This window comes from Cinclus cinclus, chromosome 15 (genome assembly GCF_963662255.1).
Source record: "Cinclus cinclus chromosome 15, bCinCin1.1, whole genome shotgun sequence".
Classification (NCBI taxonomy): Eukaryota; Metazoa; Chordata; class Aves; order Passeriformes; family Cinclidae; genus Cinclus; species Cinclus cinclus.
In genome coordinates this window covers 6,900,933-7,023,758 of record NC_085060.1, presented here as the reverse complement: position 1 = coordinate 7,023,758, position 122,826 = coordinate 6,900,933, and the positions used below count along the sequence as shown (strand labels likewise).

The window sequence follows — 122,826 nt, the reverse complement described above, 5'->3', positions numbered from 1 at the left end:
TACCACACAATTTTCTCTTGCTGTTTTCAGTTGCTGCTATCATGACAGATAAAATGGAAAGGACAACGCAGTGTTGAACATCACAAATCCACAGATGTGTCTGTATGTTCACATATGTAATTTGTTTTCTTCTCATGAAAAAGATATGGCATATCAGTGATTCATTTGCTTTTCTAGCACAGTGCCACTTACACCCTTTGCTTCCTGTCATTGTCCTTGGATAACCTGATGTTTATTTTTCTCTGCTAAATAAAGACCTCCAGATTTAATTCTGTTAAGTTGTATTTTAAGACCTCTTTAACCTATTTCTGCCTAGCTTTCCCCTCAATTAGCCTGTTTCTTCATCAAGCAACATGTCACCAAATAAAACACATATAGCACCCTAAAATAAAATCTGCCCCTTGCTGCTTGATTCACAATTGCAATAAGGCGAGTTATATAAGAGGCTTCTTGTATTTCTGGATCCTGCGACTCCCAAGGGCTGGAAATAGCAATTGTATTTTGGGAAGCATTTTCAGAAACACTGACTGAATACTTGTTATTGTGATTTCAGGCAGATGATAGCTCGCTTTTGGATACTTGGGTTTGCATACACAGCACTGCTGTGACCAAAGCCTGGCATTTGGCAACTGGTGTGTCCAATATACACCTGTCTATGTGTATGTACATAAATACACACATCTGCTATCACCACTAGACACATACTGATTCCTTGTCTTCAAAAAAAAAAATCAGTGTCAGGTATTTGTTGATCGTATATTTAGGCAGGAAAAAAAAACACCTTTTGTGTCTCCATACAAATATTAGAAGCAGTTAGTATGTTTTATTTGAGAAACAGCTGCATTTCAAAGAAAGGCAATCTCATTCTCATGTGTACCATACCTAATGTGCATAGTACATAAAGGCTTTAAGAGAACTGGAGTATTTGTTTTAGAAGAACCAAACAAATGGAAGTCAGTAATATGCACTGAATTACCCGATCTGTTAGTAAAATTAATTCTAGTAGAACAATGCCACAAATTAAGAGAAAGAGAAGAAAATCTTAAAGCAAATGGCACACAAAAGCATAAGCTTCCAGTACACTTTCTATTGTAAGCGACAGTAGAAAATTATCTGTTAAATGTATAAATATAGCTTGCAAAAGAGAAGGACCCTTTAGACTAATACCTTGTAAGTGCTTTGCTTTTGCTCTGCGCTCTGAAGTTCTGTGAAGGGCTGAGGTTTCATTGAAATCCTGAAAGAACTCCAGTAACACAACTCAGGCAGCTGAGACTGCAGGAGTGAAGTAGCTGAAGTTAAAACACCTTCTAAAAGCAAAAGCATCTTGGCATCAAGAAGTTTTATCAGCTGTGCAAGACTCACACCCAAACACCCTCTTCCTATTGTCAAGGTCCACACATGCGAAACTTTAACTACAGTAGTTTCTGAATCACTTAAAATTCAGCATGTAAGAATTATTTTAAACATCATTTTAAGTATGTGAATGAGCGACAGAGATAGGCTGTCACAGCAGAGTTAATACATGCTCCATTGAGAAATAATCTGTTTTATAGTTCAAAGAGTCACAGCAGTTGATAGGGCAGGACAGGAAGCCAGAATTTCCTACTCACAGTGGAATATCTGTGAATTCTGAAAACACAGCACAGTCCCTTTCAGCTGTCATCTTATAACAAAGAGGAGGTAGCTCCAAAATTCATGCAAGCTCCAGACAGCAGACTGCAGTTGCTGAATGGCAAAGAGTCCCAAGGTCACAGACCAGCTAGAGAGCCTGCAAAAAGACCAGCATTTTGAAGGCCTTTTCTCTTTCACACAGCGCATCTATTTAGATCAGATCATATTTTTGCTAGATTTCTATGATAGTATTTGCTGTCATATTGTCAACAGCACTGAGTGCTTGTGCACAACAGGCAACCAATGAGTGGGCATGCTGTTGCAGGCACCACTGCTCACCAGAGCTTTACTGATTTCTCTTTCTCTAAAGCCCAGATGATCCAATAATTCGGAAGAAATTCTTAACTATCAGGTGTTAGTGATGACCTTCTTGCTGAATTCAACAATTTGTCAGCAGAGGCTGCCAGTGCATAGCTCAAGGAACTGAAAGGCACTTTTGAGCTCTCCAAAGTTAATGCTTTATTGATTCTGGTTTCATTAAAATTTCCTTGACCATGCTTTGTAGGCAAAATGGATCTAATCTTGTTATTCTGAAGTGTTAATCTTTATAATGAAAACACATCACCATAGTCAGTTTGCCTAAATACGTCATGGTGGGGAGAAACTGGGTTTAAAATGCAGTTTTCTTTCCCACTGTAAGAGAAAATTGCCATTTATGGGCAGGATTAAAACCAACTGGCATTCATGGTGTTAGCAGGACCCTTCACTGCAGCAATCAATGAAGATCTTTCTCTGACATTCCATGGGATTAAGGATCATTCCTGTGGGACTGAAAGAGCCATACTGCTGTGGATCATTTTGCCTGGCACATCTTTACACTCTGGTGATGTGGCGGTTTCAGTTTGAAACTGGGTGGAAACACCAAATTGTGTTTCCAAACACCAAAATGTAAAGGTTTTAATTTGTCAATTTGAGATTTCCTGGACAATGCACCAACTTGCATGGTGAGTCTAGTGCTGACCAAATTACCAGTGCACCCACTAGAATTATTTACTCATTTCCTGCTGTGAGATAGGATTAGGAAGAAGGTAAAGCAGGCTGAAAGTGTAAAGGAAAACTTAATTAATAGAAACCAAAAGAAAAACAAACAAAAAAAACCAGAATCAAACCTTCAGGACACTGCTCCTCCCGCACTCTGTTTTCTTTTACATAGAGAACATACAGAAACAAATTAGTCAGTTTATCATCTCTAAAATAATCTTTCTTCAGTTCACTTAGGGAGAGGAGTCTCTCTGTCAGGCCTCTCCACAACAGTTCTCTTGTGGCTTCAATGTCACAGCGAATCAGCTGCCCAGGAGAACAGAAATCTGATCACTGTGCAAAAGTTCCCCCCCTCAACTTAGTTTTTCCCGCAACTGTTTTCGAGGGCCATGACAACTTATGGGGTACACTTTAAAGATTTGAGCAGTTCAGAAGCAAAGGTTCTCTTCATCTAGCTCTGAGATCATCTTAATCTCTGGGAACAGAGGTCCTCTTCCCTGGGGGTAAAGGGTCTTCATCACTCTGCTCTCTCTCAGTTCAGACTTTACATGGGATCACAGCTACTTCAACATCTGCTTGCTTTAGCACAGATGCCTTTGCTCATATCTACAATTTGAAGGCTTCAGCCAGCCCATACTTCTCAATGATTTATAGGGATATTCAATATATCATAGTCCATCACCACAGCTTACAAGAGAATTTCAGCTTAAGGCATCTCCTCATCTTCCTATCCCATCTGGGACATGACTCTTCCTTCTTGTCTGACCTCCATGTCTCCGTATTGTTTCTCAGCGTGTCTTCTGTCTCTGTCCTTTTCTTTCACTCAAGAGAGATTCAGAGTTTGCAGGTTTCATCTGTGCGGTGAAAGAGTTAATATCTCAGCCGAGGCCTGCAGATGGCCATGTGAATCCCTGCTGAGTGGTGCTCGCAGCTGCTTACCATGCAGAATTTTTCGGCGGCTGCGCTGGGGGCCTGAGTCACGATAACAGGGGGCGCAGCGAGAAAAGGTGGCGGCTGCTCTGGCTACATGGTTGTTTTCTGGCTTTTGCTCCATTCGTTTCCAGCCACTGGCTGATGGTCTTCCCTCCCACGGCCCGGGCCAGCCCCCGGCGGACCCCGGCCCGGCTCAGTGAGATGTTGGCAGCCACAGCCCTGCTCAGCCTCGGCCGGGCCTGCGGCCTCCCCTTCCCCACCCAGCCGGCTCTCTCTGAAGACTGGAAAGCAAGAGAGCTTCCTCCCCCCCGTGTTAGTTTTTAACATGTGTGTTCACAGAAGCGTGTTCAGCTTTCTCAGTGGTTTAAGAGTTTGTCAGTTCTCTCAAAACTGATCCCTGATTGGTTTTTTGTCAGCCATAGAGGAAGCTCTCAGCAGCTCCTCTTAGAAAAATCGCTTCCGTGGGTAGCTTCTTCCCTCCTCCCAAATGTCCTATGTGCAAAACCAGCTCAGGTGAACAGGAGAAAATAATTTTATTATGAAGCATGATTTCTTTGGTTGATCTAATGTGTGAAACAAACCCTCTCTCAGTTGGCAAAATCGCTGAGACAAGTGGAGTCTCAGCAGTCCTGAATATCACATCAGATGCTGATATAGGTTCTTCAGACAATTAGCAAATCTTCAAGCAGCCACCTGAAAGAAATAATGGCTTTTATTAGAACTAATTCAGTAATTTCTTCCATGAAGTTTCTTGTGAATAATTCTTGCTGGAAAAATTGTACATGATTTCTTTTCATTAATATTTTAATGCAATTTGTTATACAACAGTGACCCTCATTCAGGGTTCAGAAGAACAGAACACTTACAGTAATCTTCACAGCACTTTTTATCTCCAGCTACAGCTTACATTCACAGCATGAAAAGAATAAGAAGTTAATGCACCAAATCAGAAGGTCTCTGCGTGGCAGCGTTAATCTCAGTCTTGAGCTATTATCTATTAGTAGACTTATGGTAGCATCTAGAGACCAGGGCCTCATTGTTTGGGTGCTGCATAAAATACACAAAGAATATATTTGCTGTCTAGGATAGCTCAGAGTTTTAAGTTTGAGGATGATTTCAGGATGTGGACAAAAGGTACTACAGCTATAAATACTGCCAAAGCCAGACACAAAACTTCTCATACTTATTGTGGATGCTGACAAGAGGTTAAAAATACCAACTGACAGACAATTAAAATGGAAACATTATTCTGGGATCAGACTTCTAGGTGCAAGAAGATGAAGAGTCTCCCTGCCGATTTCATGCCAGGACAAGCATGGATGCAGATGGTGCCTCACTATATTTTGGGTATATTAACCATCTATTAGAAGCTCAAGAGGTGTCGGGTTTGAGTTTCTAAACCAGCCAGTCATGGGCATATCTGCAAAATGAAGCACGGGGTAGAATAATGAAGCAGTTTCATATCCCTGTGAATTACAGTTCTGGAAAAGCATGTTCTTGTGGTGATAGATCTACATGTGGCTTAGCATGCTAGCTTTTGGCATAGCAGTTGGAACTGGGGGCATCTTTTCTGGCTTGTACACTGGTAACCATTCCAGGACACAATGACCTTTTTTGCTACCCCTAGTAATGTTTGTCTCGTCTCTGTTGAAAGCTGTATACATACCACAGCTCACTTCCAGCCAGATCCCCCTGAGAATGAGTCTGATGCAATCAATTCTTGCATGTCTAAGCACACTCCCACTCATACCCCTCCCCCAAATCAATGATTTTGCACTGTTGGTTAATTGTACCAAATTCAAAATACACTTGATTTACTGGTAAACAGTTACCCCTCAAACTGTCTCTGAATGAGGGACTATAAGAATTTTATGGGTAGGTAAGCTGAGGCACAGAGGCTAGCAGCCCCTTATTTAGAATGACAAACTCACCTTTGGGCTAGAAAGCCTTCTCAAAAGAGGGAAAGGGCTCTACAGAGCAACAAAGGAGTATGCCATGGAAATCAGCTGTGCAAATTCCCCTCCTACACTCCAAGCTCTCCACTAACAAAGACGCACTATTATGTTTCTGCAGGCTCCATTCTGAGTGTAGGCTCCAGGGGAGGTGACTGTGCCCACAGGATTTGGGGAAAGGGTGTCCCTATTCACTTCAAGCTGCAAGTGAAGCTCTAGACATGATGTCTCCAGCACATTTATGCACCATCTTTCCCTCCCTTCCTCTGTACTTCCTTCATTTCAGGTTTGCCCCAGGTGATGTTACAGGCCCAGCAGTCACATTCTGGCCACAGCCAGCTGAGCACTGGAGGGAGGATGCTGCTCCCTGTCATCCAGAGCAGCAGCTGTCTTCCAGCCCGTGCTGAAGGAGCTGTGCTGCACAGAGGCTAAAGCCAGGATGCTTCCCATCCAAATGCCCATCCTCCCCACTGCAAACAGGAACCTCCTACTTCCTCTGGAGGTGGATCAAAACTCAAATTTCCCCCTTTTCTCCTGCTGTCTCTGCACAGGTCTTCTTTCCCCTGCTATCCATCTGGGTACTTGCTGCATTAATATTAGCAGTGTACCACAGATCATAGGCCAAAAACCTTAGCTGAGTAAATAACTGGAGGTTTGAAGCAGGAATAGGACTTCATGATGCACAGGTGGCACTTCTGAAGAGCTTGTTGGCAGGAATATTGGCCAAGAAGAGTGACCTGCTTGTGTTTTCTGTGCATGAGCCCAGGCCCTATGGCAGGGCCTGGTGTGCCACATCACAATGGTGGGAACAGGGCATTGAGTAAAGCAAAGAATTTACACAGTGGGGAGGTGGAATCAGTGGCTCATCCTCTGCTGCCTACCTGCCAGGCTTCATGCTATCCCTGCTGAAATTATCCAACTGGCTCTTAAGGTTGGAAAATGAAGACACCAAGGGGCCTGACATACAGCCCTTTTTTGCTCACAACAAGCCATACACAAAGAACCAGCTTATCCTCCTGGATCTACACAGCTACTGGTGGTAACACACAACCCACTGCCCATGAGATGCGGCTGCTGGTTGTGCTTAACTACACTTGAAAAATCCTACTGGTGTCTGCCTGCCTCATTAGGCACCTAAATGTCTTTGGGAGTCCTGAGCCTTTTGTGCCTCATGGTCTCCCACTGCTAATTGGACATCATCAACTATCCTGAAAGAGCAAGGGAAAACATATATATTTATTAAGGATTATAAGGCTCAAACAGGGGGTTAATGGGAACCGCTTAGGCAAATAGTGCAGTCAGCTAATAGGTGAGAGAGAATAGTAATTTATGGGTTGAGAGAGGGGCTGCCAGGTAATTCTCTTTCCCTGGCTGCTATACAAAGCCTAGTCTGTAAACTTGAAACAAAACATGTTTCTATAGCTGCATAGCCAAGCACAGCTCTGTATCAGCAAAACAAAAAAGAGACTTCACAACTTTATAGCTTTGGGCTGGTTTCCCCTCAAGGAGTGAAAATAGTCCAGTCTCACCACCCCTGCCACTGCCCCGGGGTTTTGTCTGCCCAGTCATCCATCAAACACAGCACAGCTCCAGGACAGGGAACCCAGCAGGGTCAGTACATGTGTCTTTTCACTCCCTGAAAAGGGATTAAGACAAGATAAGAACAATTAAAATGTCCTTTTTAAATATAAATCCAACTTTAAGCTTAAAAGGGTATTTCTTTTTTCTTCTCCAGCCAAGTTGTTTAAAGACATTAAATTGCAGCATCAAAAACCTTGATAAGGACAAAAACAATGTGACACACAAACTTCAGGAGCTTCTCAGTGTTTTTTGGCTTTGACACATGATGAGACTGGCAGCAGGGTTCAGCCACAGGCCCTTTGGGCTGCAGGGATAAATCACTGCTGTGGCAGTGGGTTTTAATTGGCACTTTGCAATAATGCAATAATGCAATGGTCATGCCAACCCTAAGAAAAGGAATAAAAATCCAACCTTAGCTCCAAAAAGTGAAGAAATCAGGCACCATGGCCACACCATGTGCATGGTCATGAGCACTTTGCTACACAGAGACACACAGTCCAGCAACAACACAAACCCCTGCAACTACACACAGCTCTGCACCAATACACACAGCCCAGCACCAGCACACACAACTCTGTGCTTACACACAGCCCAGCACCGAGACTCAGTCCAACACCAAAACACTCAGCCCAGCACCAACACCCAGAGCTCAGCACTGACACACAGAGCATGGCACAGCACAAGCCCTTGTCAGGCGAATGGCTACCTCAGGCAGAGTGGGGATGAAAGTGAAGCCCCAGACTTGACATGTAATGGGAAAGGGATCAAGACGTGCATAAAACTGTGTATTTGTTCTGTGCAGTGCTACAAACCTATCGAGTGAGTGGGGAGGGAGCAGCTGTGGCTGTGGTGAACTACAACTCCAGTGGTTTCAGCCCAAGTGCTTTAGTAAGGTGCCTGTCCCTGGTCTCATGCAGGATTGTACATAGGAGGCCTCTTGCCCAGCCAGAATGTTAAGTTCTCTGCATCTGCTGGCCAGTACTTCTGTTTTAGCTTGCCCAGGAGAGACTGTGATTGGTATTTAAATCATCTCACTTTTTCTATACTTTTTAAAAAATTTGCTATCTATCTATCTATCTATCTATCTATCTATCTATCTATCTATCTAATAATATATTTACCTGTATCTCTCTATCTCTATCTCTATCTCTATCTCTATCTCTATCTCTATCTCTCTCAGGGAATAGAAGGAAATAGGCATTAATTTGGAGTTTAGCATCAAAACCTGAGCTCAGCCTGAATCACTGGACAGATGTGCCAGGGCCAAGTGTCCCCCCAGGGGCATGTGCCACTTGCCCATCAGTGCAGATGGCAGCAGAAGAGAGGCAGAGCTGGTACTGCAGCTGCTTGCCTCATGCCTCCCTATGTCCTTGCTGCCCTGTAGTTCCAGCAGGGAGCAAGTCCTCCCTTGGGGCCACCCTGCAACATCTGTGGCGCCTCTCCCACTATGAGGGTCATCCAGGCAGGACCATGAGACAAGTACCAGCTTCTTGCCAGATACTTGCCCTGCTCCCTGTAAATCAGGGGTTACCCTGAGGCAGGCGGTGGAATAGCTCCTGATTTACAACATCCTACACAAGAGGAGGGCTTGACCTTACACTTCAACATCAGTGCAGCTTCCTTTGTTGAAAGCTTCCCAAGACAGACATGTAATCAATCCTGGAGAGCCACTGAGCTACAGGGCTTAGATTCTGCATAAGTCAGGGCTATGCTTCCCAGAATCTTTCAGTGAGAAAGGTTTTCAGTGAGCTCAGGTCTTTGGAAATTCTGGACTTTTTAAGACATTGGATGTTATTTTAGAATCCGAGAGGAAAAGCCTACTGCCTTGCCTCTGTTTTTTCATGGCCATAATTATGAGGGCAGTCTGGTCATGTAATTGGTATGGAAAATAAATGATGACTTTCAACAGTGAGTACTGTCAGACACTTAGTTCCTTGTAACTATTTTAGAAATCCAAACTCAGTTTGCACTGCCAGAGCACCACATGCTGCTCTTATTTATGTTCGTTTAAATCCTGTAGTATACCACTGCCTTCAGGAGATCTATTGTGTGTTTACACTACTTGGTGGCAGAATTTGTCTCACAGTGTAAGTCCATGTGCATCTTGTGGGGGGATCTGCTGGTCCAGTAAATAGAACAGGAAAACTGTGCAGATATGTTTAGTCCAACAACTCGCTAGCCCTTACTAGCTGTAACTATTTGCCTTAATGACAGACTGTGAGAATGAAGACATGATGGCACTTTGAACATTTTCACACTTTAAATGAGAGAAGAAAAGGCAAAGCAAAGTACAAAGGTAGGGTTTTTTCAGAAAAAAAACGGACAATTAATTGTCATTAGCTATTACATTAGCTAGGACTGCAGTGCTGCTACTCCAGTTGCTGGAATGTTTGCCCATGGTCATCATGCCTTTGCCCTGCACTTCCCTATGTCAGTGCTCCAGCCCAAGCTGCTGGCAGACCCAGGGAGAGGCAACAGCCTCGTGCTCAGGCTGCAACCCAAGCAGGGCATTGGTCACTGTGGTTATGTGCCAACTCCTCCAAAGACATGTTTACTAAGGAGTAGTTACAAATGCAAGCAAGATAGTAATAATTATACTTAGTCCGGTTCTTCTTCCAACAATACCTCTGTGGCAAGGAAGGATCATCATTCCCTCTTGAGGCTGAGGAATGGGATACAGAGGGGTGAAAAGCTCCACCAGCTCAAAAGGTAGACAAAAAAAAACAGAGTGAAAACAAGTGCATACATAAGAGAAGTACAAGATAAACTGTTTTCCAAAACTTCTGTTGGAAAGAGTTGGCTTTTGACAACATCCTCCCCACAGTGTTTGTAACCCAAATCATGCACAACTGAAAAGATTAAGTGTGTATTGACACAAACAAAATGAAGAATGAAAAGAGGAACATTTTTGCTACTTTTATTAACATCCCAAAGAAGAGCATGCAGTAGCCTTCTCTGCCATCAGTGGCTGTTGTGCTGCTGGCAAGCCTGGAGGGCTTGAGTGCCTCTGAATCCCAGACCTGTGTCAGATTTGCCACTCCCTGAAGCTCCCTGTGCCCTGGCCGGGACACAGCTCACAAACAGAAAAGCTGCTGAAATGGTGCCATTTTTCACAGCCAAACAAACTCACCTTTGTCCTCAACACAGACTCACTCATGGGCATTTCTCCCCCTCTCTGCTGTCCAGAGGCAAGTCAGCATTTCTGCCTTACTCAGACACTTGCTGAGTTCTGCAGCATGTTTTGGGCAATTGTTTGGTTTCCTGTGCTGGAAAAACTGGCTTTTTTCTTCCTCACCCTGGTTTCATACAAGTACATGTCAAACTCGAGATGAAGCTGGTTAGGAGTCATTCCCCTCAAAACCTCTGGCCCCACGGGATCTGCCTTTGCCATCAGGAAGCCTCAAGGATCTGACAAGCCTGGAGTGGTTGTACCTAGGGAGGTCTCCTGTGCATCTGCACACCAGCAGCAGAGCATGTCCTTGGCTGCTTTAAACCCTGACCGTCCCCTCTCATTTTTTACTTTAGAAACTGTTTTCTGCCGTTTGGCTCTGGAGAACAGGCTCCTAGAAGGACCCACTCCAAGACAGGAACGTCCTTGCCAAAAACCTCCCTCCATCAAGGAATCCCCCCAGATTTCCTCAGACTTTCGGTGCCCACAGTTTGCCTGGGACAAAGGGCAGCAACAACACATCTCCACCAGGAAGCTGGGGTGGTGTCTTGCTCAGTTAAATGGAGACTATTTTAGCTCCAGATTCTATTTGTGCTTTTATTTAACATTACTGAAGTTTTCCTGTTTTTTCCTACCCCTCCTCTCAGCCTGGCCTCCCCAGAACAGGCACCAGCTCCCATAAGACAATTTCTGTGTTGAAGGAGTGACAGCCTGTACCCACCACTGTCCTTGCAGGTGTCACAGAATGGGCAAGGCCCCCTTCCCACTGCTTCACACTTGGCATTTACACACAAGAACTGTCACTTAAAGAAATATAGTGCTATGTAAAAAGAAAACAACAGAGATTAATTTCACATTCACCTATAATTACACTTGAAAAGGACAGTGGACCTCAGCAATCCCACCTTAAAATAAAATTAAAGCCTGCTTAAACTCTCTGTCTGGCTCTCACTGCTCCTACCAACAGCACACATGCATTTGTACATTATTAGATTGATGTTGTAGCATCTTGGACAAATGAAATTAATTCAAATATCTGTGGGTACAAAACACTGTAGCTGAAAAATGAGCACATAAAAATATGCAATTTTCCCTTGGCAGTTTATTATGGTATGAAGAAAAAAACATTCTGTGCTTGAAGCTGACGTTATATTACAAATGTATTGTGAAGTATGACGTGACTATTAAAATATGATTACACAAAGTATGAACATTTTAAGAAGTTTACAGTACAGCGAATCTTTCATAAACAGACTCTTAAATATACAGAGGACAATAGTAGCTGACAGAAAAAAACATCAAAAATTAACTATTAATGTTTGTAGACTTTTCCCCTGAAAAAAGTCTTACATTAAAACAGAAATTATGAAAAGCCTTAAAACCAGGAATAAATCACCTGTACACTACAAATATACATGGTAGAGGTGCACAAACCACAGCTACCTTTTTGCTGAAGGGATCAGTGGCTGGAGGCTGGGCAGTGCCTGCCCAACACCTCCTGTCCAGTGTGGCCACCTTGGGCCACACCACGCTGAGCCTGCGACCCAGGCACACACCCGTGAGAAGCTGGAAGGTCACAAGCACACACTCCCTGCAGTAAGTGCTGGCATGTTGTCAGTGGCACAGTGACCTATTGGAGTGTATCAAGCTGAGAACATGCCCTGGATCTGGCAAATGGATCTCTGAAAGCAGATCCCTCAATGCACTGAGTGTCTGGATGGGACCCATGTACCAGGTCTGGTCTGCAAGACTAAGCGACAAGGGAATCAGCAGCTCCTTTTAGGGATTTTATTTTTTTTTTTAATGCAACTTTTCAATCTTTCCTCTTGATATGGGAGAACAGATGCCACATTTGATTTCTGCTTAGTCTGGTTGGAATGACACCTCTACATTGTGTGTTAAGTTATGTCAAAAACATAAGTATTTTATGCTGTAATACACAGTATTACTGGTACTGAATCTAACAATATTATTTGCATATTTATAACAAGGTATAATGAAATCCCTATAATAAAACCAAAGTTATGCTATAGATTTATTTACAGAGAGTCCCTCAAGGAAGTATAAATACTTCTACATTTAAAGTTTAGGAAAACATAATTTACAAAATATTCAAATATATACAGTCATCTGAAAAACTGCCAATATTAAACTTTGATGCAGACAAAGAATTGGCTGAGTCTATTCCCTCTGTATTGAACAAGGCAGTGGCTTTCATGAGTTGTCTGTTCTGTTCAAAGCCATACGTGTGTTATTTACAATGAGGCTCCTTCTCTCCAAACTAAACATGTCCAGAGCTTTGAGCGTGCTGTCCCAAAATGTCATCTATCATTGTCAGATTGTTCAACCACTCTTCATCGTTGCTGCTGCTGTTCTTCATGAGGGAGTCGAGGAAGTCAGTGTCACTGCAGTTGGCAGGCATGACAGAATTGCTATGCTGGGACACAAAGTCATACTGGGGCAGCTCAGCAGTGGCACTCATCCTGCTGAAGGTGTTGGGCTGGCCACTGGAAGGGTAGCTTGGTGGGCTGAGGCCTGGGGCAGGATTGAGGTGGTTAAAACTGGACACTCCTTGGGACACTGATTTCATAACATTCATAGCTGGCAACGGTCCCCTGGTTAAATTGTGTCTCAAGTTCTGATTACTCATTAAGTTTAAGCCCTGGCCAGACTGTCCCATGCTCAGTTTCTGCATCTGCCTGACCTGGATGCCAGGAGCAATCTGATTTGGTGGCACCACAGCCTGCTGGGAGAATGCCTGATCCGGTGTGCTCGGCCTCACGCTCTGTTTGGAGAACACCGTGTTCCCAGAAAACTGCTGCATGCTGGTATCCATTTGGCTTTGATTTGGCATTCTTGGCACAGTAGTCGGAGTCCACATCTGGGCAGATGAGTTGGGGTAGACATTGGGGATTCTTGGCACGCTTGGCTGCCTCAAGTGTTGCTGTGCTGCAGAGTGATTTGCTAAAGAGCCAGAAGTGAATCCTCCCATTGGCATTCCCGGCCTCACAGTGGAGTGGCTGTGAACAGTTTGGCACCCCGAGTTCATGCCTAGTGAGTTCTGGCTGGGCCGCAGTGGGATGTTGAAGTCAGAATTAGGTGGAAAAATCCCCTGCTGCTTGCCAGGGTTGTGTGGAATCATCACCATCGTCCCGCTGCTCTGGCTGGCAGTGGCTGAGGCCATGCCAGAGCCCAAGGTGCTCTGGAGCATGGCTGGCTTTGATGGCAGCATGCGGTGGTTGGGTGGAGGAGCTGGGATCACCTGGTTGCAGTCAGCAGGAATGGGCTGCTGTACAGCTGTGGACAAAAAGACATGTTAGCTGGTGAGCACATATTCACCCTTGAAACATGGCAAAACCTTTAAAAACTGCTGCTCTTTCTATCATGTCATGGGGGCTTCTCCTTTGTGTTCTTTGTAATAGAGTTATATATAATAATATATAACATATATATATATATATATATATATATATATATATGTATATGCACTGGAGCCATAAGGAAACAGGAGAATCTCATGATATGTGATAAAATGCAAAATGCTTTTAATTCAGAGCAGAGAATCATTAAGTGTCTCTATTTAACCAGACACAAGGCCCTGGCACCTCAAGGATTTTCAGACCATTTTCAGGCCATTTCCTTCCTTACCTTGAAACTGCTGAGCCGCAAACAAGCTCCTTTGTTCAGATGCTACTCCCAGCATGTTTTGTCTCTGCTTTTCCTGGAAAACAAGGGGAGTAATAGTGAAGTTGCAGTCTCTTGACAAGCAAAAGAGCAGCAGACACTTGAAGTGTAGCTACTGTCATAAACAATCTCTCCCATACACCCTTTACCCCCTTCCTCTGATGAGGCTCAGCCCAGACAGTTCATTTCAGACTGAATCTTAATTTCTCACATTCTCCTTCTTGCAAAGATATCCTGATGCCAGCCTAGCACTGGGAACTGCAACCTTTGGCAGATGCTGTGCAGGCAGCCAAAGGGGAGCTGGACAAACATGGAGACTCCTGCGTTCACCAGCTTATGAGTGAAGTGTGCTGCTGCTGGAGGCTCTGCCCATGTGCACCATCCCCTTGTGTGCTGGTTGCCACTTCTAACCAGAACACAGGAGCCAGGGATCCACAGCAGGTGCTCCCTGAGCAAGGCATTGCTGGGATACTCCAGGTGACCTGATTCAAGTCTCCCACCATTTAGCCCCAGAACCCACCACTGCACTGTGGGCAGCAGCTGTGGCCTGAGGAGCTCTCTGGGGATTGTGGAGCTCCCCCTGTGTTACAGCAGCCCATAAAAAGTTGAAGCCAAGTGAGGCAGGGAGGCAGAGTTGGGTTTGAAAGGGAGTTTGATCAAGGAGAAGCACAGGACTTCACTGAGGGTTTTACTGAGCTACTTCTCATCTCATTTCCCATTCATCAAAATGAGCCTCCTTGACCCAAATCCAGCAGCATGTTCAGAAAGTCAGAGGCACATGGTCAGAACTGCTTTACCCAATTCATCTGTGGGATTTCCTCATCCCAGCTTCCTCACCCAGTCTGTTGCAAACCTCCTACAGGGGCTTCTGTTGCTAGAGAGACCAGTCAAGTCTGGACAAACTGGAGCCTAACATCTACTCTGCTAAATCCCCAGGGAACCAGAGAGAAAGGCAAGCAGGGAGAACTGCATGGGGCTGATTCACTTTCCAAGCCTCCCTTCTCTGCATCTTCCCTCTCAGCTCTGTGGCTGACCAAAAATGATGTCAGAGATACGGAGATGACCAAATCCTTCCTTTGCATATGAGGGGGCAGATCTGCACTCAGCTCTGGCAGAGCAGAACTTGGCCTTGGCCTCTCTTGGCCTCATCCTAGACTCACCACAGCCTTTGTCTGACTCAGCCTAGCAATTCCAGGGTCACTCTTAGTGTTTGCTGACTGATGATTTCCTCATTCCAGTTAGTCCTGTCCTTCCCAGTGAGGTGGACAGCACAGCAACCCACAGAGGCATTCGGCATCATACCTGCATCAGCTGCCGTTTCATTATTTGCTGCTTCAGTAAATGGTTCCTCATTGTGTACCCATTGACCGTGGCTGGTGCTGGTGCAGAGCTTCCACTTGGGATGGAGCCTGGCTCCTGCAATCTGGCAACAATTCCAGGATTTTGATCCTGCCAAGAAAGATGGAAAAAGGAAAACAATCTCATCAGGGAGGTAACAACAGAAGCCCTTATCCCCTCTGCTGATGCCCTCTCTTCAGTCTTCAGCTGTCCCAAGGCCAAAACACCTCCTGGACTCACATGACCCTGTGTGTTACAGTGAGGACAGAGAGAGGCTGGGGAGTGCTCTGATTTCTAAGGATCACCACAAGAAGAAGTGAGAGAAGCTAAAGGTTAATCCAAAATTCCTCGTGAGTCGCCCAAGGCCATGGGGACCCATTCACTACCACTCCTGCAGTCACAGGGCTGCCTGGCTGGCAGAAGGGGTGTGAATAAAGCATGACATTTCTCACAACTTCTCCAAATGTTACTGAAAGATGGAAGGAAAGTTACATCACGGTAGAATTTGGCATGTGAGTTTAAAGGAAAAACCTACAGGAGGAGAGCAAACTAAAAGCATAGGAATGGAAAAGGTGCCATCAGACCCGGGAACCCGAGAGATAAGGAAAATGTGGGCCTGGGATTGAAGTTGTTCTTGTCGGTTTCAAGATGGGATGAACAAGAAGAGGTCACTGTGAAGAGAGAAGAACTTACAAAAATGCAGGGCCAGGTCATGCCTGGGCACAAATCAGTAATAAATGCAGTGAGCCCTGCTCCTGCCTGGCACAAACCAGCCTCTTTCTAAGTCCTCAGTCAAAGAGCCAAATTGACTTTGACAGCTGAGCTCTTGCCTCCAAAGAAAGAGTACAGTGGGGAAGAGGGAAAAAATAATTCACGAGAACAGGATGAAGATGCAGCCCAAAATAGAAAAAGAGTTTTAAAAATACTGAATTCTAAACACCTTAGGAGCTGGCAGGTATTCAGGGAAATACAAGAGAAAAATGAGAGAGGAAGTCAAGGCCTTGCTAAGGACAAGATTCCTGTACCCAGGAACAGCAGCACCGGAATATTCCCTGTTCTCTGTTTTCACATCCAGCTTCTACATTATTTATGATGTTTTGTTATTACTGGCAGAGTGAAGTATGTATGTTATATCCAGCATCCTTAAGTTGGGCCATGCTTCCTTTGTTTTCAGAATGGAAGCCCACATCCTTTGTTTGAGAATCAATGTTATCAGGAGATAAGCAAGAAGAAAATGGTTGTTGCCTTCTGACATCTGACAATTAGTAGCATGCTCAGATGGAGAAAACAGGATACGAGCCATGTTTCAGAGTGGCCAGAAGGAGGCCTTGAAAGGCATTTGTCACCAGGAAAGCTGCTTGAGCCTGCGGCACCTTGCCACAGAGGCTTCACCATGAGGAATCATCCAACTCCTTCCAAGACATTCTTTCTAAGAGGGATTACCAAGAAGGTCACTGAAATTAGTCATTTTTATGGTGCCTCCTTTTGTTGTAGCACTTCGGTCTATTATGCAAAAGCACAATTGATGAAATGTAAATGCCTGCAAGATAATTTACGAAAAGACACAAACCTGCAGCTCATCACTGCTCTCATTATCATTCCTATTCATGGGCAGTCTCATAAGACTAGATTTTATTACTGGTGCTTTGCTTACAATTCTGCTGGACATCTCTCCTCCTCCCCTTTCCCTCCTACCCGTTTTACTCCCTCTCTCCCACAGAAAAAAAGGAGGTGAGGAAAAAGTAAATATGATTTACTACAGATGTAGATATGAAAGTTCATTTTAAGCTGGCAGTCTGCTTTCATGTCAGACAGGATTCTGCAGCCACAGTTAAGCTTTGAATAATGCAGATTGCCTCTGGGGAAATATTTGAAAGTGGAGAGATTCAGTTTGTGTACTCTGCACATGAAAGACGCTGAAATGTTCATACCACCAAAATCCCTGCCATCTATCCAATTTCCTCCAAACTTGTCTTGTGGTGCACATAGGGTCTGTGCTTACTGAAGCAAAGGAGTTTTAGTGCAAGGACAATCATTCTGATGTCTTGCTCTGGGCTATTGCATTAACAAGTCATAACATTAAAGTCTATTTTCCTAATCATGTCCACCTCATTCTAATTTCTCCTAAATGCCATCAAGAAAATAATGTTGACTTTTCCATATTATTAATGGAAAAGAAGTGTAAATCACATTACTAATTGTGGCTTTTGTGCTATGGTGGTACAACTGCTTAATTATATGGGATTTTCTGCAGGCACCCCATAGCAATAATGACAATCAGCAAAGTTCATTTGCAAATACACTGAATGGGTTGCTGAGTTTTTCAGAGCAAAGTTGTATAACAGTTAATTAGCCAGTAAAGAAACAATGTAGAGATATGCAGTTTGCTTTTTGGGAAAATTAGGACAAAATAGCATAGATGAGAAGCCAAAGAGTGAATTAGAAATCCTGACTTCTACAAGTTCACATTTAGGTTAAGACAAAAAAAGAAAAAACATTAAGGAAAAGGAAAAAGTTCTCTCTTTTCACCACTAGTGGGAACTACTGTATTCCTGTACAATAAAAAATAACCACTCGCATGTCATGACTAAAAATAGCTACGGTGTAGTCTAAAAGACACTGCAATCTGTACCAAAGGTTAATGAACTTTAAACATTTTTCCTTTTCATCACTTCCCAAGAAAAATCACTTTCCTTCCCCTAGTAAAACCAAGCCAAAGCAGCCATAATCTTAACTCACCTGTAGTTTGGATTTATCCCATTATAAATCCAAGAAGACAGCAAAGAGAGGAGGACTCTGGTGCCAAAGCTGGGAATGTTGGAAGTGGGTGTTCCCACCCAAGGTGTGGTTGAGCTGTACAGTTAATACTGGAGGGTGCAGAGAGCTATGAGAGGTTCTGACTCTTTGACTTAAAAAAAAAAGCATTTGCATGTAGGTATCAGGATTTTTTGTCCATTTCCCATCCCAAAGCTTGTATTAAAGTGGGCAGAATACCTAACTAAATGGCACATCATGTAATTGGAACTGGAGAATGCATGTGCTCCTGTTGCCACTCCTGCAGCACTCCCTGGGCCTCCCAATGGGGCAATTTCTGCTCAGAAAGGCCTTGGGGAAAACGACACAGTTCTGACTGAGCATCTCATGCGCTAGCTCCAAGAGCAGGGAGAAAAGAGTCAGTCCCCAGGCTTGCAGGAATGTGTAATGCTTCTGTCACTGTCACTGTTCAGCCACTGACTGCAGCTGTAAAGGCCATTGCACAGCCCAGTGAAACCAGTGCCCTGCAGTTGCCCAACTGGTGCACGATGGGCGAATCTGCAGGACACTGCACCCAGCTGTAGCGAGTGTGGGTCTGGTCCAACAACCATTCAGGCAATGCTGAATGGAGAGCATGCAAACAGCACCACTGAGCCCTACTATGTACATTTATGAATCAATGTCCTTCCAAAAATCCACTTATGAGCTTGAGCCCCATCATCTGACTACGTAGAAAATGCACAGCTGCACCAAATTAGTGTGAAGATGAATTATTCTGTGTGAACATGGTTGATAAACTTCAGTCCTCAATACTTAGTGATATATCCAGTAATCACTTTGTGGCTTCACTTAAGCAAGAATGAGTGAATTTATGGCCCCTAATTCCTCTGAATCCTCATTAACAAACAGTCCAAAAAGAATTTAAAAGCAAGATTTTCCGAGGATCTGAATGAGAGCTGTAGTCACTCTTTGGCAAATATGTAAAAACCCCTCTAATCTTTAATAAAAAGCATTCATTGTTTTTTTAGGACTACGTGAAAACACTAAACTAATTTATCATTATTAAACTTTCCCATCTGTTCCTACAGTATAACTCCAAAGAATATAACAAAAAATTGTACATGTTAAACTGTATTGACTTAAGCCTAGAGCTATTGGAGATGTACAATTTATTTCAGTGAGGGCAGAAAGGGGACTGCAGGCTACCAGACAGTCTCATTTGTCCAATGCTGAAAAGACAGTTATCTGCACCAAAAAGGCTCTCAGAAAGGCACATTTGCTTTATAACAAATAAGCTGCCAGGTGAGACCATTCAGCATTATGCTAAAGGCTCAGACAATAAAACTAAGTCATGGATTTGAATAGTTAACAGATGGACTAATTAGAGACTGAATTCTTTGTGGTTCTAATAGATAACCAGGTCACAGCAGGGTTACTGAGAGAGAGGCAAGAAGCACTGCAGATTTCAGTAGATATTTGCAGAGTTGGGGAAGAGCTGCACTTCCTAACTGAAAGCATTAGCAGTAATGGAGGAACAGAAAATGGGCCAATTAAAAATACTTCTAGTACCTGAATTTAAAAAGTTTATTCCATTTCAAAAGATGCTGCTGATTTGAGAAATATTTCCTCTACTTCCAATGAGGCATCCAGCTGAATCCAGTGATTTCAGAGCTTAAACCAGAAGGGCTGTTAAGATGAGCCACAGCATAAAAACAAAAGTCCAAAGGAAATGGGGCACCCAGGGTGGAGGTTTGCTCCAAGTACATGAGCGGGACAAACTGCTTTTTCCACCAGGTTTGGCGATTTTTTGGCAACCAAAGGTAACTTAGTTTGAATTATTTACCATTGTATCACACAGTAAATAAGAAACACAAGAAACAAGCAGAAAACCATGGCTACAGGACTTGAGCAGAGCCACTCCTGACCTGCTCTAAGGCTCTGGCTCCTGGGTTGGGGACTCGTGGGCAATCCATGCTCATGGCAGGGACAGCTATTCCCTAGGGGTGGGGTGAAGTTTCAGGAACCAGGTTTTGTTCTGTATTTTAAGAACATCTGTTACAGGGAGTTCTGTACTCTGCTGAGAAAATGCAAATACTAGTTTCAAACTAATGCCCCTGCATTTCCCTGCACTCCACCTGCGCCTGGTGCATCTTCTTCCATCCAGGAGCTGTGCTGCATCTCTTTGGTGGGGATTTCAAGCTTGGGCACCATGTCACTCTGAAGCCTGGGACTGAGACCCCATGACACAACCAAACTATAAGTACTACAAACCAAGCAATTAAAACACCAATAGCATTAAAGCCATCTCACCCAACTTGATGGTTTAAAGAGTTTCGTTACTTAGAATTGCAGAGAAGTCCCACATGAACTCCTGCTTTGTAGTGACTTTGTGCACCCCCACAGGAATCCTTGATGCCACCTTTACAAAGAAGGTTCATGGCCTGCACAGCTGTTAATGCACTTAGATACTAAGACAGTGACCTATGTATACAAATAAAGCAAACAAAATCCAGGGTCAGGTTTGTCAAAATGATCATGTCAGCACATCAAGAGTGTGATGTCTGTGAGATACCACTGTCATTTTCTTCACGTGGAAATCTGGGGTTACCTGTGCTTCTTGCCTCTGCTTCTTGCCGTTAACAAAACTCTCTATCTGCTCTTTGAAAGTTTTCTGTCTTTTTTTCTCCTCTATTCTGCTCACAATTCAGAGATGCTCTTCAAGATAAAACAGCCTTTCAGTTCAGAAATGCTCCAAAGCTTTCTGTTTGTTTGCATGTTTGCTTTAGCACAATGTATGAACATAGATAAAACAAACTGTGCAGTTTGGTGGATCTGTTTGGTTTTTTTTTGGTTTTTTTTTTTTTTTTTACCCATCTTTCACCCATTTACTTGATTCACAAGCATGTGAAATACTGCCAGACTCATGTTCCTAAGCTTATCTTGGGGGCTGTCAGTCAGGAAAAGGCTTGGTTTGAAGACTGTAAGCAAATTGTGGGTATACGGTTTTGTTAAAAAAAAAAAATTCTTAAGTTTTTCTTTCTTTTCATACAACATGAGCATGTACAGTTTCCTTGAAAAGGCAGTCCCTCCTTCCTTGCTAGGAGCAGTGACAAGATCACCACAACTGGCTAGCAATTTTATCAGGATCTTTTTTCCTGCCTTCAAGAAAAGCAGATAAACCCCTGATTTCCCTATAGTTGTTATACTTCATGCTGCTCAAAACAAAACAAAATTCCATCAAAGTATCCAAAGTGCTTTTAAAATGCACCCACAAGTCTAGTAAGATGGAAACTGACTCCACTTAAAAAAAATAATTGAATTAGATAAAGCTTTTGTGCAGACTTTACCAATATTTTTAGAGCTGGTTTCATCCATGAAAACATGTCCTTAAAGAGCAATGGCAACCAGAGCAACAGAAAGACAGAAAATCCAGAGTGAATTATTGCAATAGTGATTTTTCTCTTAGACAAAAATGCATCCTTTAGCAGGCATGTGGAAATCAAGCTGTGATGCTGCTACCAGCACCAATGTAGTTATAAGGAACATAGGAAACAGCTTTGGGAGCAGCCAAGAGCTTGAGGAATGGAAGAGCTGATGTGTGACAGACACAACCTCCCAGGGACTGCAGTGCTTGTAAAGAGGTGTGATCAAGATTCCATCAACAGCAGCTTCCTTGAAAATAGATCCTTTGTCCCAGAGAAGCTCCCAGGCCATGAGTGAAGGTAGCCTGGAGAACAGCTTCGATCCACCATCCCAAATGGAATGGAAGGATCCACCATCCTTTCAGGAAGACTCTGTGCCAGGCCCCTGATGGCAGTGGGACCGAGGTGTCTGCAGTGTTCACACATTTTTCTTCCACCTGAGAGCAGCACTTTGGGGTCAGACCCATCCAACACCACCATTCTTTAACAGAAACTGTGTCTGTTACTGTTTTTCTGTATATACACCCAAAGATGCAGGGATGGGTGTTTTGTACTTCTCTGTATAACATATAGTCATGATCCAAAATTGAATTCTCTGCACAGAACATATATTTATATTTGGGTTGTACAGCTGCCATGATTCTCCAACCCTTGACACCACACTCTTGTTTCCATGGAGGACAGCTTGCCTATAAATTGAATGAGATAATCTAAAACTGTATCTTTCTCACCCAATTTCAGCTGGTAGTGCTTCTGCCTGTCTCTACAAGGTTGTGCTAGCTATGATGACAAACTACAATATCTTGTATCTTGTAAAGTGGTTTGACTCAAGCAATCTTTGTGTTATGTCAAGTCATGCACTCAGAGGTGTCGATGAGATTCCAAAGGAGTCAAGTTAGCTCAACACCCAGCACAAGCTGCTACAGGGAAGTGCAATGACTGGCTGGTAAATTTATGTATTAGGGAGACCAGAAGAAATCTGATAAAAGAAATACTGAAGATTTCACACAAACAAAGTGAAAGTCAGAAAATCTTGAGCTAATGGGATAAATCTCTACCAGTTAGATTAGGTAGAACTAATCTCTAATGGGGTAAGTTCTCTACCTGCCCATTTCTGAAAAGCTCTGTGAACTGCAGTGAGGTGGTCTGGGTCACTGAGATTTTGAAAATCCCCTGCTTTCTCCAAGTTAACATTTCCATTAATTTATTTTCCCTTGCCATGCAAAGGCAGATGCCCAGTTTGCAGAGGCAGATGCCCAAGTCTTCTTCACTTTCAATAGTAGCTGGCTGCCTCATAACTTCTGAGAAACCCTTTACATGAAAATCTCCCACATGCAAAAACCCAGCATTACTCCTGATTTCTCATGTAAGTGCACAAAGCATGCTCTGGCACAAAGTATCACATCACTTTTTCAGTATTAAATTTCTCACACCCTTACTCTTTCTTAACAGATGAAACTAGTCCAACACCTAAAAAGGGTTTCATCAGATCCTCTGCCCAATCAGGTGTCAAAAATCACTACCATAACTTACAAAACAAAATGCACTGGTCAATAATATGCTAAAATAATGGATACAAAGAAGGCTGTGACTAGGCAGCCCTCATAATCAAATTTTTAAAACCAAGATATTAACATATTAAAAATGAAAAATGTGTTAAGGCGACCCTGAGTATGGGGGACAAGGAGAGATTCTATTATGTTTTTAAATGGAAATTATTATTAAAACACCTGAAGCTGAACTGCTGTAACCAAGTCAACTCAGACTCCCCTTAAAAAATCCCTTTTCTCCCCTTCCATTCAGATTGTATTTACAAACTGTCAATGTCTCAATTTTTTCTTGTGTCATTTCACTATTACAGAGTTGAGACCAGCCATCTGCAGCTTCATTTCATGAAGCTCTGATTTGTCCTTGGAGCAAGGTCATCTGGAACAAGAGCATATAATGCTGCTTTCCTCAACTGACAGCTCTTTATGTCTTCCTGTAAATACTCCCTACTAATTTAAAATAATTTTACCACTTCATTCTCCCCTTCATACACACTGAAAGGCTGATATACACACATAGTAGCAAGAATATTGTCATTTAACCACTGCATGTCATATTAGAAGCAATTAATGGTGTTTATTTGCTGATAAAACAGGCATTTCAAGCTCCAGCTCAAGAATCCCCGGTAGCTTCACGTGACTTGCAGGATATTAACTATGGGTCAGAAGTTGGGATCCCCCCATTCAACATTATCATATGCTTGGAGCAACTCTGTTTTCTACCAAGCAGGAAAAAAAATGCAGCCAATTCACAAAAATTACCAGCTGCTATAACACCATATGATAGGTGAGTGATAATGAAACATCACGAGGTGTATGTGGGTTCATTAATCGAAATCAACAGACCAGTAAAGAAAGATTTCCAGGCACATCGCACAATATTGCAAACTAAAAACAAAGAAAAGTGAACATGGAATTTCTATGCAGATCAGATATGACTTGCCATAAATTCAGGAGTATCTTCATTGAAGCACAGACTGCTGTTCTGCATTATAGCATAAACCAAACCAAGAAAACAAAACAAAACAAAACAAAAAGGCAGGGTAAATTAAACTGAGAAGCTTCAGAAGAACCACCAAAAACAAACAGGGAATAACTGAGTGACTGAGAATAATCAGCATTAGCTCTGGGGGTCAGTCTCGTCCCCGATCTTTGCCTGCATATGCTGGCAACAGCAGACTGAAGGTCCTGGCTCTAATCTCCAACACAAGGTGCCTATCTTTTGGCACCTGGGAAATTCATTACTGAGTGGATGCGGTAGATTCTGAGATACACTCTGCTGTATGCAGCCATCTGCCTCACAAATAACCACGTGAGAGCTTTTACCTGGCTGCCTCTAATAGCCTTGGCAGTCCTAGCCATGAAGACATGAAGAAACTGGAGGTCTGTTTGCCAGCACCTCTGGCTCTCTGCTGTCCATTCTAGACTCTGAGTTTAGCTGCACAAGCAAGTGTTCCTTTGGATACACAGTGCAGGGTGAGCTCATGAGACTGTAAGCATGCAATCTGTCAGAAGGAAAAATGGAAGCTGGGATCATTACAGGTGAATTCCCAAGCCTCTAAAGGAGATGATCTTGAACAATGAGTTTGTTTCATTACTGAGTCACAGGACAAAAGCCATTCCTATGGACTTGGGTTCACATGACCAGGTCCAGTTTCCTGTTCTGTCATACAGAGATTCTTCATGGGAATATGGACAAACAACTTCATTACTCCCTGTCTCAGTTTCCCTCCAAAAGGAATTAAAGTTCCTCCCAGAAAAGGGGAGTGAGGGAAATTTCCTGAGGCAATGTGAGGGTTTATGTCTGAAATGCACCTCTCCAGTGCCCTGGGGTCATGACCCCACAGACCTGGCAGAGCTGCTTTCCTTGCTGCTCACCAGTGAGAGGTGGAAGGGCTTTTCCTGCTTCCCTCCACATACAAGTTGTTGTCATGTTCTCCTCTCTGCGCCTCCCCTCCAGGTCTAGCCACAGCTGGTTGCATCTCAGAAAAACACTAAACGACGCAGAGTTGTAATGCTCCCCCAGGACTTCTGGGCAGGTCTGCCTGCACAGCCCAGTGAAGTGCAGCATGTCCCAGACACATGCCCCATGATCCTGTGACTTGACCCTTAAGTCCTCAAAAAACTCTGCTTACAACACTTCGGACATTGCAGCACCTGGAGAATCCCTCAGTGTCCAGCTAGAAGCTGTGTGAAGAGAGCTTGGTGCTGGGATAAGTCAGCCCTATGTTTTGTCTTTACAAAAAAGAGACTGGCTGAGGTAGTTACCTGTGAAAATCCTGGGATCTTCCTCCAAGTCCTGCTTGATGTTTTATTATGACAACTTTTACTGCAGGGAGAATGGTCCAATTTAACTCCGCATCCTCTCCCACATCCCTGTCTTTGCCCTGTTCCATCCCCGTTATACGTCCTTCTCCTTCTCATTTACATGGCAGATGTTTTTCATTCAAAATTTATCCATGATGAGAAAACCTTCCAAGTGCCTCCAAATACCATCTTCTGATGTCAGCCAATGTTTCCCTGAAATTCTGTGGGATTTTGGTGTCTCTTTCACTTAAGATAATAGGAGTCTAGGAAACACATGCCTTTGAACATTTGGTCAGCCACACTTTTGCTGTAAGGAAGGAGGGAAGTGTGCAAAAGAGGCTCAGAGGCTGGAGCTCAGTCACGCTCCCCGCGAGGCAGAGATGTTGCAGAGCACTCACACGTGTCTCTGCTGCGAAGACACAGGAGACGCTGCACGTCAACAGTTAACTTCCCTTTGTTCCCATCCAAATGATTAAGCTTAGAAGCTTGCCTGGTGACATCACCAGAGTTTAAACATGCTGGATATGGTCCAGGGAGCCAAAGTTATTGCTGACCCCATGGTTACTGATCCACTTCGCAAGTAGCTGATGTCTACTCTCACTTTATGAATTATTTAATGGGTTAAAGATTGGTCAGATCTTCTTAATGCAATATACAGCTATACATTGGGCAGGAGGATGTAAACATGCATTAACAAGGTTAAAGTCATATACTGTAACTACACTGTTTTCAGCTTGCAGCTTTATTGACTTAATCATGCCAGCACTGCAGCCAACAAATCATTAAATCCATTCCATTCTTCTGCTGGTTACCAACCACAAAAACAGAGGCAGGCAAACACAGAGCAAATCTCGGAGGGGGTGGGGAGGGCAGTTGGGTGCAGGGCTGAGGAGAACAGTGGGATCACTATAGAGTGATACTGGCCTGTCACTGCCAGCACAAAGATGCCAAATCTGTCTTTATGGACTAAGTGGTTTCATGGTTTAAAGTGACACACTCATTTGTTCCTGTTTTGCAATGATTATAGAAAAGAAGAAGGGGGAAGTGAGGAGAGGGAATAAAAAGCAAGCTGAGCTTCTTTGTACCATAATGGGGTGTGTATGTGTGTGCGCATGTGCGTGTGTGTGTGTGTGTGTGTGTGTGTGTGTGTGTGTGTGTGTGTGTCTGTGTCTGTATTCATGTGTGTTGTGCATCCTCACAGAGTCACAGACATCAGCTGCAAACATCCCCCAGGCCAGGGCAGAGAGATCTGTGTGCTTGTGGCACCTGAGGGGTCTCAGCTCTGTGCTGCACTCACTGCTAAGCTGCTGCCAAACACGGGCATGATTTAGAGTTCAGCATAAAAGCAAGGAGACAAGGAGCATTAAATCAGTCCTTCCACTGCCCTCCAGGAGCAGCTCTGACCAGAGAGAGCCATGGGAGAAGTCTCTGCTCTCAGACTGAACTAACAACTTCACTTTCACAAAAAGGCTTTCATCTTTGGCCTGGCACTTAACTGTAACTTTTCAGATCTGTGTTCAGGACCCCCAGAAGCTCCCTGATTGTCAGTAGTGTGGAGAACACAGGCCGGCAGAATACTAAACAGATTTAGCACTGTTTAGTACAACAGTACTAAAATACTGTTTCTAGGTGGTTAGTTGAAGACATCCAGCTTTGGAAATTGAGCTGTCAGCTTATCAGGTTTGAACCTGTAAGATCTTTATTTATCACTGCTGTTGTTCCTGTTCATTTTGTTGATGGAAATCGTCTTCTCTATCACCAATGGCTTGGTGCCTGTAATAGTGGAGCATCCTGTCAGGACACAGGCATATGTCTTACAAGCAGGCTACAGAGTAAGAATTCAGCACGAGCTCTTGGAAACCTCCAGACATCAGGGTGTTTTGCTTCTTTTACTGATGCCTATTTGCCAGCTTTCCTCCAGTGCAAGAACATGAAATAAGCTCCCCCTGTGTGGGGAAGACTCAGCTACACCAGGAGAGATCCCTGGCCTATTTCTGTTTCTTTTGAAAATAAGAAATGACCAACAAGCTCCCTTCACCTTCTGCATACAAGCTGCTCAGAGCTCACTCTGAGAATAAGTAGGATTTTAGCATCCTATGAGTGCAGGGGCTTGGCAGATACATTTGCACCTTGTCCTGACATACACCACTCCAGACGTTTGAGCACCACCATTATTTGGTTTGTAGTTGTTTTCTTTAGACCCAAACAACTCTTCTCACAGCTTCAGTTCCAACCTTGCCTTTTTTTTTGTTTACTAGTCTTCAGATCCCTATCACCCAGAGACTGCTCCTGACTCCAAGTATTGCAAATAAACGTATAATTACTTAGTGCAAGAGTCAGCCAGAATTCCTCTTGGAAACAGCCTCCAAGGAAGAGCCTGACCCCCGCCTCTCACCTGCAGTGTGGAGGCAGTGGAACACACCATCAAAGGTGCTTCTTTCCAGCCACCACACTGGAATAACAGACAGAAACAAAAACGGTTTTTGAAAGTCAGAAAGTCAAAAGTCAGCTATTTAAGGTACCTGTGTGACTTTCAACTTAATTTACTTTTATATATTGGATCACCACAGCTGCTGTTCCCTCCACAGACTGGGAACAGAGGCACCTCCAGCAGGCAAGGGCCAAGCCTTGGTGTTGTTTTCCAGGCTTCCCTCACTGCAACCTGTCCACCACATCTTGAAGGTGCACATTATGGTGAGCTGAAATTACTCTCTAAACATCTTTTCCTCCACTGGCTACAGGAGAAGTCTAAATGATGGGAGCAGAAAGATATATCCCAACCAGTCAGAGAGGAAGACTGACAACAAGGAGCACTAAATCCACAGCTCACAAGGCCCAAACCAGTGCTTAACCACACAACTATTTTGCCTTTTTTCTGACGTACAGCGGCCCCATCTCCACAGCTTGTTCTCAGCAGCGCCACCTTTGCTGTACTCAGCCAGCACTGCCTCCCTCCACTGAATGCCAGCTCTGCAGCTCCCTGCCAGCCTGCACCCAGCTCCCACTCATGTGTGCTCTAAGGCCCAAGTCTGAGGGCTGGAGTGATGGACTCAGCCTGGAGAGCACCTTATCAGTGCCCTGTGCTTATCGGGAGAACACGGCAGTGCAGAGGAGGCTCCGCAGCTGCAGGCATTAGTGACAGCCCGCTTCAAAGGGAAGTGACAGTGTGCTAGTGTTTAAGGACCTACACACCCAGCCAGAGGTAAAACACAAGTTGGGCTATTTATAATCACTGATTCTCGAGTCTTAAAATAGCACTGCTTTTATTTTTATAGTTTTAGGCACACTGGTATGTTTAAGCAACTCCATTCGCAGGCTCCACTTCAAACACATCTCAGGCAGTCTCGGAAATGACACTTGGGACTCCATGCCTCCCCATGGAAAGCAGATGTGAATTTCCTTCTCCCCATCACCCCTATCTCCTTGACAAATGTGACTACGCCTACTTCCATGTATTTACATACAGACTTGCCTCTTCCAAAAGCACAAAGGAGGGGCCGTGCAGGTTCTCTCTGCAAACACCCAGCGAAAGCAGAACAGCAGAGGTGCTCCAGGATGCAGTATGTGGCCACACGTGTGCTGCTCTCATCAACAGGCACCACAAAGCCTCTGAAGGAGTTAATGGGTACTATACGAAAGCGATACTGTTTTGTGTTTTTCTTAAAAAACAAAGGTCAATATATAGAACTAGTCAAACAAATCAGGGCTGCAGGTCTGAAAGGAGTGCTCCCTCCAGCTGCAGCACAGCCTAAGCTATTTGTTCTCTGCTCCCTGGTGCCAAAATGTACCTTGGTTGTAATTTCTTAATGACTGGAGCATCAATGTCCTCTTTGTAGACCAATTATAAAATATTCAGGGCAGGAGAAAAAATTCCTTGCACAGCCAAGGCTCCAGCAGACTGCATAGGTGTCAAATGGTAAATCGTTGGGTGTTTTAATTGCAGAGTTATTTATACCCTGGAACTTGTCATTAACATAGGAAAAAACAGAACCTATTGTTGCCCATAATTAAAGGGATTATTATGGGACTGCAAAAGCATGGATAGACCCAGCCAGACCACCTGTCTTTTGGCAGTGGTGACTGTCATGGAGAGGAACATTAAACAGAGGCCCAATCTTAAGGTACTTCAGCCAAGAAGTTCAAAGGGGTGGTCCCAACATATGAACCCAAATTTTTTTACTCAGTCTCAACCCCATCACCCCTCTGCTGCCTCTAGCCACAGGCCTGGCATAAGCAGGGGAGCTCTGAGGAGAGGGTACTGCAGGGGTCCAAACCCATCCTTTCCTATCAGCAAAGCCTTTCTGACTAAGGCACATCCTGGACTTGGCCTGGAGTTGCATAACCATCCTGTTAAAATTCAGGATTAGCAGGTTATATTTTCATTTGCGAGATCATTATCTGCCCCAAGAAAGGTTTCCGATTTCACCAGCACTAATCAGGAGCCACAATGGATTTCCGGTCTCAGCAATGAGGCTCAAGAGCCTTTGTACCTTGTGGAGCCAGTTTCCATTCAAACCGAACTGGCAGAGCTATCATAGCTGCATGTTAAACAGATTACGGGGGAAAAGTCACTGCCATGCTACTGTAACTTATTTCTAAAACCATTTCTTACAGACATGAATCTCTCTGAGCACCAAAGCATCTCGTAGCTACACTCCCTTTCCAGGAATGACACCCTCAGTCTCCCCAGTGGCACTGAGAAATGATCCCCATTACAGTTCTGTGCCTCAAAAGAATTGTGTCAAAACCCTGCACTGGAACCTACCTCCTGGTTTAGGCTGTTAAGGATATAATAAAAAATAAGCAGCAAACAGGTCCAGAATAAAGAGATTAGTGTGCCACGACAGCCTGTGCCTCCAACAACACAGAGCTGCGTGCCCTGCACCGGGCTGTGTGCTCAGCAGCATTTCCCTTTGGAATGCCATCACCCAGACAGGGCATCTCAGCACAGGAACATTGGCCTAGGACAGTCAAGTACTACTGATGCCGTATTTATACCTGGGAGGCCAGACAGACTCACAGGAGGTACTATCTTTGTGGACAGAGAGGTGAAAGGCTTACTCACAACTGGCTTTACCAGGTAAGTAAATTAGGTTTGGGTTTACAGTCTTCATGTTCTCTCACTGCTCCACTCCCTGGGCTGCATGAGTCAGTAGAACTGGAGGGAAAATATTCACAAAATTTTACAAATTTAGGAATTAAAGAGACATCTCTGAAGCTTGCCTATGGCACTCGATTCCAGCTCAAAAATTGGCTTAGGTTGACATTGCTGCTGGAGGTGAACAGGCCTGAGAAGGCCAGCTGATTCTGCTTTGCAGAGCAGGTGAGCACAGGGCTGCCCACAGCCTCCTTGCTCCAGCATGGAAACACCTCTTAAATTTTTAAATTCGGGAGTGAGAGCAATTAAGAAACCAAATGGTGTTTCCTGAACAAACATAAGGTTCAGACAGTTTGGGATTATAGACACATGCAAATCACAAGTCTGGCCTGAGCAGTTTTTGAGGGCTGGAGAACTCTGTGAGTTCTCCAAGGTTCAAAAGAGCTTTTCCTTGAATACTCATAGCAAGACCATTTTGGGGTCAAGGCTCTTTTACCATCACCAAACCAGCCCCAGCTGGCAGTCACACCAGCTGGCAGAAGGCTGAGAGCAGCAGCTCTGGAGAGCAAACCCCAAATGTTTTGTAAATCCTGCTGCAGGGAGTGCCACATCACAACGGGCATGTTTGAGGGCTCTCCAGGTTTGTCTGCTCAGAGGGGACACCAGGCCCTGCTGGTGATGACACCCTGCTGCCTCTCCTGATATGATGCCACCTGAGCCACCTGCTTGGTGCTGCCCTGCCCCTGTCCTAGCAGCTTTCAGAAACCAGGGCACCAACTAACCCAGACAAAAAAAACAACAAACCATCAAGGGTCATTAATACTTTCCTTTCTGCTCCCATTTGCTGCAGGGCTTGAGGAAAGACTATAAAGACTGATAAAAATGAGTCCACAAACCTCTGATAGTCTGTCCCCAAGATGCGGAGGTTTCCAGGGGCTGGAGTCAGCTGGGAGGAGGGAGAGGAGGCAGGGGAGGGAGAAGGGGAAAAAATGAACAGCTGCAAAGCAATTAAGCCTGCCTCCCTGCCGTACAATCCAAAGCAGGAGGCAATCTAATTCAGCCTGGTGCCTCTCTCCCTTCAGCTGTCTGGTGCCTGCCTGGTATTCAGGAAAGGGGCTGTCTGACTGCCCACTTTGTCTGACGAGCCAAAGGGGCCCTTCCCAGCCACAATTTCCAAAGGAAAAAGATCTTGGCTGGTGGTGTTTCTTCTTTTCTGAGGAAAAACATGAACAGAATGAAGTGGCAGCAGCTTTATAACCCTCTCCTGCCCTTCCTCAGCAAACAACCAAAGTGGAGCTGGAGCAAGAAAATGACCCCGCTGGCTCTCCAGCTCAGCACTCGTCTCAGAACAATGAATCAATTGGCGTCCCATCATTATTGTGGTAACTGTATCTTTCACAAGCAAGATTTTGTATAGAGATAGAATAGTATGTTTTCTGCTCATTTCCTTCCTGTCATTCCAATCACAAACTACTGTTAAAAATACAATGCATTAAAAGTCTGTAACATTTGCAAGCATGTGTTCCAGTTTCCCAGCTGAACGGCTGGGCTTTCGTTTTCTGCCCAGTAAAGGTGTGGAGAAACAGCCATAGAGGGGAGCCTGTGGTGCAGCTGGGTTAGAAACTCACCTACAGAAGGTCATCTCCTTATCAGGTCCCAAATATTAGGGATTACCTTTCAATTCTGTATTCTGGTCAATTGTTTTGATTTATAATCCATGGCACAGGATTCCTTCCAGCCTAAGGTGGTTCTTGTTCTGCTATTTCTTCAGAAACCGGCAAGAAAGGTTTTATTTGGAAAATGTTATCGAGGCAGGACAATAAAAGCCTCTTAGTACCCAATCAGAGGAGAAAATAGGGTCTGTGAGGAGAACAGAGCACAATTCAACTCTACTTTCAGTTATGTTTGACAGTAATCTAGGCAGCAGGTACATACCTTCCCCCAGCTTGATCGAGACAGAAATATGTAAAATGTGTATTTTAAATGCAGCTCGACAGCATTTCATCTTATGAAATGTCTCAATACTGTTATTGTAAGTAGAAAAGATTAGAAATCATAGAAGAGGTAAGATTTTAGGCCATCATTCTGATAAATACTTTATAAAGGATGAAATTTGAGGATTATTATTTAGTTCTCCATAAACTAAAGCACGATAACTTTAGCAATAATTCACCTTAATGAGATAAGAACTTACACATCAAGTGACTCTACCTCTATTTTAGAGACATTAGCACACTTCGGGAAACTGTAGAATCACAAATAATGGCATCAAGAGTCTGACACTATTCCTGGAGAGCTTGTACTCCCAGTTACATCAACAGGAATTTGAGATGTGTAAGAATTGCAAAAGGAGATGTTATTCTGCAGCAAACACCACAGGTATGGGCAGTCTGCATTCTTGCCTTAAGTGAACAAGAAAAACAAGACTATTAATGAGAGAAAACAGCACCAGTTTCTAACTGCATGTATAAATAGGCATTAACACCAACTATATTCCTGAAGTGACTCATTACAGTGCAAATAAAACTTTTACAAGAAACTTCATGTTGTTTACAAATTTCCCATTACATTTTGTTTTAATTCTTGCTTTCCCAGTCATAGCACACATCCCAACCATAGGAAAGATCTTCAAGACATGGAAACTTGATGCTGAAACTAAAAACAGAATCATCAAGATTTACTCCTTCAGTGAACTGACTCTTCACTCCTCCTGCAGTCAAGTAACTAAAGCAATGTAAACACCGACCTTCTTACCAAACCAAGACAAGATTACTTGGTGTTGTGCTGGTGCAGGGGATGGATGCTGCTCTTGCAGGGCTGGGTCTGGGATGGGGCAGTCAGTGGCTGCTCTGCCTTCCCTGCTCCCCGGCACAGCCCTCAGCACTGAGCCAAGGACTGAAAATGCAGCAGGAATAGCTTAATTCCAGCTCTAAATGAGCTCAGCAGGGAATCTAAACAGTCAAGTCAATTCCTAGAATCTGCACTTTTCAACCTCGTTCTGCTCCTTTGATCAGACTGAATTTTGAGCTACGGCTATTAATGGACTAATAGAGGAAGTTACAGGGCATCTCTTGGGGGAGGAGGGAAAGGAGAAAAAAGTATCTCATACTCATCATGCAGCTATGCTGCTAAACACAATTCCACATAGAAAACTAAAATACCACTGCAGAAAGTGTGCTGACTGAGCAGGAAAGGAGGAGAAAAAGGCAGTTGCATGAAACAAAATAAAAATGCTCGTATGATTGTTCATTCATTGCTTAAACACAGCATTCAGAGCAATGGGGAGAGAAAACAGACTGCCTGAGTATGAGCACCCTGTAAACTACCCTTCAACCCAGTGCTGTAACTGTTTATTCTTAATGCCAGAGAGTAAAGGAAATATTAAACATAATTATGCAAAGATAAGCTTTCAAAGGCCCTGAGTAATTAAGCAGTAAGAGAAATTGATTTGTTTATGACAGGGATACATACTACTGATATTACAGGGTTGTATGTCCTCATCTTGCTGGAAAGGGAAAAAGCACATTAATATTAGCAGCCTGCTAATCACAAAAGAGAGGGAAAAAGGTTTTGTTAAGATTTTTTTCCCCCATTTGCTTTTTTTATTACTGTGCCTGAGAGGATGGGGCAGCTTTTCTTCCTACAAGGGGCAAATTTTCCTTCTGCAATTGATGACTTTAAAAAACAAACACCAGAGGACTTCAAATAACCCCCGGACTGATTAAAACATTAATTTATTTGAAGCTTGGCAAGTTTGTAAAATGCTGGTACTAGCCCCTAGAGGGAAAAAAAAACCAGCAACAACAACAACAACAACAAAATCACCAGAAAAGCTAAAAATAATTCAAATGTAAACTTAAGCTGAGGCAGGAACAAGTGCATCAAAGCTTCCAACTCCCTCTCTTTTTTTGCTGCAGCACTCATATAGCATTGCCAATGACTGCTCGGCCCCTTGCTGCACCCTTCTGCTCCACCTCTGGAGAGACCTTTGGTCTTTCTTGAGCATACAAAGCTTAGATACATACATGATTCACTCTGCTCCCAGAAATAATCCTGCAGTCGTCCTGGAATGACCTCCCACTGCGTAAATTTAGGCGTGTGTGTTTGAATCTTTACAAGATCAAGCTGTTAATGTGATGTCTTAGGCCAGGATATCACACTATTGTGTCTACATTAAAGGGCTTAACCTCCTTGTGCTTCTCTCATCAATTCTGTAGTGGGGAAAAATAGCACAGCTTATGCATAACCTGCATTCACATCTGCATCTGCCTGACACTGATCCAAGGAATTGCATTTTCACTAATTCAATGACAAATGTTACATAATTTTGCTGGTAATACTGAGAATATTATTTCTATTGAAGTAATGCATTTATTACCTTCATTCTCTGACATTCCTATATGCCAAGGGTTAAATTGTAACACAGGATTACTTTTTGTTAATGGTAATGCTTTTCAGAATTATATACTAATAATGATGATATTTGCTTATATGTAATATAAAAAATTAAACTTTAAAACATGTAATAGAGTGATTAGCCTTTAAAGCCCTAAGAAGGACTGCTGCATTGTGACTGTGGATTTCTATCCATTATTAGTGCTGGCTGCTTGAAATATGCAAAGTGCTTGAGATAGAAATATTACATGGCCAGCAGGACAGACTGATAGGCTTCCTAAATGTACAGTTTTGGAAAACAGCTCATAATAGTGTTTGGCTTTCAAATCTTAATGTTAACAGCTTTGATGGGACTGCTTCTAATTTGTATTTAAGACCCATTACCTCTTCCTCTAAGCAATCTTCATGAAGCATCATTTGTTCTGGGGAGGTATTTGCCATCCAGTGCAGCTCTGTAATGGCTGTTAATTCACCCCATTTTGCTTGCTGCTGTATTAATCAGCAAACTGTGAATCATCCCAGTGTTTCCAGACTCACAGATGTATGAGAGAATCACTGAGGCCAGTTCAGTTTCTCTCCCCATTCAGTCCCACAGACAATATCAGTTCCTGTTTACAGCCACGGCTTTGTTTTCCCCCACCCACACACTGAAATTTCTCCAAAATGCCCAAAGGAAAAAAACCCAAAAACCCACCGAGTTCTTTTTACCAGGAAATTTATTTCTAGGTATTGCATCTGAATCAAAACATGTTTGTACTTTGAGCTGGTGTGCAGCGTTCACTGCAGCTGGGCAGGAATAACAGAGGAGCAGAGCAGGAAGGCAAAGGGGCTTCTCCTGTCACACCCTGCCCTGCTGGACCAGACATGCCATTAACAGCATCCCAGGGACTCCCCTACCCACTTGTTTGCCTTTATTCTATTTGTTATATTGGACTTTGGTTCTGTACATATTTTTGCCTTGTGAAGTACTGATACAATTTTAGACTATGACAAGACAATACTAGATAGAAAGCACCCCAAAAATCAAGGGTAGATACCATGCTCTAACAGTATCACTGTGGAATTATTAATTTAGGCATCAAATTTGAGGCAATAAGTAGGGCATGATTTTAGGGAAGTAAGCACATTTTCCAAAAGCCAGGCTGCCTTTAGTTCAACACAAGTTCCCCAAACTGTAATTTACTAAAAAAGAGACAGAAAATACAGACAACGTACAACCCTACCTTCCAAAAACATGGGGAAAATCGAATGAAGATGTCCTGATATTAATGGGGATTTACAGCACAGTTGAAATGAGTTGGGTGTACAACAGGGTCATGGAAATAATTTCCTCATTGCTATTCCTCAGCATGCTAGGCCATTAACACATCTTTGCAATGTAAGAATTTTGGGCGTGCTCACTTGTAAGCTTGTGCTCACTTGTCTTACCCATCACTAACCACTCTACAAGTTGTTATTTTTAAGAATGATATACAGAAGTAGGTTATAGCATTCATCCTGAAGCCAAGCAGCAAGAAGGTTGTCAAGTACTTCCTTAGATTCCCAGGATGTTTAAAACTTCAATGCATCCAAGAGCACAGTTGAGAAAATTTGTATGTTCAAAGCCTTTTGCTGGACTGCTTTTAATTAAAGATTTCTGCATATGGATTTTTTTTTTTTTAATCTGTGATAATAAAGAAAGCAACATGGGTTATGTGGGAGAAAAAAAGGCAAGAAAATCTGCAGATGGGGTCTGATTCAGCAGAACACTTGTGAACTGCTACCAAGCTGCCTGGAAAACCTGAGAGGAACTGTCCACCTGGGCTGGCAGGGTCAGAGGGGTCTGGGTACAACTGGTGAATCAGACATTTTTCAGCCTGATAGTACCACCTACCCTATACCTTTGGGAGATGAGGCTGTCTCCCCTCCTGCACTGCAGAGAATAAGGAAGCAATTGTCTGTTGCTTAAGAGCTGAAAACCACAAAAGCAAGGGATTTTCAGGGGTCATACACAATCGCCATACCATGGCTCGCCCTCCTCTGCTCACCCAGGGCTCTGTGGCCATGCCTGGACTGGAGCAGGGACACAGCCCTGAGACACATCCCCTGGCCTGAGCACCTGGGAACATTGCAAGCCGCCTGTGAGGCTGAAATGCAGCACCTTGACCTAAATTTCTCTGGGTAAGTCACATTTCCCTCTACACTCACAGCACCTGAGCACTACTTCCTCCTTCTCCACCCTGGAGATCCCTCCCTCAGCCCTGCAGGCATCGCTTCATGGTCCTGCACACAACAAAGAGAAAGACTTCCCTGAACGTCTCCAGCACCCCTCACTGGTGTTTACAGTGAGTCCTCCTGAGACTCTGTTTTCTTTCCAATTGGACTTTAATTTGTCCAGTGTGAGATTCCCATAGAATCTGTGTCCTAAATGCTCAGTTGCTGGCAGAACACCTCCCATTTATTAAACAGGTTATAACCACAGGAAAGACACGTCTGTATCGAGGAAAGTGCTGCAGCTTTGGTGTAGTGCCCACATTCATTTCAGATCCAAAAGGTGGGTGATGGTGAGAGTCAGGGTGTTTAGAAGGATTTCGTCTATTTACAAGCTTCTCCTCTGTAGATTGCTTCCCCTAATGATGTGCTGTGTGGTGTCCAAGAGTGCTATCAGCACACCAGAGAGCTAAACTGGAAGGAATTATGAGTGCATTAGGCAGAGCTGTTGGAAACATAAGGACCTGCAAACATCTTAAAATGCAAGCCAAACAAGTGGGAAGGTTAAGACATGGCTGCAAGGGCTCCACTACAACAGGGGAATGCTTTGAAATACCCAAAATGGAACACAAGAAGACAACACATGCAATTATAAAAACAACTGTAAAAGAGAAACGGGCTCAGAAGTTCAGATGTTAATTAAGGATTTTTTTAATCTTGATTACTGCACTTCTGAAAATGTTGTATTACTGTTGACATGTTGAGGCCAAACACCCCATTTTGTTCCACAAGTTTACTTCTTACTTTCCAAAACTTATCTGACATTATTTATTCACAGGGGAGGGAAGAGAGAAGATGGCAGTTGATAGCTTCAGTCAAACTCCTCTCTGACTCTCTTGAGAACAGAATGGAAAATCTCCAAGTTTGAAAAAATATCAACTCACTTGCATATGCACAGATAAATATAAATTCAGAAATGACCATTCAAGAACATGTTTTTACATCTGTGGAGATATCAAACTCCAGGCTCAGCCTTATTTGTCTCTGTAATCTGGATTCATCACCAGCTTCCTTTATTCCCCTATTCAAAGGCACTTAATTAGTAGAAGGACTTGTTGCTTTGCCTTCAAAAGCTCTCCATCACTCAAAGGCTTTGCTTTGGTATTGTGCTACCATTGTCCTTTGAAATCAAATCTGGTTTTCTCCTCACTGCATTGGTGAAAGAAAAAAAAAAAGTAGTATTTTAAAAACTTGCTTCCCAAGAAATATGAAAAGGGAAAGAGAAGAGAAGAGAAGAGAAGAGAAGAGAAGAGAAGAGAAGAGAAGAGAAGAGAAGAGAAGAGAAGAGAAGAGAAGAGAAGAGAAGAGAAGAGAAGAGAAGAGAAGAGGATACCAGCAGAACTTCATTCAAAGTGGCTTTACAAGTAAATTTGACACCTGAAGAAAAAGGGTAGGGGATTGAAACTGCAGATGAAATCTGGCCAGTACTTTTGGTTTTATTAATAATGCATGATACTCTAATTGTTTTATGTATTAGGAAGATGCCTTGTGACATCTTGGAAATCCCAAATAGAACATTATTTTCCCCTGTACTTGCAGGAGGACTGTATGTACACTCAGATGATGCAGGTTGTGTCCTCTGCTTTTTCAAACTCTTCAGGAACCTGCATCAGAGCTTATAAAGTGCTGCTGAGTCAGAACAGTCTTACCTAACAGTCACAGTGCACTGCCTTTTCACAAGCAGAAATAACTTCCCATAATATATGGCACCCAGAAATCAGGCCATGGTGTTACATTTTCTTCATATTAATAAAAGGTGCATTTTGTATTCCATTATAGTTATTTAACTTTTGACATCTAACCTCTGGGTCAGTGTGCTCTTTATAACATTTCTTCTTCAGTTTTGTTTCTATATTTAGAAAACTTATGCTCTGAAAAAAGATTTTTTTTAACTTAAAAAAATATATATATTTAATCTAGCTCAGAAGTTTTGGTGTTTCTCTGCAACCTATAGTTTATTCTTCCAACTCAGATAATGTATTGTTACTGTGTTGCTTTTACCACAGTCAAAGAAATATGCTGCTTTTCAAAGGGTATTTTAGTCTTCAGTGTATTCTTTGCTATCTCATATGCAGTCCATATGTAGTAAAAATACAGCCACTTTTATTGTAAATAAAATATTCGTTTTCTCTCTTGTCTCTTGTAATTTTTTCTCCCTCAGTATTTTTGGCAATGGAGATAAAACAAACATACCCTTCACTGACAATCCAGCGTACAACTTTCTGGAAGTTAGCAGGAATTCAGAGATCTCTAAGAACAGCACATTTGGTTCCTAGGGTGCAAGTGGAGCTCAGAGACACAGCATGTTCCTCCCAGACAATGGCTGTTTATCACCTACATCCCCCCAACAAAACAACCTTTTCAGCTGTGTTTTGGTTCTCAGCAATTCACACACAGAGCAATCACTGGGCAATCCTGCCCTCCTCCCCGATTCTCCCAAGTTTTAACTCAAATCAGCTTGGGTTTTGAAAAGAAATAGCCACCCAAAGGGTTTATTGTATTCCAGCCTGACTTAAACTGAGTATCACCGGTTTTCCTGCTTCAGGGAGGAGGGGATCCCTCCTTCCCCTGCACAGAACCCCGTGTCTGCTCTTACACTAGAGGTACTGACAGAAGAGCTCTTCTGGAAGTGGGATGTTGTATCAGCATTGCTGAAGGCAGAATTTGGCCCAGTGCATCTGACATTCCAGAGCAGCAAATCTGCAAGTACAAACTATTTCGACATGAAAATCAGGGAGATGCCCAGCTAGTCAACCTGCCTGGGCAAATGCAGCTTTTTGTGTGCCCAGAAACAGCCAATAAAGTCAAGTGGTGAAGTTTTAGCCCTGAATACAGTGCGTGGTAATTCTGGGGACTATCTTTGACTCTGACATTAACTACCATCTTTATATTAGGGATTTATGAGTCCAGACCTTTGAGTATAATTTCAATCACAGGCACCAGCCCTAGAGGAATAAAATGAAAACCTGCCCATAGCCAGAGAGCAGCGTTAGCCCCACCAGGCTTTGCTCTGTCACACAATGCAGTGTCAGCGCCTCAATCAATACCCATCCATGCTCAACAATAAACACATAGTGCTCCAGATGGGGGAGATAAGCCCCATCAGATTCAGCAGTTGTCAGGCAAGACAGGATCTGGGACACAGACTGATTGCACTTAAAAGATACATCACTAACTACAAAAATGGTAGAGCTGAGACGTACCAGCAGTACCGCTTTTGGAATGGGGAGTGTTTGCTTTAATGAAAACAGTGAAACAACAGCAAAACGCTCATGCTGGGTCTACTGCTGCTGCTCTGCTCTCTATGTTGCTGTGCCTGCTACAAGGATCAAATTTCATGGTTTACTGTTCTCCCTCCAACTGGCCACCATCCACATTCTTCTTCTGTACAAAGCCACACCTCTTGCTCCAACGAAGAGAGAGAACTATGCCTTCTTTTTATAAATTTTAGTCACATTTGCAAACACACACACACAGGAAGGGGATGACCTTTAAGCACTAAACAACATTTCAGGGAATGCTGTTATTCTTCTCTGAGCAAATTTCTGTGAATGAGGCAAAAAAGGGGCAATTTTCCACCAGAAATTTACTAATTTTTGAGACGCAGAAGTTATCTCCCCTGTCTTCCGAATCTTTAACATTGTGCCTTTTACTGAAACAACTATTCTGTGCTTGAAAAGTCCTATTCGTCACCTGCCTCGGGAGGGAATTGGCACTGAAATTCTGCAAAGCTCAAATTCAGCTCTGGATACACTGCTGGAAATCAAAACCACAGTTACTGGGGCTACTTCACTCTAATGCAGTAAAATTGGTCCAGAGCAGGTGGAGTCCAAAATTCAGTACCAATCTCTCAATGTAAATAAGAAATCTATTGCAGACAAATAACAGATCTCCATGCTAGATTCCAAGAACTGTAGTATCTCAGACTCAAGGATTCCTACACGGAATAATTTTCCTATGTAATCTTTCTTTTAATCCAGCACTCAGGATCCATTTTTTCTATGAGATGTGCAGTAAAGTTTTCAAAACCTTACAAAATGCTCCATTCCTGAACATCCACCATCTTTCTTCAGCAGCTCAACAGACTGTAGAACTGAAGCATTATCATCTGGTGTGTAATTATTGTACTAAGTCTTCCCTGTAAAATGAGGGAGGCACCATAAGCTTACCTAACTAGTCTGAAAATGTAAAATGCTCATCACCTGTAATCATTGTCTTAACTGTCCTTGATCTTTACTGACAGCAGCAAGATTATAACAACTCTCTCTCTGACAGTGAAAATCAGCTGAAAATGCAGCACAGGCAGAGCACCAGGAAAGTTGCTTGAAGAAGAAATATTTTGGCCAATTAGACAATTAGACAGACTCACTTCAGGAGTCTTTTTCTTTTCTATCTTTTTTTTTTTGTCCAATCAGTGATGCAAGTGGTTCAGAGGTATAAGACTAAAATGCAAAGCAGGGAAAACCAGGGCATAGAAACCTCAGGAATCCAACAAGGACGTTCCAACTTCACAGACTCAAGTGATGAAGCCAAAAAAAAAAAATAACCTCAAAGGTTATGGACGTATGATCAAGGGTGATCATGTCACTGTGGTTAACAACCTTTTAGTCCTCGTGCAAGGTGCAGGAAAACACCATGAATGTATTCTTCACCCACACTTGCCTCCAGAGTAAAATATCTGGTGGGCAGTAATTTATGGAACTGCTGCACTTTGCTCCTTTCAATCATGTCTATCCACAGGCCTGGATCCCAGACCAGCAGGACACTCTACTCCCTGTTTAATCTCACTTATTTACCACCCAGAAGCTGATATTTAGTAACTATTCCCCTAGTTCTCATTGCTGTCACAGGACATTATGGTATTTAGTTACGCCAGCGTTAACACCAAGATTGATGAAATCCCCCTTTTAAAGAACCAGTCACTTTGCAGGGAAGAAGAGCAAAGAAAACCTGGCTCTAGAGTGCATTTCACACTTCAGCCCTCAAGCAGATCCCAGTAGAATTTCAGAGATCAGTCTCTGCTTTGCTGAGAGAGAAGTGTCTCCTAAGTTGCTGAGTGGCTGTGTGCACAGCTAAGCATCTTGGAGGAATCTGACAAAGTGTTGGCTCAGCCTCACAAAGCCCTTGGTCTGGTGGTGAGATTCAGTGTTTCCAGCTATTCTTCCAGACAAAAAGAGGTTTATTCCTCACAGCCAGGCTGCTCTCAGACCCAGTTCCCGAGCCCTCCCCTGCTCCCAGGACCCTCTTCACACTACATCTCTCTGACCTGGGGTAGCAGCAGGTTCACACCTCTCACTGAGTCTCACCGAGAAGGTCGCTGGACAGAAACCAGGGCTGTGCCTCACTTTCACTAGCTGCATTTTTGCATTTACCAGCTCGATTGGTATCACAGACCCACATGGGTGGGGAATGGCCCTCATCCAAAGCAAGAAATGGCTTCTGGCAAATGCTAGTAACAGGTATTTCAAGTCTGCCTCTTTGCTATTCAGGAGCTCTAGTGTTTGACCTGCTGTCCATGAAGGACAAATTTTAACTTCACTTCTCACCCCACCTGATCTTTTCTAGCCTCAGAAGCATAACACAGAGATGAATTTGTTGAAGGGCATTAAGATAAAAAGAAGATATTCCCTCTGAAAGGATAACATGAAACATGCAATGAAAATATCTCTGGAGTGTACAACAGAGATATAAGCTTATAATATAAGAGACTATCACCGATACATGTAAAAAATTATTTTAAAATATCACAAAGTTCTCCACCAACCTAAAACAGGCAATGCCTAGTGGAATGACGGTACATTCTTACTTGAAGAAAGAAATAAATTTCCTCTGATAACTCCTGAGATTATTCTTGGCTTGTCCATGTATGCACTGTGCACACCTCAGAAATTTAGTGACATCGCATTTGAAACACAAATGCAAAAGCAAAAATAAGAAAATAAATGACTTGGTATTTTCACATAAGCCATGAAAGACAGAAGAGAGGTTCTCACCTGTCTGCTTTGAGATGGCAGTGTGGCAGCCTGCATCTGTCTCTGCATCCGATGTGGCTGCATTAGCTGTCGGAACTGCTGCTGGAGAAACTGGCTGTTGTTGGTCTGCTGAGACTGCTGTGTGGCTGGAGACTGCTGCTGCTGCTGGAGATAGTGAATGAGGGACTGCTGTCCCTGTCCTGCTGTCAGAGGAGACATTTTTTGAGTAGCTGGCTCTGAGGCAAAGTGAGACAGTGGTTTGGTGTTGTTGAAAGAAAACTGGTCTTGGCTAACAGGGCTCTCATTCACCAGACCTGGCTGTAAGCTACCAGATGACTGTTGCATAATTATGTTCATATTTTTGGTCTGGTTTGTAGTCATTGATTTAAACAGCGAGTTCTGCATACTCGTGGGGTTGCTGGTGGGAGTGATGTTAGAGATTAATGTACCTTGAGGACTGAAGGGCTGCTGATGCAGAGCAGGGCTTGACAACTTTTCTGGCCTGTATGGTGGAGAAGGTCCAGTATTTGTGGAGGGCATGCTGGCAACCAAGTTGTTCTGTGGGCTTTTAATGCTGCTGGCTGGCAAGTTGGCTGCTGTCAGAGCAGGCAGCATGGAGCTCTGAGGGCTGAAGGGCTGCTGGCTCAGAGCTGGACTGGAGAGCTTCTCAGAGCCATAAGGGGGAGAGGGGCCACTGGATGGGGTGCTGCTGGAAGTCATACTGGAAAGCAGAGTGTTTTGAGGACTCTGAATGTTGTTTCCCGGTAAATTATTAGCAGGCATGCCAGACACCATAACATTTTGAGGACTGAAAGGTTGATGGTGTGGGGATGATCCTGCCCTGTAAGGAGGAGAGAGACCAGGAGGAGACATAGTAGGCCAGCTGGGAGCCTGTACTTGTTGCTTGGTACCAGACACCTGCTTGCTGGCTGCCAGCTGCTTTAGCTGCTGAGCATGCCAGTTGGAGCCAGGCATGTTGGGCAAGGGTACTGGGAGCATCGGCGGTGGCTGGTTTTTGTTCTGAGCTGCTGTAGAGATGGGTGATGCAGCAGGTTTGTTTGAGGGAGGAACTTGGAAGTTAGCTCCAGCAGATGATGGTCTCATCTGAGGGGATTCTCCACTGGTTGGATTGCAGCCTGGAGAAAAATCTTTGTTAGCAACATGGTTCTCCAAGTGGGAAGTCTGTGGGGAGGATTTTGGAGTGGTACTTATGTTTGGTTGGGAATGACTCAGACCAAGTGGATCTTCCGCCTTGCTGCACAGAATCTTCTCCAGATCCAGGTCATTGGGAGAAGGATCAGGCATTTTGGTCAGCTCTTCCAACAGATCTTGCAGCTCCTGGTCTACAGACTGTAAGCTGTTTCCTTTGTCATCATAATGGACAATGTTGTTGGTTTGCCCTTCTATTGACCCCTTCTGATTTATTTCTGTGTTGGGTGGCACTAAGAACGGGGAGCTACTGCCACCACCATTCATGTGATTGTTTTCGAGGAGCACTGGGTGCCCTGCGACTCCCAGGGAAGAAGTGCTGTGACCAGTGGAGAATGGAGAACTTTGCATTTCTGGACATGCCATGCTGGGATTGGCACCTTGGCTCATGGCAAGGTTTACATTGTCAAGACAAAGTCTTTTACTGTCATTTGGGAAAGTGACATCTGGCACGCCACTGGAGGCAGGAGAGCTATCATCTTCCAGTTTTCTTTTAATGGATCCCTGTAACTGTGAAAATATAAAAGGAAGATGAAAGGATCCATTATTGGCTATATTCTGACAGGCACTGAAGCTACACAATACAACACTGGGTAGGAGATAAAGAAAATTAAATCATACAATTAAAAAGCCAATCATGTGAGACAAATTCAATCAGGATTTAAATGTGTGCAACTTCACTGAAATGAAAAGAGTTAAAGTCAGACAAAGGCTAAATCTCATGAGTTGGCTTTAAAACAGATGTTAAAGCTACAAAATACTGTCTGTCATGTGAACTGTAATAGAAGTTTTTAAAAATAGTTTCCGGTTGCATTTCAATTAAGACATTATACTCCCTGCATAACAAACATGCCAACATTTTATGGTAACATTTTTTAGGTCTAAATGGCAAATCTGAATGAAACCCTGGACTGAATTTAGTGACGTTCTGCTAGTGACTCGGATTAAATTCAGACCTGAGACAATTAAATTGTTTTACATTCTTTATAGGCCAAACATCTGAAAAAAACTAGCATACTTTCTAAACAAACCAAAACAAAACAAATTTTCAGCTATCTATCAAAACAGACTTTCAAACTTCCTAATCACAGATGTTTTAAATTCCAGAAAGAGTAAAGAACAGCTAAACTTCTTAATTTTTGTTTATTCTTCTATGTCTAAGGCATTGTGAGCTTAATTCTTTTGAAGGATTGCCACTCACTCATAAAAATGGACATATTTTCAAAATACAATTGTATAAATATATTGATCTACAAAAAGTGATGGAGTAGTAAATTCACAAATCTTAGGAAAAAGAAACCTGTCTTCTACATGTAAAGAAAGTGAAATTGAAAACAATGCTTCTCATAATATTTCAGGATATGGCAATCTCTTTCACATAAAATCATCTATGGCTTTCAATTTTAACAAGCATGACCTGTATGCTACAGGATTAATCAGACCTTAACACTGCTGCTTCAAGTTAAGGGAAATAAGCATTATGACCTTGTTTATCAATAGAGGGAAGCAGTATGTAGAAAAGTATCTGTTCAGGAATGGGAAAAAGAAAGAACACTGGTTCCTCTAAGCCAGCGCCCAGTAAAGCCTCTCCCATCTCTGGGTTACAAGTCCATGTGCTTCCCATCATGTAGTGCTATAAAAAAAAATAAAAAAATAATCCCATCTCATAAAAGCTCATATCACCAGAAAAGTTTCCCCCACCAACCCCAGCATAACCAGATCCACTCTAGGGCTACGCTGCATATTACCAACTTCTAAATTTTACACTAATTTTTAAGCACATCGCAGTTATGCCTCAGTCACTGCACAACTGGTACTCTCAGACAACAGTGTCACAGCATTGTCATCACGGGGTGTGTGAAGGCTGCAGGGCACAGGGTGGGCATACCATGTGCAGCTCCTTCTGCACTGTGCAAACACCAGATGTCCACCTCTAAATTCAGCCTATCCTCAGGAAATTGCCCACAAACATGTATGGCTCTGACCTGGGAATATGGCAGGGCTGCCTGGTGGCTTACTCAGCTGGTCTCATACCTCTCATCACTTATTTCTAAATTGGTGGGCAGAAGGACAATGGCAGATTTGTGCCTACAGTTGCTGAGGGTATAGATGAAGTTTGAGATTAGTATCAGACATTGTTATGCTGGTATCCAGTTTACAGAGACATTAGGAAGACAGCGAGATGATACAAGCTGCTTATGCATGATCATCATGGTAGGTCTGCAGACTACAATGTGCTGCTGAACAGCTTTTAGGTGTTCACCTATGCTCCATCACCAGACACAGCAGTTTTGGCATTGTGGCAAAAAAGACCTTTGGGTATTTTCCCTTTACTCCTCAAGAGCTGTCCCTTACAGAGTTGTTAGTGCTTGTCACTGGTGATCTCCTGTCGGATTGCTTAAACATGGGCTGTGCTCAAAAACCACAGGTGGGGAGAACTGAGGAGAGCTGCTTCCACTGCACATTGTCTGGTTACCTGAGAGCCTCTTTGGGCAGCAGTGTCTGTGCTGGGCCAGGATTGCTGCTCTGTGAGAGACTGTCCCAGTGCCACAGCCAGACACTGCTAAACCATCAGATATTTGCTGATGAGGCCAAAATTTTCTTAGCTTTAGGAAATGGAACCAGGCCTAAATCTTCTCCCAAGTGTTAGTCTAGTGATGGATGAAATAGTTTTCCTTCATTTTCTCTGTTAAAGCTAAGCCAGAATTGCATGTTTCAACAGATGTTGCCCTGTGTAGGCTGAAACATGTTGGTAGAGCATAACTACATATATTTAAAACTCAGACATGTATAGAGAGTATTTACAGGGGCTTCACTTATCCAAGAGAGTGTGCTTCCAAGTTGTACCCTGGGAACCTTCAGGCAGGAAGTGGTGGGGGATCTCCCACCCTTGGCCAGCTGACATGCTGGCATGCATGTCCTTGCCAGCTCTTCCTTTGTCATAGGACATTCCTATGCTCTGAGTTATTGGGGAAAAATGTGGGGTTTCTAAACACTCTGAAAAACAGCTTTTTAACTGTTGCACTGGGGAATAAACGTGATGGGAAAACAAAACTTCAGTTCCCCTAGACTGTTACTGGATATAAACAGACAAAATAAGGCCATAGCTTTCCGATGGCACAGGTATTCCAAAACTGGGACAGGACTTTTAAATAGGATGCTGTTGCTTAACCTTCCTGAGAAGATTTGCTGTAAGAGAGGCAGTGAAATTAGCTGGGTGTCATGCTCTCTTGAAAAGCAGGATTCCTGTTTCCCATGTGAGTATTTGCACAAGTACCATAAAATCCAGGTGACCAATTTCTCCCAGTACAGGCAGGTATTACTGCTCAGAATTTAGTGACATTGCTTTTGCTTAAAATAGATTAGAAGATAGATTTGACTACAGCCCCAAACTTGAGAGAGAAAGATACGCTTCTTAAAGCAACTAAACAAATCATAGAGTAATTTTGGTTAAAAGGGGCACTTGGGTACCATCATCCTTCTGCTTCAAGCACATCACCAGTGTAAAAACGGACGATAGTTACCAGGCACTGAAGTATGAAGTTTCCATTATAAACAGAAATCCCTCCTTGCTCTGGCCGAGAGGTTGCTCTCATTGCTCCCCACCGACACCTCACTGGTTGTTACTCCCACACAGCAAGCTCTGGGCTGGTGCTGGCTGTGAGGAGCCCCAGCTCCCAGTGACTGCTCTCCATGCACATATGCTGCTGTGGCAGCCCTGACCAGTGCAGGGGACAGTAACACAGTTATGTTACTGGAACCCTGTCTGGCTCAGACATGCCAACCACAGTGGTGGCAGGAGAGCATCAACAAGGCACTGCAACTTTTAGGAGGTCCTAACCTCACTGATTCAAGAAGCTATTTGTTGCAGAACATTTATTCAGTACTCTCAGACATTGCAAGACTATCTCTTTGAAGCCAACCCATGCTTTTCTGGACTCTTCCTCACCAAAAATATTTTTATTATCCACTTCCTTCATCTGGTCCAGATTCCCCAAGGAAGGACCCGATTTATTCCAACTTTTTCTCCTCTCTTTTTTTTACAAAATTTGACAAAATCAACAGAAAAGAGAACACCAAAGCATGTTCTTCCCCTTTCTCTGCTGATCAGTATATTGGACAGCTCTGTTTCAAACTGAATACCTGGGAAGTGAATGGAAATATTTTAGAAATGCATCACACACACACACACGCACACTCTCCTAAGCTGGCTGAAGGCTGCCTATGGCTCAGTATGGGAAAGCTTCATTTAGATGTGCCAGCAAGGACGAAGCAGACAAGTAACAAAGGGGCTCTTGTGACATTGTCAGAATGCATTAAAATGCACTGACATGCACAGGCTAACTTCTGTTTGGGAATACCTGGGAAACAAAGGCAGCTCTCTGATTCAGGGAATATCCGATTATGAGTTCTCCATTATCTCAGGTTTGCTTTTAGCAGTGATCTCCAAACCAGCAGGCTGTCTTTCTGGGAAAGACCCAAGTCACGCAGGAGCAGCACTGATGGCTCGACATGGCAGCACAACCAGAATATATAATAACTGTTTACGCTGCTCTGGCCACAGAAGCTGCACAGCTGTGGTTACAAACAGCTAATTTGTCACACACTCCCTCCCCGCACCAAACCGATTCCCTCCATGTGGGCAGAGTGCTCCACAGGCTTCTTTTGTGCAAGGAGGGAAAGGCAGCCTCAGCAGGAGAAGCCAGTCCTTGGCTGTGCCCTCCTCGAGCTGGGCTTGCTGGGACTGCTGTGAGGGTTTGGCATCTGATTCGGGCATCAGGCACCTTCCAAACTTAGGAGGTGGTGCTGGCCTTGAGGAACTTACTATTACTCAATGGAGGGAAGAAAGGAAGGCAGGAAGTGGCAAAAACTGAAGCAGAGTGATCAAAATGTTAACAAACACATACTGTGATGGTTCCACTGGATTTTAATAGCCAACCTCACATGGGCACCTCTGGACTGGCTCCCTGCTTTACCAGCACTCAGCCTTTCCTCTCCTATAACACTTCAGCTGTCCTCAGCTGCTACTCCAGCTCTCCCTGTGAGCCAGGCTGCCCCATGGCACTCCTGCCAGCCCCTGTTAATTCTTCACCTGGAGCTCATGCCTTCCTACACCTGCAAGTGGGAACCTGGGAAGAAGCAGCTGCATCCTGTACTGGGGAGCCTTGTTTCTCCAGCCTCTCAATTGACCCCTCCACCAGAAACAAGCCACCTCTAACCAGAGATTCCTATTTAGGTCAACATACTGCAGAAATGAGAGAGGAAAAACATTAAGCAAGGTATTTCAGTGCCTCTTCCTGTGCCTGCAGCCTGTCAGAGAGTCAGGCCTTGATTTAAAACAACCACAGGGTGCTGATTATTGATCTGCACCACCCTACTCCACTCACTGCCATTGACAGATCCAATCCACAGGAGTGATTCCCACACCTCCACGGCCTCTTCAAGTGAGCACTGTGACTAGTGGGATACTGCCATCCACATCCTCCCTTGGCAGCTGCCCCTATGTCCAGCAGCATGGCCAGAGGCTCTCCTGGTTTAATAAATTGAAGTTTATGGATCCATGACTGGGATATCCAGAGTGAAAGTCAGATAACCTTCTTTCACAAAGACTCTCAAGACCTTGTAACCTTGGGAAATGCCAGGTATCGACTTTTCTGTTTGTTTAATTGGGGAAAAGAAATGATTGTAAAAGGAGGTGGGGCAGGTGGGGAAGACATCAGTCTCACCACAGATCCTGGGATTTGCTAATGTGGTGGCAGCTTTGCACAAAGCCTTCCAGAGCAAGACACCTGGGGAACCCAGGTCACTAACAGGCTGCTAAGATCTGGCATATCTGAATTATTTTGACAGATGGAGCACATTTAATTTTTGGTGGAAGGACTGAGCAAGGCAGAAGCTTGAGATAAACAGAAGTATTTTTTCCCTCCAGTATTTTCTCAAGGCATATTGCAAACTGTTCCCTCTGCAAAGTATAAAACCTGAGTCTAAGGTTTGCTTAACTGAACTGACTAGAGAATCTATCAGTGTCTGTCTCTTTCAAATACTAGACACTGCCAAAACTGGAAGCATGCATTTGCCAGAGGCAAACTATTTGCAGCATTCAGCGATCAAGACTTCAGCCTCTATGGCTTCAACAAGCTTCAGCGAGACCTATCTGCCCATCAGCCCAAAATGTTTCTATCTGTTCTGACAAAAATAGTCATGCAATGAGAAAATGGAACTGGCAATTTTCCATATAAAACAAGACAACTTCACAATTTTTTTTCTCTCATGCCTTAAATTCACAGTTTGGAAAGTTTTGTGCTCTCTATTGCTCATTTATCCACACTCAAGATAGATTTTACTATTCTGCTAATATTTAGGGATAATTGGTGAAAAAGAAGTGAGAATGTGCCTGTGTGTTTAAAGACTGGAAGGTGGATTTGATATATTACCTTTCAAATAGCAGCAGTTACTTGCAGACCCTTTGTGTTGAGTAGTAGGCTGACTTGCAGAAGAACAGCAAACCCCAAATGCTCCTGGGCAACAATCCCACTCCAGTACAGCAGGGCTTGGCACTGCAGTAAGTGCATTTAGCACATCTGTAGGTTTCATTTGTGCATGCTGCCTGCAGTTTGGTAACAGACACTCACTCACATTATATACCTAAATCCAAGAAAAAATGCCTCTGGCTGACCAGTAAGCATCTAAAGCAGTACCTGAATATGAGAAACATAAACTACATTTTATCAAAGTCATATCTCAGGCTACAAGGAGAACTCAAGGAGGCTCAAACAATTAAAACTACCACTCACTTTCTCCACACTAAGATTAAACATAAGCTAAAATCACATTCTTCCTACTACTTTGGGCTGTGCAACATTTTGATTTCAAGCAATTTGAGCATGGACGGACATTAAGTTGTCAATTTACATTGTCAGGAAAGAGATCATAATGCAGTTCCAAGCTACCAGAGGCATGTACCAGTGTGCTTAATTCCCCAATTCTTCAGGTACGGAGTACCACAGTGAAGTCCACTTTGGGGTCTATTGGGTACTTGTAGGCTGAGAAGGTGGCAGATCCATTTGTAATGAGGTGTGGTGGTAGAGAAAGGATTATGAGTAGGGAAAATTCACAGGGTGGATTTCCCTCTATTCATTATGCTCATAGGTAACTGGAAGGGAGGATGTAGGAAGAGTAACCAGGGATGGAAGCAGTCACTTTAACCACTAAAGGACATTGGTTATTAGCTAGCTTGTATGCATTATGTGGATTGTTTTTACCTGACACTACAGCTTCTCCCAACTCCCATCTTTAAAACAAAAATACTAACAACAGGTACTAGAAGTTGCTACTTAGGTGTGCACATGTACATCACCTCCTAAACACTACTGCTATATTTGGAGAGTTTGATCTCCCATCAGTACACAAGCATCAGTTGATAAGAGTGTGCACTGATCCTTTACTTGTACCACTCATGGAGATCTTCCCCAGTTATTCACTCAGTAAATCTTGGACCTCAAGCTGTGCCAAGAGAAAGAAAAGAAAAGAACAAGGTGCGTGTTTTCCCTTAATAAATCTCATGCTCCTGTTGTGAGTGCAAAGCTGCAGGTGCCAGGGGCTGTGCTCACACACCCTGTGAGTGTGTACTGACAGACTACAACACAAGGTTTGGCTTCCTTGCACGGTGGCTCCAGAGCTGTGATCAATCCCTGTTCCCTGTGACACTGCTGCAGCACAAAAGTCTCTTTGACATGAATACAAGTGAACTTCTGAAAGGTGACTGCAGGCCTGGCACTCTCACATGGCCTTCTCCCCCAAGTCCCCATGCAGCATGGGAACAATCCTGGCGGCAAACACTGAAATGTGCCCTTTAGCTGGTAAGCACAGAAACCCCAAACATCAAACACCATGACCAGACAAAACCTGAATAATGTGATCTTACAATAAGCTTAAGCCACAGAAACTAACAGGAAATTCAGCCTGGACTACCATGAGCCTAAGGTTTCTTTTCTTCTAAATTTTAATGAAAAATTAAGGGGAAGAAAATACTACAAATATGATTTTCCCATTCACCGATTTGTGTGAATGCAATTACACTTACAGTGATAGAAATTTGTGTGATCTATGTCTTGCTTTCAAATGGAACAACTTACAGCCTACAGAGCAGCAAGTTTGTGAACAAGATTTTTCTAATTACCCCTGTGCAAAAACACAGGAAACATCACTAATGTCTGAATAAAGGTATCAATGTAGGATGAGTTCCAAGAACATACCTATTTTGCCATCCTACACAAGATGTGTGCAAGAGGCCAAGTAGCATTCACTATAAAGAAATGAAAAGAAAAAGAAAAAAATAATCAGTGGCTTTGATACTTTTCAGGTCAGACGGAATTACCAGACTCACTTGGTAGGCACCAACAGAGATCTGCCCAATCAAAACAAATGTTCAGAGCCTTCCCATCTTGTCTTTCCTTAGCAATTCATCTGCTTTTGGTATTAATGGCACTGTTAAAATGGAAATTTTTCCAGGAGAAAAATTGCTGTTGACAAATGGATCTGGAAGAACAGGACTATTGCCTGCTCCTGGGTTGTGCTGCTAGCAGGAGATCTCTGTACAGATGCCTTGTAATTAGTCATCTGAAGACTTACAGCAATCACGTCACGCATATTGTTTGTCTGTAACTTCCACGTTCCATTTAATGACAAGTGTTATTAACCAGACAGCTGAAGACAGAACAAGCTCTTCACCTCTTGGTTTTAAGCTGTAGTACAAGAGCATTTCTTTCATATCTGGCTGTAAATCAAGATCAATCTTAGACTCAATGCCTTTCCATCCATTACCTCATCTTACCACAGTTTTAATACCAGCAGAATTGTTTTATATCTTTTTTTATAGTCCATTAATTTCAAAGTCTTATGGAACACTTTGCAGTAATTTTGCAGACTACATTAATTTCTCACAGCAGTGTCTAGGCTGGAGAATTGCAGATCCTCTCCACTGAGCAGAAAGTGATGTTTTTGCTACGTTGGTCTCGCAGGATTTGTAAGATCCCTTTTTCTCTTCCTTTTCAGGCCCTAACATTGGCACAATTATGCAATCACCACACGTAGAAGAAACAGGATGTACATGTTCCTAAATTATGAGGTAGGTTTTTCATTTACTAGATAACAAGATAAAACCCACTCTGACACTTTTTTTCTGCTACATATTGCATTGTATTTTTAATATCTCAGAAAACTTAGTCCTGTGGTTTTACTGAACTACAAGTGCCATTCTGTCAAAAGGTATGGTTGGGGAATTAATAGCCTGGAGGCAGAGCCTCCAATTAGTCAAACCTAGGGAAAAAAGCTTTCAAATTCACAGAACAGTAAGAAACAATGTGTTTTCAGTCTGAAAAAGGGACATTTTTATTTCAACAGCTGAAGGACTCACACTTCTCCAAAGAATAACAGCTCCAGCCTCCTATGTGTGGCTGCCTTGAACACTGACACCAGCACCCTTACATCTGCCAGCCCAGTGTCCTTCTGCTGACTATCTGGACTGGAAAATAATCTATTACTGAATCCAGAGCTCTCCTCTAGGCTTGGGTAGGACAAAACATTTAGAAGAGCAGTTTGAGGTTTCTCCTAAGTGGTATCAGAAAATGGAGCACAACTCTTAAGAAGGATGGAACAAGCAGGCAAGGAAAGAACATCCTGAACAGCTCCACTCCTCCTTTGATGTTCTCTGGCTTTCAGAAAACAAAACAATAAATAGGATATTGATTAATACAGACCCAAAAAACCCCACAACTTCACTTGGAGAAAACAAACAATCAATCAAATGTGTCCCGCAGAAAGCAGGTGTAGAAAGAAGTCTGTATAACAGCCAGATGCAGAAATCTTTTGTAAAGCAAAGGAATGAATATTGAATTTGTTTCTGAACAAATTTCAAACCAGTTTCATCTTTACCAACCCAGCACCCCTGCTATTCTCAGCGTGCATCAGCTGGAATATGAAAATGATTCATTGGAAAAATGCTGTTTGTACACACCTTTCCTCCTGCAGCAGGAAGATGACCAGCTCAGCATACAGCTCTTGCTCCTGTAACACCTGCTCTTTGAAGGGATTCTGCATGTCAGTGGTACTATAAACCCTAAACCAAACACAGATGCCAGTCCTGAGGTCCTTGTTCTGTATAAAGCTGCTGAAATCTTGGCCTCAATTAAATAAATCGCTTGGACGCGACGATCTTGGGTCTTTTTCAACCTAAATGATTGTAGGAATCTATAAATATTTTGGGACACTGACTTCATCAGGGATGACATTTCACTCTTTGCTCCTTCCTCCTAACTAAAGGAGTGAATTAAAAATACACAGGAGTTGGAGAAATTCTCTCCATGAGAATATGCGATGCCTAAGTTACTTCAGTTTTAACTAGAGAACCTCTTGACTTGCTATAGATACCAGTTTCCCTCTGTCCTAGAAGCAATGTTAATCACACATTCATCACTGCAAATTGACAACATAAATGCTGACTTACGCAAACAATGTTAGAGAAAATGGTGTTCTTGCTGCAGAAGTGAATTACACAGCCTTTTAAGCTTTCTATGCTTCTCAGTTTTATGTAAACTCTGTTTTTTAAGCTTTTGTTCTGCCTTGAATGGTCACACGGTTGAAAGCCATGAAGCATAGCATGTGTTCCCACTGATATTAAAATACTGTTTGCTAAATCATGCATTTAAATGTAAAGAAGAAACTGTTTGCAATCTACTGTGTTAATAAGATGATTTATAAGACAACACGATTCCAAGTATCAACATGTGCAATGTAAAGATCTGATCTCAATCATACAATGTGGTATTTTTTGGCTGCTTTCTGAAGCGAAGTCTCTGCATTGCCATGCAATCACACTAACTTCTGATGACACTGTATTTGACTGATTAAACTCTTAATTGTGCCAATGCTTAACTTCAGGAATACAAGTGGCCTTTTCAGATCTGAGCATATGATTGCACATTTGCAAGATCAGGACTTCATTTGCATATTCAAATTGCAAAACTGCATCTTCCCTTTGTCTGTGTAAGGCCAACTATAGCACTCCAAATGCTAAACAACCACCATAGAGTTGGACAGTATTTTTAGCATCTCTGTGGTGCACTCCTATCTTTAGCTGCTGTGTTCACAAACAATCCCACAGGACACTGCATAGCTAACATAGCTCAGGCTCTTCACCACATTCCAACTATTCTCCCAAAACATGGTGAAAGCGGTGTATAAAACAGACCAGTTCAGGATTTGCTACAGTTTCCTAAGATGCATTGTTTTGAGCAGAGCAGAACTATTTTCAAGGACAAAAACAATAAAACCTCAGCACATTCTACTTTGGAGTGGTGATGGAGCTTGCTGTGACTTCCTCAGGGGAAAATACAGCTCTACACTCCAAGTCTGCACTGTGCAGATAAATCAAGTAGGACAGCAAAGGATTTCTGCATGTTGTTTCCTAGCAGGATGTGCCCATGGGTTCATGGCAAATTTCTGGTCAAAGCTTAACCCTGCAATAGAAATTAATAGTTGAACTTGCCAAATCATCACAATTTCTAAATCCAACCGTGCCTTGTTTTTACAAAGGGGCATATTAGACCAGTGAGCCATTTTATGAGACTCATGCTCATGTAATAAAAACATGTGTTAGCTCTTGAGTGCCAAGTACCATTCTGGAGGGTTACCAATCCCTGAAACAGACTTTGTAGCCAGACTGCAGTATTCTTGTCATAACAGAGGAGGTAGTTTGGAATACACAGGATGAAGTACGCTGCTCCACTTGGGAATACTTTATGTGGTCCTGGTCCCTTTGTAAAGCTCTAGGGAGATGAACTGCAGCAGGGGAAAAAGAGCTTGAAACTTACTGCTGGCTGTAGTGGGATTATCTCATGGAAGCCTCCTGGATGGCTGGAGCAGCCTCCTTCATTTCCTTTAGGAACTTTTGCAATGGGTGCAGCATCAACATGCAGCTGCAGCAGCTGGGTCAACTCTGAGTGCATAGGAAATGCTTTTAGAGTCATCTGCATAAGGCATTTCAAAACTAAAGGGATACCACAAAGAGAGAAAAGACTCATCAGGGTAATGGGAGTATTAATCAGATGATTGACCTTTGAAGCTTTGAATATGAAATGCTTTGCACACTGAGCTGGAGCTGCACATGGAGACAATAGCCTCCAGTATCTTGATTTACAGAGGAAGTACTGATGTAATTCCATATATCCTGTTAATGGTGAAAGGAAGGGAATTATCTAAAGGAACTACTTTTTTTTTTCATTAAGTGTCTTAGCTAAGCCTTGCAGATGAGTCTAGATACTTGGCTACAATTTAATTTCAAGGGGACAAGATAACCTGAAAACCCTCAGAAAACCCTAGACCTTGTGAGTGCTTCAACAAATAGACTCCTCATTTCCACATTTCACTTATCTTCACTCCCAGTACTACGTGTGATCAAACATTCTCTTATTAGAACTCTTTAAACACTAATGGACTTTCCAAACAAACTGTGTTCATTTGCTTTGTCTACCCCACCACATGTATGGCTGTATGTCTGGGAGGTGAGAACTCAGGAAACAGTACCAGGGCTAGGAGGGTGTCCCTTGGCTCTGCAGCAGCAGCAGAGCAAGCAGAAATGCCAAGCAGCAACATGTACTATGCACTATGGCTGCAATACACCATGTCTACAATATAAATCTGATTTTTTTTTTTTTTTAGTGTTCTGGTCAGAGTTATTTTTTCCTTTTAAGCATAGCACAAGTTCAATTCAGAGTATCACTGTTTTTTTGCCTGAAGTGCTCACATTACACAACAGGAGCATCAGGTTAAGGAGAAAGCCAAAAAACCGTGCAGGTAATTTGATTTTGAGCCCCTTCTTAAAGGACCTAAATTTTCAAATGAGTAGAGGTTTTCCCTCCACCCAGAGAGCATGGCTGACATCCTGGGTTATAGTCCTTATAAGTAAGGGCTCCTTAACTGAGAAATGTGGGTTGTGAGACTTGCCCTTTACTAAGAAACAATGATATTTCAAGAAAACTTACTGTATGCTTTTGTACATCAAAACTTAACTGCCCTTCTATTTCCTAATACAGACACAATGTCTAGAGTTGAACAAACACATTCTTGAAAGGTCAAAACACTTAAACTGTGTGTATCTACTTTAGGATGACAAACCTGTTACTGCTTTTTAGCTATGACATTTCAGTTTACCCACAAGAATCACACTACTTCCCCTAAAAGTTTTCAAGCTCGAGAACATGCTTCTCCCAGTGTCTGAAAGTGAAGGCAAAACTTTTTCTACATAAATTTATCACAGCTGCCACTGAATACTGTGACTTACTGAAAATTCTGCCTTTCCTCCAAAAAGGGCTTGAGCCACCAGCAGACACAGGCACAGGGATGCCTTGTCCACTTTGAGGAGAGGGGCTGCCTTGGCTGGATTCCAGGCAACAGAGAGCTGCTGCCCAGGCCAGCACACACAACCATTCACCAAACTTTGAAAACCTGAATGAACAACTATGAATTCTCCCAAACCACACAGCTGGAGGGCAGGTAGATCTTCATTTTCTTCTGAAAGAATGGGAGGAACTTCCTCTTTTAGCTATCGTTTCACAGGTTAGTGAGGATATAACTACTGCAACCATCAGGAAACAACTGCTCCGGATGGCACCATGGAGTGTTCCCAGGGAGATGCAAGGACTTTGCAAACTGGGAACAGAAGTTTGGATTTCCTGGAAGTGTTCTCATCTGTCACTAAACACTGTGTTGTGTCCACCTTCAAGTTTCAGGGCACTCAAGGAATTGAGGGGGCACCAGTTTAACCCTAATCCAGAGAGGGGAGGTTCACTTAATTTCAACAGAGCTGCCTGAGATAACATCATCACTTCAGACCATATTCCTTCCCTGGGGCTCAGAGATCCTGAAGCCAAGGCCACTCTGAGCTAGCTCTGGGACTAATTAGCATGGGTGGGCACTGTGTTAATGCAACCCACCTGGCTGGGACATGCTGACACCTCAGCAGGACATTGCATGTGCTGTGCCCAGGTAGTCTCAGCAATCTGAAGTGGAACTGTACTGACACAAAGCCCCCTTAAGGACATCTTAGGCACGGTAAGATGACTGTCCTCTCCAAGAAATGACAGCCTCTCCGGTGAAAGTAGCTGAACTTGAGCTGAGAAGCACTGACTGCAAACGCAATGGAGATAGGTGAGCCACTACAAAGTGGCTGAGGGTAACCATTTTCTTTCACGTTGGCACAGAGGCTGTCAGGTAGAGGCTGTACATTTCCTCTGTAGAAGGAAATGAAACTTCTTCAAATGGACTAACTTGAGTACTTCCAATGGCTTACCATGGCTGCAAACCCCCACCTCCATCTGTACCTATTCAAAGCTCTGCCAGGACCTTGACAGCATATCCCACATACATCATGACCATCAACATCCATTTCACCAGTCTCCCATTCCCAAGTTCCTATAAGAAGGTCTACTTCTCTTCTGAAGCAAATTTTCAGCAGTGTCCCTCCTAGTGCCCACCAGCACCACTGGTTCCTCACCACAGCACCCTGTGCACCTCATCCCACCCCTGTAGGGGAAGAAATCCAGTTCTTCAAAACTAACTTCCTACTGAACTTGCTTGAAAAGACTTCAAAGAAATTGTACCTGGTTTCCTGTGCTTCAGTCTCTACATTTACCAGACATGATGTGGGAAATGGGCAGGAAACACCAACCTTATTTATGTATGGCAGCAATTCTTCCCCTTCCCTCCATGACACGTTTGTGTAGCACACCAAGACCTGACCTCGCACTTTTTAGTGCAGCCTTTCTTACACAAACATTTGAGTCAGATCTGGTGCCAAAAACAAATAGAAAGCCAAACACATTAGCAAGCACATTATTTTTTAAATTAAAAAGGCTGACACCCTGTATTATACCTATTTGTATTCGAATCTGAAATTTACAGTGAATTTTTAACTGCATGAATTTGGTAAGATCAACAAACATTAAAAAAAACCTCAACCTATTTTTACTCCTTTTGATACTGGTGTAAAAACTATTAAAGAACTGGTATTATTTGGGCTCCATACAGATATGAGAGGTGCTGATGCACAAAGAAGGTGTACTGTGATTAAGCACATTTGTTACGAGATTTCAGCTGTTACATTTCTCCCTTTTACAGTCATCTTCACTTTACTTCTATTTAAAAATCTAATTAGAAAATCAAAACAGAATTAGTCTTCTACCTTGTTTCTTTGCACAATTGTCTGGACAATGTATTTAAAATAGCACTGTTCTAACCTGGCAGCATGTTATATTCACTTTATCCAGGCATAAATGACAGCCTAAAGAACAAGGAATTGTCATCAGATACTGCATGTCTTTCCCTAGTAAAACTACCTCTCTTTTCCTCTTGAGCACTTAAAGTTGAAATACAACTTCCCTCTTTTGTTTCCCCATTCATTATATACGAACAGGGACAGATAAATGTCAAGTGTATCTTTAAAGGGAAAATCCACCACAATTTATCAGTTCTCTAATACAAAAAAAAAAAAATCTCATTGAATTTGAACTACTTTTTCTTAGTATACAACAAGACACCAAAAAGAACACATGGGAGAAACGGGGTGACATTGGGGCAGATTGTTGATTTACAGAAGTTTCTGCCCAAGCTGCACCCTGTGTGTTGCCTTGCACAGTTTCCTGGTTTCTGTGAGACAAATCTGCTCTGTAACAAGACAGACAGTAAGTCAGAAGCATCAATTTGACCAACTCCCTGAAAACAAACTTTGCTCATTTACAATGCAGTGTTTCTAGTGTGGGAGGTGGAACTGCACTGCAGGGAAGGAGCTTGCCAGGCTCCTGCGAGCAAGCTGGGCAAAGCACGGGGCCCCACTCCTCAGCTCTGCCAAGAAAATGGGATTCGCAGGAAAAATGGCAAGCTGGCCAGAAGCTGTGTCACCAGGTTTCCTCACCAAGCACTCGTGCAAGATGAGATTCTGCTTGTCACTAAGTGCCCCCACTCCCAGGGCTCAGGGTGTTGGGGGCCTCTCGGGACGGGGCTGAGATAGGAGGGCACCTTGGGCAGCTCTTGCACAGCAACTCGGAAAACCGTGGGCTCTTCAGGACTGCCCAGGTTATGATGCCAAAATGGAGCTGTTACAGGATTCCTACATGGATCTCACATTGTGATGGTCTGGATCTCTCACTGACCCACATTAGTTACAAGTTTTCTGAAAGATGCCAAACTTCTTTTCCCCCTAAAATGTGCAGAAGCTCATGGATTGAATGGGAAGGAAGGAAAATTAACCTCAGGTACATTTCCACTATTTTCTAATGATTTGTGCCTAACTTTGAGAGCAATCCAAGAACCAGGAGGAATTTCTATTACCTGTTAAAAACATGTATATTTCCAGATAAGAAAACAGTGGCAGCCTTCACCAGCACCTAGTAAGCTCCTGGCTTCTGAAGCACATGGCTGTCAAACAACTAAACACTTTTAATAAAACCTGGTCCATTAACAAGCTGAACCATCACACAGTCATGCAAGAAAAGCAAACAACCCCAGCAAGAGCTGCTGTCTTTCCATGCTGAACAAAAAACTATTTACAGTAAGCAAAATAAAGCAGCTTCTAATAATGCTTTTCCTCCCTCTCCCATGCATCTGCACCCAACCTTCCCTTAATTTCTGAGGCAAATTTAAAGAAACAAACCTTGCCCTTGTCTGTGCTCACCTGTTCTTGGGGGTTCCTTTGTGCTGATGTCCTCCCAGCACCCATTTTGCCACATTACAGTGACAACTGCAGATCTCATCTGGTCCAGGCTCACCACTGCCCCATGCATCGAACATATTTCTGTTTGGGTATCTCAGTGCCCATCAGTAATATTTTTTAGAATAAAAGCAGAGATCGGGTTTTTCCTCTCTCAAATCTGCCTTTAGGATATTCTGTACTCAGAACAATCTGTATTCAGTTCTATAACTGGACAAGAGCTGGTGAAACAACTGGAAGCTTTGCTGCTGATTTCAGTGGGCATTCCTCTGTGTATCCACTCACAGTTTGCTCTTCTGAGGATGAAATGACCTCCACATCTCTTACAGCAACACCAGTTGCTGTACTGCCACCACTTTCTGCATACCTGTGCATCTAGACATGAATAGAGATTTTATTGTTTCTGCATTCTCCATACTTGACTTCTTTCAAACTCCACGTGCAATACAAATAACTGCACTACAAGGAAGAGGAAGTACAAGTTTAACACAAATATTTTTAATTCCAAAGCCCTAGACAACAACTGATATAAACCCAGCATCAATGGCAGCACACAAGCTGTGCTGTGTGATTCACAGGGGGTCCTCAAGGTGCAATTTGCATTTAATGCTACTGCCATTAGCTCAGGCTTTAGGTGAAACACCCCACCTCATTAGGCAGGTGGAATAAAATGAAGGTGAGGTTTACAACACTCCTACTTGCTGTGGGAAGAACCACACTCACTTGATAGGCAAGGTGATGCTATATCCTCTGATGAAGATTTAATTTCTGTAATTTTTATTTCTGAAAGGACTGGCATCCTCCACTTGACTGCTTTAAGTATGTTCCTGAAGTCATTCCTAACATGGCAAATCTGTGTGCAATGCTCTTTTCAAATCTTTTGCCTTTCACATATAGGCCAGCTGCTCTCCAGACACCGCACTGGGCTACAGAATCAGGTTGCTCTGATTTATAACCAAGGTGTTTAAAATAAGGCAATCTAATTATTGACTTAATAGCCCACAGTGTCTGCAGTCAGCAAAGTTTAAAAAATTCAAAATATTGACAGGATCAGACAAATACATAATGAGGGAGTTATTAAAATGCAAATTGCCTGCTTTCTGGTACTCCTGTGGTGCATGGCACAGGACTCCAGAGCCTTCATCCCTCTAACTCTGCTGGTTAGGAGGAAGAAAAGAAACAGAGCTGGGGAAAATGAATGGGCAGAGCTATCACAGGCCAGCTGGATGGGACCCCACATCATGGGGATCCCACAAAGAAACACAATGACTATGTGGGAATGGGAGGCATTGCAAGAGCAAGCAGCCCTGCAAACACTAGATCCCAGACTCTTCCAGGATTTCAGAAAGGTCCTGGAGCAGAGGGAAGCCCATAACAGTTCAGTGCCACATCTATACCTCTATTCTGGGGAAAAATCCAGAAGTGAAACATTTTGCCAGTTGGTGAAACTTGGTATCAAAATGCATGAAAGGCACTGCATTAAGATTTATTAAAAAAAAAAGTCCGAAGAAAGGATGCAATGAAAATCCTCTATCCAATCTACTCTGGGATGCCAACACCTGGCTTTATATGTTGATACATTCAGAAGAAAAAGTTCAGTGCCCTGATCCAGTTTGAGAAGTCCTAGCTGGAAGCTGAAATAAGGTACTGTTACAGGGCACAGAATTCCTTCCCTTCTCATCTCTGCCCCCCACTTTTTCTTCTCAATTTAAATAGCCTTCTAATCCTGTGGACTGTCTGGTATACGCTTATTATTTTACCTTGCAGACACATTCCTCTAAGTCTGAGGACTGTGTCTAGATGTCTAAAATAGAACAAGTAAAATAATACCATTCCCAGCTGGGCTTTATGATCTAAGCCCCCACCAGGAGAAAACTTTGATGCATAATATAATTTCATGCAATGCATTTCAGTCATGTTAATATTGCTGTAACAACTTCTAAAAATTACTCCAATATAGACAGTGATACCTAATTAACAGGCAAATTCTAAGGGGGAAGTTAAATGCTAATTTTACACTGGCATTTAGCCTAAGAACTTCATTATGCCATCTGCTATTTTAAACTGTAGCCATCCCACCCTTGTGCTCTGCTGCTGCCTGTTCTCAGGCAGTATTACGTGGAGCACAATAATTCCTTGCAAGACAGACAAGGTCACAATGGTTGGGGCTGGGTACCTGCCTGAAACCAGGAGAAGAGCTGGTCCCCCAGGAGCCTGCAGGGACTCTGAAGCCAAGCTTCAGACATGCTTGGAAGAGGAATTTTGTGCAGGGCACTAAAGTGGTGGTTGGGACAGATGGATGTAGCTACTCAGGGCTCTTGAAAAGGAATCAAAAGGAAAAGGACACAGCAGCAATACAATCCCCCTGAATACTGGCCCTTTCCAGTACCTGGTTAGGGCTGCCATAGGAAATGTGAGACCAGGCAGTCAAAGGTTGCTGAGCCTTCCACACCACTGGTGAGAAGCACTGATACTAGGTAATTCTCCATCTAATCTTTTGGATTAACAAAATCCAAAAGAGATGGTGCTTAAAACACACAGACAATGGCAAAGGTGCAGAAAAATATTGAAAAATAATACAGAATACTTGAACTTACAGCCAGGGCTGTGGTAAAGGTGTATCAGATTTGCACAGAAATTACATGCCTTGTTAGCTGTGGATAGATGCACAACTGCCCAAATTTAAACTTCCTCCTTTCCCCAGCTCACCAGTCATTACAAATCATGTGGCTGAATGAAAACTGAAAAAGCACTAAGTACTTGGAAGTTTTGCTGCAGTTAAGTCCCATAATAAATGAGGGACAAGGGGTGGCAGCACTGATAATCTTAATATCAAAAACACATTTTCTGCAAAGCAACCTACTATTGTTCATATGTAAAATCCATCATGTTGCTAGGAGGGAACAAACTGTCCTGTACTTTATAGACAACCATTTTATTACAGATTCCCTCTGACTGTGACTCAAAACCCACACAGTCCACACACCTTTTCCTTTTAATAAATGTACAAGAAGCACAACATGGCTGGATGATGTGATGCTGCTCTAGACAGCAGTTTCAAATGCAGAGTTGGAGGTGTATTTCTACTGTGCAGTATCACACATAAATTATTAACAAAAGTTAAAGAATGAAAGCAGAGCAAAGCATCATCTGCCCAACTAAAGTCCTGAAACATGCTGAGCAGCATCCCCCAGTCTCAAATCAAATGGGCTGGAAGCAGCACGGTACCCAGGAGCCCCGGTCTCCACGGCACCTCTTCCTGGTCTCCCCATCTTTTGCCCTGAAGCAATTAAAAAATCCTGAAGGCTTCTTGGCAAGCAAATTTTTCTCTCTCCCTCCCTCCCTCTGAAGTGACAGTGGTTAGGTGTGGTTTAGTTTTGTGAGCACTAGGCCTTTTCCCTAAAACTAAAAATGTTTGTATAGATGTGAAAAGCCTTGACCATGTGCAGGAAAATGTAGTGCATTGCTTATCAGTCAATTTGGCTTCATGCCAAGAGTAACACACTGCTATAAAGGGCCAACACAGTGTGAAAAACGAGCAGTTCTACGAGAATACACTCTGTTAATTCTGGTTGAACTGACATTCTCCTAGGACAAGAGCTCAAAACAAATTTAGACTACTGTACTAAGCATGGCAGGGAATGGAGCAGCAGACTGGTTTCTCTGATGTCACTAAACAACAGGCAGACACCTCCTGCTACCCACCCAAGAAAATCAATCTCTCGAGAAAGCAAATCTGGGACAAACTCTCACAGCATCATCTTCCACTATAATGTACCACGTTTTAAACAAAAATCCCCACCACCCTAGCAGGGAAAAAAACCCCTGAAAAGTCAAAAATTCCAGCCTTGCTAGACTTACTGTAATTGTCCTTTATAAGAAGAGCCCTCTAGTTATGTGAAATGACATTGCCTCAGCAACCCAGGCTCCCCGCGCTCCACACAGGAAGGAAGCAGACACACATCTCTTTAAGAGCCATTTCCTCTCTGGTCTATTAATTTCAGAGATTAAGCAAGCCACTCCTTTGTGGTATAACAGAGCAAGATAGAGCCATTGTGTTTGAGGAGAGTCCTGCTCACTGGCTTCTTACCTTTTAGTGGGGGGATGTATTAGTACTTTATTCTCAGATGAAACACCAGAAAACTTCCAGCAGCTCTAAAACCCCCATTATTCTTAAATTACAGTTTCAGCACAGAAGAGGCCAGCAGCACCATTCCTTCCCCCCCCCACGGATGAGGGTTTCAGTGTCTCACTGACACAGTTCAGGATGCAAAAAACCCAAACCAGTCGCACTAGAGGAGGAATTTTCTTTTCAAGAGCCCTGAATCAACAGGACTTATTTGATCTGGACACACACATCCCACCTCCTGTGCCTCCCTGCCATATTGAACCTGAAGCACTACATTTATCATCATTTTTTCCCCCTCTGCTTTTCTTCCTTTAAAATTTATACACCCTTTTTGCTCTTTTGTTTGCACAAAATCCCTTCAGCTTGTACCACATGCCTGATGACCTTTAATAATATGGAGGCCATCACCTCTCCATTTCAAAGACTATCACCACATCTCTTGTTGGATCTTGGGATTACTGTGGGTAACCAAATGGGCAATTGAAGCAACCATCAGCTGACCAGAGACTCAGCTGTTCCTGAAGTTTTCTGATGGAAGAAGAGAGAAGCAGAAGATTCAGCCAGTGAAAGGTAATTTGAGATCCCCACTCCAAGCCTGGGCTTCCATATTTCCTCCTAAATCTCACTTAAGATGTTTTATTCTCAGCTTTACAGGTGTCTTTCCAAACCGGTTAGCACTTGAGGCTGGGAACACAGGACCCTTTTGGAGTCAGTGACCATAGGAAATACCACTTGTGGGGGCACACAAAGCTGCAGAATCCTTGAGACATGGAAATCCTTCACATTACTTACAGCATAAACATGGTCTTTGCTAAACAGAAATGCCATCAGCAGCAAACGGATACCTTCAGGGGGAGGAGGGAAAAGGATAACACACACTCAGAGCTTTTGAGCAGCAGCAGCAGGAGAAAGAGTGATCTCCTGGCTGAAGCAGGAGTGTGTGAGCCAGAATAGTGTTTGTACTGTACCTTCCCTTACAACACAGAGTCAGGAACACAAACTAATCCAGGTAAAACAATCCGCCTATTCAGCAGCTTTCTTTTCATGAGCTACTTCATCTTTGCAGGCTGCCCACCCCTTTCCCCTCCCCACTTCCCAGTCACCAACTGAAAACTTGAGAAAGAAAAGGAGAAAGGAGTTGTTCTGACAAAGGGCTGACTCTCTGAGAGCGAAGGGCACACACACAGAAAACATGGTCGTGGTGTTCTGGGCACCTTGCTCTGCCAGCAGTTGTAGGAGTCTGCTCCCCAGGCTCTGCTTCAGGTTATGGGACCATGCATTTAGAAAAAGGAGGGAGCTGTAGCTGGGTATTTGCACCTCTGCACCTTTTCCCAGCAGCTACATGGGGCAGGTCCCTTGCAAGCTTTTGTCTGTCTGTCGTCAGTAGAAATCTTAACCCCATCCAGACATTTTTTCTATGGATTATTCTCTTACAAAAAAAGTTTCGAGATTTTTTTTCCCACTATTAAACAGAGACACTTTTCTGGTATATGAATGTAAATCACCAGTTCATATTGCAGAGGTGACTCAACAGCCATTTAGATGCCAACATGTAGTTACTTCTGGATGGAGCAGGATGTGATTCAGCAGCTACAGGCAAGAAGCAGAGCATTCATTTAACCTTCAAGATTCCTTTTTTTCTTAATAAATTAAATAAAAATTCAGTTTATTTATTTTTACTTTGTTTTATTACAGTCATTACTAGTCTAACATAACTCTTCTCTAGTATTCAGAAAACCTATCAGGAATTGTAGTATTGCCACACACCAGTAAGATTAAAAATCCTCTGTTTGACATCACATTTGGCTTAGCCTCTGAAAAGCTTTCTTCTATATTTTATCAAAATTTCACCAAAAATGCAGCCTCCACTACAGCTGTTTTACACCAACAGCTGGAAACAGCTTTTCTGTTGCTCTGTCCTCTTAGGACAGTGCCAGAGCAGGGCACATCAGGTGGTGGCCCCTGCTCCATGGGCAGTTTGGAGCATTGCAGTAACCTTCCACCCACGTCTGCTGAGCTGCTGGGAACAGCAGAGATGAGGCAATTGCAAAACACAGGTGAGATATTTATTTTTTACTGTGTTCTTTGTGAGGTACAGAAATGGCTGCACTGAGCGTATCAACCTATAAAGCTGAGCAGGAGAAGCCCTGGTTAGTAGTGATGATGCAGAGAGTGCACAAGGATGCTGGGACAGGCCCAGTGCTTGGACGTGCTCCTTAGCATCTTCTTCTGAGCAGTTCTGAGTGCCTTCATCAAAAGCAGAAGTGTATACCTTTACTTAGTGCTTTGCATCAAGGTTGGTAGGGAGGAAGCAAACTACCTGAGCAGTCCTGCAAGATCTAAAAGGCAAGACTTACTAGTTTTAATAATAAAATATTTAAAAATCTACCCTGATCATAAATCTCCCTGATCAGGAGCTCTGAGTCACTGAAGAAAGAGACAGGGGTGTTTTTATTTTTTTAATTGTAATTTTGGAGTTTAGAAGCCCAGACCAAGCGACAATATTAAAATCATCAATCACAGCAACCCTATTTCCAACACACAAGCCTTTTCTCACATCTTCCACACAGGCAAATCCCATTCACTTATTGTCCTTATGCCCAACCTGACTAAAGAAACAAATGTGCTCTTTGCCACCCACTTCGTGTCTGTACTGTACTTCCCTGTACCACTTCCAGGGATTAAAGAGAATTTGGTGACAGGGGAGGTCTGGACCAGGACTTTGCATTAGAGAGAATAACATGCTTACTGACAGGTCTTTTGGTCCCCAAATCTGGAAAACAGCTCCCCATCTACATAGAGCTTACTGCAAAACAAATCTGCACTGGAGTTAAAACCATGAACTGAAGAGTTTGTATAAGAACTTTTTTCTAAAGTGCAATAATGGCCGATTAGCTTTCATTTAAATTGGCTCCTAATGGAGGTAAATAAACCTCACCCTGCCTGCCTGATGCCTTAAGAGGCTGATCTAGAGCAGAGACTAGACAGTTAAAAGAATAAAATAGGTATTTATTTAAAGGCCTTTAAAGGATACACCTCGGGCAGTACAAGAGGCTGGCCAGGGCTACACCCAGGATGGATCCCTATCATGAGTTTTGCACTTTTATAAGTTTTGGTCCATTTACATATTGGGGTTAAATGTCCAATTACAGCTCCAGGTCATGAAGTCTCAACCTCCTGGCTTGCCCCCTTCACTTTGCTGTTATTTATGCTTTTTGGGTAAGGGTTGTCCTTGATTCAAGCTGGGAAGGAATTGTTTTGTTTAACTACCCTGTGAAGAGAACTTACCAACACCTAATAGGAAGTTTCAGAGTTACATACCAGGCAGCAAAGAATCTGAAAAATATAGAAGTTAAAACTTAAGGCATCGTGCCTAAATCTCAGCACACACCAGCTGATAAAATGTGTCACTACCTTGTTCAGAAAGACCTGAGTCCTCCTGTTTTAAATTCTGCCCTGAACAGTTCACCTTTCAGATGTGTTAAATCTCAGCCCTGCCATCCAATAGTTACCTTCATACAGCGTAAAAGCAAAACACAATAGAAATAAACACAAACAGGGCTCAGGACTCTACAGGCACTCTGAGGAAAAAAGGGGAAAAAATTTAAATTAACCACAGGGCATAATCATTTCAAAATCTGGTTGTTCAGAAAAAATTACCAGTGTTTCTTTGCACAACGAAATACGCTTTAATCTTTGCCAGACACAAATCTGGGAGCAAGGAATTAAGCAATGAGCTAAAAATGGTTTAACTTTAAAAGCAGATTGTAAAGCAAAGGGGAAAACTCCGGGGGAAAGCTGAGAATCAGGTTTCTTAATCTTACACTGAAGGTTCATAAATGTGCAAACTCAACACCTCACAACCCTTTTTGAGTAAATAAAGGTTTAAAATGTTCTTTCTTTAATGTGACTGAATTCCTTCCCAATGTGACTTCAACATGCCATTCCTCTGCCTTTATCTGCCAACACAGCAGAGCTGTTGACCTTTCACCAATGACCTGAGCAATCAATAAACAGCCCACAAACTACCTCCACAGGAATGCTCCACCAAGGAGTTCTTCCCTTGCTCTCTGCCATTCCTGAACTTTTCCTCAGGCCCTCGGCTGTGCGTCAGTGCGCCTTAACAAACAACACGGGGCTCGGAAATACGTTTTCTTGGGCATTTCCTATCCAAACATATTAAACCTGTAAGTGGTTTTGCTGTTGTTTGCAGTGCCACAGCCTGCTTTCATGTTACTGTAGGATCTGCAAGATCTTTGCCTCATGCTAAGCACTTTGTGTTGGCTTCCAAGGACAGAACCCAAACTCAAAATAACTCCAGTATGCTCAAACTGTTGGAGAGTAAGATAAATCAAGAAAATTAAAAATCCTACTAAAGACTTGTCCAAACACCAATTGGCAAAATTTCATCCTAAAGAATGTAATTAAACAAAAAATTAGGACAGGCAGTTACAGATGCTTGGAATAAGAAGAGAAATTAAGGCAGGTCAGAAAATAATAGTGTTACTATGGGTGTCTCTCAGATGAGTTCCCATGCTATCAATTCTTTTGTACTGTCACATTACATGAAAAAGAATTGAATGCAACTTTTCTATCAATATGATTTATGAAATCTTGACTCAAACAGAGCCATATGTTAAAGGTGTTACAAAATGGGGAACCAGTCAAGTGCTGCAATATGTGTTACTGGGGTACAGAAGAAAGAACAACCACTCCTGCAGTGCTTACAGCAAATTCACCAGAGCATTGATCAAGATCTGAGAAGCCAAAAGAATGAAAACTATCACATATCAGCCATAAGCAGAAATGAAACTAATTAGCCCAGAGAGTCTTTGTCAGATTGAGTGAACACAAAGGTAAAGCAGAGCTGCAAGTACTGAAAAGGGACTTAAGATTATTAAAACTGAAAGAATAGCAGTCTGAAGAGCTTATTTCCATGACAACTAAAATGCTTAACAGAGATGGAGTTTCTCTACATATCTACATATACATACACTCAAATATATGAATGTCTTACTCTCTATATATTTATATATATACAAAATCTAAGGAATAGCTTGCAATGGTTCTTAAAACATTAATGATATTTGCTGATCCAAGACGCCTAAAGTTTCAAAACCCAATAAACCTGCTAAAATTTGCTTGAACTGCTACTTGTTCATATGCTCCACATATTCTAGAAGACTGATTTATTGTTTCTCTCCACGCAATTAAAAAAAAATTGGTAGCATGCTTACAACTGTTTTCTGAATTTTTCTTATATTAATAATGTAAATCAGTACTAAGCAAAGCATAACATGATATTCTTTTATATAGATTTTTTTCAGTCTAATTTGAAAGTATGTTCACTGGGCATTGCTACAACCCACTAATGACAAAAGATTAAGTCTTTAAAGGGCAGTGGCACTAAATTTTAGTGAAAGTGATAAAGTGATTAACGTGCTTGTTGCAGAAGTGAGTGTTTGTATTATTGCCCACACTGCAAAGAGCTGCAATGTACACAGCAGCTCTGGGTTATTTATTTATCCTTAATATAAACAAGCCAGTGTGGTTCAAATAGCAGTATATAACAGATTGCATTGATGGATCAATACAATATTGCACCAAAATTAAACTTCAAGCAGACAAGAGCTATCAAAGCCCTTAAATAAAAAAACTACTTAGCCTTCTTGTAATATCTAAGTCCAGATCTCACAGCCTGATCCCCCCAGCAGGATTTCATGGGTAGGAACCCCTACATTTCACCTGGGCTGTTTCATGCCTGGCCAGGGTGCCTGTCACAGCTGCTGAGGCTCTATGTGAGCACAGGAGCTGCCTGCACCAAGCCCCAGCTATTTTTGAGGCATCTTCAAATAACTTGGTGAAGGAAAAGAATACACTCTTCAGATTTCTACACATTACAGCTATTTCTCAGTGTAAGAGTGGGAGTCAAATGTCCTGTTTGGGATTGTTGAAATCAACTGGCACAGATTTCCAGCTGGGCATCTCTCTTGCATGGTCTGTGAGTGCAGGGAGCTGGGTCAGGAAGGAAGTGGTGGGACTGCTGGACAATGCATACAGAAAACCAGGAGTCCTTGGCTATCAGCCCTGGTCCTCACCTGACTCACTATGACTATCACCCCACAGTGCTGCATAGTCACAGCGCTCTGATAAGGGGAACAAAATAATGGTGGAAATAATATGGTGGAAGAAAATGCAAGCCCACTTTCCTTATTTTTTTTATCTCTCAGGATGTACAAAAAAAGCCCTTGAGATCCCAGAACTCTCCAGGTCAAAGCTATATGGGAATACTTCAGCTGTGCTGGGTTTTTGGCTTTAGATTTTTTGTTCTTTTAGTTTTCTTCCTTTTCTTTTTTTCCCCCCTTTTAATCTAGATGAAACTAATTGAAAGTGTTGCTTAAGAAGAAAAAAAGAATGTAAAACTGGAGAAGCACGATAAATAGGTGTACTAATAAACTGGCTTCTAATTTCTTATCTTTGATGGTATTCAGTACTATTTTAAAAATTCTCAAAAGAATCACAAACATACAGAAGGTCATATAAAAAATCCCTGATGAAGCAATTTAATGCTAAATTAAAGCTGAAAATAGGTAAGCCCAGCTCTTGGGATCTTCGGTATTTTCGAAGACTAAAATAGAATCTACACTACCCAAAAATATCATGTGTTTTTCAGATTTTTAAATATTTATTTCCCAAATTAATTAGAGCAGGATTAGCTGGTTCTTACAGCTTAACAGGAAACAATTAAATTTCCAAGCCAATTGTATATTGACAGTTAGCAACAATGGGTTTACTTTATAAAAAGAGAATGGGAAAATAGTTGTGCATTTCTGAAATACTTCCAGAGAATTTCCTTTGAGAACACACTGAGTGAAAAGTATACAAACAGGCATTGAACATGAATATAATTTAATAAATATCCACTTAGCTATATGGTGTGATAAATAGGTAATAAGAGCATAATATGGGCATTTACCTTTCAGCTTCTAAAGGAGCTGGAAGCTAAAATAATAATACTTTCATTAGACTCTCCTGCCTGGCATCAAGAGCCAATTTCCACGTATTAATATGGATTTCTATTACCTGCCTTGTGAATACTGTTAACCCATTTATCAAGCAAGAAGCCATATTTTTGTCACTTATTACAAGCAGAAGGGGAGCAGAAGGATTGTTAAACCATGTCATATTAGAGCATCAGATTAAATCATTCGACCTAGAAGATATTCCACTTACATTTAAAAAGAAAAAAAAACAAACAAAAAAACAAAAAACAAAACAAAACAAAAAAAAAAAACCAAAAAAAACCGGAAAAAAAAAAAAAAACCACAAAACACTGCAGCCCTGCTCATCTTACATTCAGTAACACCTCTTGCAGGACCAAATTTTTCCTTGTGGTGTCAGGGAAAAAAAAAAGGGAAAAAAACAGTCTGCAGACTAATTGTAAACTGGGTACATGTGTAATTAAACATGCCTCATTGGTTCTCTTGATCTGTCAATAGTGGGTAGGAGGAGGTTGATTTAAGTTAAATGACTTGAGTTTTATGAACATTTGTGCCTTTTCATGTCCTCTAAGCAAAGCATCATTGAACAGAACCGCAGCCAAATATGAGGAGCTTGGAATGAAATGTTTATTATTCAGATTACAGTGGTGCCCAGAACATGCCAGGTGTATTCCAAGTGCAGAGGGAGGTGCCAGGACAGGTCCCTTTCTCAGCTCCTGATTTCCACCAAGAGCACACATCCCCCCTTACCCTGAGCACGGAGTCCCCCTCCCAGAGCTGTGGAGATGAATGGAGGGACATGAGTGCTATCACAGAGACGACAGGCACACAACTATTAATCACATGTTTGTTGCTACACACACTAAATTCCCACTTTCCCACAGTGCTGAGGTCTCCAGGTCCTCACACCTGGCTCTCAGCTGCAGTGACCAGCACTCAGCAGCTAATGGGTCCAATGAGCATTTAGCTTTAGCCCCCTCATATCTCCCTGCTCCACCACTCACCTCTTGATAGGGTATCAAGACTATAAATTCTTCTTGCTATTCACACTGGATGAGATTATAAAACACGTCTGCTTCCATGCCTGTGATAAAAGCTCCACAACATGCACCTCAGCCACTTTCTCTGGAGCAATGACCCAGGAGCAGTACTTGTATTCCTCCCACTCTACACAGCTCAGCTACAGATGTCAAAAATACTTAAGACCTCAATCCAGAAAGGACATATATACACGATCTGGGAAAGCTGCAGAATGCAAGCAAAGTTTCTGAAGTTATAATACCTCAAATTTTCTGCTTTGTTCACTGGAGTCAATGAAGATATTGAAATTGAAGTGGGATGTCTCAACTTTCCATGCCTCATTCCCTACTGCTGAAAGACCACGAATTTGGTCACTTGACTTCAACAACATGGTGCTCGGTTACCCCCCTCATCTGGCTATTCTTGTTTCAATTCAATTTTATCAAGCCACTGAAGTGCCCCTTTGTCTATCTTTTTGCAATACTTCCATACAACTTCCACTCCTGGCACAGCAGAGAGCTTCCAGCACTATGTGTTCCAGTGGGGACAAGGGACCTCCAAAACTCCCACTGAATAAAGAACACTTCTCTTTTCCTTCCCTGAAACCTCACAGTGATCCTTAAGTTAGTGAGTTACTCAGAAGCCATTGAGCAATCAGGCTGCTCATTATACTCCTCAGTGAAATTATTACCATGAGTAATACTGAGTGCAGTACTCATAGGTTAGCCAATCTTACACCCTCTTCAAAAGACTCAAGGAAGTTCTGCACCTTTGTGGAACAGAATTTTATTCCTCCCATACTCTCAGGTAGTAGTTTTATCCTATATTTTACTGTTTCTCACACTGCAAGTTCATGCATATCCATTTACTTCTCAGTGGTCCTTTAATCCTTTTCTGTTCATGCTGCAGCTCAGCACAAGGCAGAGGGTATCTCTCTAAGCCATGTGCTCGGGAGGCTCTATCAATATGTATGCATGGTGCAAGGCAGAAATGTATTTCTGCTGAAGAATAATTAGAAGTTGGGGTCAGACATTTTATACTTGAGCCAGATTTTGATCAGACATATTAGGAATTCATAGGGCTCTTATAATTTTCAACAGCAAGAGGATTGGAACCTACACTGCTGAGAGCAAGAACATCAGTTGTTAGAAGAAATATGTGCAACACTGAAATACAGTAAAGCACCTGAAAGACAAAAGTATTGCCTGAAAAAACACTCTAAGCACTTTCAAATTCAACCCAGTGATGACTTGCCGAGTCAGTTCTTCATTTGTCTGGCAAAGTCAAAGTAAGAGTTATTTCTGTTCCAACACTCAAAAATGCAACAGACATGCAAAGGGAAGCCAGGATTTAAACCATGGCCTCACACAACAGCAAGGATTCAAACTATGCATAATATACTGATGCTTAGGCCATAGGGAAGAAAGGAACAGTAAGAATCTTTATCTGGATTCTAAAATTTTGTGCAGTGAGCTTGCAGTGTTGACAAAAAAGACCAAAGCTATTTTTTTTTAACCCATATTCAGGAAAAGGTAAAGACAACGATTCCAAAAGCCCCAATCTCTTTCCAGTCTGAAGAAAGATCCCGCAACCAAAAAGAATCTCAGTTTCATCCTTCTCCGTAAAATATTCAGAGCGCTGCAAATGTGTTACAAACTAAATTACTTTTTGTACAGAACTTCTAAAACCCTTGACTTTTAATAAGGTCGTGCATCACTTGATTTTAATTACAGATTTTTTTATCCCTTAAATTTGACTAAAAATGACGTGATTTACAAAGCAAACAAGCAAGTTAAACAAAGCTAATTAAATTCACAAGATACAGCCTTGCTTTTCCCCTCAGTGAGTGTTTATTTCAGCTCCCAGTGCTCTGATAGCTCCTGACAGCTCGCTGGGACACAAGAAAGAAGTAGGTCAGGGTAAGCTGGAATCAGCAACAGAGGATCCCATTAGACAGGCTTGTAGGGTAATACGGAGATCGAGGAAGTGTGTGATGTAGTGACAGTGTTGGAGACACATAACAAACAGCCTGAGGACAGCCTCCAGCAGAACTGGTACATTTATCTTCTCCGTGTAATAATGACCCCTCACACAGCCTATCCAGCCTGTGATTTTTCCTACAAGAGGTGCTGTATAAATCTACGACCAAAACGTGCCCCTGCTTGGCCAGGCGGTGCGAGGCAGCGGCACCACAGCGGCTCTGGTCCCGCAGAGACCTGGCCTTGGGGTGTGGAGCTGCCAGCTCCTCGGGCAGGGGCTGTGCATCCACACAGGATCCCATCCTCACTCAGGGGCTGTGCATCCACACAGGATCCCATCCTCGGGCAGGGGCTGTGCATCCACACAGGATCCCATCCTCACTCAGGGGCTGTGCATCCACACAGGATCCCATCCTCACTCAGGGGCTGTGCATCCACACAGGATCCCATCCTCACTCAGGGGCTGTGCATCCACACAGGATCCCATCCTCACTCAGGGGCTGTGCATCCACACAGGATCCCATCCTCACTCAGGGGCTGTGCATCCACACAGGATCCCATCCTCACTCAGGGGCTGTGCATCCACACAGGATCCCATCCTCACTCAGGGGCTGTGCATCCACACAGGATCCCATCCTCGGGCAGGGGCTGTGCATCCACACAGGATCTGTCCCCACACTCGACCTGGCTGTGCAGTGAGGGAACTCACTGTGCACAGAGATCAAAGGACAAGAAGACTGGTTTCTCCTATCCAGCTTCTAAAACATTGTAGTGATATTGGTGGTTTCAGTGCCTACCCTGGATCTGAAAATATCAAGCACCCCAAAGTAGCAAGAAAAGTCACTGTGGCAGCTGGGGAATGCAGCAAAACTGCGATGGGGCACAAAGGATGCCTGCTCCACACTGACCTGCTGTCTGGGGGCTCCTGGGGAAGCAGCACCCTGGTCCTTTTTTGCCACTGGATGAGGCAGGACGGGTTGGGTCTGTCTTCCCATACCACAGCATCCCTGCCTTTGGGAGCAGCGACTGGCAGGGGGGAGAGGCTGAGGAAGCTGTGGCTTTTGCTGGTTTTCCCAGATGGGTTTGCTGTGAGATGAAGAAACATCAGCGGAACCAGGGAGGAGAACATAATCAAAAGACCAAAGTGAACAATGTAAAATATAAAATGCTCTGCATACCACTGTTTTAGGTGTGTTAATGTAAGGTGCATTTTTACTACATGTATATACCCAAATACTTGCTAATGCAACTCTTCCTTCCTGAGGAAAAGTATAAAAGTATTTTGTTTAAATGTCTGGGTGTAAGAGCGCAAAACATACCACCATAAACTCTCCAGTTTTAATATAAAGTCAGAGGCAAGTGGAAAAGCACAGTGCTAACTCCCCTAGTTCTTGTGACTACTGCTCACACCATTAAAAGTTCAAAGTCTTCCCCACCATCTCCAGCAGTGCTGCACAAACACCAAACATTTAAATTATGAGAGTCTATTTCTCACACACAGCCAGAGAGATTCTCCCCAAACCCAAACTGTCTGGATCACACTAAGAGAAGAGCAGAAGCATGTCCTCTCTCAGAAAATAGGTACCTTTGACAGGAACAATTTCAATCGCCATGGGCATAAACAAACACAAATGGAGAATGCTGTTTTATTTTGTTCAGAGCTCAATATATTCACTCTGCTCAGAGACGTCTCCAGCATCCCTTTTACTTGAAGTGCCAAAGTGACTTGGTTTTCAGCAGCAATGGGGATCATCCTAATAAAACAGGATTTTCATTTTTCTCACCCCGACTTCATTTCCCCCTTTACTCAGTAAGAGTGCATCATGCTCAGCATTTATCCCCTCTTTTTCTCACTACAAGCTTTCTGCAGTGCAATCCCCATCCGGCGGCAGCCATGCTTCCTGTTCTTCAGGGGGTCACATTGTGTGGTCACTTGCACCCACCCATTTTATGACACCACACATCCCTTTCCTGACTCGTTTCCTTAGGCAGACAGTCCATGGACTTCACAGAGGTTTGGACTGATGGACACCTATTTGCTCCACCCCTGAGCATTGAGGTAAAATCCCAACACAGTTCAACGTCCTAAAGAAAAACATGCATGTCCTAAGGAAAATATGCATTAGGATAAAAGCATTAAAATAAAAGAAGACAATGAGAATGATCAGAGCAGTCTGCAAGAAAGGAAGGAAGCTTTTAATAGCATTAAAATATAAAATTGATTTGTACACATATTTGATAAAAATCAATACAATTAGCAAGCAACTGAATACTAGAAAGGGAAATTGATTGCTCGAGGGTCCAGGGGACTCAGGGCAATCAGTCCATTCTTCTAGCTCCTCCACTCTTAATAAAAATTTACTTTTTCATAATCCTGCCTGAACTCTTTGCCCATTAATAATGCCACAAAATAGCTCTTCTTTTAGCACTATTACTGCAGACCTGCTAGAATTACATTTGGAGGCAGTTTCAAGTGGCATGTCCTGGCCATTTTGCTAAGCCTCGAAGCAAAAGCATAAAATAATAAGGACTAATGAATGGCAGCACAGGCATACTTGAGAAGAGCTTATAAATTTAAGTACCAAAGTTTAAATAAATGGATTATCATAGAATTTATTTGCTACATCAATTTGGTCAGCTTTTGCTGATACATCATTCCTGCCTCAAAGGGGAAGAGCCACCAGTTTGAAACAACTAATTAAGCATTTTGAACCATGACCTTACAAGGGCTGCACTGCTTTTCTCTCCTGCCTCCCTCCTCTCACCCAGTGACTCCTACTGCAGCATTAAAATCATTACTCCACATGAAACAAAAGGCTCAATTTACAGTCAAATCTAGACAAAATTATGTGGCTTCTATGGCCACCATCTCTGAGTGGATTTCAGTTTCAGGCAAGGGCATCTTCTCTTTCTTCTTTAAGGTAAGATTGGAGGAACTAAAAGACTTTTCCCCACACAGAAGGAGGCAGCCTCCCAGGTGAGGGTTTCCATTACAGTCAACCAGCTGCACAACCAGCCTGAGGGTGCACCCAACTTGCATGCCTTTACCAAGGAGGCTTCTGTTTCAGAAGATCAGATGCCTTCTCAGACAAGAACCTTCTCACATGTTAAGCTTTGTCCACTGACTCAACAGGAAGCTCTTTAAGCCAAAAACTACCTTTGAGCCCTCAACAGGTTCCCTGCCAGACTGCAGTTCAGGGTGACATGGCCTTAGCTACAAACCAGGGCCCTGATTTGGCAATTAACTTCAGCTTATTCAGAGCTCTACGGGTAGCCCTATCCAAACCAAAGGTAAACAAATCATTTTTTCCAGATTAATGAGACCATTTGCATGCTTAAAATTCAACAATGTAATTTAAGCACTTTCTAATGCAGTAAGCCATTGAATTGATTAAAATTGTAGATGCATCTCATCATATTCACTTCAACAGAGATTCTTTTATTCCAGAAATCTCAACACACACTTATTTCTCAGTGGCCCAACCAGACCAGTGACTAAACTGAGCCATTATATCAGCATAAGGAAAGATCCATGATGCTTTGCAACTCAAGTGGCAAGCTGTGGGAATGCTTCTGTAAGGGAGGAGGGAGGAGAACAGGCTGGCAGGGCACCAGCCTAAGTGATGCCTCACTGAGTTCTTATGATGTTCTTACTCCAAAGTCTGTCCTGCTGCTTCTCCTCACCAAGAGACATTAGTCTGGACTCAGAAATAGAAACCTGAAATTACACAGTTTCAGTGCTGGCCTTCTTTATAACCATGACCAAACTACTTTAATCTCTTTGCTTCCGTTTCCCTGCCTTTATTTAGCCAAGGGAGTAAAACTTACTTCATCTAACTCATATATCTTTTGTGAAGATTAAATGCCTGTTCTGTGTAAAGTACTTGGAAGATGAAAGACATCAAGTAAATATTAATCTTAGTCACCACACCTACCAACAGGATCTTCAGTACACAGATTTGGGTCTGTGCTTGACGAGGCTTTCTTTGTGCAATTCAGGAACTATGCTTTCTTGGAGTAGTAGAGATGAATTAAAGCTAATCAGGAATTCCCATGTTAATCGGCCTTCTAGCATTTGAAGATCATAAGAAGGATGATACTTCCATTTCAAAAGACAGCACAGTGCCACAGAATGAATTACATCAAACTGACTGAAGCCTATTTACTGCATGGTCATGGAGGAAACTATTGGAGTTCATCCACCAACATTCATCTCAGGGCATACGCACTTGTAAATCAGCTCCTATTCAGTAATGAAATGTCGAGTGACTCATTCTTTCTGCATTTGAAAAAACTCTCAGAGAGAACCAAACAGTCTTTTACTTTCCTGTCTGCCTTTATAAACACTGAATTACACCTCCTTACTTCAGGGAAGCTACAATGCTTCAGAACCAGCTGTAAAAGAGAACATTACCATCTTTGGTTCACAGAATCCAAGGCCATCTTAAGATTCCAAATTGCTGTTGAAGAAGATTTGGAAAGATGTTTAATTAGCAGCTCAGATGATCTTCTGAACTAGCTTCCCAGTGCACAACAAGGTGCACTGGTCTCATGCAGACATGCCCCCAAGGCTGTCCTGGGGAAGGCTGGCCCAGGGAAAGCCAGTCTGAGGCAGGCTGGCAACGCTGCTCCAGGCACTTCTGCTGTTCATGTGGGTCAAGTGGTAGATTATTTACTTAATGTCTTAAGCAACTTCTGCAGCTCAAACTCAGCTCACACAGCCATTGCAGTCCTGCTGGCAGTGAACTGCAGGTTGTCCCGGTGAAAGCTGTCCTCACTGTTTCTGCCTGAACCAGCAAATTCACAGAGTAAGGACAGCAGGGCAGTCATGCCTTGACTTTTACCCCAGTATTAGCACCAGCTCACATGCAAGGGGCACATCCTGCAGCTGCACAGGGAAGAGCAGCTGTGTGCTTCAGCCAGCTGTGCAATACCTGAGCTGCTGCACCACTGTGCTCACCCAAAGAAAAATCTTTGTGACAAAACAAACCCAAACAAGCCATGCCTGTGATCACAGGGAATGCACAGCCCTGGCGCTGTGCTGCTCCCTGCCACAGCTCTGCCTGCCTCTGGACAGGCGACACCAAGTGAGATCCCAGGAGCAGAGCAACCACAACAAAGGCATAAAAGGAAGAGTACAAGGGAAAACAAGGGTTGCAAACTTAAAAGAGACAACAGAAATAAAGATAAGCAGTGCCTGGATGTCAGTGTCCAAGGAGCACAGAACAACTTTTCACACAGGAAGCATTACTGCTTGAATGGAAGTCATACGAGACGCTGGACCTTGTGGACCAGGCACGTGAGAGATTCCAGCCTCACTGAGGCAGTTCTGGACCTGCCGTGCCTCCATCATCTCTCAGATACCTGCTCAGTTTCCTTAGCTCTCCCGTCTCCTTGGCTTTGCCCTCCTTTTGGCCCTCCCAGCTCTCTCTCCCCCCCTACCATTGCCTCCTTGTACTTTGGACCTCTTCACCTCGACACCCCAAGGTCTCTGGTTCTCCATGTGTGGCTGCAGCACCAGTCCATGCAGCTGGGCCAGCAGGTGCTGCAGAGCAGCTCTGCTGGTGCTGGCAGTGCCGGTCTGTCTTCTCGCTGGGATCCAGCAGGATGAATGCACAAACAAGCTGCACTATGGACACAGCTATGCTCCAAAAGGAAATGACCACTGGATGTTATTGCATAACCCTTCTGAATAATGAACGTGCGTTTCTTGAAAATACATGCCACCTAATACCCTTGGCATTGCAAACATGTACCTCAGGATGGTAATTTAAGTTAATCAAGCCCTAAGCTCCATGCAAAGTTTAACAGTTTGCTTTGCTATGGTTTGAGGAGCAGATGGCAAATCACTCAGTGGCACATTTTCTGCCATTCTTGTACAAAGGGCTGTACCTGTTTCTTTTCCAGGCATGAACACCAACAAACAGATGTTTGCTGGACTAGCTGGCCACTGAATACCAAGAAATAACATACATGTAGATGCTCCACAGGGAGGTCTTGTGGGCAGCCATAATTGGTCATTTCCTGGCTAGTTTGCCATTAGTGCCATTCTTAGATATGATAAAATTAAAGCTAAAGGCTAGCATAAGGTTATTTGTAAGTAATCCAGGTCTTATCTGCAGAAGTATCCACGGTCAGTTCCATGCAGACAAATAGTACAGGTTTTCTTACTTAACAAGCTTATCTATGTACACTGTCTTCCAAATGACTATGGACTGTACCTAGGCTGGCATGTGGGCACCAGAAACCAGTCTGAGGGTGTAATTTGGATTTCAAACCACCTCTGTGGACAGTCAGTGAAATGCTCTATTTCTGGCAAGTTTGTGGGATGCTGGGCTGCGGGAGAGAAGAACTGACAAGGGGAAAATAGAAATTTGTAGACAATGTATATAAGGCCAAAGAAATTTTTAAGAAAGGGCAATTCAGATTGCCTCAGGCAAGTTTTTCCTAGGTATGTAGAGAGAACGAGAGGTGAGGTGGTGAGCAATAAACAGTTCATCCTGAGACATTCATCATCTTCATAATTTATAACCAGCAGAACACACACACACACACACCTTCTCCTTCAAAACAGGGAGCTCAGACCCCAGCATGCAGTTAATGGTGCTGTGTACAGGGGATGCACTTACATTAATTGACTGGGCCATTGCCATTGCAGTCCCAAGCATTTCTGGAACTAGTATTTCTACAGCAGCAACAAGCAGAAACGCTTCACATATATTAACTTGTTTGGTTTTGATTGTTGGATTGGCTCCCCATTCCCAAGACTCTCGTATTTATTCTTTTAGCTTAACACTACGAAGTAATCAAATTACTGTTAGAGCTGACAGACTGTGGGAGCCCTGAAGGGGAGGAGAGAGTGGCGTCAGAAGAAATATCTACATTTTCTCTTACATCCTTTGCACTTGCCCTAAACTCCAGATTTGACTCATCTACTTCTCTGGAATTCAAGAATATTGAACTTTAACTGACATAGGAAGTTATCTGAAGACACAGGACTTTCACTTGAAATTAAGTCTGATCTACCTCCTGGGATCAGGGACCAAGATTCACATCATATAAGTACTGAAAAGCTCAAATGCACTTCCATTCTGCTTCAAGTCAAACATAAGTGTTGCTGCAACCAAGAAAACATCTTTTCAATGCTATGTAAATTCAAACCAACCAATACATACCTAAGAAGGGGAGATGAGATTGAAGATTCAAACATGACTTTGTGCCCTTCCATCAAATGTGGAGAATAGGTAAGAACAGGAAGACAAAAGAACTCTTCTTTCCAGAAGCCTTCCATAAGCTCAGAGAGTCAAGATTAATATGGAAAGGGAGAGAAAGGGCATACCTTGGGCTGAATTTTGTCTGTCTCTCTTCAGTACAATTTATTTTCAGCTTTATGAAATACAGTACTAGAAAATGCTTAGCACACAACCTTTGATGTGGAAGACAAAGAATTTTTTTTATATTTAGATGAATTCCAGTGTCCTTGTCTAATGTTACTCAGTGCAAAATTAGAAAGAAATTAGTGCTTGCTTGCTCACGTGTTTTAAAAAATAATTTGGATGACACTCTGCCTAAAGAATGGACAGGGTCCTCTGTTATTAAAATCCAAACAAAGTCTGTAATCAAATTGACAGGGCAAAGCTTGAAGAAAATCCCCCAATAGGTTTCTTTAATCGAGAAAAAAAAACAACCCATGAAGCCTGTGAACAAACACTCTTACAGGCTTTGGACTTAATATACCAACAATGTCAGGCATTTCAATGCAGCAGCATCAAAACTAGGTATTTATTCCTTGGTAGTGAGTAACCCTTTAAAAAGGGAGGAACACAAATTCCTTTTTAATGAGTCACCATTTGACAGTCAGAGATCAAAACCTTTTACCTGTATTTCGATTAGAAGATTGTATAGACTTGAGTTTTCTCTGTGTGAATTTATTCAAATCAACACAATTAATTAAGAAAATAAGTAAGTTAAGGTAACAGAAAAAGTGAAGTCCTTAAAAGTACCTGACCATCAACAAGAATTACTGGGTTACTGAAGTATCAAACACATTCAGAAATTATTTCCTTATATAAACTTGGGCTTGTGAAAATACTAGTAGGATTTTAAGTAACTATTTCAAACAAAGTGAAATCATACTCAGTATCCATCCTCATAACAACATGAAATAAGTGATACATAATTATTCTTAAACTAATGCAAATGTTTGCATAGTAAATGTTACACACTAATGCATGGGGACAAACCAACTGGCGTGTTTGGAATTGTTATGAAGGTCTTTGTAAAACGTTGACTCTTTTACCATACCTGAAAACTTAAACCTTGCAAGACCCATGACCATGAGAGAATGAAACATTAAAATACATGCCTGAGGGTAAATGCCAATTTTGTCTTTAAATATTTTCTTTAGCCCTACATGAAATTCTGAAGTTTCAGCAAAAAGAAAGATGCTATCACATCATACTGGGGGGAAGAACAAAAAAACAAAAACAAAACCAAAACCAACCAAACAAACAATTAAAAAAACCAACCCAAAACAACAAAAAATCAATCTGAGTTGGCTTTACAGGTAAAGCAAAGAAATACACATTACTTGATCTTAGTTTATGTTCGGATTACTTGTAAATTGGAAGTAATTAGAGTAAACAATTACAGTAACTGGTTACAGTTTGGGAATTGAGAGAACTGAAGAAAGAATTCAGAGAAATAATCTGATCTGCTGCTGTAAAGAGAATCAATCATCACTTTGCTCCTATTAGTCTTTTTGGCAATCCTGTGTCGCTGTTGTCATAAGCCTGGATAACGATGCCACATTAATTCTCCTTTTGAGAAAGGAAATACAGGATGTGACTCTGTAACTGTGTCCTACCTGACCTTGGGGAATCTTTAGGAAAAGTTTCCCATCAAATGCACTTAGTTTTTACTGAAGAAGAATTACTGAGTTGGGCCCATGCTTTGTAACTCAAATGCACAACACAAAAATGTACAAACAATCTTCTGTTTCCATTAGAAATAAACTATCAGTACATAACAAATGATTTTTTCAGGTCCAACCTCATATGAGAAATTACATTTTCAAAGTCATTTTAACAAGCCTGGCTCAGAGTTGATGAACATGGTGCTGGATGACAAGACCACTACTGCACACTTCTGATGTAACACCAACAACTTTTAGCTACATTTTAGCTACATTTACCTAAACTGAAGATAGCCTGCATTTCCCAAGCCTAACCTTTCCTAAAGAAAACAAACAAACAAAAGAAAAAAAACCCAAAAAACAACTGACACCTTTGTTGTAAATATTACAGAACTGGACAAGAAGAAAGTCATCCCATGTTTCGTAACAGGAGCAGACTCACTCTCTTTCTTCAAGACAGCAGGCTGCTCTAAATGTGAACTGTGGCACTGCTGATGTCACTTTGAGCAGGGACAAGAGGACATACGGCCTTTTGTACTGTTCCCATGATACCGCATGTTAAAAAAAAAATCATCAAGAACCAAAATCATTATCCAGGCTGGAAGAAGCCCAAGCCATCATAAATGTTTGTTTACTGCAATTTGGCAGACCTTTTGAGAAAAAAACAATAAATTATATTTAGATATGTAATCCTAAACCAAAATGTCAGATGGGAATCAAGTAGAAAACATGCCATTATTTTGAGGAAACCATGAATTATTTGGGGGAAACTTTTGCTGAGATACTTATTTGAGTGTTTCTCTATAAGTAGATATTACTTCCATTACTGTCGCTATAACTAACATGTTAACAACACTATTTACATTAGTACTGTTGTATCATTAGAAACAACAAGATTATGTATTTTAATTCTAATGCCAGCACAATTATTTTAACACCAAGTGTGTCAGATCTGACTCTGTACCCCCTAAATTAATTTCAGAGTAGTGGCTAAATAAAATGACATACTTCTTTGTGCTTTTGTTACAACACACTCATGTGCAGCAAACTGTGAAGAAAATGTAGTAATTAGAGGTTAAATTAATCCCTGATAGACAGGCAGCTTAGTAAAGCTGGGCCCTCTTCAGAAAACAGAGCATAAAGCCTGCTGGTCTTTCAGAATTAGGCACAAAGAACAGGGAAGATTGGCAAGTTCCTCACTTGTGTGATCCAACCGAAGGGATGGAATGCTGAGAAGTCGGAGTAAGTCCTGGAGCAGCCAATACTACCAGGCAGATCTTGTGACAAATGTGATTTAGAGCTCCAAGGGATTGTTGCTGCAGCCGCTTGAACTGCCTGATCAGGATCAACCACTTGAAATTACAGACAGGCTTTTGCCCAGCAGAACAGGCTTCTAACCACAAGGTAATCCACCTCGAGACATTAATAAAAGCAAACAATGGCATTATATTTCACAACATAACTAGAAAGTTGCCTTGCTGCTTCAGATTTTAATGTAGGTAATGGGTTTCATTACCCTCAAGAGAGTAAACGTGCTGGGTTACTCTGAAAACAATGAATAGGTAGGTCTGGGGTAGGTGCAAAATCCCAAATCTGCTCAGAGTTTTGAGGTACTTAATTCTAGCAAAAAAGAAACTGACATAGAAAAAAAAAATCACGCAGGAAGAAAGAGGCAGCCAGATCATGATGATGATACCCAGTAAGTATTTCTTTTGTGTGCGTGTCAGCAGAGGTAAATGTCTTTTCCAATCTCTCTAGCTGTGGCACATGAAAGTAGCCAGGTTTTAAATCCATGCAAACACAGCCTGTTATCAACAGGGGGGTAACTGAAGGGCATCTGTTCTGTGTTGTGCAAGAAGCATCCTGGCTCCCGTGCTGGCAAATCCTGGTGCAGGAATTGCAGAGGCACCACTGCCTCCATTCCCACTGGACTGATACCTTCCCTCCAAGGTGGAAGGAGCAAAGAACAGGCTTCTCCCCAGGCTAATGCTGGTGCCACTCAAGAGACTGCCTGGTGAGGGGTGACACACTCCTACAGGTAACACCTGGCCCTGCAGTGGGAACCTCCATCCTGTCTGCACCAGGCTGAGTACCCAGCTGTCCCTGACCAAATGGGAAGGCATGACAGGTACCTGCAGTGGGATCACCAAGTAAATAAAAGAAAACCCCAAAACCAAATGTAAAAGTAAAAGTAAAATGCCTGTATTACAATTAAAGAAAAAGTCAAGTAGGGGACCTGCAAAAACTGCAGATTCATGTGGAAGCGCTTTATCACCACTAGAATTTCTGTGCTACCCAGATCATCAATTATTAACAAATTAGGACATGCTTGATGGGGTACTTATGTAACATTCCTTTATCAATAAAACTGCCAAATCCCTTCAAGGAAAAGCACCACAGAACAAGTCACAATAGGATACCTTCCTCTGGACAAGATACTCCAGTGAATTGTGGTCTCCCCCCCTCAGCCTGGCCATCCATTCCCAAAGAGGAACTCTGGGCAGCCTGGCAGCCCCTGCCAGAGGCCCAGGGTGCACTCCAGCTTCCCACCAGCAGCAGCCCTTTAATCAGGTCAGTGCTTATCAATGGCTCATTGTAGAGATGAGGCAGTGCTCTGAGTAAAGGGCTATATGAAATCTTGTGTCCTACTGCATCTCCCACACTTGGGCCCCACTGGCTCTCCACTGGCCCTATGGATACAGCTGCCAGCCACACACCCCTTGGGCATAAATAGCATGTGTCCTCCAGCCAGTGCAGCTGGCTAGTGGGTGGAGAGTGGAGGAAGGAAACCCACAGCTCTTCCCTCTGCTCTTCCCTTTGGACACAACAAGGTCTCCGTAGGAGCAAAGAGCCAGGTACAATTCATCCACCAGAGATAGTACACTGACCCCTGCTTTGCTTCCATTTCACTTCCCCCACCAGATGAAAGTGAGCAGGGTGGGGGCACACAACAATTCCCTGTCTGTACTGAAGGGCCTGATCCTTGGGCCCATAATTCTTGGATCAAATCTGAGCCTCATCCACTACAAAATGAAAAAGGATTGCTAGGCTGGGTCCTGGAAGGAGAAAGCTGGGTGTACTCTCCTACCACCCAACCCAATGAACACCTTGCAGTTCACCCAGGGTGCACACCGAGCTCTGAAAGAGCTACTGCAACTTGGCAAACAAATGCTGCATAAAATAAGTATTTTCTTCTTAAAGGAAAGTAATGACTTAGTAATACTTTTCCCCCTATTTAATAAAATGAAAAATATTATCACTGAGAAGGGTTCCCAAGAGGAATAAGTACTCCTTCCAACTCATTTGCGAGTTAGCCCACTCTGGCTGCACTGCTCTCTGGTAATGTAACTGGTGACTTTTAAAACCATGGAGTCACATCCTAAGTGCCACAAGCCCTGCCTATGCTGTCACCCTGAGATATGCTTTCATTGTGAACTGAGCTGACAGCCTAGTCCATAGCAACTGCAATGAAAAATATCTCCCAAAAGACAAGGACGTAAAGTAAAACCTCTAAATGACAAATACTTCAATTTTCTGTGCAAAGCACTAGCAGTGATAACACAGAACAAGGGAAGGAGACAGTGATACAAGCACAGACTGTTTTGCAAAGTTTCCCTTTAGCTGCTGGCAGTCCTGAAATGGGTTGCAGAAAGTTAAAATTGTGGTTGTGGTACTGTGATTGTGGTACTGATCACTGCCTCTTCTACAGGGCTGTTTTTAAAAATTAAACAGCATTTTTCTATTTCTATTTTCATTTAAAACAATATTCCAGTATCTTCCAAAAGCCAGTTCAATCCTGAAACAATAACTACTGAGAGCAGTACTATACATCCAATCAGTTTCATCATGTATTTTTCCAGCAATTGCCTTTTCAAGGGTACTCCTTTTATGGGTGCACAACACAAAACTTACTACAAGCAAACAGTGGTATCATGCACATTTGGCATTTTACAGCCATGATCTAAAGTTCCCCTTCAAAATTACTGGCAAGGACGGAAGTTCTGCATAATTTTAGCACTCAACATCTGAAAAAATTAGGAATGTCCCAACTGTTCTTTGAGATGTATAAAAGAACAGTTGAAAAACTTACAGTTGACTGGTGCTACCTAGGTTACCCATCAGTGGCATTGAGACTGGTATATTATTAAGAGAGGTGTATGATGGGAATTGGTTTATTGTGCTGATCCATAGTAACCAACTCCTGTTCGTCCATCATTTATCTCTCTCACCAGCGACATATGGGTTTGTCTATTCACACTCTCAGCATTCTCTCTGCTCCAACAAACAGTCAGCCTTTTCTGCTGGGATAAGGAGATTTTTTAGTTACATCCATTATGTGCGTATCAACATTTATGGCAGGAAGATAATTGCCAAAGAGCTCAGGGGGATAAAAGCTCCCTCTTTATAACACAAACCCCCTTAAAAAAATCAATATTGATATAAAACAGTTCAACACAAAGCTTTGGTGTGTCTTCTGCTTCTTTCAGTTCAAAATGTTGGTTTTGTTTTTGCTTTTTTTTTTTTAAACATTGCAAGTCAAGCTGGAACATCGGGTAGAAAGCCTTTATAGTGAGTTACATCACTGCTCTTCCCACAGAGGATGATATAGCAGTGTACAATATTAAGTGTTTCTCAAAGAAGTTTGCAGCAAACGTGTCAGGTATAGAAAGGACTGCTTGGAGAGGTGCCAGCACCATTTAAACTGAGTAAGCTATTTTTATTTGGAGCCCGTACCAATTACTAAAGAATTGTAACTTACAGTCACCTTTCCCTAAATGCTGAAAAACCCTGACACAGCCAGCACCAGGGAACAATGAAAAGAGGGGAATTCTGCCCCTCTCCCTATTTCAGGAGCTCAGCCTTCTACTATTCCATCCCCCAGTTTGGGAAAACCCATTTGTCACAGCTTCTACAAGATGTACTTCACTTTCCCATGGCTACGTACTCATAAAAGTTATTTTAAGGCGACTTTTATCAGAGTAGCAAGTAACATAGAACATATATTGATTAAATTGCTGGGAACCAATGAGTTGCACTGTACTTAACCTACAGGACGACTCGGGGATTTTACTTACTGTTATTCTTGCCCTTGTGCTTCCTTCTGCCTCCCTAACTTTTGTGTCTCTCATGAAGCCCATTATTAGGTCAATTCTTGCCCTACAGTCACACCCAGGCAAGTTAGTGACCTCTTAAGTCAGGGCAAAAGTGTCAGCCTGTCACCTGGATCATGAACCCTTCCAGTAAATCTTCCTGCATATTCAGAAACCACCCAGCACAATAGCTCCCTAATCCCATTTTAAATATCCAAATGCTACCACACTGTAACATTTACAACAGGGTTGGTAAAAAGCAAAACCAAAACCACTGTATTTATTAAATAGTCCTACCTGTGTTAAGGGGAAGTCATACGAAAGAATTTTAAAAATATAACTGCCTCCTTTAATTACCAATCCCCCTCCAAACCCTCTAAGAACTACCTTACCTTTAAAAAATTCCAAGACACCTTACAGTTCAAAGTACTTAGTTACAAGGGACCAAAAGCAAAGCCCTGTCAATATGTACTTTTCTGATTTTGAAGTATTACTTAAAAGGAATAAAAATAGAGTTGAAAAACCACATGTAAAAAAAGAGAAAAAAAAACCCCTCTGAAAATAAAAAGCTGAATTAAATTTGAGTTGCTCAATTGTGAACACTGAACAGCTTTTCACTCACTCGAGGGCTGTTAACTGCATGTTACCTGCCTTGCAGCACAGACTATTTGTTTTTTATCCCTGAGCAACGGACTATTTCCTGGTTGAGTTTAAAAACTCTGTGACGTTCCAATATCAACCCACACATGTGTGTCACTGTCAACGTCAGTGGCAGGAAAACATTAGATGTCACCCCTTGCTAATGCTTTCCTAACACGGAATTTCCTTGTACCTCGTCCCCCAGCCCACCTCCTCCTTCAGCCGAGAGCATCCTTCCCAAAGTGCGCTTTTTTCTCCCTTCTAAACATATGGCAGGGAGAGTGGACTGAAAATGGGCAGTACCAGCACTAGAACGCTGCTTTCTTAGGTGCTCGTGTATAACTTACTCAGCCTGCTCTCGCTGCTTTGCACTGGGTGAGCGCGGCCGTAGGGAACAACCCTCCCCCCCCTCCATGTGCGGAGGCTTCCCTCCTCTCCCCGGAGCGAGGGTTCCCCCCGGGGAAACTATCCGTGCCTTCGGCCGCCGCTGTTCCGCTGGCACGCAGCTCCTCCCCGCGAGCAGGAGGGCAGCTCGGGTGGCCCGTTTTGGGGGTGCCGGGGCCCTGCCGACCCGGGGATGCGGATGCGCCGGGGGAGCCCGGGGTACGGGGGGGGGGGCAGTACCCAGCTGCCGGGACCGGCAGGTTCAAGGCCGGTCTGGCTCCCTGCCTTCCGGAGGCACCATATGGTCCATACTGCACACCAGCAGCTTTATTTCCCCAACAGCTCGGCCCAGAGGGGGAGCTCCAGCAGCAGCAGCCACCCCCTGCCCCACAGCCCCCCGGGGGCACCGGCATTAGGCATTACCCGGGGATTACGGGGCTAAGCAGGGGAAAGACTCGCGTTATATAACCGGGGGGAGCGTTCCGCCCTCCCGGAGCTCCCCGCAGCCCGCCCTCCGCCCCGCCGGGGCGGCCGCACGGCGGTGGAGGGGGGAGAGCCCAGCGCCTCCGCCCCCGGCCCGCGGAGGGGCCAGACGCGGTTAATCCCCCCGCACCGCGGGGTGCCCCCGCTGCCCGAGGAGGAGGCGGAGGAGGAAGGCTCTTCCAGGAGGCTCTTTGCAAGCGGCCGCTGCTCGCAGGGTTTATCGCCTTCCGACGGGACGAGGCGAGACGGCCGCGCGTCCCCCGCACGCCGCACCGGGGACCTGCCCGCCCGATCGCGCCAGGCCGCGGCTCCGCGGCGCCTCCCGCCCCGCTCCCCGGCCCCGGGCTCCGCCAACCCTCCCCCCCCGCCGGGAGCACCGTCGAAAACAAAAGCGGCCTTTTAATTTATTGTTCCGGGGGGAGGCCGGAGGAGGGGCAGTGTGAAAGGAAATCAAAGCCCGTTTTCTTCCCAGGAACGGCCGTTCTCCCCGGGATCCCTCCGAGTCACCCTGGTGACAGCCCCCCTCCAGCCAAAGACGAACAAAAGCCGCGGTGCCCCCGGCCCCGGCGCTCCTCCGGGCCGAGCAACAGGCCGAGAGAGGCGGTGGAGGAGAGACCGGCTATTGACGAGGGAGAGGGGCAGCCTCTGCCTTCGGGGGGGACGACGTGGGACCGAGCCAGCGAGCGCCGTGTTTACCCTGCCATTGCTCTGAACCCCGATCTTAACCACAGCCTAAGAAACCAAAACAGTTTAAAGCGTGAGTCAGCACGCGTTTTATTCACGCGTTGTGTTCCGAATACACGGACGGTCCAGCAGCGAGCGGCGAAGCCGCGGCGCCGCGCCGGCAGCAGCGCCCGCACTCGGGGCTGATCCCGCACTCGGGGCTGATCCCGCACTCGGGGCTCAGAGCCGCGCTCCACGCTCCCGTCAGGAATAACCTAGGCTCCTTCGGGGTTCGGACGACCCTTTTGTTTACAATCCTGCCTATCGAACGTGCGCTTCGGGTTCCCAAAATAACCAGGCACACGGCTGCCAACACAAATACCAGGAATTATTTAAAAAATTATACTAGAGAGACCAGCGCTAGCCCCTCCACGCGTGACACCCACCCGGCGGAGCGCCCGGGCGATGACGGGTTTATTCTCCCCGGCTTGTCTGATCCAAGTTTAGCTGGAAATCCTCGGACGATGGCTGAGCCGGCCCGGTCGCACTGACACGAGAGCCCGCGGGCTGGCGGCGCCGGGCACACCGGCAGGTCCCCGCTCCCTCTCGTCCCTGACAGCATCCACCGCCTCTTCCCACGGCCAAGCAACGCCACGGAAACCCACGGAGCGTCCCCCGCTGCCACGCACTTGCTGCCTCGCCGGGACCGCATCGCAAATCAGCTTCTTCACCACCATTTTAGAGCCCAAGGATCCCCTCCCTCCTGCCCTCCTCTCCGTGGGCCGACTTCACCTCTCACCAGAATGGAGGGCGAAATTCCCCCTTCAAGTTTCCGTCCCCTTCCCTCCGGCGGCCCCCGGCACACGGGACCCGCGGGCAGAGAGAGCCCAAGGTGGGCACTTTCTTGAACCGGCCCTGCAAACTTTCCAGCCTGGCTGCGACCGTGCCGAGCTCGGTGAGCAACTGTTCCGAGGGTGTTTAAGTCCTTTTATACCAGCTCCTACTTTCCCAGTCCATATCGATTTCAAATGCGACTTACTGGAATATGTGGCTCCATCCGTGGTGCTTCTATCCGCTGGGAAACCAGCAGCATCTTGGACTGGGGATCAACCGGCTTTTAGATCCACTTTGGCTGTATTGAGCAAGCCCAGCGCCGCAGAGGACTCGCAGCCTCTTTTCTCCTTTTAGGTTCCAGACAAGTTCATCCTGGCGTTGCAGTTTGCTAATGATTCACTGTCTGTCTCGATCTGCTCACTACATTTCCATCAACCCACAGCTTCCTCACTTAGAAGGTGGAGTTTGTGGGGTTTAAGTTACTGATAGGCATATCTAAATGCTGTGTCACTCAAAGAGGAGGAGACACACACACACTCACACACACAGTCCGCACACTCACACACACGAACGGCGCCAGGCTTAAAGGGGAAGTAACGCTTTCTTCTCTACAGAAATTGGACGCCCCACAGACCCAAGGATTGAATTTTTGTTTTCTCCGTGCATGAAGGCGAAAATTAACCAGCCTACGGTCAAAATTTTAACACACGAAAAGCTGCTTAGAATGTTTAGCACCTTCCTCGTAGAGCTTCAAATCCATTTAGTACAAAGTCACATAGGTCAGAAAACTACTGACGATTATAATTTTTTTTTCCTTTCCAAATCAAAGTGCTCAAATCACTGAAAAGAGAGCCCAAAGCATGAATTGTAAAGATTTGAGTTATTCTTACAGAGTGTAGTTTCCTGTCCCTTTATGACATACGATATTCAGCATTCTTAACACCAAAGGGTTAAGCTCATCTCACCCAGGTGAACCCAGGTTAGCAAGGACACAGCAGAGTTCTTTCATTTTCATCTTTTGTGCTATGTACATGTCTTTTTGAAGACAGACACAATTCCAAACAGAGAGCTCCCATAAAGCCCCACACCTCTCATATGACTATAAATGTGCTTGCTATAAGCTGCAATATCTGAATACTAATTCTGATAGACCATCTACTGAAAACTGAGAACCTATTCAGACCTGCTCTTGGATTGTGCAGAAAGAACTGAGAAGAGCAAGCTGCAGGCAGCTAGCAGAGCACACTTGGTCCACAAATAATTGCTGGTATAATTTCATTTTATTACCTTGCTAAATCATTGCGATTGTCACTCCTATCCTGATAAATTGGAGATGCTAGAAACCCTGTCCCAGTACATTGACACAATGGGTGAGGTGTGGAAGACTTAGTAGCATTTGTAATAAGATGTCTGAGATCATTCCTGAAATAGTGATATGAGTAAATTATGCTCTTTAAAATTAGGAATAAAGTTTTTTGAATACAACCCCTTTATTGTAGCCAAATACATAAAAGTGGAGTGAGAATCTGGCTGTCTAGAGTGTTCCAGACAGTAATCACCTTTGACGTGCAGTAAACTTACAAGCCTCCAAACCCATTTTTGTACCCTGAACTAATAAATATTGGCAATAATAGTTCATCAACAGAGAAACATTGCTTTTTAGCTTTGCTGAAGCCTCCGGCTTGCCTGTGACAGCTGTAACAATGGGCCTGCTACCCTGAGCAGTATTTCAGTCTGCATTGTTTGGAAACTTACTGGTTTGCTTTTCTAGTGCTTTTGCCTTCTATATTATTTAAAGTTACTTTGATCTATTTTGTCGATTGAAAAAAAAGAAACACAAAAATAATAAACTTTTGTGGTTGTAAACACCCTCTATTCTATAGCCTCTGAAGGCCAGTTCTCAAAAGATTTCAGTGACTAAGGGGAGGTGTATCAAGATCTGATGTTTAGGTTTGCTGGGCTGCCCAGACCAAATCTACAATCCTGCCTGATGCTGAGGCCCAAACACAGCATTAGGGCATCAGCATGGGATCTAAAAGAGCCAACATGCTGAGCAGGACCCACCTAAAATGAGCAGGCTCAGTGAAGATACACGTTCATCATGCTTGAATTATGCTCCATCTGGAAGGAGGTGCCACTGTCTGCTCAGTGTGCAGTGTCAGAAACCCTCCCCTGACACACGTGTGTAAGGGTTCCATCTTTCTCCCTGGTGATTTTTTGAACTAAAATACATATGTATGGAACATGTGGGGCACACAGGGATTCACATACTCTATAGCTGAACCTACTGACAACAGCATGATCAGATGATGAACAGTGGGTCCATGTCAGTTTTTCTATGCAGCATCTTCACTGCACACCAGTTATTGTCAAAAGTTTTGTCATTTACGACTCTTGCCAAACATTTCAAGTTCCTGACAGATAACAATATTTCCTAAGAACTGTCATTTGCTTTGTTCACTTCATAAAACTAGACCAAAGGTCTTCCCCAAAAGGAAGATGACATGGGTAGGGTGTCTAGGGGTCCTGTCTGTGCCTGCTCTGCAGCAGGAATGATAGTCCTGCCTTTAGTTGCCAAGGGGATCTGCTTGCCATGTAGTGCTCTGTGATCTCCTCTCTAAGGTGCAGTGTGCTCTCAGAGGGAAATCAAATCAAGACACATTTAGCAGTTAGTCCACAACAGAACTGTGGCAACTTTTTCTTTTCTGAGCCTGCTGGTTTAAGCTGTGTAGACTCCGGATGTCACTCCAGCAGCTCAGTGCCAAGTGTGCCCATGCTGCCAAACCTGGTGCACCGGGGTGATCGGCCTATATGGTATGTGCTGGGATGCTCAACAGTGGCAAGGACAGTTTTGGGTGTGCTCAAAAGCCTAATTTCAGGCAGTGTAAGCATTTAACAAACCCCTTGCAGAGATCACTCATTTTCAGTGATAGGTAATGGCTAAACAGGGGATTTCAGGGCTGCAATTTAGTCTACGGTGATTAAATTATGAGCCCTTTCTTTAGGCATATTTACTCTAGCTGACCTGGGGGAATCCCTAGCTGCTCTGGAATCAATAACAAAACTTTCACTGGCTTCTTCAGGGCAGTATTTCATCTTCTCAGGTTAGGCTTACCCTAAGCATGTTGCAGACTACCTTATTGCTATGCTTCTGTCCTACTTTGAAAAAGTGACTTGTAGGATTCTGCAGAAAATATGTGATTGTAATGGCATCAAGGTTGTTACGGCCATGGGACTTGACAAAGCATATTCTGGTACCTCAAATGCTTCTCCCAATGCTGGGCATCAAACCTGGGCCTGACTGGCTGTGATTAATCACATTCTTTATCTATTTTACAATACTTTGCCACATTTCATTTAGCATCTTTAGTATTAATAGAAAATACAGTTTGCTTTGTTCCTTTATAAAACTAGTGTCATTTCTTTCCACATGGAGATGTCTTATTCAAAAGCCAGAGTCAGAAGTCTGACAAATTATAACTTTTTCTGAAAAATAACAAAAGGATAAGAAGAGTGCCTTGAACCAAAACAAAACCCAAAAAAACATAGCAAAGCAAAAATATCCCAAACAAAACCAATGTTTTTCCTTTAATCCAGTTTTGAAAAAGCAGTAACTTTCTATCTAAGGAGAACAATGAGCTGGAAAGCTGCAATATCCTAAATAACTGCCCGAAGTTGTGTTCACCAAGCAAAAGGATCGTGCACTCAGACACAGCCTTGATGGGTTGTCAGCAACAGGCACTGCCAATGTAAGATGGCCAAGGGCTAGAGAAAAGGTTTGCATCTTCCAGGCTGGTGTGAACTAAACATGCTGAAACTGAGCATCCAGGTAGCCATGATGCTGGGACTGTTCTCTCAGGAGAACTGTGCCTGACTTCCAGCTGGCCTCTGGTGTTCCTGACATCAGAAGGATATCAGAAAGGATAACAGAAGTCTGAGCAAACAAGGGCTGCCCCACAGCATGTCTTGTACACTGAAGGGAAACGGCAACCGAGCAGCACGAGGATTCACTGAAGGATTCACAAATTTGTCGGTGACTCGGAACCAGAGGGATGGCAAGCATGTGATGCTTTCTATTTGCACATTTTCAACCTGAATCAGATGAAATCAATGGCTTGGGCTAGATGAACCTTCAGTTAGACTAGTCAGTACTGCATTTCTTATGCTAGATAGATCAGTAATCCAGCTAATTTGGTATCTTGTCTCTGACCACAGGCAATAGCTGATGTTAGGGAAGACAGAAAAGAAACTTCTATTTAACAGTTGCAGGACAAATGGCAGGTAGTGGTGCAAGCCTTTTAGCAGGTTTCTTTTTAAGCAAAGACAATCTGTAATTGGCTGATACTCAGAACCAGGAAGGCTCATGTCCTTCGGGTACTTCCCCATGGTACAGTGTAATAAACTGGGGATGAAATCACTAATGCATGTAAAATTTCATTTCTGAAAGTCATAGTACTATCAGCATCAGTAACACTGTGTTGAGTAAAACAGCATCTCAGGTAATTTCTGAATGTGTTTAATTGCATGTCCTTTTTCACAGAATCAAACCATTCTTTGATGCTATAGTTTGGGTTGGAAGACACCTTAAAGACCATTTACCTCCAATTCCCTGCCATGGGCAGGGACACCTTCAACCAGACCAGGTTGCTCAGGACCCCATCCAACCTCACTGTGAACACTTCCAGGGTTGGGGTATCCACAGCTTCTCTGAGCAACCTGTGACAGGGCCTCAGCACTCAAAATAAAGAAATCCTTCCTAATATCTAATCTACATCTGCTCTCTTTCAGTTTCTCTCTTTTCAGTCCTATCAATACATGATTTTTTTCCTACTAGAAGTACAGGGAAAATACCTAAAAATACATAAAAATGCATCAATAAGTAATTTTAATTTACTCAGTAATGCTCGCTACATTGAATAATTCTGTTAAGTCATATATTTTTCTGTTAAGAAAAATATATGTATATGTGTATAATTGGTAATGTCTCAATTCAATTTTTTAAAGAAACATTACTTTTAGGAAAATAACCTTCAAGAAAAAAAGCTTTTGATTGTATGCAGTTAACTAAAGGTTTTCAGCATGCTCTTCACTGGACATGAAAGAAGAACATGTATGATCACCTTTTTGTAAGTCCTTCAATTTCCATAAGTCATTATTTACATGAATTCCCATGGAAGAGTCTGTAGGTAAAATCATCAAAGGATGGATGGCCATACTAACATTGCAGTGGGTACATTAACTACTTTAGAAAATGATATAAATTAAAGTGAATTACAATTTTGTCTTTTATATGAAAAAAGAGACACCAGTCTAATCTTTCTGCTTAAGAATTAAGAGATGACAACTCCATAAATAACTTCTTCATATTTTCATAAAAGTACATCACATAAAGTGTCTATCTTCTACTAAAATATCATTTAAAATCAAGTTGTTAATGGCTGCTTAGCGGCCAAATGCTTGTTTCAAACTGATGTCTTTTCAACTTAATTTTTAAACTCAGAAATTGATTATTTGCATAGCTCAGAGATCCACTAATGCACATGCTAACATTATGTATGAGTCTCTCAGAAATGGAAAGGATTACCCAAGTGCTGAGGGAAGCATGCAGATGATCAGGGTGGTGAAATGCTGACAGGTTGCTCAGAGGGCTGGTGGATGTCCCATCTCTGGAGACTTTCAAGGTCAGGTCGGACAGGGCTCTGAGCAGCCTGATATAGTTGCAAGAGGTCCCTGCTTAGTGCAGGGGGTCTGGACCAGATTACCCTTAAAGGTCCCTTCTGACCCAAACCCTTCTGGGATTCTGTGAGCTGCTTTTCTAGAAGAAAGACTTACAAACATTTCAATTCTGACCGTCTTGTAGCTAGTAAGATTTTTCATTAAAAGCACAGGAGCTGATACAAATGAACATAATACCACATTTAATAGCTCTATTGTGAGCAACAATACATTGAAATGTTTGATAATGAATGACATTTTTCCAATTCTGATTTGTGCATAAAACATCTTCCCTCTTGACTTGTGATGTGTGCTCTCAGTGTGGCTGCTGCTGGCTCTGCCCAGCGAGCACAAACCCTGTGCTGGATTGCAGGTGTGCTGGGCAGCAGGTCTGAGGCTGCTGCACATTCCACTTGCAGCCTCAGTTACATCTAAGAATAAAAGCTGTCATTTGCTGAAGTGAGAGGTGTCTGCAAACACTTAGGCATTGTTTAAACGAGCCCCTGTAACTCCCCAGGAGATGTCTTTTCTGCAAGCATTATGTTCAGCAGTGCTGTCACATTTATCAATTGCTCCAACAGCCAAATGGGCACAGAACCTGGTCCCAGTACATGGTGGGGTATTGGATCAGGAGCAATCAGTGACAGGCATCACTTGCCAAACTTCCAGGTTAACAATAGGTCTAGGCAACAGGACACACTTATTTGACTCCTGTACACATCTGCAAGTAAGACACCATCCAGAATATGTAATAATGCAAACAAGGCTTAGCAATAATTCTAGCCTTGCTGTTTCTCACTGCTGGATCACATAGTTCATACACAAGTGCAGTGACCAGGGACATACAGACCTGCTTCAGTTTCTCTAGAAGTCAACAGAATCTGACCAATACCTGATACAAGATATTACAGATAGTTTTAAATATCTAAGCATAAGAAAATGCGTCTACATTCACATAATTTTGCTTTCCTCAGGAAACACACCTTTTTTTTCCTTAATTTTCCCTTTCATTTTAAAAGCTGTGCTCTGCTAAAGCTATTTTAAAAAACATTCTCTACTTCATGACTGTCAAAGTATTCTTTACATGCCAGATACATGGCAAAGTTACATATTCTTCAACTCAAAACAATTTACATGAATATTCATAAATTACCTGATGGCAGAATTGGCCCTGAGATTTAAACCCATAAAACTCACAGCAACAAATGTTACCCTCTTTCCTTTGTCAGAGATCCCTTGGATCATGCTTAGAAATTATACTTTTATGCAGTTGCCAAGAAAATGCAAAACCAATGCATGAAACATTGGATGTTCTGTTTATTAAAGAAGAGTGTCTGTGATGATACAGATATTCAGCCAGCCTAGGATGCTGCCAATGTCAGTTTGATTTACCAGAAATTATTGATTTCAATTCTTGGTTTCCCAGGGCTACTGAGCATATCCTGTCATATAAACAAGAATCCATTTGCTATCGGCTTCAGCCTTCTGTAGAAATGTGTGGTGTCTCAACTAGTGTCAAATTTCCTGAACCAAAAAATAAAGCTTTACTTTCCTTCAGTAAAGGCATGAATAAAATCTATTATGATACATTTCTATGTCCAATACAATATCAACAAAACTATGGCATCCATCCAGAACTGTACGTTTTGTTATTCAAATAAATGTGGTGGCACAGTCCTGAGAAATTGTGCTACCACCCTCCTTGTCCCCCAGAGGAATGTACAAGACCAGTGGCCTCAGACTTCTCATGTAACTCAAGAAATAGCCTGAACTTAACTACTTTTATGTACGTACAACTTACAAGTCAGTTACACAACATGCAAGTGCAAAAGGATGATGAGTATAGTTACTCTTTTTACATTAGGGCCAAGAGTGATAGTTGAATTAGCACTTGTAAATGGCAGAAAGAGAATACCACTGGGAGCCCTTTGGAGCTCCACAATGTGTGGTCTCTCAGGCTGCTCCCTTCCCAGGACCCTCTGTTCTCCTGCCCATCTTCTGCTCCTTGTCATCAGTGCATTCCTGCACAGTGTTTCTTCATTTAGCCCTACTACTTCTTAAGGCTTTCTCCTGGTCCTTCTGCTGTGTTCACACCTCTTACTCCAGCTACCCACTCTGCTGTCTTCCTTTTCCCAAGGGAAGTACTCCAGGGTGGAGACAGGTCTCTCACCTACTGCTGGAGCTGCCAGGATGTGCCACAGTGTTCAATGGCATTTTGGAATTTGGTGAAAGATGCTGACAATTCTGCTGCACGGAGAATTTGGTCCTTATCCATCTCAGTGTTCAGAGAAAGGGTTTGGTTTTATATTTTTCTCCAAAAACCCTCCCTGTTTTACCATCACTTTTCTCAAGTCAGTTGTGTGTCCTAATGAGCTCTATGTTTACAAAAATACAAAAGACTTACAGTGGTGGCAGAAATGACAGAATAAACAGGATAGCATTTTCTTTTGTCTTCTCACTTGTTTATGTACAGTGCAGAATAGATTAAGTTTGGGAACAAAGGACCAGGGCACAGCCTCACAGGACCAGTCAGTGTAACCTTGGCAAGTAAAGACTGCGAGATGGACATGAATCAGCTTCCCTCCCTCCCTGCTGCTGTGGCTGGTGCAGCTGGGACAGGGAAAGCAAGTCCCTCTCGGAGAGGTGATGGTGATTATTCCTGTTCTGCCTCCCAGCTGTACCCACTGCTGTTTGGAGCAGCATCATCTGCAGTTTACACATTACATTGAGGGAAGTTGGGTTTTGCCATGGCAGGATGGAAAAGGTGGGAAACAGCTTCCAGCCATGGGGGATGTTGCCTGGCTGGTGCCTATTTCCTACAGACACAACAGCCCCACAGAAGAACAGTGATCACCACATTTTGAAGGAAGGAACCCCCTCATTTGGGGGCAATTTTCAATTGCTTGGAAGTGAACCCCTGAAATCCTTTTGAGTAGGCTGGTTCTTCCTAAAGTATTTCAAAACAACTTATTGCCAGATTATGGTGAGATCATCTTGCTCTTGCTGGAAAAAGAAAGGAGAGAGAAAAGGAAGCACTGCAACTTCCCAAGCCACTTCAGCACTAATAGCAGTATGATCCTGAATCAATGCAGAGGGGCTGACAGCAGCAACAAGTGTTAACTGTTGAGCTGAAGGGGCTGTTTAGCCTGGCTAGGAGAAGTTATTTTGGCCACAATTATTTGAAAAAAATATTGGCAATTAAATTAATTCAAGCATAGCCTCTCTTTTCATGGGAAAAAATGCAGAAAAAATCCAGGCAGAGAAAGAATGGCACCTAGATTAATGAGAAACCACTTAAGAAGAGAAAGATAATGGTTTTCTAAAGTATATTCATATTACATTCGGTGGTAGCACCATATGCTAGTTTCCTAGATGCTGGTAATCCTGATGTAATTTTATCTTGGCTAGTACCAAGGAGGGAGCTATACAAGGCCAAGTTCTTCCCACATATCCATGTTGAAAGCAGTTTACCTTTGCTCTGCGTTGTGAATGTGAACCAAGACAGCCATGCAACTGCTTCAGAGCATGCCTTTATTTTCTGGCTGTATCTGAACCAGCTTTTAAAAAATCATCCTACTGCATTTCTTGAGTCTTTTATGAAGCCTCTTTTTCAATGATAGAGCCTAGAAATGTTGGACTTAGAAATCACAAACCTCAACTGCTTCAATTTAAGGGTCAGATTCACTAATTAGATGCAGCAGGAGACTATAAATTGTTCACGTTCCAGACAGAGGAGAACAACAAAAAGCCATTCTGTGTTAGTGGGGATGTATTAACATATATGTAGGACTTCATTCTTCTCTAAGTTGAACAAATATTCCTTAATCAGTCCTTAGAAATCACTTCTGAAGGTGGTGGCTTTCTTCCATTGTTAGACAGGGAAAAACAGCTCTGACTGTACAGAAAAAAGAACCACCACTAATTAACATTGTTTAATTGGATAGATTTGAAATATCTATAGCACAGGTGACACTAACTCTAGCCTGCTGTCGAATTATTGTACTAGCAGTCATGCTGCTCTGCTCCAGCTGCACCTCTAGACACTTAACCACAGATCTCAATACAATTTCTGGTGCAGTGATTCTGAGGCTTTTGGGGAATCAGCAGTCCAAGGATGAAAGTGATCACACATTCAAAATTCACATTATTTTGTAGGTCTTTGAAAGATGCTGGTATGAGCATGTATCACAGTTTCCACAACAGGGACCATGGGAAAGTGTTTTTGAGACAAGAAGATTGAAGTCAATGGCAATGAAATGGAGAACAGAGCTTGGAGCAGCTCTCTCAGGTGGGGCTCACCTGTTACAGAGAAGCCTAAAGAGGTGGGGCAAGAGGCAAGTGCAACTTTGGGTGTAATGCTTAGGAAAGCAAGCCATGGTATGTCCCAGAAAAGCATGGAAAACAAAACAGCAATTCATCCACAAGAAAGGAAAAAAAAAAAAGAAAAAAATATTTGTAGATTTGTCTCTGTCAGTTAGGGATTTCAGGAGGAAAATCCAAGCGTCCTGATTGTCTACAATTTATGCTATGCTCATCAGCACAGTATGTGACTCCCTGTGACCACACTGGCATTGGGTAACTTTGAGCCACTCTAAAGATAGGTGTGGTAGCACTTCAGAGTCACTCTGGAAACGAGGAATACACGTTTGGGAGGCATCTTTTATAATTGGCATGGCTGAGCTGCAGCTCTGCCTCAGGCAGAAGGTAGACTGTCTCGCTGGGGGTGGTGAAATTAAATCTCTCAGCACACAGAAAGAACACAGAGCAGCTCAGAAGCCTGGAGGAAGGGGCTGGCACCTGGGGCTGTACAGAACCTCCTTGCAAAGCAACTGGAGGGAATTTTTTTCCTCAAGTGAGGGAACTATGTGGAGGATGTTGTTGCCAATGTCACCAGTGAAGTAGGGAAATCGAAATAATGAGCTACAGGAATCTTTCTGCATTTTGGCAAGATTTGAATCCACAGCTGTTTATAAGAAAGTAATTAGTGGCCTGTCAAGCACTTTGAAGATATTTTGAGTGCTAGAAAATTGTGATAAACTTATCTTTCTGTGCCTCTGTGTCTTGTCAGTGATTATTCAATCAGTGGGGTTGTTGACTGGAAGACTCAGCCAAACTCATTGGGGTTCTGAACTATGGAATTACCTCTAATGAAAAAGGATCAGAGCAACAACTCTTAAACACCTTAAACAGAGCAGCAGTATTAACACACACAATAACTCTTAGGAGAAATCTCCAGACACTTGCCAAAGTTGGCTTGGGAGCCAACTATGATACAAATGCATAAAATATTAGTTCCTCAATGGTTGTGAAGTGTTGCTCTTTAAAGAGAGAGCATCCTCTTGTCTTCCTACCCAGACAAGGCTGCAGTGGAATGATGAATGAAGTGATCCATAAATCTAAGGTTTTCAAGCACCTGTAACTCCCATTGGGGTCAACAGGAATTTTGGATTACTGGGATTTAGCCAGAAAAACCTGATTCCTCATGAGATTAAGAATCCCCAGCGCTATTTGCCTCATCAGCTGCAGTGTTTACCTGATGAAGTACTTGGAAATGACGGCTCCAAAAATGCTGGTTATTTGGATGCATGTTTGTGATGGAAGACTTGATCTCTAAAGCACAGGGACCAGGTCTGTGCCAGGGAGGCTGTCTGGAAGTGCAATTGGGAAGAAATCTCTCTGCATCTGACACACAAGCATAGAGATCCTGCAAAAAGTGCAAGACAGAATTCTGATTCTGAGGGAATTTCTCTCTCCCCTCCATTACAAGTCTCACCATATACAAAGAGCTGACTTGTTATTGGAGCTCAAAGGAATGAATGAGCTCAAAAGAATGTGACAAGGAGAGAATGCTACTATTCCACTGGGAAGAGCTGCTTCTTTTTCTTTAACTTTTCCATTCAGTTAATATTTTACTATGGCCTTGGAGGGCAGTCTCATTGGAATGCCTCTCTCCTGCTGCAGTACTGGACAGTTGGATGGAGCATAAACACTGCACCTGCCTGTAGCTGTCTACAAGTGCTGTGTGTGTCTGCATTTTTGAAAGTATCTCACGGTTTTGTTTCCTGTGAATGTGCATTCAGCCCTGCACACTCGTGAAATGCTTAGCTGGGCTTGGGAGCATGTACATAGCGGGCCACAGTAGGGGGATGGGGCAGGGGAAGAAAGAGGGGCTGTAAGGCAGCTTGAGAACTGATACCAAGCTAGTGTGAAACTTCTTTGTGAAGGGAACAACACTGCCAGGTTTTGGCTTAAAAATTCTCAAACACTCCAGCAGCTTTAGAAACTTGAACGTGTCCTAGGCTCAGCTGTGTGCAGACACAATGCTGGAGAGGAGCCCCCATTTAAAATAGTGCCAAGGGCTCTGACAGATTCTAAAATTCCAGGATCAGCCTAAAAATAACAATACGTTTGACCCAACATAGTCAGCAGAGCCAGAAGAGATGACAGTCTGCACAGCACAGTTCTAAGCCATCATTCCTAAACTGCAAACCCGTTAAATATTTAGGTGGCCATATGCAAATCATTTAAATTCTGTTTCTCAGAAGCACACCATGGTGTACAGATGTGCTTTGTACTGAGATCCTCATCCTAAGCTTTCAGCAACTATTTATTTTAAACAGTAAGGGACTTAATTAATGGCTAATTGTGAGCCACCTTTTTTTAAAGGGTATTTATTTATGAGGGAGGAGGGGGAGGAATTAGAAATGCAAAGACCTGAGTTTCTGTCAGAGCAAAGTCACAGAGAAAAAACCACACTTTTGTGACTGTACCAAAGAAAACCCCAGGATTGCTCAGATATTTTCTACCCCCTTCACGGGTACCAATTCGCTGTTTCAACAAATAAACAGCCCTTTATGTAGGAGCTGTCTCGTGGACTGTGAGCACTTCAGAGACTAGGGCCCCAGATCTTCTTTTCTTAATGTCACTGTGAATTTGCTTGTGGAAGTGTATGACACCATGCACGGAGCCCAGCAGCTGAGCTCATGCTTCAGGCATTCTCCCAGGACCGAGGGGGAGGGGGCTCTCTGCCAGCTCTGCCCGCCTCTCCCCTCGCATTTACACACACACAAATCATGTTATCATAGTGAAAATATGTAAGAATTCCAGGAAGCTGAGGAAGTTTGTGTGTTGACCTTAATTTATTTTTTTCCAGAGGAAGATCACTCCGAATGTAAAAAGGATGGTGGACGCTAACTGAATTCATGTGCAGATATTTTAATTTTCACTGCAACTCTTCCTTCTGCTGTATTTTGTCTTTTAGGATTAATGGTGCTTGTATTTTATCCCAGGCGGCAACTTTGACTGAGAGAACCAAAATCACTTGGTGAGAGGTCTATGGGACCTATTTGGACTCAAAACAAAAATTGGTAAAGGAGGTCCCAGTGCATTCTGGTTCCTGTTTTCCATTACAGTACAGTAAAATTGGCTGAGACTGCTTCTGGAGGGGAGGGAAGGAATGGGTGGATGAAAGAGTGGGCTAACACATTAGGCTTTGGCACATGGAGGCCTGGGTTCATTTTGCTTTATGGTTCTGGGCTGGAACTCTTAAAACGCTGATCAGTTTGGCCCCAACCTCAATTGCACTTCTAAAAACACACAACTTTAAACGTGCAAATGCCTTTGGAAGACTGTGGGACCTTAGAAGCTGCTGTTCTGGGATGGGCAGTTACCTGCACTGGCTGGTGCACAGCACCTTGCAGTATCCATTCCCAGAAGTTCATCCCTGATGAACTGCTCTCTCTCCATGCCACCAGCTCATCCCAGCCTCTCCACTCTTTTCATTAGTACTCACACCTGTGAGGCTTTGCACACATTCCAACACAGCCATTCCACCACCCCTAGGACACTTACGCAGAGCCAGAGAAATACTACTCGAGTCCTTAAATACTCATCTCTGTCCATATACTATGGACAACGTGGTCATACATAGACTTATTAAATGGCAAGTAAAGATACTCCATTCTTCTTAACTGGCCAACAAGGAACCCAAGCATGGAAAATATTTCTGGGTTTTTTTTTTAGGGGATTACAGGGATCAGTTGTCCCTCAGCCTGGCCCCCTCCATGAGGAGCACCAGCCATGCCTGGTGGAGCACCGGCTGTGCCCTGTGCCCCCAGCACACCTGGGCTGGTGGTTATTCCTCAGGAACCCCACACTCTATTGTGTGCAAGGACTTTTCAGGTTTTGTAAAATATGCTTTGACCAGCATGCTTAATGTGTAATATTACTGGGCATTAATCCTGGACACATCTTGAAGAATTTGGTTTTAGAAATTATCAGATTACTTAAATTTTTTTTTGCAAACTATTTCATTTCTTATGTTTCTCTGTTACCAACTTAAGCTTGAAGCCTGATTCAATTTTAAATGAGCAAGCCTGTTCTTCTAGCTAGCAGGCAGCCTGTGATGTATATTTGGGCCAGGCATCCCCACCCAACAGCTCTGCTCAAACAAGTAAGGCCATCACAGCAAAATCTCCTGAACAGTTCAGTGTCAGCAGCCTCCCTGAAATCAAGGGATATGTCACCAAAGCTGTCAGTGTAGGACTTGTCCCACAGAATTTATTGTTCTATTCAAGCTTTTCTTTATTCTTTTCTACAGGTTTTCTGAATGCACTTCTTTCCCTCTGCTTGCCTCCCATTTTATTATCTTGTTACATATTTCAAATACACACCTGCCTTCCCTGCCTCAAGTCTGGAGGGCTCAGGCAGAAGGTGGGAGGAAAAGTAGTATTTGAATTATATTTTGGTTTCCAGACTATTCAGACATAGAAGTAGGCAATGCAAGACTGCTACTTTGCATGTTATGGTGCTGAGGCTTTTTTCTTTAGAAGTGTACAACCCCCTACTAGCTGCAGTCTAGATTTACACCATGGGGAAGAACACAGTAGAACCAGACTGGAGATTAATCAAAGCAAATTCTGACCCACTGTTACATGTGTCTCAAAGATTTAAAAAGTAAAAATAAAAAATGAGGAGGCTTTGCTTTGGTAATAAACATTGCAACAAAAAGGCACAACTTTCCCAAATAAGCTGTGAAGAATAGACAGATGCCTTCTAAGGCTTCCTGGAGTCTCTGGCCATTGTTGTGGATTTGTGGCTGTAGGCTGCCAGAACAGGGGCTGCTGATGCTGCCCAAGCCTGCTCCCAGCACCGGGAGCTGCTCCAGCAGGGTCCAGCATTCCTGGCTCCAGCATATATTGTAAACATCCAGTGTGCTCTGGGGTGCCCGAGGCAGACTACAGACCCCAGCTCACCTGCCTCCTGGTCACTGGGAAAATTAATGATCCAGAGGTTTTGATGTACGTTAACCACATTGCCCAGGAGAGAGCCAAACCCCCCCTCCCTCTCGGGACCTCTTCTAGACAGAAATCCCTTCTAGTCACTTGTTTGTTACTCTAAATTGTATAGCTCGTGAATAATAATTTTAAAAGAAAAGTCACAATGATGAATTATCAGTTACCCTGAAATGTGACATATTCTTCAGCTTTTCGGGGGATTTTTATTCTACAGGGATTACAATCAGGTGAAAGTTTGTAGTTAGCAATCACTAGAGCAGCACGGCTAGTCTTCATTAAGAACGTCTACTTAAACTTTTGGGCTACTATCCTCAAATGGCATAAACTAACATAGCTCCATTTAAATTAAGGTAGCTCTACTTAGCTGCATCTTCTGGGGGGCCAGCCTTTGCTTTCTTGGGAAGAGAAAAAAGACAATAAACAAATAATTAGCATGGTGAATATTTTCTATTTTTAAAAAATATATTCACAGGTGGCACAGGTAAATCACTGTGTTTAGATGTAAGAACTGAGAAGATATCAGGAATTGTGAAAACCATCTGTATATAGAAAAAGGAAATGCTCCCATCCTTACTGGCCTCTATGAGATATTTTAAAGACATCACAAATGGTTTTAAGTATCTTTCTCAGCAAAAATATGGCTGAAATGGCCCATATGTGTAGTCAGGGCAGGGTTATACCGTGAGGCCCCAATTCAGCAAAGTGCTGGAGCACACCTTCAGCTTTTAATGCATGAGTGGCTTCATTGAAGTCCTCAGTAATTACATGTTTTGCTGAATCAGGACCTGAATTTATTTGGGGCAGGAGGACCTTAATATCTTCCAAGGAATTATACTTATTAAAGGGGACAGTCTATAAATTAGTGTTTAAGTTAAAATCAATTTCTAGATAATACATATCCCTAAAAGACAGATTGTTAGTTTGTATGAGCTTTGTAACAAAACTTTAATTAAAACCGTTTTAAAATAAAACCTGTTGTACATTATACTGCTAATTGACTTGACCTGGTACAAAGAGGACTCTGCTGCTAGCTAGAGGAGACTAAAGGAGATTATTCTGTCTGGTGCTGCAGTGATTGTGTGTTAATAAAATTTATTTCTGCAGTCTTGCCCTACTCCCTATTGTGTATTCTAGAAATATGTGGGCTTGAAGCCAGTCATCACAAAGCAAAAAGTAATAAAACCTCAAAAGCTGACTTTTTTCTACCTCATTCTGCTGCTTTACTGTACCACAAAGTACATGGAACAGTCTGCTTGCATGCACATCTCAGAGTTCTCTTTTAAAATTATTTTAGTTTTTCAATTATGTTAAACTCTGCACCTTATTAATGTGAGCACAGTAACAAGTGAAGGGCAATTAAAGGATTTAAAAAAAAGTCAGTGATGAAATAGTCTGGGTGTGGCAATCATATTTTATTGCCACTACACTGATTACATACATACAATACAACACATCTAGCAATTAGAGAAACATGTTAATCCTCCTGACCCAGACCTATTTCACACAGAATCCATTCCAGGAGGCCAAATTTTTCCTCTACCCTCATGTAAGTAAATCTGAAACAGCTTCTTGCCAATCAGTAGAATCATTTGGATTGACATTCATGTAAATGACAGCAAAATACAACCTGTTGACTTCAGAGAGTTGTTCCTGATAGATGCTGGGTGCAATCACAAAAAAGTAATCACAAGAACTTATGCAAGAAATACATGGAATTAAACAGGAGGACTTGGAAGTTTTAATACATGCTCAAAATTGTGAATTAATTGGCACAAGAAACTTATTGGGATAATTCACATGACTAGAATATTAATATATCTAGTGGAGCTCATTCAGGGAGAAGGACAAAATGCTGTCCACAGACACATTCACCCCACAGTGTAAAACAAGGGAAGAAATTACCAGTTGAAAATCCCTAGCTAATAATAACAGAGGGAGTGAACACAGGCGCTGTCATGATGGGGGGTGGGTGCAGGGGGGTAGGGTGTACAGAGTAAAGCCACAAAGAACAGATGGAAAGAACTCCTTTTGGAGGGCAAGAAGATGAATCATACACACATCCAGCCCACTGGGCTTGGAGATGATGGAGGCACAGGCAGGAGGCTGATGGAGATGCCTGCTGGGACACAGGGATCACAGGACAAACTCCACACTTCCAATGTCTTGTGAGAGACGAGGCTGGAGAAGCAGCTGAAGGGAATGTTCTTTGCTCTTCATTTTGAGAGTCGGGAGAAATAGGTTCAGAAATAAGCAAACAATGCTATCTGGTGACAGTTTTCATGGAATGAAAAATCCCACTGCTCCTGGAAGGGAAAATTAATAGCAAATAGAAGAAATAGACCTGAAAATAGCCAGATTAAATAAACTCAGAGAATTTTAAGTATTATCTCATGGGGAATGCACTCAGAAAAGCTGATAGTTCCTTAAAACAGTTCTATTAACAGCATGAGTGCAAATTATCCCAAAGCAGCAAAACCATTTGAAGTGTTGTAAGAAACCACCTTAGCTAAATCATGGACTCCTCTCTGACCTCAAACACCAGTAAGGCATACAAAATTGAACCTAGGTCAGATTACTGAAGACCAGGAGGAAAGAAAAGACAGAGTGTAGGGCCCAAATCACAAAGGCCAAATGAGAACACATTGGTGCAGAAAGGACAACAAGAAAACAGGATGTAATCCTACTTCATTAACAGAGGAAGATGAGGAAAATGTGTTTGCCTTCTATTGAACAAGGCAGGGAAAGTTACTGACAGGTGATGCTGAAGAGGCTTAGGGCTTGAAGGATTTTTCCTGCAATCTTTACCAAAAAAGGTCAAATGAGGTTAGGTGGGAAACAGCAATAGTGACAAAGAGGTAGAAACACAAATGAAATCATGGAAAGAACAGATTAAACAATGCTTAGATAAATCAGATCTTTCAAATGGGCTGGATCAGATACAATTAATCCTAAAGTACCCCATGAACTACCTGAAGCAATCTCAGGGCCATGAGTGGTTTTCTTGGAGATCTTAGGGGATATGGGTAAATACCCAGAAGACAGAAAAATAGCAGATAGTGTGTTTTCTTACAGAGAGGGAAAAGATTGTAATGAGCAATTAAAGAGCAGCGAGTGAAGGTCATTTTTTGGAAAAATATGGAAACAATCACATTATTTGTAACCACTCAGGAAATAACAAGGAGATGAGTAACAGTTAGCATGGCTTAGTCAAAAACACAGATTTGTTAAACCAATTTAATTTCCTTGAGTGGGAATGGAGGAGAAGCAACAGATAAATCTCAGCTTTATTAAAGCATACCAGGATCAGCCTCCTTGTGGTCATAAGTGAGCTAGGAAAAATAGTCTCCCTCTACCTACAAAATTCTCTCTCAAACTGGAAGTATGTTAAATACATTTCTGTAAGCATCTGTCCTGGATTTGCTCCTATGAAATACTTCTACTCTAGCCTTGTACATTAGATCAGAATGACTTAGTTTCTGCATACAGTAAAAGCCAGAAGGGCTGCACAGGTGATACCAGGCCATTCCAAGGATGTTTGCTTAGAACACAGTATGATTTTTCACAGTTGGAGAAGTGTAGGCAATTTGTGACAAATTCTTTCAGTTTTAAAGAAGATACCAAAGAGAAAAGATCTAGCAGAGAGCACTGAGAGCAGCCAGATGCTCAGCAAACACAAGCTACATGGAGAACTGGAAGGAACGCTCTCATAGTCTGCAGAAAAGGCTGAGGAGGACTACATATCTAACATGCAGTTAAAAGAGGAAAAGAGTAAGTAGTCTTCCTTATTCAGCGTGGATAGGATAAGAATTATTGGGTTAAACAGGAGCACAAGAAATGTAGGTTAAACATTAGGAAACACTTGGTAATAATATGGCTAGTTAAGCACTGGAAAAGGTCACCTGGGGAGGTCATAAAGCCTCCCTCCTTGGAAGGTTTCAAGGGTATGCAAGATGTGCACTTAACAGAAGTTATGCTTTTCAAGCCGTGGCAGACTTAGATGATCTCTAAAGACCCACTTCCCTTTACAAGGGTTACTATTCCCCCAGTTTGAAAAGATAATTCATTCTAGGGAAATCATGGCAGCCATGCCTGGATGCTGGAATGGCACATCACAGCACCCCCAGCCCTCTCTCACGTCAGTGGCTCAGCAGGTGCGTCAGCCGTGCCTCAGCTCCAGCAGAGAGGTGATCCCTCCCGCAGGCACCTCTGTACCTGAACTAACTTTTCAGCACTTTATTGAACCAGGAGCTCAGCTGGCAGCCTTTCCCCTGCCAATGTGCAAACGCCAATTGCCTAAGTTTTTACCATTCACTGTTGAAACCTGTGGCAGTACTCAGCCAGGAGTTGCTGCTGAAGGACACAGAGGGACTTTACTCAATGCTCCATGTTTCCAGAGAAAACTGAACTGCTGGGCAAAAACATAGCCTAAACTCTGTGGTCTAGCTAAGAATTCATTTCAGAGGGAAACAAAGTACGGAACACTGAAGTCCAAGTTAGAGTCTTAAGTAGCAGACCATGTTCCACCCACTGCACCTCCTGCCCTGTTCTGGAGCATCTGTACAAGAGCCTGTGGGTAACATACATACAGACAAAGACATCGGATCATTGGCCACTAGCCAAGGATTTATCCCCACAATAAACGCGTTTAAACTGATAACTTGCCATGTGTAGAATGTTCTGAATGACACAGTTGCTGAATCTTTCCATTAATATAGTAACTAGAATATCCAGAACTAAGCACACAGTCACAAAGACATTAATGTTCCTACCACCCCCAGCAGTCCCAGACACATGTCACTCTCTCAGCCCACTGAAGCCACAGTGCTGTAAGAAAAGTCCCAACTCCCAGAAAAATGAGGAAGTTAATTTATCTGAACTTACACAGCATGAGATGGCATTGCTAAAATGATAATAAAACTGGGGAAATCAGAAGATAGAGCTTGTCTGCTGGTTGAAAAGGCAAAGTGTACTAGAATTCTTGCATTTCCCTCCTATACAAACACTGATTTCTATCTTAGGGTGTCAGTTGTAAAGGAGGTGTGATCTGTTACACAACGTATTTCATTCAGTTAACAACACTTAGTTACATGCTAATAAAGCATGTATTAAGAATACATCAAACTAATCACAATTTCTTCCTCCATTCTCCTTAGCCTGGACTGGATTTGTGGCATAAAAAGGATCCATTAAGTATTTTGCTGTTTCAGTAGGTTTTTCTGGCATACTGGGAGGAGTTTCTCAAACTTGTAGGAGGAAGGAGAAAAGCCACACAACACATGTGCATGCTCACACACACACACATGAACACAGAGCAGGGAATGAGGAGATGATGCACTGGCAGGATGTGTCTGCTCTTGATTTCACAGTGCCACCCAGCCCTTCCCTGCCTTACATAGTGGGTTTTTTTCCATGTTATTTTGTGTCTCAATGCCAGCACTGATTGTGGCGATTGATTGAGCTGGTGCTGCAGGATTCAAAACAACAACCCTGGTGGCAGCAACTCAGGGAAATGCAGAGAACACTAGGTTAATCCAAGGAGAGAAAAAACAACACTGGTGATCTGCCAGCTCTGAGCATCCTACAATAAACTAGGAATGGCTGTATTCATTGCTTTAAAATGAAAGATGCAAGCAGAGCCTGGAATAAGCTTTTTAAACACTGTGCTGGGCTTTAGCCTGTGGGCAACCAGAGGAAAAAAAGAGCCCTTTTTCCTACACATTGAGCTCTTCCTCACACATCTCATCCCATCAGCCTCAGCACTGGGCTCACAAAAGCCATTCCCTCCCTCCCTCCCTTTGGGGCACAGGGGCTTTCTACCTGCCCGTTCCTGATTAACATTTGCTGTTATTCACCTACACTGAAATGGAAGAGGTGCTCCTCACACAGCATCTCCTTCCCTCTGGCAGCAATGTCCCTTTCCCCTGAGGATCAAGGAAACCCTCTCAGACTTCACACCTGCACCTCCTATCAGGGTAAAGGAGGTGGAGATTCTTTTCCAGATGCAATGCTTCTCCTTGGGAAAAACCCCTAGAGAATTCAAAGACGATCCTACAGCTTCTTGCTTTTGTTACTTTTCCCCACCACCCCTTTATGTCCTGTGATCTCCTGTTCCTGCTCACTCCACTGCTGCTGCCTCTTAATTAAACATTTTGACACTGACCCTATTTTAATTTTATCTAACTCCCCTCTCACTCCCTTCAGCAGAGTCCCACCGATGTGGTCCCCATTATGTTTCTCCTCCCACTCAGCTTATAGTAGCAGCTACTTGTCTGTTTTCCTGATAGGAATTCAGCCCTTCCCTGGCTGCATTATGAAGATAAGCTGCTCCTACTGACAAAGGAATCACTAATGGACGTGCCTGCTTTCCCATCCCCGGGACAGTGGCTGCTGCTGTCAGGAACTTTTTCCCTAGCACAAGGAGCTTCCCAGCATGCCCTGTAAAACAGAACACATTTATGATTGCTGGCATACTCACAGGGTTACCAGGCAGCTTTTTTCAGGACAGACTTTACAACTTGCATATAGATAGACCCAGACATGGCTCTGGTTAGAGACAATGGGGGATTTACTATTGCATGTATTTGCACCATGATTTAGTGGCTTTGTATGAACAAAATAGAAACAGAAAATAATTATTTGTTTGCCAACCCACTGAATGTAGAGAAGAAACACAAAGTTTTATTCATCTGCAAGCTCAGCAGATGTCAGTGTATGAATGGCCTGATTTCAGTCTTGTTTTTGGACTAATGAAGATTTAATATAGCTTACAGAACCATGAGGTAATTCTGGCTTTGAACAAAAAGTGATTCCATATCATCCCATAACTTGTCACGATTAAACATTAACTAACCCCATGAATTTTGTTGGTGGTGTTTTGTTAGAACAGCTTCTGAGGGGAGCGATAGTTCAGTCATTATTTGAATGTCTGCTATAGTGGAGTCTATCACCACTGAAAGCCCAGAATAATGGCCCGTGTTATTCTTTTGCATCTTTTTCTATACAGCTTTTGAGGGAGCTGTAATTGAAGAGAAATGAAAGGGCAGCCAACCAAGAGACAATACTGCAAGGATCAGTACTGGAATGTGAGACAACATACTTTAAAAACTGAAACTTTAAAACTCTCCTGCGTGTGTACTTTTGAAAAGGGTAACATCAGTAGCAAAAAAAAAAAAAAAAAAGAAACGCCAGCTACTTTCTCCCGATTAAGAAATAACCAAACTACTTTTTTTGAAATTTTTTGTTTATAATCTAATGACCTCCTATGAGGGCATGAAAAAAAGGATTAATGCCTTCACTACCTATTTTTTACTGCTGTTCTCTTTAGAAAATGTCATTAACTAAAAAGGTGAAAAAGAGACCCATGGAATAGAGATATGAAAATTCTAAGGCAGGGTGTTAAGAAGCAGGGACTCTACAACAATTTACAAAAAGCTTGGAAAATATGAACAGCTACTTAGCATCAAGTCCTGTGTCAACTGGGTCTCCAGTGATGCCAGTGCTGTACCCCCTGCTGAAAGCATTCCTGGTGCTTACAGGCAGCTGAAACACCACACACACTATTTTCCATACTTAAGTTTCAAACTCCAGTACTTAGAGGATTGCAAGAGGATCACCACTGTGCACTGACTGATACACCAAACTGAAATTTTCCTCCTGTTTCTATGAATATGAGAAGTAGAAGCTCTTTAGCAACCTGGTATAAAGCTACTGAAGCCATTTTAAAGCTACTAAATTCAGTGAGAATCTTTACATCTGTCTGTTGCACTCTTGGATTCTTCAAATAGTTACGTGTGTACTTAATGTTTGTTGCCGGCAATGCAACTTCCCTCAGACCAGCTGGGGTGGCAATCAAATAGAGATGGGAATGACTGAGGGAGGGTGGCTGGAAGGCAATTTAATAATGTGCCAACAAAAAGAGAAGCCGTACACCACACAGAACAACCTAAGAAGACACTTTGATGCAGTTAACATGACAATATATAACCTTTGATACAGTTAACACGACAATATATAACCTTTGATACAACGCTGCTGGAGGGCAGTGAACCAATGATCAATTATTTTACCTTATATGTAAAATGTTGCTAACCAATCATTAACAAGAACTAAAACATTACCTTATTTGGTGCTACCATATTAACATAGCTGTTCCCATAATTCTGTTCTCCTCTCCATAATAATCTCCAAAACATCTCTCTCCAGATGTTTCCCTTCTTAGCACCTCGTTTCCCACAGTCTTAGGTTGATGCCCACTTCATTGTTGACCAGAGCCAGCTCGCAGTCCATCCCTGGCCACCCAATTCCCACAATGTTCACATGAACAATCCCACTGGGGAAATCATTTGTCTTAAGCTCAAAATATGGGCAAGTTTAAGACGGCTCTAGCTAAATGTGGCCACGGTAATCCCAGACATAAGCCTTCCCCTATGCAAGACAATTCAACAATATTCTCAATTTCTGAAATTATCTGAAGATATTTGGGATATATTAGTGATCAAGACTTACAATGATACAGTGAAGGATTGATTGTTCAAAACAAGCTGGATCCCAAACATAGGAGTCACTGGATCATAAACATAAGAATACTGAGGCTATTTCAGGCTGCAATAAGCAATGCTTCCTCCAGTGTACACCCCAAAAAGATTAAGTTTATGTTGCTTTTAATGATGAAGAGTTTAACAAAGCACAATTTGGAACCAGTGTTCAATACTCCTGCCAAACTCTGAGTAAAACATAATTTACCTCCTAAGTGAACATTTTTTTTCTGGCAGTTTTGTATGAATTAAACATTTTGGTAATTTAAAGGAAAAATGTTAACAATCTGGAGCGTTCTTAAAATAGCAGATCAGTGTACTTGAAATATCTTTACTGATTTTAGGGAACTTCCCCATGAATGTAATGATCTATGAAAACCAGAGCTATTTTGCACAAATTTCAGAGCAAGCTTATGAAAATAGTATAATGAGGCAAAGTGCTCAACAATGCCAGAGCATGGGGACCACAATGCTGTAATAGATGATATCAGGATGATGGCAAAATAATGCCACTGCAGTCACTGGAGACTACATTACTATGTCAAGATGATGGCAAAATGATTTTGACGTAAGTCCATTGAAACTCTGCTAAAATATCCAGATGATTGCAACATATCAGGCAAATGCCCCAGAGGCAGTGACTGATAAATTTGTGTTAAAGTATTTCAAATACACCACTCTAATCTATGTTACATAGGCAAGATCCTGGTCTGCTAATGCTTTAGCCTGACCACATTAACACTGGCCAAGGCTCTCAAAAGGAAGCTTTGCCTTTTGGTGAAAAGTTCTGATGATTCCAGGCCATTACAGGATATAGAGTTCATCTGGCCTTCTGTGCATGCACAGCTACAGTTTGAGACTTCCACAGCTGACAAAATAAGTCCACTTCAAATGTGGTCTCATCTGAAGGGTGAGCAGTTCTAGGAGTTTATGCTGTGGAGAGGGAAATTATGTCCTGGTGCTCTAGATACAGAAATATCAGATGGTAACTGAGAATCACAGCCAAAACAAGGAGAAAGCTCTCCCATTGTGGAGAATGGTAAACATGTCACAGGTAACAGGGACCTAAGGTAACTTTAGGATCTTCTTCCCATATAAAGTGATGAGTTAATCAGCAAGGGATGCTGTCTTTGATGAACTTATCATTTACCCAAGGGGGCTAAATTTTTTGCAGCAGTAAGAGACTGTTCCTGAGAGTCACAGCAGAGCTCATAGACATTGACAGAACTTAGATGTGGAGAGCCTGATGGAAGCAGAGCAGATTACACTGGAGTTTAGCTGAGCAGATTACACTGAAGAACTCAATCAATAATAAGTAGTGATGTCTTCTCCTTTTATGCAAGAAGAACTTGCAGAACATCTGCCAGCACTGCTCCCTGCTCTGCCAGGGCTGACAGTCCCTTAGTTTTAAGAGCAGCATGCTCAGCAGGAATGGTACATACTGACTGCAGGACTGAGCCCTTGGAAGATTGTTACAGCAATTAGTGCAGAAGCAGCAACATTCTTGCTATCAGAACTAACAAGAAGCTGCAAGAGCTATTTCAACAGAAATAGTCAAAGCTGCTCTAATTACATGCTCTTTGCATAGGCTGGCAAGTATGATGATTTTAGAAACTGGGTTATTCAAGCTTCTGAGGTTACGAATGCTGCTGTGCCAGCTCCACCCACTAAGTAAAAGGTTGCATGCTGCAGTCAGCTTTGGCTCCTTCAGTGCAGCCACAGCCATAGGCATCTTAGAAGGGGAAATAAGGCTGCTCAAACGACAGCCAGGTGTATTTAGGAGGTGGCCTAGCTGGGCTTTTGTTTCTACCATAGGTATATTTCAACAGTGGTGAAAAGTGTTTTCTGCCATTTTCTAGTGAAAGAAGCTCTTACTGCTTGCTTTCTAATCTGGCTGCTCTGACCCACTTGTTCTTCACCTCCAGCTGACAGTGCTGGGCTGGCCACGGTGTTCAGCTGTGCCCTGGATCTTGGGCTCATCGTGTCTACTGTGAACAGATGGAGCTTGGGGTTCCTGCAAATCCCATCTGCTCCTGCAGCAGCCAGTATTAGCAGTCCTTTAAGGAGAAGCCTAGGTCCTTCCAGAAATCCCAGTCATCTTTATTGCTTTGCACGGTCACTTACTGGGGCAGATAGGCCAGTGAAAGATGGCAGGAAGCGTCAGCAATACCCCCAGAACTGGGCGTTCCTCATCTTTCCAAAGGTCCTTCAGGCCTTGCTCTGCAAATGTGGACTTGTGGCCACCTCTACCAGAAAGCTGCCTCGCCACAGTGCAAATCCAGTTGGAGGAGCCTGTACCTTATGGGTTAAGCGTGCAAAGGAGGCTGATAAAAAAACAGGGTTTTGCACAACACAGTTCACAGCCTCAGTTTACCCCTGTATAATTTTTTGGTTCAGATTTAAACACCCCATCTTAATTTACACAACTTTTATTGTTCCAGGGCTAAGTTAGGTGAAGACCTACAGTCAGGCACACCTCTCCATGCAGCTACACTCACAAAAGAAACCACATCCACCAATTCTGCCACTCTTGAGACTCCAAGAAAGGGGAGCAAAAGTACCCTGTGGGAGATGAGCCTCAACTGGAAACGAACCTGCTTCAGTTCAGCATTTCTGCTCAGAAAAGAGGTGAGAGATGAAGGGAGAGGAGAGCACAGACAGCAGGAGTCCTTTTGCATGCAGCCCTTCAGGTAAGAGGTTTGCCCATGTTCATGCCACAGGCTAGGTAGGGCTCTGCTGGAAGATACTGGAGCACATTCCCTTTTCAGATTCCTGCCTCAGCTGTCTTGCTAGCCCCTGTCCAGGGAGACTCAGCCACCCACCACCATCCCTCCTGATTTCCTGGGAAGGAGCCTGGCTGCCTGGGCACCAGGGAACTCGATTTGCATACCCAGGGATCTTGGACCCACAGGGAACGCTCCTAAACCATTTGGTCTAGATGCAGCCCCATACAGGTGAATTATAAATCCCCGGTTAGAATGCCTGATCCTGTGAAAGTGGCACAAAGGAACAGACTGCTTTTTGTGACCAGAAGAAAACCCTCCCTCACTACAGGGACAAAGCCAAATGGAAGTGATTTTTGTGCCTTTCCAATCTCATTAGAGATTTTAAAGGGGAACAAAGTAGTATTTGGGGTGCTTTGCTCCAGTGATCTTCAATTTCATGTAAACTCCATTCCAGCGGTGGAGAATGGAAAGATTTTGTGATCATTTTTTAAGTCATCCAGGGTCTGTTAGTATAGATTGATCAGCATATAAGAGGCCATAGATGCATCTTTGACATCTTCCCCATTCTCTAGTGCTGAGCACAATTGTGCTTTTACATCTTTCCCGTTCGAATCTGGTAGAAGTACGGATTGTTTTGTTTCCTATCAAGACAAAATTCTGCTTTCAATTGCACTAGCTGAATACAGAATAACGCCATTCAATTCAGTGTTGATGGCTATTAAATTATTTGGCCCTCATGCTAGTCAGTGGTTGAAACACAGGCATCTCTCCTGGAGTCATAGTGACACTTACTAGCAGCAAGCAACTTGAATGTGAAGACTGTTCTTTCAGCATGAAACTAGCTATTGTAGCTCAATTATTTACTTTATTTTTCCACTGTCACTAATATAAATCAATACTTTTCCATCTGCTGCCATTTCTAGACTTGAACCATGTATCACCTTCCTAACCATTATGCAACCTCTTGACAGAAGCCCATTATAAACCTTTCAATTTATTCTGCAGCACAGCTCTGCTAGCAATATTTACATCTATAATGCATCTATATGCATCTCATACTCTTTTCTTTCTTGAGGCCTCTTATTGCACCACATTTTCACACTGTACTCACTTCAGCCTCTAGCCAAAGCAAACACAGACAAAAGTATACTTCTTAAACATATTTCCATTTTAACTGCAGACTTCAGTATTTCCAGTGAAAGGATCATAAAGAGCTGTCAACAGAAAAGGGAGATGATTTCAGTTTTTAGTGTCTTCCACTGTACAGGAGACTTGTTAAAGATCACAGCACTGTTGTGGATGTTGAGCTGTTCCACTCAGCGTATAAAGCTGCCCCTTAGATGTGCAAGATACAGGCACCCACCCCAGCTGCTGATCCCCTACTTGTGCACATCAGACACCCTTTCTTTTCCAACAAACACATGCATTAGTTTCACAGCATAGAAGCAGCAGCCTGACAGGACCTCTGTCCTTGGAGGCAGGACACGACAGGTTTCACTGCCGATCTAACAGGACCATACTTGTTCAAAGTCACACCTGCCTTCCTGACAGTCCTACTCACAGTTTCTGCTGGCCTTGAAGTAAGGCACGTGGTAACTACAGAAGCAAGATTCTGCCCAAAGTAGAGCATGAAGCAATTGCAGTATACATATATATGTATATATATAATTCTTTTTCCCAGGCTAACCGAAATCTTGTCTTGAAATTACACTCTGCATAGCCCACAGCCCAGTCTTCAACAGCAACACACAAGTATGAGAACATTCATTGCTGGACCAGTCACTGGCTAGTTCAGTGTAACATGAGATCAACAATCAATCCACAGTCATTTTAGAAGTGTTTTCAACAAAGTTACCTGGGAAGGAGCTTAAAATTATAAAAAACAAGTAAGTGGAGCCCCCCCATAATGCCTTGGTGAAACCCCCAAATGGGCTACACATGTGCAATAGGCATGGCTCCAAGAGAACAGAACTGTCAGCCACAGCTGTTACCTTGCAGGAAGATGGGAGCTGCCATTCTGGATCACACTTGCTGTCCCTGTAGTCTGGTACCATGGACCAAAGGAACTGTGCCTGTAATGGTTATTGAAAAGCCAGCCCTAGAGGGAAATATTTCCTTAAGTCTCATCAGTCAGTACTTACATATGCTGTGAATCATAAGCACTTAAATATCTTGAGATTTTTATCTTAGTTAACATCAGTGTAGATAAGCCCCTGACCTGTTTCTGAACATTTAATTATCCTTGAATACTAGTAAGGTCTCAGTATTTTATTTCTCACACAGGCAGAAAAACAATACTTTGCTTATGAGTATGAAGCCTGAGTTACTTTACTCACTGGTAATGTCCTGTGCAAGCAAGACCCAGCATTGCAGACAGATGGAGGAGAGCATCCTGTGTCTACCAAAAAGGTAAAATCCTGATTCAACTGAAGTAGAACTTCAGAAGTTGCCAAACACCAGAGTAAAATCAGCCACAGCTGACTGCTCATGCACTTAATAGGTAGCGTACCTTCTCTCCTGAAAAACCTGCCTCTCGAGTATTTATAAAGCATTACGTGGTGTCAGAAGTTATCTTAAGCCAAAGATGGAGCAATTACTTCCCCAAAGTCTGCTGGCTTTATGAGGGAAGCATGCAAAAAAAGGCATCAGCTTTGCAACATTTTGAATTATTCTCTGCCGTGGGGGCTGCCAGGGAATTAGCTGAAGGGTGCTCAGCAGCCCCCTAAGTACACCGTGTATTGGGAAGGGAGAAAAAGAATTTAATACAGTGTGAGGTGCTAAATAAAAACATCCCAGTGTTTGGGAAGATCAGTCAGATAAACTTGCATTGAAGTCCCAAAGCAGAAGGACCAGCTTCAGAATGAGTGCAATATGCTGGGGTGTGCCATCCATACGCAAGCACCACCAAAGTACACACAAAGAAAGCAATCACATACATATTAATTTCAAAAATTTCAATCCTTCTACTGCCAAAATCCAGTGCCAGAGTGGCAAACATATAAGACGAGGTTTACAGTCACAATCTGGTTTATTTGTGCCTTTACTCTAGGAAACGGGCTACAGCAGCTGGTGTAACCCATTAGGCAGTAGGTTTACCTAGCTCTGCTTTGGATAGAGGTGACACATTTGCTTTGCCTCCTTCTTTAAGCTTTACTCGTCATATTTTCCCACTGGAGCCGCGATGAACTTTCTGCTTCTCCTCACTGGGTGTGTCCTGTCCTGCTGGAGATAAAACGGCGCGTTCAGCCGGCGCTCACCACAAGGAATAAATAAACCAGGAAGGAACTGGAGGCTGGCGGTAGCGGTGACGTCCGCGGTGCTTGGCCCCGCGCGTCAGCCCCGGGCGGTCCCAGCCCTGGGGACACGGTCCACATCTGCTTTGGGGGACACGGTCCACCTCTGCCCTGGGGGACACGGTGACAGCCCCGCCGGCCACGGTAAGTGCTGGTGGAGCCTCGTGGGAAGAGGGTCCCCAGCTCCCTCCTGCCTGGGGAGCAGCTGTGCCACTGTAGCGCCACACCGCTGCTGTGCCACCAGCTAAGCCAGATCTATGGAATCCACAGCAGAAAAGCCCAGAGGATTTTTTTTTTATTATTATTATTATAATTTTTTAAGAGGAAAAAAGCCCAGAGTCAGACTAGCAAGCCAGCACCATACTTCTGAATTAGCATCACTGGAACAGAGCAATTCCCAGTATTAGCTGGGAAAGGGCAAGAGCAAGTGAGTGGAACAGGTATAGGGGAACATTTAATACAGAGCCTATCTAAATAAGTGCCGTGTGCTACTGCCAGGAGACCCAGCTGTCAGCACCACTTTCAGCCGAGCCCACCGCCTCCCGAAGCAGCTGGAGAAGGAAGGATGTGTGCAGGCAGTTTCTGATGACATTCAGGGAGCCAAGGACCATGAGCTGCTGCCTCCCGCGAAGTGCTCAGTGGCAACAAAGGATGAGGCTGAGGGGGAGAAGTGATGGTAACAGGGCTCTGCGATGGTTTTCATGCACACTGATTCACCTCTGAGCCACCTGAGATAGTGAACACTGAGCTCAGCTAACTGGCCACAGGTGCTTTTGATAGTTCAGGCTTGGCCCAGCTGTGCCCTTTATGGACACAGCCAGAGGTTCCTCACTTTGCTTGGGCACAGCCCAGCAGTGAAGGCAGGGAGCAGACAGCTACAAAACCACCCTGGTGAAGCACATCTGTCTCATTTCTTTGAATTCAGACAGATTTCAGAATGACTCAATAGAAGTTACAATTCACAGTATTGAAGAAGGTACTTTAAAGAAGGCAATTTGAGATAACTCAGCCTGAGACCGTACTAGCCTTCCCTGGAAAAAAAAATGAAATCACTATGGAGGAAAATGTACATATTTAAAACATTGCAAGTGTTTTGCCACC

The 122,826-nt window shown here is 43.1% G+C and overlaps 1 protein-coding gene across 1 annotated transcript; it reads right to left on the bottom strand.

Annotated features, from left to right (window-relative positions):
- Nucleotides 1–11,411: 11,411 nt before the first annotated feature.
- Nucleotides 11,412–92,512, bottom strand: MAMLD1 (mastermind like domain containing 1). The gene is made up of 5 exons (XM_062502751.1): nt 92,367–92,512; nt 43,076–44,773; nt 15,274–15,420; nt 13,936–14,008; nt 11,412–13,584 (listed from the first exon to the last, which is right to left on the bottom strand). The coding sequence occupies exons 1-5, from the start codon at nt 92,418–92,420 to the stop codon at nt 12,569–12,571; spliced, it is 2,988 nt and encodes a 995-aa protein (XP_062358735.1). The 5' UTR covers nt 92,421–92,512; the 3' UTR covers nt 11,412–12,568.
- Between the last annotated feature and the right edge of the window lie 30,314 nt (nt 92,513–122,826).

Excerpts from the sequence above, each read along its gene's own strand:
- MAMLD1 (XM_062502751.1), bottom strand. The coding sequence starts at position 92,420 with ATGCTGCTGGTTTCCCAGCGGATAGAAGCACCACGGATGGAGCCACAT. Across the intron at positions 15,421-43,075 it reads TGCCATCTCAAAGCAGACAG|GATCAAAATCCTGGAATTGT; the intron begins GTGAGAACCTCT and ends CTTTCTTGGCAG. Across the intron at positions 13,585-13,935 it reads TGCGGCTCAGCAGTTTCAAG|CTGTACAGCAGCCCATTCCT; the intron begins GTAAGGAAGGAA and ends TTTTGTCCACAG.